General features: G+C 48.9%; 7 protein-coding genes and 1 pseudogene across 65 annotated transcripts; 4 read left to right on the forward strand and 4 right to left on the reverse strand.

Annotated features, from left to right (window-relative positions):
- The first annotated feature begins 365 nt into the window (after positions 1-365).
- Positions 366-19,335, forward strand: MAN2A2 (mannosidase alpha class 2A member 2). 7 transcript variants are annotated; one of them, XM_054451366.2, is made up of 25 exons: positions 366-579; positions 1,290-1,491; positions 2,250-2,399; positions 3,339-3,596; positions 3,667-3,811; positions 3,936-4,107; positions 4,463-4,590; positions 4,839-5,012; positions 5,408-5,594; positions 7,434-7,611; positions 8,187-8,389; positions 8,598-8,780; positions 8,944-9,058; positions 9,265-9,332; positions 9,478-9,643; positions 10,137-10,373; positions 10,631-10,753; positions 10,988-11,102; positions 11,384-11,517; positions 11,724-11,865; positions 14,238-14,371; positions 14,701-14,775; positions 16,328-16,522; positions 16,779-16,889; positions 17,766-19,335. In XM_054451366.2, the coding sequence occupies exons 3-25, from the start codon at positions 2,268-2,270 to the stop codon at positions 17,916-17,918; spliced, it is 3,528 nt and encodes a 1,175-aa protein (XP_054307341.1). In that variant the 5' UTR covers positions 366-579; positions 1,290-1,491; positions 2,250-2,267; the 3' UTR covers positions 17,919-19,335. The 7 variants fall into 7 exon arrangements, with proteins under 7 accessions (XP_054307341.1, XP_063509020.1, XP_054307342.1 ...); XM_063652950.1 differs by lacking the exon at positions 366-579 and adding an exon at positions 648-1,028 and having other exon boundaries at positions 2,071-2,399; XM_054451367.2 differs by lacking the exon at positions 366-579 and adding an exon at positions 648-1,028.
- A 10,598-nt stretch (positions 19,336-29,933) lies between these two features.
- HDDC3 (HD domain containing 3) lies at positions 29,934-34,192 on the reverse strand. 4 transcript variants are annotated; one of them, XM_063652977.1, is made up of 7 exons: positions 33,989-34,125; positions 33,164-33,293; positions 31,937-32,415; positions 31,442-31,820; positions 31,068-31,123; positions 30,717-30,957; positions 29,934-30,420 (listed from the first exon to the last, which is right to left on the reverse strand). In XM_063652977.1, the coding sequence occupies exons 4-7, from the start codon at positions 31,551-31,553 to the stop codon at positions 30,290-30,292; spliced, it is 540 nt and encodes a 179-aa protein (XP_063509047.1). In that variant the 5' UTR covers positions 31,554-31,820; positions 31,937-32,415; positions 33,164-33,293; positions 33,989-34,125; the 3' UTR covers positions 29,934-30,289. The 4 variants fall into 4 exon arrangements, with proteins under 4 accessions (XP_063509047.1, XP_054307348.1, XP_054307347.1 ...); XM_054451373.2 differs by lacking the exon at positions 33,164-33,293 and having other exon boundaries at positions 33,989-34,140; XM_054451372.2 differs by lacking the exon at positions 31,937-32,415 and having other exon boundaries at positions 31,442-31,769.
- UNC45A (unc-45 myosin chaperone A) lies at positions 34,168-57,823 on the forward strand. 2 transcript variants are annotated; one of them, XM_054451369.2, is made up of 20 exons: positions 34,168-34,379; positions 34,545-34,706; positions 34,947-34,983; positions 35,285-35,460; positions 39,371-39,463; positions 39,965-40,132; positions 42,096-42,264; positions 42,568-42,738; positions 48,028-48,199; positions 50,331-50,631; positions 51,514-51,608; positions 51,862-52,003; positions 52,375-52,515; positions 53,032-53,159; positions 53,370-53,436; positions 53,875-53,988; positions 54,221-54,336; positions 56,648-56,765; positions 56,874-57,029; positions 57,178-57,823. In XM_054451369.2, exons 1-20 carry the CDS (start codon positions 34,329-34,331, stop codon positions 57,433-57,435), a joined length of 2,835 nt encoding a protein of 944 aa, XP_054307344.1. In that variant the 5' UTR covers positions 34,168-34,328; the 3' UTR covers positions 57,436-57,823. The 2 variants fall into 2 exon arrangements, with proteins under 2 accessions (XP_054307344.1, XP_054307345.1); XM_054451370.2 differs by having other exon boundaries at positions 34,168-34,334.
- LOC134738336 (balbiani ring protein 3-like) lies at positions 43,432-48,021 on the forward strand. Of its 21 annotated transcripts, XM_063652975.1 has the most exons (4): positions 43,432-44,263; positions 44,297-45,088; positions 45,221-46,177; positions 46,376-48,021. In XM_063652975.1, the coding sequence occupies exons 2-3, from the start codon at positions 44,303-44,305 to the stop codon at positions 45,803-45,805; spliced, it is 1,371 nt and encodes a 456-aa protein (XP_063509045.1). In that variant the 5' UTR covers positions 43,432-44,263; positions 44,297-44,302; the 3' UTR covers positions 45,806-46,177; positions 46,376-48,021. The 21 variants fall into 21 exon arrangements, with proteins under 21 accessions (XP_063509045.1, XP_063509037.1, XP_063509028.1 ...); XM_063652967.1 differs by having other exon boundaries at positions 43,432-47,365; positions 47,498-48,021; XM_063652958.1 differs by having other exon boundaries at positions 43,432-47,299; positions 47,333-48,021.
- A 768-nt stretch (positions 57,824-58,591) lies between the features above and the next one.
- RCCD1 (RCC1 domain containing 1) lies at positions 58,592-82,361 on the forward strand. Of its 15 annotated transcripts, none has more exons than XR_008494172.2 (10): positions 58,608-58,666; positions 60,335-60,623; positions 60,898-61,288; positions 61,389-61,510; positions 63,658-63,756; positions 64,086-64,256; positions 64,783-64,812; positions 65,376-65,532; positions 69,741-69,802; positions 76,972-77,830. XR_008494172.2 is itself a non-coding variant. In XM_054451385.2 (9 exons), exons 2-8 carry the CDS (start codon positions 60,458-60,460, stop codon positions 65,525-65,527), a joined length of 1,131 nt encoding a protein of 376 aa, XP_054307360.1. In that variant the 5' UTR covers positions 58,592-58,666; positions 60,335-60,457; the 3' UTR covers positions 65,528-65,532; positions 69,741-70,956. The 15 variants fall into 15 exon arrangements, 7 of the variants coding, with proteins under 7 accessions (XP_054307360.1, XP_054307359.1, XP_054307357.1 ...); XR_010124017.1 differs by lacking the exon at positions 76,972-77,830 and adding an exon at positions 82,206-82,361 and having other exon boundaries at positions 58,613-58,666; XR_008494171.2 differs by lacking the exon at positions 76,972-77,830 and adding an exon at positions 82,224-82,361 and having other exon boundaries at positions 58,613-58,666.
- On the reverse strand, positions 69,793-99,987 carry PRC1 (protein regulator of cytokinesis 1). Of its 12 annotated transcripts, none has more exons than XM_054451375.2 (15): positions 99,670-99,987; positions 90,020-90,152; positions 89,345-89,467; positions 87,080-87,313; positions 86,831-87,001; positions 86,210-86,359; positions 85,580-85,727; positions 84,496-84,632; positions 82,046-82,141; positions 80,030-80,176; positions 79,689-79,799; positions 74,539-74,649; positions 73,176-73,352; positions 72,808-72,849; positions 69,793-70,960 (listed from the first exon to the last, which is right to left on the reverse strand). In XM_054451375.2, the coding sequence occupies exons 1-15, from the start codon at positions 99,678-99,680 to the stop codon at positions 70,889-70,891; spliced, it is 1,863 nt and encodes a 620-aa protein (XP_054307350.1). In that variant the 5' UTR covers positions 99,681-99,987; the 3' UTR covers positions 69,793-70,888. The 12 variants fall into 12 exon arrangements, with proteins under 12 accessions (XP_054307350.1, XP_063509052.1, XP_063509049.1 ...); XM_063652982.1 differs by having other exon boundaries at positions 69,793-70,405; positions 73,253-73,352; positions 99,670-99,908; XM_063652979.1 differs by having other exon boundaries at positions 69,793-70,405; positions 72,808-72,846; positions 99,670-99,908.
- Positions 99,988-103,932: 3,945 nt separating this feature from the next.
- VPS33B (VPS33B late endosome and lysosome associated) lies at positions 103,933-127,687 on the reverse strand. Of its 4 annotated transcripts, XM_054451628.2 has the most exons (23): positions 127,219-127,687; positions 122,865-122,945; positions 122,062-122,123; positions 119,595-119,644; positions 119,030-119,097; positions 115,032-115,077; positions 113,079-113,173; positions 112,674-112,778; positions 112,160-112,256; positions 111,859-111,936; positions 111,579-111,652; positions 111,205-111,291; positions 110,926-111,016; positions 110,613-110,687; positions 110,288-110,352; positions 110,110-110,164; positions 108,326-108,372; positions 107,297-107,429; positions 106,640-106,713; positions 105,747-105,848; positions 105,157-105,232; positions 104,934-105,050; positions 103,933-104,313 (listed from the first exon to the last, which is right to left on the reverse strand). In XM_054451628.2, the coding sequence occupies exons 1-23, from the start codon at positions 127,312-127,314 to the stop codon at positions 104,234-104,236; spliced, it is 1,854 nt and encodes a 617-aa protein (XP_054307603.1). In that variant the 5' UTR covers positions 127,315-127,687; the 3' UTR covers positions 103,933-104,233. The 4 variants fall into 4 exon arrangements, with proteins under 4 accessions (XP_054307603.1, XP_063509056.1, XP_063509058.1 ...); XM_063652986.1 differs by having other exon boundaries at positions 103,933-105,050; positions 127,219-127,675; XM_063652988.1 differs by lacking the exon at positions 122,062-122,123 and having other exon boundaries at positions 103,933-105,050; positions 127,219-127,236.
- A 9,872-nt stretch (positions 127,688-137,559) lies between these two features.
- The window catches only part of LOC134738224 (golgin subfamily A member 2-like), a 543-nt pseudogene continuing 163 nt past the window's right edge, over positions 137,560-137,939 (reverse strand).

Consider the following 137,939-nt stretch of genomic DNA (forward strand, 5'->3'; position numbering starts at 1 on the left):
CGGGTGAGGGCCTGCCTGTGGTGCACAGAGAGTGCTTTCTAGCTGGGTTCTCACGTGGTTGAAGGGGCCGACTCTCGGGGTCATTTGATACCGGCACTAATCCCATTCATGAGAGCTCTCCCTTCAAACTCTGTTCACCCCCAGAGGCCCATCTCCTAATACCATCATCACCTTGAGGGATTAGGATTTCAACATGAATTTGGGGGGTCACATTCAGATCATAAGTTATACATAACTTGAACAAAAATGTGGAATTCATGGAGATGTTCATTGCAGTATGGATTACACTGAAAAACTGTAAACAACCTAGATGCCCAGTAAAACGGAAACAACCAAGAAAAGTCTGTGTCTTGTTCACTCGCTGGCAGGAAACATAGAGCAGACACGGAAAGGAAAGGGACTCGAGGAATGCGCTGTACCAACAGGAGGCAGCACCCCTTTGCCCAAGAGGCGCAACGACAGAAACCTAAGGCTACCTGAGCCGCAGCCGGGTGAGGCCGCGGAGAACGCACCCCCCCTACGCGGCTGCCGAGACGGAGGCGGGCGTTTCGACCACTGCCGGATCATGCGCTTACTCAAGTAGGATTCCGAAAAAATTCAGTCGCGCGTCCCTCCTGAGGTTCCGCAGCTAGCCAGGCCCGGCCCGGGTTGGTGCGGCTGCGCACTGCAGCCCAGCGGAGCGGGCCCGGGAGGCGCCGGGCGGGGACCGCGGCGGCCAGATCTCTTGTCAGCTCCGCCGGGCACACGCAGGCTGGGGCGGGCGGCGCGGCTATCCCCGCCCCGCACGCTGCTGGGCCCGGCGGCCTCAGAGGCTGGCAGACCCGCGTGGGGCGGGCGCAGCGGAGCGCGCGGGCGGCCCGGGGCCCAGCGGAAGCGCGGCTGCGGCGCGCGGAGCAGGGGGCTACGGGTGAACGGGCGCACGCCTTCGCCTGCGTCGCTGCCTGCGCGTGGGCCGCCGCCCCCGGGCGTGTGAGAGCCGGCAGCTCGGCCGACTGGGCCCGGAGCGGCGCGGAGGCCGGGCGCTGACGGTAACGGGCCGGGTGCGCGCGCGGGAGGGCTCCGGCTGCCCCGACAGAGGCCGGTCTCGGGCTCGGGCGGCGGGAGCGCGAGCGGCCCTGCGGCGTCAGAGGGGCCAGGAAGGGGCTGGAGGCTGCCTGAGGCCCGGACCTGGCGCCTGTCTCTGCGGTCCCCCGGGCCGACGAAGTCGGAGCGGGTGGGGAGGGAGCCGGGCGGGCGGCCAGAGACGCGGCGGCAGGTGCCTGCTGTCTGTGATCCAACTCTCTCCCCAGCTCCACCCACACTGGCCTGGACCCAGTCTCTAAGGGCTGAAAATATTGCCCGGCGGCTCCCGAGCAGAATCAGATCGCGCTAAGTAGGGCACAACGCAGAGGCGACAACGCTCCTCGGCCCAAGGGCCCGCGGAGCAGACTCAGGAGCGCGGTCCCGCCCACGCTTGGCTCCGCAGTTAGCGTCCTCCCTCCTCCTGAGCAGGCAAGCGGGGCCCGAGGGCGGTGGCGGCGGGGGGCACGGGTCCTCTGAAGCTGCCTCGCATCTGAGCACCGGGCCCCGTCTCTCCCTTCCCAGGGGGCCTTCGGCATCACTGCAGGCTTCCTAGGGGTCCCCTAAGTGCTCTGCAAACCGCGGCTGGAAGTTTCTCACCGCAGGAAACAGTAGAGAAACAGGGAGAACACACAGGGCTTGCTTTATGCTAGAAACACAAGCATCTTTCTTCTTTATTAGAAAGAAACTCATTCTGTGTTTCTGAGAAAGGATTTGTGCCAGGCACTGTTTCTGGTGAGTGCCAGTTTGACCCGAAAGGGCACTGAGAAAGGCTTTCCTATCAGTCTCTTTGGGTTCTGGCTAAACTTTTAAATCAGACAAAATAGAGACTAGCTTATTCACCTGAAACTAGAAGCACATGGCCGAGGAGCCTGAACAGGCACCTCCTATCTATGCAGGGAAGCTGTGTAATCAGGAGCTTGTGTGGTGCACTCCAGTCAGAGCTGGGACTCTTATCCTGGGCCCGTTTTTCATAGCACCAGCCAAAGGAGAGCGTCCTCTCCACCCTAGGGGCAGAGCTGCTACCAGGACCAGGTGGGCCAGCCCCAGATGTGCTGCTTGTGTTACTTGGAGCCAGGCAAATGGATGTTCCTTTGCAACAGCCCTCAGGAACTCACTGGGGCATTTGGTGGAAAGACTGCCACGGGCATTTTGCATGCTGGAGCTACAGATGGTGTCCTTTCTGCCAGGTGTGTGTGGAGGCCAGTATGAAGCTGAAAAAGCAGGTGACAGTGTGTGGGGCTGCCATCTTCTGTGTGGCAGTCTTCTCGCTCTACCTCATGCTGGACCGAGTGCAACACGATCCCACCAGACACCAGAATGGTGGGAACTTCCCCCGGGTGAGTCGTGCCTGGTTGCTAATTTCTTTGTATACAAGTCATCTGGGCTCAGGGTATGCACCTCCCACCCCCTCGCCCCCCCCCCCCCCCCCCCCCCCCCGCTGGAGGGTAATGTCAGTACAGGACGGGAGCCTTCCTTCCCAGTAGTCAGGTTTTGTAGAAACCCTCAGCTAAAAACAATGATGGCGAAAAGAAGGAAGAAAGAAAAAAATGTCAATGGCAATGAGTATTGTCACTGTTCTCCTGAATTTTTTTCTTTTCTTTCTTTCTCTCCTTTTTTTTTTTTTTTTTTTTTTTGAGACAGAGTCTTGCTCTGTCACCCAGCCTTGAGTGCAGTGGCGCAATCTTGGCTCACTGCAACCTCCGCCTCCCAGGTTCAAGCAATTCTTCTGCCTCAGCCTCCCGAGTAGCTGGGACTACAGGAGCCTGCCACCGTGCCCGACTAATTTTTGTATTTTTAGTAGAGACGAGTTTTCGCCATGTTGGCCAGGCTGGTCTTGAACTCCTGACCTTAGGTGATCCACCCACCTTGGCCTCCTAAAGTTCTGGGATTACAGGTGTAGGCCACCGCGCCCAGCCCCTCCTGAATTTTTGGCAGACATTGCTAATTGATTGCAGCATTCTTTGACATTAAGCCCCGCTGAAATCCTTCTCAGCACAGGCAACACCGATTGTTGAGAATAGGTAGGTGGAAGGAAATCTTTGCCATCCCTGAGCTAGAGAGTGATGGTTCTCCCAACCCAAGTGGAGTGTAGTCCTCAGTGGTGATGTGCACAGCTCCCTTTATCTGAACGGTGTCATCTATCCCTGTAGGCTCATGGTCTGGCTTTGACTGATGAGGGAAGAATTGTAGTCAGGCCTCAGCTGGTAGACCCCAAGCAGAGACCCTCCCTGTGGCATAAGGAGCTGTGTGTGATTGCTTTCTGGTTTTTTTGGCAGAGCCAAATTTCTGTGCTGCAGAACCGCATTGAGCAGCTGGAGCAGCTTTTGGAGGAGAACCATGAGATTATCAGCCATATCAAGGACTCCGTGCTGGAGCTGACAGCCAACGCAGAGGGCCCACCCGCCATGCTGCCCTACTACACGGTCAATGGCTCCTGGGTGGTACCACCGGAGCCCCGGCCCAGCTTCTTCTCCATCTCCCCCCAGGACTGCCAGTTTGCTTTGGGGGGCCGGGGTCAGAAGCCAGAGCTGCAGGTAAGAGTCAGAGCTGGCAGGGACGTACAGCGGCCACAACTGGGGTACTGAGCTGCAGTTCACCTGGCAGATGCTCACTGTGTCGGAGGAGCTGCCGTTTGACAGTGTGGATGGTGGTGTGTGGAGGCAAGGCTTCGACATCTCCTACGACCCGCACGACTGGGATGCTGAAGACCTGCAGGTGTTTGTGGTGCCCCACTCTCACAATGACCCAGGTGAGGGCCCTGCAGACTCCTAGGAGCTGGAGTGTGGAGCGGGATTTCTGATGGCCAATACAAGGGAGGGACGTCGAAGAAGAAGATGGTGGCATCCTCAGGGGACCCTACATTGGCTCCCTAGGCTGGATCAAGACCTTTGACAAGTACTACACGGAGCAGACCCAACACATCCTCAATAGCATGGTGTCTAAGCTGCAGGAGGATCCCCGGCGGCGCTTCCTCTGGGCAGAGGTCTCCTTCTTCGCCAAGTGGTGGGACAACATCAATGCCCAAAAGAGAGCGGCAGTCCGAAGGCCAGTACCAGGCGGGGAGGCGTGGGAGGGCATCGTCTGAGCCCCAGGCTGGGTGGACAGGTCTTACCTTAAGCTGTGGGTGCCAAGGTGGCAGGGAGAGGCCCAGAGAGCTGTGGAAGAGATGAGTGATGGTGGAGGGAGGGAAGGCAAAAAGAGATGGAGGTTCTGAGATAAGCGGGGCCGGGACAGCCTGGAGGTTGGCTGCAAGGAAAGGAGGGCAAGTGTGTGTTCTCTTGGTCCTGGGCTTGAGAGAACTGGTTCAGTGAGGCCAGTGCACACAGGCCCTGACATTTTCTGGTTGGCAGGACCGAGCAAAGTGTCCTGCTCCATCCTGAGTGTGAGTCCTTAACTATAGGCTGGTAGGAAACGGGCAGCTGGAGATTGCGACAGGAGGCTGGGTGATGCCGGATGAGGCCAATTCCCACTACTTTGCATTGATTGACCAGCTCATCGAAGGACACCAGTGGCTGGAGAGAAATCTTGGTAAGTCCGGGCCCAGGCCTGGGGGTCTGCCCCCCGGGCTGGGCCCACAGTGCTATGGCAGGGGCTGTAAGGCACAGGGATCGGCAGGAGGTGGTTCCTTTCTAGGCAGATCCCACCATGTGGGCCTGGTGTGATGTCATCTGTCCACTCACTACCAGGACAAGAGCTGGGGTCCCAGCACCTGGGAGGCCAGGAGACCAGCCCCTGAGGTGTGTTCAGGGCCTCTCTGGCTTCCATGCCCTGCCCAGGTGCAACCCCCCGCTCTGGCTGGGCAGTGGACCCCTTTGGATACAGCTCCACCATGCCTTACCTGCTGCGCCGTGCCAACCTCACCAGCATGCTGATTCAGAGAGTGCACTATGCCATCAAGAAGCACTTTGCTGCCACCCACAGCCTAGAGTTCATGTGGAGGCAGACATGGGGTAAGGCCAGGTAGGGTAGAGGGGGTCACTGCAGCATAGTCTTCACTGGGGAATAGCAGGGATATCAGAACTAAGACTCCCACTGTTCTTCAGAGCAGACCTGCAGGTACTGGTGTGGACTGCCAGAAATGGTCGCACCCTCTGGTTAGGGGAGGGTCACGTTGACCTCTGGCCTCTACAGGGCCTGTTGTCCCAAGGGCTTCAGCGTGCCCTGGGTGCCCGTCCCCTGAAGGAGCCCCTCATGGCTTTCTCCCTGGCCTACACACTCTCTCCAGCCCTAGGTCCAGTTACAGCCTCACAGTCTATCAGGGCTGCCTTTAGCCTGAGCAGATCCATGCCCTCCTGACGTCCCGAGGCTGCCTGCTGGTGGTGACCACGTGGTGTGTCTTCTGCAGACTCGGACTCCAGCACAGACATCTTCTGTCACATGATGCCCTTCTACAGCTATGACGTCCCCCATACCTGTGGCCCAGATCCCAAGATCTGCTGCCAGTTTGATTTCAAACGCCTGCCTGGTGGGCGCATCAACTGCCCTTGGAAGGTGCCACCCCGGGCCATCACAGAGGCCAATGTGGCAGAGAGGTATCTGTTTCCAGCCCTTTCACTTCACAGAGGATTCAGGAGGCCTAGCTCTGGTCTGGGCCGTGCCACGTGGAGGGTGGGCTCAGGTGGTGAGTTGAGGCTCGCAGCATCTGCAGCAGCAGCTCCTTACTAAGTCTCTTGAAAAACTGGAATGGCTCTAGCAACCACCTTTCACAGAATGCTTTTATTTTCTCACATGAGTACTTTTTGATGCCCTAACAAACTGCCAGGGCCAGCTGACAACTTAGAGGTGAAGGATTCCCAGGTTAGATGTATGTTACAAACTTCAGGCTCATGTGCCTTCACTTAGTGCCAGTGTTCTGACTTGGTCTTAAGTCAACCACGAGAATCCTGTTCAGATCCACATTCAGTCCCACCAGATAGCCTCCAGCCTCTGAGAAAACAGACCTGTCCCTTTTGAGAGAATTTAGGGACCCCTAAAGATATCACTCTTGCTGAAATCAAGCCCTGGGGGAAAGTGTTAGGTAAGAGTTGATCCAAACAACAATTTAGTCAGAACCTTAAGAATACAACAACTTGGATCAGTTTTTATGTTGCAATGCTCTGATTTCTCCCTGACGTCCAAGAGTTGAAATGTGACCAAAAGGGAAATAAAGTGGTCTTTTGTTTCCAGAAGTCTAAATGCCGATTCCAGGCAAGAATCTAGGGCTATGAAGGCATGATGTTTCTGAAAGCAGCAGTTGTGATCAGTGAGGCTGGCCTAGGTTTACAAGAACAGGCCCTGAAAGGTAACCGTTTTGTCCTTTGAAAGGCTTACTAGACTGATAAGTTAGGGGAAAGTGGTATTTGAGGAGTCCTCTCATGAGAACAAAGTAGAAAAGTACAAGCTGGGCCAGCGCCGCTAAGTAGATTAGTTGACTGTTTGGACTGTGATATTTATAACATGCCAATTAAAGTAGGAAAGGGCTTCTGCTGATGTGCTACAGGGCTGTTTTTCTTCTACTGATTTTGCCAGTAATTTGGATGAAAAGAAAATAAATGTTTATATATAGTTCACATTATGTACCAGGCACTATTCTAAGTGTTTTAACAAATATTCATTCATTCATTTTATTTTATTAATTTTAATTTTTTTTTTTTTTTTTTTTTTTTTGAGATGGAGTCTCTGTCACCCAGGCTGGAGTGCGGTGGTGCAATTTCGGCTCACTACAACCTCCGCCTCCTGGGTTCAAGTGATTATCCTGCCTCAGCCTCCTGAGTAGCTGGGATTACAGATGTGCACCACCACACCCGGCTAATTTTTGTAATTTTAGTAGACAGGGTTTCACCATATTGGCCAGGCTGGTCTTGAATTCCTGACCTCAGGTGATCTGCCTGCCCTGGTCTCCCAAAGTGCTGGGATTACAGGCATGAGCCACCGCGCTCGGCCCATTCAATCCATTTTAATTCTCATAACATTATATGGGTACCTACTGATGTTATCCTTATTTTGCTAGAAATGGAGGCTCAGAGAGGTTACTTGCCCACGGTCTCTGAGCTAGTACTTGTGGAGCTGGTGTGATGTGGCTCCAGGGTCCAGACCCTTAACTTTGGTGCTGCATCGCTAACTGTTAGGCAAAATGAGGCGGGAGTGTCAGAACCAGGATCCCAAATATCTCAACAGCCTAGCATAAAAAACAACATGCCAGCTGTCAGAACTGCCCAGAGAACACCGGATTCCCCTAGGGCTGGGATTCATGTGCAGGAGGTGTCTGTTTGCGCTGAACCACTCCTCGATGGATGGGATGTCTTCTAGGGGCTTCCTGGCAGAATGGCTGTGTGTGGTGCTCTTTTACCGATAAGACTTCATGTTGGGCCCATGTTTTCTTCCTGCCCCAGGGCAGCCCTGCTCCTGGACCAATACCGGAAGAAGTCCCGGCTGTTCCGAAGCAACGTCCTCCTGGTGCCTCTTGGAGATGACTTCCGATATGACAAGCCCCAGGAGTGGGATGCCCAGTTCTTCAACTACCAGCGGCTCTTTGACTTCTTCAACAGCAGGCCTGACCTCCATGTGCAGGTGTGAGGGGCACTTGGCTGGGGAGGGGGCCTCACAGTGCTGCAGCCCATCCCTTCCCATGAGACTGTGCCCTGGGTTCCCAACTCGGGCAAGGTGCCCCCCCCCTCTTTTTTTTTTGAGATGGAGTCTCACTCTGTTGCCCAGGCTAGAGTTCAGTGGCGTGATCTCGGCTCACTGCCAGCTTCGCCTCCCGGGTTCACGCCATTCTCCTGCCTCAGCCTCCCGAGTAGTGGTGCCCGCCACCACACCTGGCTAATTTTTTGTAGTTTTAGTAGAGATGGGGTTTCACTGTGTTAGCCAGGGTGGTCTCGATCTCATGACCTCGTGATCCACCCACCTCGGCCTCCCAAAGTGCTGGGATTACAGGCGTGAGCCACTGCGCCTGGCCGAAGGTGCCCCTTTTATGTCAGAATTAATTCCCAGGCTCCCCTACTTCTGTTAAGTCTAGAATGGCAGGATGTACAGTTCCTGCTTCTGAGGCCAGAGCCCCTGCCTCACCCCCAACTGCAGCACTGTGGCCACAATTTCCAGGAGGCTCTAGAACTGATGGGAGTGGGTTTTTGGGGTTCCCACAGGCCCAGTTTGGCACTCTTTCTGACTATTTTGATGCCCTGTACAAGAGGACAGGGGTGGAGCCAGGGGCCCGGCCTCCAGGGTTTCCTGTGCTGAGCGGGGATTTCTTCTCCTATGCGGACCGGGAGGATCATTACTGGACAGGCTATTACACTTCCCGGCCCTTCTACAAGAGCTTAGACCGAGTCCTGGAAGCCCACCTGCGGTGAGACCCTGTCCCCGCTTCCAGGCTGGAGGGGGAGAGTCAGCCTTTGGGGTTTAAGGAGGGGCTGGATCGGCTCAGAAGGGAATAGATAGGCCCAGAGGCTAGGGCAGGTAGAGAAGGGGTGGGAAGGAAGGAGGCTGGACTGGCAGAGTGTGGGTGGGCCCTGGCTAGTGGTGCAGGCTGGCAGCTAACTTCTCTCTTTGGGCAGGGGGGCAGAGGTTCTGTACAGCCTGGCTGCAGCTCACGCTCGCCGCTCTGGCCTGGCTGGCCGGTACCCACTGTCTGACTTCACCCTCCTGACGGAAGCTCGGCGCACACTGGGGCTCTTCCAGCATCACGATGCCATCACTGGCACAGCCAAGGAGGCTGTGGTGGTGGACTATGGGGTCAGGTGGGAGCCTTCTCTTTTCCCTTGTCAGCTCCCCTGCTCACTGTCCCAAAGAAAGGACATTGGGTGGTCAGGGGGTAGGCCGGCCTAGGGCTTGTCCTGCTGACAAGGCAGACAGCTTCCCTATGGTGATCTTCTCTCCTTCCCTCTCCTGCGCCACCCACAGGCTTCTGCGCTCCCTTGTCAACCTGAAGCAGGTCATCATTCATGCAGCCCACTATCTGGTGCTGGGGGACAAGGAGACCTACCACTTTGACCCTGAGGCGCCCTTCCTCCAAGTGGTGAGCCCCTCCTGGGTCTGCATGGGGACCCTCTGGTGTGTGCAGGTCCCATCCCAAGAGCTGCTGGATGGGGGTGCCACTTCTTTTTCCTTCCCCGTCCGGATGAGTTCTGTGCCCAGCGCAGCGCTGGTCCACACCCGGGACAGGTGGGGTGGGAGGAGGCTGAGCCCATGATGGTTCTTCCCTTCCGGCCCACTGAATTCCAGGATGACACTCGCTTAAGTCACGACGCCCTCCCAGAGCGCACGGTGATCCAGCTGGATTCCTCGCCCAGGTAACCTGGACTACGCCATGTGCAGAGAGGCAGAGCCATTCCTGGCTCTCAGGCCCCTCTGCCCCGGCATGTGCTGAACCCGTGCAGGGCGCTTGCCCTGGCCTGAAGCAGCAGCCTCCTGGGTCAGCCCACCTTCTACGCACAGGTTTGTGGTCCTATTCAACCCGCTGGAACAGGAGCGATTCAGCATGGTGTCCCTGCTGGTCAACTCTCCCCGCGTGCGCGTCCTTTCGGAGGAGGGTCAGCCCCTGGCCGTGCAGATCGGCGCACACTGGAGCTCTGCCACTGAGGCGGTCCCTGACGTCTACCAGGTGAGGTGCGGGCTCGTCAGGTGGGCCTGGCCCTCTGCCCATCGTGGGCCCCTCCCCACCCGGCGACGCCAGCCTCCCATCCTCCTGCTTGTGGCCCTGCTGCTCTCCAGGCTGAGGACAGGTGTCCTGGGGAGGGGGTTGTCCAGAAGACAGGCACTCTTGGGATTTGAGTGTGTCCTTGAAAAGAAGGGGAAGGTTGGTATGGTAATAGTAATGGTAAAAAATAGCAGTTATAATGCCCCATCATTCAGTCATTCAATGTTTATCGAAAGCTTAATGTGTGGTTGCCACTTCATACTTTTTCAAATATCACTTGAGAATCATAAAGTCTGATGAGGAAGAAAGGACAAATCATATCACCTCCACTTTGGAGGAGGGGCAGAGGCCCAGCGGGTGCAGGGACTTGCTCAAGCCCTCTGTTACTAAGCCAATGCCCCAGCACCCCTGTGGCGAAAGCCGTGCCCCCACTTCCTCACCCCTCCTGTGCCCACAGGTGTCTGTGCCTGTCCGCCTGCCAGCCCTGGGCCTGGGCGTGCTGCAGCTGCAGCTGGGCCTGGATGGGCACCGCACGCTGCCCTCCTCTGTGCGCATCTACCTGCATGGCCGGCAGCTGTCCGTCAGCAGGCACGAAGCGTTCCCTCTCCGTGTCATTGACTCTGGCACCAGTGACTTCGCCCTCAGCAACCGCTACATGCAGGTCTGGTTCTCAGGCCTTACTGGGCTCCTCAAGGTAAAAGGCCAGGGTGGTGGGGAAGGGCCAGGGGCCAGAGTAGGGCGTGTGTGGTGGTGGCACTGTGCAGAGTGGCCTCCCGGCCCTGTGCGCATTCTGCCACCTGACCCACAGTGGACCCAGGCCCATCTCAGCTCCAGCCTGACAGCATGGGGAAGCAGGGCACAGCTCCTTGGGGAAGCTATACCGTGTCCTCCCAGGAGGCAGGCCTGACATGCTGGTGTGGGGCCAGGGGTCAGGGCTGTGTTTTTTGGCAGAGCATCCGAAGGGTGGATGAGGAGCAGGAGCAGCAGGTGGACATGCAGGTCCTTGTCTATGGCACCCGTACGTCCAAAGACAAGAGTGGAGCCTACCTCTTCCTGCCCGATGGCGAGGCCAAGGTACCCTAAAGATGCCTTGAACAACCTGGCAGGCCCCGGGAGGTCTCACTAGCAGGGAGGGCAGGAGGGGGCACAGGCCTTCCCCAGGTTTATTGCTGCCTGCCAGGGGCCTTGTCTTTCCTGTTCAGCCCAGGGGTATCTGGGAATAGGTGCTCTCTTGCCCAGCCCTGGGCTGGCACCTTCCTGCTTTGCCCTCTGTGCTGCAGTTTCAACAGCAATCTGCTCTTTCCCTAGCCCTACGTCCCCAAGGAGCCCCCCGTGCTGCGTGTCACTGAAGGCCCTTTCTTCTCAGAGGTGGTTGTGTACTATGAGCACATTCACCAGGCGGTCCGGCTTTACAATCTGCCAGGTGAGCCCTGCATATGAGGAAGGGTCCGGAAGGAGGTGTGGGCTCCACAGCTGTGGTGTATTCTTCCTTCTGCTGCTTCTCTGTTCATACGTCTGTTCCGTATCATTTGAGACAGGGATGCTCCATTCTCTTGGAGAAAAAGTCATCCAGAAATGCCCTGGGAATTTCTTGGGAGGTTGGACAGAGCCTCTCCCCAGCTTGGCTCTGATCCCCCAGCCCAGCCTCTTAGCTGTGGTTCAGCCTCACACCTCTCCATGCCCCCACTTTGTTCCTGTGCCCAGGGGTGGAGGGGCTGTCTCTGGACATATCATCCCTGGTGGACATCCGGGACTACGTCAACAAGGAGCTGGCCCTGCGCATCCATACAGACATCGACAGCCAGGGTATCTTCTTCACAGACCTCAATGGCTTTCAGGTGACTCCTGGGCCTGGGTCTCGGAGACCCCACAGAGTAGAACTTGGTCTCTGCTTTTGCCCCTGTCACAGGCCCTGGGGGATGATCTGCCTTGATGGAGAAAGATGAATGAGAGGCGAGAGTGATCGGGGACTTCTTCGGTCTGGGGACCGCTTGGGCCCACATGGTGCCTGGGTGCCCTTGATCTGCTGGCCTTGCCTCCACAGGTGCAGCCCCGACGGTATCTGAAGAAGCTCCCCCTCCAGGCCAACTTCTACCCCATGCCAGTCATGGCCTATATCCAGGACGCACAGAAGCGCCTCACGCTGCACACTGCCCAGGCCCTGGGTGTCTCTAGCCTCAAAGATGGTGAGTAGGGCCCAGGAGTTCTGCAGAGGGTATCAGACAAAAAGAAGCCCATCCCCACCCTCAAGGGCTCCCCACTCTGTTGGCCTCCCTTGCCTCTTTCTGGACTGCATCACCTCCATGCTTGGAGAGGGGGCAAGCCATTCACAGCTCTTGGCACAGGAGGCAGGCACCTGCTGTCCCCTTCCCCTGGTGGAGGCAGCAGTGTAAGCAACTGGGTGGAGTGTCCTGCTGGATCCCCTGAAGAACCGTCAGGGTTACAACTCTTGAGGCCAAAGAAAGAAAAAAAAATGTCAAAAAGCAAAGCTAGGCAGAGTGGTTCACTCCCGTAATCCCAGCACTGTTGGGAGGCCAAGGCAGAAGGCCAGGAGTTTGAGACCAGCCTGGGCAACAAAGTGAGACCCAGGCTCTACGAAAAGATTTAAAAATTAGCTGGATTTAGTGGCACGTGCCTATAGTCCCAGCTACTCAGGAGACTGAGATGGGAGGATTGCTTGAGCCCAGGAGTTGGAGGCTGCAGTAAGCCAAGATTGTGCCACTGCACTACAGCCTGGTGACAGAGCAAGACCCAGTCTGAAAAAAAAGGCAAGAAGCATCAGGGTATTGAACAGTGATTCTCAGCTGAGGTGTGCAACCCTCTTCTGGGCGGGGATGAGAGTAGGGACAGCTTGTAAAGTGCACTCAGTGTTATGAAATATTAAGGAAATGAGAAAATTACATATTGTTTTCCTACTAGTGATCATTAAAAGAGAGACTGACATTCTTTTTTTTGTTTTTTGTTTTGAGACAGAGTTTCACTCTTTTGCCCAGGCTGGAGTGCAGTGGTGCAATCTCCGCTCACTGCAACCTCCACCTTCCGGTTTGAAGCGATTCTCTTGCCTCAGCCTCCTGAGTAGCTGGGATTACAGGCGCCTGCCACCATGCCCAGCAAATTTTTGTATTTTTATTAGAGATGGGGTTTCATCATGTTGGCCAGGCTGGTCTGGAACTCCTGACCTTGTGATCTGCCTGCCTCGGTCTCCCAAAGTGCTGGGATTATAGGTGTGAGCCACCACGCCCAGCCAAGACTGACGTTCTTAAGAATCAAAACGGGCATGGGGAGCACTGGCCTGGAGTCAGACCCGGGCAGCTGGTCACGCTGGCAGCTCTGTGTGGCCCCCATATCCTCAGGGCAAAATGAACAGTTTGCACTTGGTGGCATCTGAGGCCCTTGAGATCTGTCTCTGGGAAGAGCCCTTGTGAAGAAGGGCTGAGCCGAGAGCACCCAGTCAAGGCTAGGTGTGGCCCGATGGCTGGCAAGTGCGGGGGCCTGACTCCCTGCTGGGAGGAGTGTGCCTTTCTCTGCCAGGAGCAGCCCCTGGGCCATCTGTGTCATGACTCCTCACTGCAGCCCAATATCCCTGACTGGATTTCCTCCTCTACCCCTCTGGGATTTGGTGTTTGAAAAAATGACTGTCTTCTATACAAGGGATCCATTTTAGGGTTTTCAGACATCTTTCTGTGATTGTTCTGGGTTAAAAGACTGAGCAACTACACAAGTCAGTAAGGACTGGAGAGGTGAAAGGGAGAATAGGGCCATTTGTCCCGGTGGAATGTGGGGGCAGCTGGTGTGGTTTCCCTCGAGATCTTGTACAAGAACAGCTGCACCCACCTCCAACACCTGCACACACTGGGGCCTCTGTCCCCAACACATCAGCCATGCAGCGAGCCCCTGCTCCAAGCATACTCTAGAAAATAAAGCAAAGGTGTTCACCTGCTGTATCTTTTTCCCAGGGCAACCCCAGATGACACTTAATATGAGCCTCTGCCTGACTTGCCATCTGCTGTCCTTTCCAGAGCCCTACTTTTAACACACAGGCAGTCAGAGCTTGAGTCTGACCTGCTGGGGCTGTCTGGCTGTCCAGTGTAGAATAAGGGCAAGAGAGCCTGTGTTTTAGTCACAACAAAACCTGCCCAACCTGAGCAAACCTGCCCCAGATTATGGAGGTATGCAGCAACACTACCGACGGCTGTTGATCTAAGTTTTTCGTTTCTGGTTTATTTTGTTGTATGTAACCCGTCCTGATTCGGTTTCCTGCCCGGGCCCCTAGGCCCGGTCCCTACTCCTGAGTCCCAGAGCATGGGGGGTAAACTGCCAGGGCCAGCCTGCCCCTTTCTGGGCCTCATGCTTCCTCATCTGCAAAATAAGGGCACAGGACCAGCCCCTCATCAGGTTCCCTCCCAGCTGTGGGAACGCGTGACCTCTCCTGAGTGACTCAGCTTCTGTCTCTCGAGCTGGGCTTTTCCGTCAGGGCCTGTGGCTGGGATTCTCCTTTGAAAGGTCAGTGTCTGCTTGGGGGTGGGGGCAGGCCAGCACTCACTGTTTGCTTCCCCAGGCCAGCTGGAGGTGATCTTGGACCGGCGGCTGATGCAGGATGACAACCGGGGCCTAGGCCAAGGGCTCAAGGACAACAAGAGAACCTGCAACCGTTTCCGCCTCCTGCTAGAGCGGCGAACCGTGGGCAGCGAGGTAACATCTGGGGCTGACGCCCAGGGAGCCAGGTCTGGCTAGTCCCTAGGGGTGGCCGGGGGGTCCAGCCTAGGGCTCGAGGAGCGCACCTGGAGGAGGGCAAGGGAGGGAGAGTACGGCTGAATTCCTGGGGCGGGGGGAGGCAGTCTGGCGTTTTGTGTCCCATCTCACGCAGCCTGGCACCTTCCTCTCCCAGCAGCGCTCTGTCACCTGTGTCCCTCATGTTCGTCTCCCACTTTCCTCTGTGCTGCCCTCCGCTGCCCTGTCCCAGCATTCTCTAAGCCTGTGCTCCAACCCCGCTCATCTCATGGCTTTCTTTGCCCCACCAGCCTGACTTTTTCTCCAAACTGGCAGCCATGTTTAGGGGCTTGATCTTTCACAGCAGCAGGAGCGGTAACCGAGAGGTAAGGGTCGGCTCTGGGAGCGGGGAACTAGTACGAGCAAGGTGTAGCTGTGCCGGAGCCCAGGTGACAGAGCCCGCCGCTCAGTCACTCGTGCATCAGATAGATATTGAACACCTGCTTTACTGTGAGGACCCAGAGGGACATAAGTGCAGACAGTGCTGACTCTCCCCGGAGTTTACTCGTGAGTAGGGCGGCACGTAAAAATGCGTGTAAAAATGCGTACGCAGGGGAAAAGGGCTTTGTCTCACTGATCCTGAGGAGCAAGGTAATAATGTGGGCTAGGGACATCGAGGTCAAGGAGGTGTCACCCAGGCGTGGCTTTGGTGAATGGGGGTGTCATTCGAAGATATGAACCAGGACACAGGGTAGGAGGCAGGAAAGACAATGGGCTGGGGAACAGCAGTGAGTTCCTTAGTTACGCTGGAGCTACGCTATCCAGTACAGTGGCCAGTAGCCCTATATGGCTATTTAAATTACAACTAAATCAAGTAAAAAATTTGCTTTCTTATTCCTACTGACCACAGTTCAAGTACTCAGTGGCCACAAGTGGCTAAGTGGCTAAGTGGCTGCCGTATTAGACCATCTGGTGTCGGATATTTCCATCCTTGCAGAATGCCCTCTTGGCTGGTGCTGGGCTAGAGCGCTGGGGGGAGATCAGGGCAGACGGCAGAGCACCTTGGGTGCCTGCTAAGGGATCTGGACCTTATCCTGGCTAGGAAAGGACCAGGCTAAGGCAAGAGCTGAGCAAGGAGGGACACCATCAGAACTCTGCTCTCAGCATGTCACGCTGACAGTACGGAGCAGCTTGGATCTGTGGGAAGGGAGATTGGAGGAGGGTGACAGTGGGAGGCTGTTCAGGCAGGACATGCTGGCTGCTTGAACTAGGCCAGAGGCTGGAGAAGTTGCCGGTGGCTATGAGGACACTGCCCAGGTGAGACAGAAGAGGGTTTAGCATTACCTGGGAATGCAGAGGGAAGTGAGAGATGCTGGGCGCTTGGAAGAAGGGGGATGCCGGGGACAGAAGTCCAGAATATTCAGCCCAGGCCTGTGAGTCTGACGTCCAGGTGAGCTGCTAAGGAGTAGCCCTGCTGGCAGAGCCCCGGCAGCGCTGGGCCTGAGAGCCAGGCCGGCACTGTGGATGTGGTGTCACTCGTGAAGCCACAGGATTACCCAGAGCGCTCTGGATTGGAGGCCCGTGCTCCATGGTGAGGCCTGCGTCTGCCTGTCTGCCATCCTTCCTGCACTGTGGATCCATGTGTGAGGGGAGACATGGCTGATGGGAGTGGGTTGCTCATGATAGTGTTACGTGAGCAAAGAACTAAAAAGTAGAGAAGAAACGGCTTAGTGAAATAGCCCTCTGAGTTAGGGGAGATGGTAAATGTCTACACTTGAAGGGTTAGCGGAACCTCTCCGGGAGCCAGGCATGCCCTTGAGTCCAGGCACGCCAGGAAAGCTCCTTCCAAAACTGACCTGGGTGTGCTTTTATCCTGCCTCGTCCTCTCCCCTCAGCCTGGCTTTGGTCCCTCACCAGTATCTCGGGTCAATCTTGCAGGTCCAAGATAGTCACTCTACCAGCTACCCATCCCTCCTCAGCCACCTGACCTCCATGTACCTGAACACCCCGGCGCTCGCTCTGCCTGTAGCCAGGACGCAGCTCCCAGGCCCTGGTCTGCGCTCATTTCATCCTCTGGCTTCCTCACTGCCCTGTGACTTCCACCTGCTCAACCTACGTACGCTCCAGGCTGAGGTGAGTGTCCCTCAGCGTGACATGCTGAGAGCAGAGTTCTGACGGTGTCCCTCCCTGCTCAGCTCCTTCCTTAGCCTCCAGGATGAGGTCCAGACCTCTTAGCAGGTATTCGGCTCCAAACCTCCAGGACCAGGTTCTGGCCTTTCCTTACCCACACGCCTCCCTGTGCCAGCACTGCCTCTGGGTAGAGGCGCTGCTGCATCTCCGATCTCTGAAAGCCCTGCGCCCACTTCCCTGGGCACTGTCTGTCATCCAGGAGGACACCCTACCCTCGGCGGAGACCGCACTCATCTTACACCGCAAGGGTTTTGACTGCGGCCTGGAGGCCAAGAACTTGGGCTTCAACTGCACCACAAGCCAAGGCAAGGTGAGTAGGGTGGGGAAACAGAGCACCTAGGAATGGCAGGCGTGAGCTTGGTAAGACTGGGCTGAGATTTGGTGACAGGCTGGGAGAAGAAAGTGTCACTCCAGGGCTTTCTGGAGAGAAGGGGGGGAGCTGTAGACATGTTTTCAGAGCTCCGGAGGCCTGGCAGGGGGAGTTCCAGACAAGGTAGATCACTTGAGAACTTTTGTTCCCTGAGGAGGGACCTCTATCAAGCAAAGTGGAAAACACCAGAAATAGAAACCAGAACCCATACTGTTGTTACTTTGTAAGCTCATATCAGCTGACACTGATAAATGTCCCCGGGTGCCAGGTCCTCTGCTGGGCTCCAGTGTTTCAGAAGTGAACCAAGACACGGTCACTGTTTTCACAGAACTCACAGCTCAGTGGAACGGTTCTTACCCGGAGATCTGTAGGCAGGCTTTAGGGTTGAGCAAATCTCAGCAAGCCCGTGAGACTGGATGCACTCATGTGTAAGAAGGCATGGTGTTGCTGAGAGGGGCCAGCTGGAACTGGAGTGCAGTGGCGTGATCTCGGCTCACTGCAACCCCCACCTCCCGGTTCAAGCGATCCTCCTGCCTCAGCCTCCCGAGTAGCTGGGATTACAGGCGCCTGCCCCCACACCCAGCTAATTTTTATATTGTTAGTAGAGATGGGGTTTCGCCATGTTGGCCAGGCTGGTCTCGAACTCCTGACCTCAGGCGATCCACCCACCTTGGCCTCCCAGAGTGCTGGGATTACAGGTGTGAGCCACTGCACCTGGCTGAGATTCTTAAAGAGGTAACAAATTGTAGATGAACAGCCGCATTCGTTAGTGTCTCGGCACCTAGCACAACCCTGCCCCTTCTCTTCTCTCCACAGGTAGCCCTGGGGAGCCTGTTCCATGGCCTGGATGTGGTATTCCTTCAGCCAACCTCCTTGACATTACTGTACCCTCTGGCCTCCCCGTCCAACAGCACTGATGTCTATTTGGAGCCCATGGAGATTGCTACCTTTCGCCTCCGCTTGGGTTAGGGCTTCTTGTGGCCTGAAGAGGAAGTTCATTCACAGAGACTGCCTCTTAACATGAAGATCATTGGACAAGCCACACGGGTATCCCATCCCGATCTGCCTCCCAGAACTGTGACACATTGGGCTCTGCCTTCATTTTCTGTTTATTGCTGCTGCTGTGTTTTGGGCGCAACCCACAAACCCAGTGATGGGTAAATAGGGCAGACGCCAGTGAGATCAGGGAGAGAAGGCCCTTGGTCAGAGTGGGCAGTGCCAGGCTCTGCTTTGGGTTGTGAGTGGACACCCAACTGGGCACAGGCTCAGGCACCCATCCTTTTTCCAAACGAGGATACAGAAGAAGTGGAAGCAGACAGAAGAGGTAAGGGAGGCTAAGTGGGTAACAGCCCAGCATCAGGGTCACTGTGGCAACAGCCGGCTCTAGGGGAATCCTGTGGTTACGTAGAGACTCCATGTCCTGGTGTGATGAGCAGGATCAGACTGACTCTGGGAGGACGGGGATGGGGACCCAGAGTTAGCAGTGGGGATGGAGCAGTAGAAGGAATCACTATTTCTCCTACGAGTCCGAAGGCCTCGCTGCTTTCTGTGATAGCTTTGCTGTAAGCGCCGCCTGGCCTGCATGCATTGGCTAAGAGGCTGCAGAATGGCAGGAAGGACTCGCTAGAGATGGTCATGGCCAGAGGTCATAGGTCACTTCAGGTAGCAAGACACCTGGCAAACTGGGCACTTGGCCTATGTACTGATTGGTGGGATGGTGGCAGGGGCGTGGGGTCCTCCGCCCTGCCGGAATTCTCTTTGGCTTTTGTGCTCTGTATGCTGCTGTCCCCAAGAGCTCTTTCTTATTATGGCAGGGAGTGGGGATTGGTCCTACTTTCTTTCTCTGGAAAGGAAAGCCTCCAAGACCCCACGTGCTTGGGCAGCTTGAGAAGGCGTTCAGCACCACGCCTAGCAGGCAGACCTTGAAGCCTCACCTTTAGTCTATCCTGCAGAGGTATTCCGTTCCTGGCACAGGGGACTAGGAGCATGTAGAGTATATGAGGAGGCAGTATGGCTGTGCAGGAGCCTTCATTTCAGCTTCAATTAATAGGGAAAAATTTATGATAGCTCTATAGATGCTGAAAAGGTATTTGGTAAGATTTAAAATCCATCCCTTATTAAAACTCTTAGTAAATTAAGTCTGGAAAGAAACACCCTAATCTAGATAAAGGTCTGTTTCAGAAACCAACAGTTACGGCATTCTAAAGAGTCAGACGCCACAGGCATTCCCATTAAAGTCAGAAACTAGCCAAGGGCATGCTGTTATTCAGCAGTGTCCCGGCACTACTAACCCCTGCAACAAGCCAGATGAGGAAAATAAGGAAGAATTATAATTGTCATTATTTGTAGACAATAAAACTGCCTACCTGTAAAACCTAAGAATCAACTGAAGACCTGTTAAGAGTATTCTGTAAGTCAACCCAATGATACACATCATGTTTCTGTCCACATACTGGTTTTCCCCAAATCAGCTGATAAATTCAGTGTAATTCCAATGAGATTGATACTTTGGAGTTGACAGTTCTAAAGTGCATTTGGGAGAGTGAATGTGTGAGAACACTAAGACCACTCTGAACGATGATAATGAGTTGCGGGGTGGACTGCTGAGAGGGAAAGGCACACGTCCTGCCAGATTCCCAGAGGATTCTCACACCACCATTACCTCACTCAGTGTGACCTGGAGGGGCTCAGACAGACGGGGGAGTCCAGAAACAGACCCAGGGCTACAGGAATTTAGTATATGGTAAGAGGGATGTTTTAAGTGGGGAAAAAGGTGGATTATTTAATAAACAGTACTTTTAGACAACTAGCTATCAAAGCTAGATCTCGGCCGGGCGCGATGGCTCGCGCTGTAATCTCAGCATTTTGGGAGGCCAAGGCAGGTGGATCACTTGAGGTCAGGAGTTCGAGACCAGCCTGGCCAAGATGGCGAAACCCTGTGTCTGGTAAAAATAGAAAAACTAGCCAGGCATGGTGGCGTGCCCCTGTAATCCCAGCTACTTGAGAGGCTGAGGCAGGAAAATCACATGAACCTGGGAGGCGGAGGTTGCAGTGAGCTTAGATCATGCCACTGCACTCCAGCCTGGGCAACAGAGCAAGACTCCATCTAAAAAAAAAAAAAAAACACTAAGTTAGATCTCTACCTCACAGTGTCCATACAAATTAGTTCCAGAGGGAAGATATACTACAAAATTACTCAAAAATTTTTATACCTCTGGTGTGGGATGGTCTTTTCTAAACTTTAACATGAGACTTAAAAGATATAATAAGGGCAAAGATAAGGAGATTTTGCAACCAAAAAATATCGAAAGTCTCTGTGTGATGGAAAACATCAAGGTTAAAACACAAATGACAGATATGGAAGAAAATATTTGCAGCACATAAAAAAATCAACGAGTACAATTACTTTAGAAGAAAAGCTTGCTTCAGGGTCCTTAGAGAAAGTCACTGGGGGCCTGCCAAGCAGCCACATTAAGACAAGAGTGAGAGGGCTGAGTTCTTCCAGGTCGTCAGAGTTGTTGCTGCCTGTATTAGGCCACACAGTGGAACCCCATTTATGTCATAGCAGAAGAAACAGGATTATCAATGTGAACTGCTTAGCATGGTGCCTGGTATATACGAGAGCTCCACAAATGTGAGCTATAATCCTATTAGTAAAGGATGCTAAGCAGTTCCACTGTGGCAGGTGTCATTTGCTAGTAGAATTTGTAATCAAACAATAGGAGGGGAATCTGTGAACGCCTAGAAAATTAGCAGAATAAAGGATATTATCTTTGGAGGCCTTAGATGTGCAATGAAATTATTTGTCTGACAGAAACGAATGCTTAATTCTATTTACTAGCCTTTAAAATGACTAAGGCAGTCCGGGCGTGGTGGCTCATGACTGTAATCCCAACACCTTGGGAAGCCAAGGTGGGTGGATCACCTGAGCTCAGGAGTTGGAGACCAGCCTGGACAACATGGCGAAACCCCATCTCTACCAAAAAAAGACAAAAATTAGCCGGGCGTGGTGGTGTGTGCCTGTAATCCCAGCTACTCGGTAGGCTGAGGCAGGAGAATCGCTTGAACCTGGGAGGCAGAGGTTGCTGTGAGCCAAGATTGCGCCATTGTACTCCAGCTTGGGTGACAGAGCGAGACTCTGTCTCAAAAAAAAACAAAACAAAAAAACAAAAAAAAACACAAAATGACTTAAGGCAGCATGGCTCAAGGTGTGATTCAGAATCACCAGAACTGCTGTTGAAAGTACAGGTTTCTGTTCTGACTAGAGCTTCTCCTTCAGCCTGGAGGCTGCAGTGCAGATATGTAGGGCAGAGCCACAGCTGCCCTGAGACTGCTGTGTAATAGGAGATAGGAGCAAGAAACAAAAGCTGACTTCAGTGCACAGGGGGATAAAGGCAGATTCCTGGGTACAACCTTTGAACTGGTCTCTGGGAGTAGAGGCCAAAGAATTTGCATTTTTAACAAGCTCCCAGGTGATTCTTGTGCATGCATAATTTGGAAATGGCCCAACTTTTAAAGCAAGCAGCAACCCTGTACCACAGAGCTGTGGCACTGAGGCCTCACAGTTTGTTTGTTTTTTTTTTTTGAGAGAGTCTTGCCTTGTTGCCCAGGATGGAGTGCAGTGGCACAATCTCGGCTCACTGCAACCTCCACCTCCTGGGTTCAAGCAATTCTCATGCCTCAGCCTCCCAAGTAGCTGGGACTATAGGCGTGTACCACCATGCCTGGCTAATTTTTGTATTTTTAGTAGAGACGAGTTTTCACCATGTTGGCCAGACTGGTCTTGAACTCCTGACCCCAAGAGATCCGCCTGTCTCGGCCTCCCAAAGTGCTGGGATTACAGGCGTGAGCCACTGCGCCCGGCCAGCCTCACAGTTCTGAGGGTTACCATGAAAATGAACCAGGACATGACAGAAGCCATTTCAACCACGGGAGATGGATCGGATTCTATTCCTACATTTACATGGAACCATCCAGCTTTCATGAAGAAGGAAGGGCTGTATGGCCAGTCGGAACCACAGAAAGGTTCCAGTTGAACCATTTAAGAGCTGGTCCTCCCATGCAGGGTGAACCAGCCCAGATGGTGTCCTCATATGGCTTGCCTCAGGGTAGGTAAAACATAAAACCTTGAACACTTGTGCAGAGAAAGCAGCATCTTTAATTTGACCTGAACCTGACTTGCTTACCTTGCTCTGTCACTGGGGCATCTGTGCACTCATGGAGGGGGATAATCAGTCTAGGATGGTGGGAATGAGGCTTACCATTCACAATAGAGATCTCTGAACAAAATCTTTGTTCTTCCCTAACAAAAAAGTGTGTCAAGGACAAACACTTCAAGGGGTCATTCTCATTCTCATAGTGAGAAGAGAGAAGACAGAGACCAGATCCTTTGCAACAACCCTCAATTTTACTTAGGGTCAGTGAGAAATCAATTCAGATGGTAACAGTACCCAGGACCAACTGGGTCTGCAGTCTCCCTTCATTTTGGCTCCTGACTTTGGACCTCCCTAGTTGAGAATAAACCTGAACTAAAAATCCATGTAGTTAGGTAGTCTGGGCACAGGAAACCAACGTGGGGTTGGAGATGCGGACTCTCTGGCATTCTGAATGTGACAGAGTTGAAGATTGGAGACACAGCATTGAGTGTGGAGACCTGGAGAAGGCCCCTCAGTGGAGGAGGAAGGACTGGGGTTTCCCGGTCAGCATGCCTCCTGCGAGTTTGAATATTTGTGTCCCTCTCAAATTCATATTGGGACTTAACCTCCAATGCAGCATATTAAGAGGTGGGGACTTTAGAAGGTGATTAGGTGATGAGAGCTTCTCCCTTGTGAATAGGATTAAGGCCCTAATGAAAGAGGCTTCACACAGCCTGCCTTTTTTACCGTGTGAGGATGCAGTAACCACCTTGGAAGCAAAAAGCAGCCGTCTCTAGACACTGAACCTGCCAGCACCTTCATCTTGGATTTCCTGCTTCTAGAACTGTGAGAAAATGAATTTCTGTTCTTTATAAATTACCCAGTCTCAGGTATTTTTGTCATAACAGCACAGACTAACATACCTAGAGACTTGCATTCCAACTAGAGGCGCAAGCACACCTATAATTCTGCCCTCTCAACTCCTAATGCCAGAGATTGCTAAATAAATATTACAAATGTAAAAACAGGCCGGGCACGGCCCAGCACTTTGGGAGGCCGAGGCAGGCAGATCACCTGAGGTCAGGAGTTCCAGACCAGCCAGACCAACATGGCGAAACCCGTTTCTATTAAAAAATACAAAAATTAGCCAGGCGTGGTGGTGGGCGCCTGTAATCCCAGCTACTTGGGAGGCTGAGGCACGAGAATCACTTGAACCCGGGAGGCAGAGGTTGCAGTGAGCTGAGATCTTGCCATTGCACTCCAGCCTGGGCAACAGAGCAAGACTTCATCTCAAAAAAAAAGAGAAAAAGCAAAAACTGTCAAACTCTAAAGGAAATCTTCTTTGACAAAGAATGGAGAGAATAATACAGCCATTAGCAGAGGCTGAGGCTATACAGTTTGAGAGAAGTAGAGACTAGTAGAGAAGTAGAGACTGGTAGGTGCTGGGACTTCAAAGTCCACATGGGACAGGTAACCAAGTGTAACCTAGGAACGTCAAGGGACCAGAACCAGACTCTGAGAGGTACACAGGCAGGAAAAATGTAAGCTGCAAACAAAAACAGGATGACGTGCAAGCAATCTAAAAAAATACTTTAAAAAATATATATGTGCAATCACCAAAGAGCTAAAGATACTCAGTCTTGCAATGAGAAAGTGACTGAAAAGAAGCAAATAAGGTTTTACAAATTATACATGCTGGAAATGTAAAAATACAATTATTGAAATATACTCTATGTATGGTATAAACCCTAGACTGGAGGCAGATGACATAAAAATTTAGCAGGTCTGGAAAACAACTGAGGAATCACCCAGAATGCACCACAGTGATAAAAGAAATATAAAAAAGAAGCTAAGACAGATGGAGGATAGACTGAGAAGCTTTGGCATAATGTTTCATAGCAGTTTTAGAAAAAAAGACTAGTGAGAATACAGGGATGAGAAAACAAAGACGGTGAATTTTTCAGAACTGAAGAAAGATGTGAGATCTCAGAATCCAAGAGCTCATTAAGTTCCAAGAAATGTACATTAAAAAAAAAAAAGGCCAGGCCGGGCGCAGTGGCTCACGCCTGTAATCCCAGCACTTTGGGAGGCCGAGGAGGGTGGAACATGAGGTCAGGAGATCGACATCATCCTGGCTAACATGGTAAGACCCCCGTCTCTACTAAAAATACACAAAAATTAGCCGGGGCGTGGTGGCGGGCGCCTGTAGTCCTAGCTACTCAGGAGGCTGAGGCAGGAGAATGGTGAGAACCCAGGAGGCAGATGTTGCAGTGAGCCGAGATCGCACCACTGCACTCCAGCCTGGGTGACAGAGCAAGACTCTGTCTCGTAAAAGATAAATAGCCGGGCGCGGTGGCTCATGCCTGTAATCCCAGCACTTTGGGAGGCCGAGGTGGGTGGATCATGGGGTCAGGAGATCGAGACCATCCTGGCTAACATGGTGGTGAAACCTTGCCTCTACTAAAAGTACAAAAAATTAGCTGAGCGTGGTGGCGGGTGCCTGTAGTGTCAGCTACTTGGGAGGCTGAGGCAGGAGAATGGTGTGAACCCAGGAGGCAGAGGTTGTAGTGAGCTGAGATCGCGCCACTGCACTCCAGCCTAGGCGACAGAGCGAGACTCCTCAAAAAAAAAAAAATACCAAACAAATAAATATATAAAAAAAACAGGCCAGGTACAGTGGCTCATGTCTATAATCCCAGCACTTTGGGAGGCCAATGCAGGCAGATCACTTGAGGTCAGGAGTTTGAGACTAGCCTGGCCAACATGGTGAAACCCTGTCTCTACTAAAAATACAAAAAAAAAAATAGAAAAATCAAAACGTAGTGGGGCATGCTGGTGTGTGCCCATAGCTTGTAATCCTAGCTCCTTGGAAGGCTGAGGCAGGAGAATCGCTTGAACCCGGGAGATAGAGGTTGCAAAGAGCCAAGATCGTGCCACCGCACTTCATCCTGAGCGACAGAGCGCGACTCCGTCTCAAAAAAATTAAAACAATTAAAAAAACTTCATGTAGATATATTGCAAATTATGTAAGATAAAACCTAAAGGCTGGGCGCGGTGGCTCACGCCTGTAATTCCAGCGCTTTGGGAGGCCAAGGTGGGTGGATCACTTGAGGTCAGGAGTTTGAGATCAGCCTGGCCCACGTGGCAAAACCCTGTCTGTACTAAAAATACAAAAATTAGCTGGGCTGGTGGCATGCGCCTGTAGTCAAAGCTACTCGGGTGGCTGAGGCAGAAGAATAGCTTAAACCAGGGAGGTGGAGGTTGCAGTGAGCTGAGATCATGCCACTGCACTCCAGCCTTGGCAATAGAGTGAGTGGGATTCACTCTCAAAGGCAAATATAAGAACTTATTGAGAAACTGCAGGAATGAATATAACCTGTTGTACAACCATGGTTTAACTGTAGATTTTTAGCCTAGTTTTTTTTTTTTTTTTTTGAGATGGAGTCTAGCTCTGTCGCCCAAGCTGCAGTGCAGTGGCGTGATAGCGGCTCACTGCAACCTCCGCCTCCCAGGTTCAAGTGATTCTCCTGCCTCAGCCTGCCAAGTAGCTGGGACTAAAGGCACTTGCCACCATGCCCGGCTAATTTTTTGTAGTTTTAGTAGAGACAGGGTTTCACCGTGTTAGCCAGGATGGTCTTGATCTCCTGACCTCGTGATCCACCTGCCTTGGCCTCCCAAAGTGTTGAGACTACAGGCATGAGCCACCACACCCGGACTTTCTTTTTTCTTTTTTTTTTTGAGATGGAGTCTAGCTCTGTCACCCAGGCTGGAGTGCAGTGGCATGACCTCGGCTTACTGCAGCCTCCACCTCCTGGGTTCAAGTGATACTCCTGCCTCAGCCTCCCGAGTAGCTGGGACTACAGGTGCCCGTCACCATGCCCAGCTAATTTTTTCGTATTTTTAGTAGAGACGGAGTTTAACCGTGTTAGCCAGGATGGTCTCGCTCTCCTGACGTCATGATCCACCCGCCTGGGCCTCCCAAATTGCTGGGATTACAGGCGTGAGCCTCCGTGCCCAGCCTGCCTAGTGTGTTTCTTTGGAACTTATCAAAATGTCTCTGGAGGCCGGGCGCGATGGCTTCATGCCTGTAATCCCAGCACTTTGGGAGACCAAGGCAGGCGGATAACTTGAGGTTAGGAGTTTGAGACCAGCCTGGCCAGCATGGTGAAACCCTGTCTCTACTAAAAATACAAAAATTAGCCAGGTGTGGTGGCACATACCTGTAATCCCAGCTACTAGGGAGGCTGTGGCATGAGAATCACTTGAACCCAGGAGGCGGAGGTTGCAGTGAGCCGAGATTGCGCCACTGTACTCCAGCCTGGGTGACAGAGCGAGACTCCATCTCAAAAAAAAAAAAAGTCTCTGGAACATTTCATTTCCTGTTTTGTTACTGACCTATGACTCTGTAAAAGTCTACTTTTGCAATTTGGATTAATAATTTTATGAATGCAAATTGGAGGTGCTGTTCAAAAAAAAAGAATAGAAAAGTCTTACAAAGGAAAGACAATCACAGTGATAGCAGACATCTAGTTAGCTACAACAGACACCTGGAGTCCATTCAAACCTAGAGAAAACTCAACCTTGAATTTGCTATCAGCTACACCATTCAAGAGCAAGGGAAATGAAGACATTTTCAGACACGCAAAGACTCAAGAGTTTGCAATGTACAAAACTTTAGTGGAAGAAAACAGGTGTACTTAAGCAAAAAGAGAATTTGTCTAGGGGCATAAACTAATGAGAGGGAGGGTATACCTAAATAAATACTGGCTATAAATGTAATACTATTTTATAGTTTAAAAAGAGGCAGGAACTAAAATTCTAGATAGCAATATTGTAAAGAGTTATTCAAGGCTGGGCACGGTGGCACATGCCTGTAATCCCAGCACTTTGGGAGGCCGAGGCAGGAGAATCATGAGGTCAGGAGTTCGAGACCAGCCTGGCCAACATGGTGAAACCCTGTCTTTACTAAAAATACAAAAAATTAGCTGGGCGTGGTGGTGCACACCTGTAGTCCCAGCTACTAGGGAGGCTAAGGCAGAATGGCTTGAACCCGGGAGGTGGAGGTTGCAGTGAGCCAAGATCGTGCCACTGCACTATAGCCCGGGCGATAGTGCGAGACTCTGTCTTTAAAAAAAAAAAAAGAGTTATCCAAGGGTTCTTCTTGTTCAGAAGAAATATAAGCACACCACCTTGTGATTCAGATGCACAAAGAAATGTATGGGAATGTTGACTGCAGCGCTATTTGGTGTGAAAAGTGAACAACTAATTATCAAAAGAGAACACATACATAAAATACTATCTGTTAATAAAATACTATTAAGTAAACTAAAAGAATGATGTAAGTATATACATGTATCAACATAAATCTCAAAAATATTAGTGAGGGAAAAGAAAGTTGCAGAGTGAGATGTACTTTCAACATCTTTAAAAAATTCACCTGGGTGCAGTGGCTCACACCTGTAATCCCAGCACTTTGGGAGGCAGAGGCGGGCGGATCACCTGAGGTCTGGAGTTTGAGACCAGCCTGGCCAGCATGGCGAAACCCCATCCCTACTAAAAATACAAAAATTAACCAGGCGTGGTGGTGTGTACCTGTAATCCCAGCTACTAGAGAAGCTGAGGCAGGAGAATCACTTGAATCCGGGAAGGGGAGGTTGCAGTGAGCTGAGATCGTGCCACTGCACTCCAGCCCGGGAGATAGTGCGATACTCTGTCTCAAAAACAAACAGAAAATTCAGCCGGGCGCAGTGGCTCACCCCTGTAATCCCAGCACTTTGGGAGGCTGAGGTTGGCGGATCACCTGAGGTCAGGAGTTCGAGACTAGTGTGGCCAACTTAGTGGAACACCATCTCTACTAAAAAATAAAAAATAAAAAAATCCAAGAACAGGTACTAAGAGGACAGACCTTGCATCAAATGGTGCTAGGAAAACTGGACATCCACAAGCAAAACCATACATCATATATTTTGTATATGGTGTATATACAAAAAAATTACACCATATACAAAAATTAACCCAAAATATTCTTGCCACAAAAACAACAAAAAATTGGGTAACTATGTGAAATGATGGATGTGTTAATTTGCTTCACTATAGTAACTTTTTACTACCTGTATGTAGTCTCATAACATCATGTATACCTTATACCAAATTAAATTGATTTAAAAAGAAATTTAACCCAAAATAGATCAAAGACTTTACTTGTAAGAGCTAAAACAATAACTTTGGGAGGCCAAGGCGGGTGGATCACCTGAGGTCAGGAGTTAAAGACCAGCCTGGCCAGCATGGAGAAACCCCGTCACTACTAAAAATACAACAATTAGCCACGCGTGGTGGCGCATGCCTGTAATCCCAGCTACTCAGGAGACTGAGGCAGGAGAATAGCTTGAACCCGGGAAGCGGAGGTTGTGGTGAGCTGAGATGGCACCATTGCACTCCAGCCTGGGCAACAAGAGTGAAACTCCGTCTCAAAAAAAAAAAAAAAAAAAAAAAAAAAGCTAAAACGAAAGCTCCTAGAAGAAAACAGGAAAAGCTTCATGGCATTAGATTTGGCAACGATTTCTTAGATATGACACTAAAATCACAGGCAACAAAATATATAAAGTGGACTACAACGAAGTCATCTTTTGTTAAAAAAAATTCTCGTAATCCTACTCCCACAAAACTAATTTAAAAAAATTAAGTTCAAAGTTCTCCAAAATGTACCATACCCTGGGGGGATTACAGTGAACTTTGTTCATTTGTTTTCTTTTAATTCGGCTTTTTTGGTTGCGGTTCACCTCCTTTTTCGCAGAGCCGGCCGCTGGGGCCTTCACTTGGGCAAACGACTATCGTAGTCGACCAGCTTTGACCTAAAAGTTTCCTCGTACCCAAGATGATCGCTTTTCCAGACAACTTAATAAACTTTGGCTTTAATGGATGACTGGATGCAGAATAAAATACATAAAAATAAACCTCAGCTGCTCAGCAACGACTGAAAAACCACCACCGGGCAATCCCTCCCCGTGGCCACCGAGCAAAGTTCCACCGCCTCCCCTACACTCCGCCTACCGCCCGGCTCCCGGGGTCGGACAGCCCCGGGCCACTTCCGGGCCTTCCCGGAAGTCCCTGTCACTTAACAACCGAAGTAACCCGCAATGCAGAAGGGCGAGGGGATTGCGAGTCACTGCGTTTCCGGCGCGGCTTGAGGTACTGGGGAACCGGAATCCCCCACCGGCCCAATCATGTTGCTGCTGGGATCTCTCCCGTGCCCAGCAATGGTTGTCAGTAAGCGGGCGGCACTCCCTTCCAATAAGTCTTTTCTTTTTTCATTTTTGAGACGGAGTCTCGCTCTGTCACCCAAGCTGGAGTGCAGTGGCGCGATCTCGGCTCAGTACAACCTCCGCCTCCCGGGTTCAAGAGATTCTCCTGCCTCAGCCTCCTGAGTAGCTGGGATTACAGGCGCGAGCCACTGCGCCCGGCTAATTTTTTTGTATTTTTAGTAGAGACGGGGCCTCGCCATGCTGGCCAGGTTGGTCTTGAACTCCTGACTTCAAGTGATGCGCCCGCCTCGGCCTCCCAAAGTGCGGGGATAACAGGCGAGAGACACCGCGCCTGGCCCCCCTTCCAACTTTCTTAACGGAAAAGGCTGCTACCATTTCTTGAGCACCTATGTTTCAGGCTCCATCAGGCACGTCACAGTCTAACCTGATAATTACACAACCCATCTCACTGACAAGGATGCCAGGTTCGGAGGGGTTGAGGCCCACAACCTGAGGGAGGTGACTCCGGGACACACAATTAGTCCTGCTTTGCTGAAGGACAGATATGCAGCCTACCAGTCGGAGGCTGGAGAAGGAGCAGTAGCAGCTTAAACCTTAACCCAGAGTTATTTTTATTTTCCATAACGTCTTAGGAACTAGTACTTACATAATCTCAAGTCCCTGAGGGGCCAGAGATCCCACCACGCAAAACAGCATACAGACCCAAGACTTGGGGAGAGGCAGTGAGTGCATCAGAAATGGATGGGTACATCTGATTCCCACACGCGGGGCTCAGCATAGTTAGCAGGAGACCTTCAGATTGAGAAAAAATGCAAGTCTTTGTTTGGCCTCTAATATCTGGGAAGGATGGAGGGAGCTCAGGAGGCACAGAAAAGATGGCGTATGAATCCTGTCCGGCCTGAACCAGGCTGGAGTTGTGCCTCTGGATAGCTTCAAGCACTGATCAGAGTGTCAGCCCCCGCTCCTTGAACAGATGCTTTAGAGCCTCTTCCAGTTGCCGGTTTGTTCCCTGAAGCCCCTTCACCACGTGCGCTGCCCACTCGAAGTATTCCTGGACTCGATGTTCTGACCATCCTGCATAAGAGTCGACAGAAACTTGCTAGCGTGATGTCAAGGAAAGCACTGCCTTTTCCCCACTTCCTGGCAAGCTTGGTTCAAGGCCATGAGTTCCTGATGGAATGAGCTGTCCTGAAAACTTCCCCTTGGCCCAGCTATTGTATTTTTACTGTATGAAAGAAGATCAGAGTGGTCCAGTAGGATTAATTTGGGAATTAAGAACGCCCAGGGTTTTTCAGGGGAACTGACCAACCTGTGTCTTCAGAAGGCGGCATCCCCCTCCCTTTTCCCTTAGAGCCCATACAAAAGCGTACCCTCTGGGGTGCAGCGATTCAGGTCCCTCAGATTGTACAGCTTGTCTGCCAGCTTCACCAGTTTGGCCCCGGGGCTACTGTGGGGCGCTTGCTCCACCTGCAGCCTCTTTCTCTCCAGCTTGGGCAGAGTCTTGTCATCTGTTACCTCCTCCACCAGGCGCCGCACTTGTGCCCCAAAGTGTAGCTCCACCTCATCCAGGGTGGTGTCTGTGTCCTCCACCGTGTCATGGAGCAGGGCCGCCTGGGGACAAGTTCCCACTCAGCCCTGAGATGTCAGCCAAGGGTTGCCCATTGCTGAATGGGGCTCCTGATCCCCATCCCAGGCTCCTGGCAGAGAAGGGGGAAAGTTACCTGTAACACCACAATGTCAGTGATTCCCGCCTCGTGGGTCAGGATCCGTGCCACACCTGACGGGGAGGGGCAAAGCAGGAAGTCAGGTCGGAGGTAGTCCCAAGGCGGTGTGTTGTGGGTTTTGGAGAGCCAGATGTGGCCCCTTGTGGACTCTCACTAGCTGGGTGACCTTGGTCAAGTCCCTTACCCTCTGGGAGTCAACCGACAAAGGCAACGATCATGCCTACCGTTCCAATTGTTATGAGGCTTAAACGGTATATCGCACTAAGCTTGGGACAAAATAGGTGCTCAATGAGGTGCACGCCCCCCACGTTTCCTTCCCAGTCCCCACCACCCAGGTGCCGCAGCCGGCGCTCCGCGGCCGATGCGCCCACCGATGGGGTGGTTGATATAGGGGGTCCCTTCGGGGTCCTTCCGCCGCTGCTGCCGGTGCTTCCGAGCCGCGAAGTCGGCAGCCTCCAGCAGCTGCGCCGCCTCGGAGCCCATCGTGCGGACGGGGCCGACGACTGCGGCCGCAGGGGCCGGGACGAAACGTTTACAGCACCCCCTGGCGCCGGGGAGGCCCGGGGATCGTGGAGGCTAATTCAGCGGGCCGAGGTGGGCCTGCCCCAGATGAATTCCTCTGGAGCTGACCTGCCCGGCGCAGAGAGCAAGTGATGTGCACAGCTGCCTTCAGCATCGCAGCCCCCAGCTCAGTGTGCTCTGTGGGGGGTGCAAGAAGAACATAAGCCTGGCTCTCTGGGAGCCCACAGTCTGTGGAAAAGAGGAAGACAGACAAGAAATAAGGCAGTGGCCTCACAGTGCTCTGAATCCAGGGTGGCCAAGGCTTAGGGGACTATGGGAGCGGGAAGAAAGGACAATCCACATACCCTCAGAGTCAGAGACAGCTTCTCCCAGAAGCTCCCCACATGAACAATCTTCAACCTGTAAAAGCTCTGAAAATTCTCCAAGTGTTCTAAAAATAGTTCTCCCTGTAGGGATGGGCCAGGTTCAGTGGGCAGGCGAGTCTACCTTTGGACCCTCCAGGAGACCCTAGGGCCTGACCTGAAAAATCAGAGCCTTCACTGGGAGCCCTGCCTAATTGCTTCAGACTTAGGCTCCCAGGTAGCTGTGACGTTTCTGCAGGAACTGTCTTTGTCCTCAGTGTTGCAGATGAAATTTGCCTTATCTTCTTATGCTATGAGAGCTCCTATTGCAGTCTCTAGGCATCTTCTGTGGGCCCCTGGGGTGATGAGTGTTGTCATTGCTGTCCTGGGAGCATGATGTTGTCAGGCCTGGGTAGGCACTGGGAGAATACTTAATTCTGCTGGCTGGTGGCCTTCTGGAGAAATTCCCTGCCTTAGGGCAGCTGAGGGGTAAGAGAGACCTGGTGATCCCTATAGAACTTCTCTGTGAGAGGGGGTTCCCTATTAGCTAAGTATACTCTAATCAGACAGGTAGCTTTTGTGTTCTGGCTGGTAGCTGGGGCAGATAAGGCTCAGGGGAAAGGCTAATGAAAGGAGTCACCCTTGGTTTTCAGCTAGTCTTGGTGGTTGCCATGTAGCAGAGGTTAGGGAGGGAAGCCCCATGTGCTGGAACTGAGGTCTCTGGGACCTGAAATAGGAGGGTCAGAATTCCCAGAGCTTCCATGGCAGCCTGGAAGTTGGAGAATGGGTAGAAACATATTTGGCTCTAAATGCTTGTTTGTTCTTCATACTAATGGCTCAGCTGCTCTCATCCCTCATTCTGTCCTCTAGTCCTTTGAGCCTTCTCTCCTTCAGCAGTTTGGCAATGCAGGCCCCACGTTTTCCAACAGGAGATAGAAACCAAGTCCCTGTCATGTCTCTTTAAAAGCCTGTGATAGAGAAGTTTCAGGCTCGTATTAATGGTGCCTGAGGGCCTTGGGGCTTTGACTTTTATTTCCTTATTGTCTGCAGTCATGGCCTAGAAAGAGAGATGTTGGGGTTCCCAGGACCAGGACAGAGGTGGTGGTGAACTCTCATGGGCATCCAGAGAAGGTCAGGCCCCTTGCTGACAGGCCTATCCGTGGGGCTACTGCTGCTCTTCAGCTGGGTGATCCTTGTCCAGCCAACCTCTCTCTCAGGTACAGCACTTACCCCTGTGGCCCACCTGCCTCCGGTGCTATGGGCTATTCCTGGGAACTGGAACTGATAGGGATGGGTGGAAGGGCGTCTTTTCTTCTGGTAGGGGCTGATCTCTTTTACTCTCCAGTAGGGATGGAGTGAGCTGTGGAAAGACCCCTCCTGCTTGTCTCTAGCCCCCCGACCTCTCTCTTCAGCTCTGGTCCACCACCCTCACTTGTGCCAGACCACCCGGGATGTCCATGGCCATCACTACCCTGGTTTCTTTTGCCCTCGTCTCTCTGATTCTCCAGAGGAAGCCTACTGCTGCCACCTGCAGGCTGCAGGGGGCTCCTGCTGCACCAGGGCTGAATTTGAGGCCCTGTACCAAGTCAATCTGTCCGCTCTTCCGCCCCCGCCCATCCTCAGGTGAGATCTCCAACCCCGGAGCCACTGGAACATCGACAGGGTGTTCCAGTATCTCGGGCTCTGTTCCTAAATTATGGGGTGGGAGGCTTGTAACTTACAGACTAGTGAAGGGACAGACCGCAACAGAAAATCATGTAGATCATGATTACAATTACAAAGGAGAAGTTCAGGGGGCTGTGCAAGCTGGTAATGGGGAGCCATCCTGAATCTGCCCATGGGTGGCTCTAGGATGAGCTCCTAAATTCGTATGCAAATGTGTGTATGGAAGACTACACTTATTTGGGGAGTTCTGAGCTTTCTCCGGACTCCCAGGGGTTCTGTACCCCCCGACAGAGCGCAGCAGCGAGAGCGCGGCCGGGGCCGGGATCTAGATACTTTTTCTCTCCCGCAGGGGCCCAGGCCCGCTCCTAGTGCTGGGCCTCTACAACCTACTGGTTGTGACCCTGATGACCGTAGACCTCGTGCACTTCTGCTGCGGTCGGGGCCGGAGTCCGGGCTGGAGCCACCGCAGGCCTCCCTCTGGGTCCTCCGCCGCGAGCTCCCTGCAGGTCTCTGCGGGGACAGCTTAGGCGCGCCCGGAGCTTGCCTGCACCTGCGATCCACAGCCAAGCGCCCCGCCCCTGCCCGGGCGCGCTCACTCCTTAGCCCTGCCCCTCTCTAACCCCACCTCCGACGCAAGAATTGGGCGGGGCAGCTCCCGGCCGCGTCCAGAGCCCAGACTCGCCCCGCCCCAGAGACTGCGCCTGCGCGGGCACGGGACAACCTCTCCGCGATGACTGTGAGTGGTTCAGGGACCCCCGAGCCCCCGCCGGCCACCCCCGGGGTGCGTACCCAACCCCCGCACCATCATCACCCCTTCGCACATGCCATCCCCGGCCTCCTTCTCCCCATCCATGAGACTTGCCCCGATCCCTCCTCTCCTCTCCCCTTTGCTCCCGGGCTCTGCCCCGAACCCCCTCCGACTTTTCCGCCCCCTTTCTCTCTACAGGCCAGCTCAGTGGAGCAGCTGCGGAAAGAGGGCAATGAGCTGTTCAAATGTGGAGACTACGGGGGCGCCCTGGCGGCCTACACTCAGGCCTTGGGTCTGGACGCGACGCCCCAGGACCAGGCCATTCTGCACCGGAACCGGGCCGCCTGCTACCTCAAGCTGGTGAGGGAGCCTGGCGCTCTTCCCCTCGCCTGCCCGGGCCCCGGTTCGCCCATCTAAGCTGATGCTTGGGCCCCAGCTGGGCATTCACGCTCCCAGGCCATCCCCGCTTGCCAGATGTCTTTTGCACCTCAGGGTGGTGGGGAATCGGGTGACCTTGGAGAGCGAGAGTACCCCTGCTGCCTGGTTAGTGCCCCGAGAGGGAGATGACCATTCCTTCAGGCTCCTGTCTTTCTCTTACAGGAAGATTACGACAAAGCAGAAACAGAGGCATCCAAAGGTAGGGGAATGGTGGGCCCTGGTGTGGAGCTGTAGGGCTTCTGTGGTGGGCAAGGACTCTGGGACCGCTGCACCATCACATTCTCCTCCTTTGGCCCCAGAGACACATCTGCCTTCTTTCTTTCCCACTGCCTCGGGCCTTTCCTTTTCTGCAGCTACCCTCACCTTTTCTGAGGCTGAAGCACCGAGCCCCACATTCGTCCCCCCACCTTCTTCTGGCCTTCCCTCGAGATCTTTCCCTACTGCTCTTGCCTGGAGACGGTGGCCTCATGGGTGCTGACAGCGCTCCTGTTTGTGCTCAGCCATTGAAAAGGATGGTGGGGATGTCAAAGCACTCTACCGGCGGAGCCAAGCCCTAGAGAAGCTGGGCCGCCTGGACCAGGCTGTCCTTGACCTGCAGAGATGTGTGAGCTTGGAGCCCAAGAACAAAGTTTTCCAGGAGGCCTTGCGGAACATCGGGGGCCAGATTCAGGAGAAGGTATGTGAGTGACCCAGAGAGGTGGAAGCATTGACCGGTGGTGAAGGGGTCTGGGCCAGGGGTGTAGACACAGTTCTCCAGACAAGAGATACTGATGGCAGGTGAACCTTGCCTGTGGCCAGGGAAAAGCAAATTAAGATGACAGCACGTTACTGTTGATTTGGAGGTCTGTTTGGCAGATATTTAAAAGTTTGTACACTTTTCGAGAAGGAGAGAGGCAGACACGTCAGTGGTGAGGCTGGGGGCCAAGGGCTCTCTGATGACTGCTGGAGGGTTATAAATCGGTACAGCTCTTTTGGAGAGTACTTTAGCATATCTATTAAATTTGAAATGAGTGTATCTTGTGATCCCATATGTCTACTTCTTGCTGTTTCTCTCAGAGAAACCTTGTCCACGTGCACAAGTAGACATATGTATGTTTATTTCAGCCTTTTTTGTAGTAAGAAAAACTTGGAACTTGCCTAAATGCCCAGCCATAGAGGAATGGCTGAATAAATTGGGTAATGTCCTTACTACAAACTCTTATATAGTTACTGAGAATAGGTAGATATACACATATTGAAATGGGAAGCTCTGGGACACTTGCTGAATGAACAAAGCAAAATAGGCAGGGCATGGTGGTTCATGCCTGTAATCCCACTGCTTTTGGAGGCCAAGATGGGACCATCACTGGAGGCCAGGAGTTTGAGACCAGCCTGGGCAACATAGAGAGACCCTGTTGCTACCAAAACCTAAAAAGTTAGCTGGGTGTGGTGGGACACCCTTGTAGTCCCAGCTACCTGTGAGGCTGAGGCAGGAGAGTCCTTTGAGCCCTGGATTTTGCAGTTACAGTGAGCTATGATCGTGCCACTGCATTCCAGCCTGGCTGACAGAGTGAGGCCCTGTCTCTTTCGAAAAAGAAAAGAAGAAGAAAAATATACAGATATAGTGTAATATCATTTATGTTAATGAGCCCCTACATAGCAAAACAATGCTATATTTTTTCTGTGGGTACACTTGGGTATGTAAATACAAAGGAAAATATTTAATTTTTTTTTTTCTTTTTTTGAGATGGAGTCTTGCTCTGTCACCCAGGCTGGAGTGCAGTGGCGCAATCTCAGCTCACTGCAAGCTCCGCCTTCCGGGTTCACGCCATTCTCCTGCCTCAGCCTTCCAGCAGCTGGGACTACAGGCGCCCGCCGCCACACCCGGCTAATTTTTTTGTATTTTTAGTAGAGACGGGGTTTCACCGTGTTAGCCAGGATGGTCTTGATCTCCTGACCTGTTGATCCGCCCGCCTCAGCCTCCCAAAGTGCTGGGATTACAGGTGTGAGGCACCGTGCCTGGCCGGAAAATATTTAATTAAATTAATAATTAATTAATTTTTTGAAATGGAGTCTTGCTCTGTTGCCCAGGCTGGAGTGCAGTGGCGTGATCTTGGCTCACTGCAACCTCCGCCTCCCAGGTTCAAGCCATTCTTCTGCCTTAGCCTCCCTAGTAGCTGGGACTACAGGTGTGCGCCACCACGCCCAGCTAATTTTTTGTATTTTTAGTAGAGACGGGGTTTTACCATGTTGGCCAGGATAGTCTGGAGCCCCTGACTTTGTGATCTGCCTGCCTTGGCCTCCCAAAGTGCTAGGATTACATGTGTGAGCCACTGCGCCCAGCCAAAAATATTTTATTTTTTAAATTTATTTTTATTTTTATTTATTTGTGTATTTTGAGACAGGATCTCACTCTGTCACCCATGCTGGAGTACAACTTCTGCCTCCCGGGCTCAAGCAATCCTCCCACCTCAGCCTCCCAAGTAGCTGGAACAAATGCATGTCACCACGCTCGCCTAATTTTTATATTTTTTGTAGAGACAGGGTTTTACTGAGTTGCCCAGGTGGCTGATGTTGAACTCCTAGGCTCAAGGGATCTACTCACCTCAGCCTCCCAACTTGCTGGGATAACAGGCGTGAGCCATGGCACTGGACCAAATATGCATTTTTGTTTCTTTATTTTTTCAGGAAAATATTTTAAAAGATATACGTCAAAATGATAACATTGTGACCCCTGGGGAAAGGAATGGGATTGAGAGGGCTTTCCAAAGGAGACTGCATCACCTGTTCATATTTTTTTAATAAAGAGAAATTGAGTAAAATATGTATATTTTTAAATTAGGAGAAAAGAATCTAAAGACCATTATGAGCTACAACCAAGCTCAAATTCACCAGATAATTTGATGTTAAAATGCTGACACAGTGGAAGCAGATAACATGATAGCAGACACCTCACTGAAATGTTGAAACCTGGGAAAGCAAATAGGTTTCCTCTCTCATTGCCAACTCTGATTGGCAGTGGCTGCCCAGAGTCCTATGTTGAGAAGAATTAGGAAGCAGATTGCCTGAGCCGAGCAGGGGAACGTGCTATGACTGGTTAGTCATGGCTGCCACAGATGCAAGAGAGGAAGGCGGGTGGTCCACATGCTAGGCTTGTGCCACCATCTATGCCCAGGACTCTAGGGGGTGGGGAAGTAGGCCTAGGATGATCTTGCCCATTCAGATTATTATTTATTTATTTATTTTGAGACAGAGTCTTATCCTCTCACCCAGGCTGGAGTGCAGTGGATCTTTGCTCACTGCAACCTCCACCTCCCAGATTCAAGCAATTCTCCTGCTTCAGCCTCCTGAGTAGCAGGGATTACAGGCACCTGCCACCACATCTGGCTAATTTTTATATTTTTAGTAGAGACGGGGTTTCACCATGTTGGCCAGGCTGGTCTCAAACTCCTGACCTCAGGTGATCTGCCCACCTCGGCCTCCCAAAGTGTTGGGATTACAGGTGTGATCCACCGTGCCTGGCTTCAGATTTTATTTATTTATTTTTTTGAGACAGAGTTTCACAGTTGTTGCCTAGGTTAGATTGCAGTGGCGTGGCTGGAGTGCAGTGGATCTCTGCTCACTGCAACCTCCACCTCCCAGATTTAAGCGATTCTCCTGCTTCAGCCTCCCGAGTAGCTGGCATTACAGGCACCTGCCACCACACCTGGCTAATTTTTATATTTTTAGTAGAGATGGGGTTTCACCATGTTGGCCAGGCTGGTTTCAAACTCCTGACCTCAGGTGATCTGCCCACCTCGGCCTCCTAAAGTGTTGGGATTACAGGCGTGAGCCACCGTGCCTGGCTTCAGATTTTATTTATTTATTTTTTTTGAGACAGAGTTTCACAGTTGTTGCCCAGGTTAGAGTGCAGTGGCATGATCTTGGCTCACTGCAACCTCCGCATCCCGGGTTCAAGCGATTCTCCTGCCTCAGCCTCCCAAGTAGCTGGGATTACCGGCATCCGCCACCATGCCTGGCTAATTTGTTGTATTTTTAGTAGAGATGGGGTTTCACCTTGTTGGCCAGGCTAGTCTTGAACTCCTGACCTCAGGTGATCCACCTGCCTCGGCCTCCTAAAGTTTTGGGATTACAGGCATGAGCCACTGCGCCCAGCTCAGATTATTTTTAAAACAGTGAAAAGAGAATTCTAGAGCTAAAGGAAGTGTTAGCAACTACCTCACGATCTGCCAGCTCCCTGGCAGGAGGTATAAATGCTGAGTTCAGTGCCATGGGAAGCCCATTCATGCTGCCACAACGTAGATGGCACCACTGGGAGTGGTTTGCCTCATAGCTGACAGGATACCTCCCCTCCCGAAAGGCACTACAGCATTGGCGCAGCCCCTGCTGCCCAAGCAGGAAATAGCTCAGAAAGAAAAACAGCTGCGGGAAATTTAGGAGGCGCTGCCAGGCAAGTCTCTTCCTGCCCAGGGTAGCTAGGTGCTAGCCCTGAGCCTGGACATCTTCACTGTGCCTCCCAGAGTGAGGAGCTGGAGACAGATGAATAGGGAGTGTGATGTCTCTGGCCAAGAGCCGTGATTTCTTCCATGCTTTGTTGGTTTGTCTAGGTGCGATATATGTCCTCGACGGATGCCAAAGTGGAACAGATGTTTCAGATACTGTTGGACCCAGAAGAGAAGGGCACTGAGAAAAAGCAAAAGGTATAGGCCCCGGGCTGAGTCAGTGAGTGAGCTCCCACTAGAGCCATCCATCCGTAGCACCACCCTTCACCCATGTAGGCCCCCGAAGCCCCTGCTGCCCTGCTCTGCCGCTGCTCCAGTTGTGCAGCTGGGCTCATGGGGCCTGGATGGGAGCTCTGAGGGTCTGGGGCTTTAGCATGAACCAAGGAAAGAGAACCAGTGTTCACAGAGTACCTTGTTGGCCAGGCCCTGTGCCAGGAACTGGGTGTACAGAAGTAACTGAGGCACTGTCCCAGCCGCTCAGGCTCTGCTGGGGATGCATTTGCTCTAACCATCAATCCCGAGAGAAGGCTCTTCCCTCTACTTACAGAGGAAGCTAAACTTCAAAGGGGTTATTTTGGCCACGGTCACTCAACTGTGAAGTGGAAGCAGAGAGGTCCGGGGCTCGGGGCCCCTGCTCACCAGTGCTGCCTCCTCTGCCACGTGCAGTATCAACATTATAATGTACTTCCTTTGACGTAGGCGTCTCAGAACCTGGTGGTGCTGGCCAGGGAGGATGCTGGAGCGGAGAAGATCTTCCGGAGTAATGGGGTTCAGCTCTTGCAACGTTTACTGGACACGGGAGAGACTGACCTCATGCTGGCGGCTCTGCGTACGCTGGTTGGCATTTGCTCTGAGCATCAGTCACGGGTAGGTGGAGTGGAGAGGCTGGTTACAGCTTCAGTCCCTTTGTCTGTCTGTCCATCTGTCCCTCCATCCACCCATCTGTCCATCCGCCCATCTGCCCGTCCATCCATCCATCCATCCACTCTTCCACCCTCTACCCCTTACCTTATTCTAAAAAGAACTTAGGCAGGTCATGGTGCCTCACACCTGTAATCCCAGCACTTTGGGAGGCTGAGGCAGGTGGATCACTTGAGGTCAGGAGTTCAAGACCAGCCTGGCCAACAAGGCGAAACCCTGTCTCTACTAAAAATAAAAAAATTAGCCGGGCATGGTAGCGCGTGCCTGTAATCCCAGCTACTCAGGAGGCTGAGGCACGAGACTTACTTGAACCCAGGAGGTGGAGGTTGTAGTGAGCTGAGATCGCACCACTGCACTCCAGCCTGGGTGACAGAGCGAGACTATCTCAGAAACAAAAGCAAACAAAACAACAAAAAAAGAAAAGGCAGAGTACAAGGAGATACATGTAACAAGAGAGAAAAAATAAAAATGGTGTGAAAAAGACCAACATAAATTAGGATGAAGTGGGGTAGAAAGAGCAAAAACAGCCTTGGGGTACCCCAAGCACTTGCTTTGTCGGGGGCTTACAAGTGTGAGCCCCAGCTTTCCTGCATCCAACTCACAAAAACACATTGGTCACTGACTCCTTCAGTGTCCATATGGCACAAGCAGGCTCATTGCCCAGAATGTGCCTGGCCACCACAGCATCTCTCTACCATCGAGACAGTGACCGGACACGTAGGGCTTGATCCCGACATGATTCTCAGCATGGATGGTGGTGGCCCAGCATGGACAGTTCAGCAAGAACAGTCCTGCTCCTGGGCCGGTGTGGTGAAGTCCATGCCCCCAGCTCTTACCTGAGCTGGCTTGCTCCAGGGGAGAAGGGACAAAAGACTAGACCCTTAGTTGCTTTTAGAGGAGCCCACAATTCCTAGATAGGGGTGGAACTGTGAAACAGTCAGTGAAATCTCTTTAGGCTAAGCTTGGGCTGCGTTCTGGGTCTCCCAAGGCTAAGATTGTTAAAAGCATATGCATTCTGTTCCCTCCTGCCTTCCGGTCCATTCCAGTTCACAGTCTTGGCCAAGGACACTTAGCTGCTAAGTGGAAGCAGTCAGGATTTGGGCTCAGTGGACCAAGCAGGCCTTCTAGGTTCTCCAGCTTAGAAACGGAGTGGAGAGGGCCGGGCGCGGTGGCTCATGCCTGTAATCCCAGCACTTTGGAAGGCCGAGGCGGGTGGATCATGAGGTCAGGAGATCGAGACCATCCTGGCTAACATGGTGAAACCCCGTCTCTACTAAAAATAAAAAAAATTAGCTGGACGTGGTGGTAGGCGCCTATGGTCTCAGCTACTCGGGAGGCTGAGGCAGGGAAATGGCGTGAACTCAGGAGATGGAGCTTGCAATGAGCCCAGATCGTGCTACTGCACTCCAGCCTGGGCGACAGAGCGAGACTCCGTCTCAAAAAAAAAAAAAAAGAAAGAAATGGGGTGGAGAGGTCTCACGGGCCCATTCCGTGTATGTTACGTCGTCCACATCCCCAGGGTGTGGAAAGAACCTCAGGGTTTAGATTGGGGAAGAACTAGACCATTAAGCCTGGTGGTCAGGTAGCTTCGTCTAGGTATAGGTCTTTTTCTTGGGGAGACATGAGCTAAAGCAGCTGCTCCCAGGGCTGCAGTATACTATATCTTCTCTGGCACCAAGGAGAGGTAGTAGGGCATTGCTGTGTAATGTTTCCTTTAGAAAATCTTTCTAACAAAATTATCCTGCCATTACCCTGGGTCTTGCCATCCATTCTGTGTTGTTTTCACCTGGAGCTGGGCCTTCCACCCAATTCTCTCCTTCTGGCCATATCCTCTGACTCACAGTTAGGGATCTCTGTGGCTGCCCTTCACCAACTGGAAGCTTCCTTCTGTTTACCTCTCCCACCCCAGACAGTGGCAACCCTGAGCATACTGGGAACTCGGCGAGTAGTCTCCATCCTGGGCGTGGAAAGCCAGTCTGTGTCCCTGGCTGCCTGCCACCTGCTGCAGGTTATGTTTGATGCCCTCAAGGAAGGTGTCAAAAAAGGCTTCCGAGGCAAAGAAGGCGCCATCATCGTGGGTGAGTGGAAGCAGGTCTGGGGTCTTTTGGACATTACTGTCATGGAAGGGATGGGACTGAGCCAGCCAGGCCAGTTTTTTGGGGACCAGACTTGCAGCTGCAGGTTGTTTGGAATACGGTTTGGTGACATTATTTTACTCTAGATTCTCAGCAGCCAAGGTGCCTCAGGACAAAGCTGGAGCTCAGTCTGGAGCCTGGGATGCAGATCCCCCCTTCCCTGTGTCTCCCTGGTTTGTTGGAGAAGTTGAAGGGTCAAACTGGGCTGGGCTGCTGTGGAGCCCACTGATGTCTTCTTGTTGCCAGATCCCGCCCGGGAGCTGAAGGTCCTCATCAGTAACCTTTTAGATCTGCTGACAGAGGTGGGGGTCTCTGGCCAAGGCCGAGACAATGCCCTGACCCTCCTGATTAAAGCGGTGCCCCGGAAGTCTCTCAAGGACCCCAACAACAGCCTCACCCTCTGGGTCATTGACCAAGGTAGGTGATATAGTTCACAGAAACTTGCTTCGGCAGCTGAAGCTTATTTATCCTTAGGAGTAATAAGAAAAGTTGTGAGTGGGGCCAGGCATGGTGGATGACGCACTTTGAGAGGCAGGGGGTCACTTGAAGCCAGGAGTTTGAGATCAGCCTGGGCAACATAGCGAGACCGTGTCTCTGTGAAAAATTAAAAAAAAATTAGCTGGGCATGGTGGTGTGCATCGGCAGTCCTAGCTACTCCAGAGGTTGAGGTGGAAGAATTACTTAACCCTGGGAGGTCAAGTCTTCAGTGAGCTATGATTGTACCACTGCACTACAGACTGGGCAACAGAGGGAGACCATGTCTCAAAAAAAAAAAAGAAAAGTTGTGATTATCTCCAGCCATGTGTCTGCACTGAAGTGCGTCCTGTGGCCCAGGAGGATGCTGGAGCTGAGAAGATTTTCCAGATCAATGGGATTCAGCTCTTACAACACCTACTAGACACAAGGGCTACCCTTAGGGGGCTCAAAGTTAGACTCTTCTATCATATGTGTGTGCAGATACATGCACATTGAGCGGGCCTGCAAGCAGGTTAGCAGAGAGGCTGGATTAGCTTTCTGTATCTTTTTTTTTTTGAGACGGAGTCTCACTCTATTGCCCAGGCTGGAGTGCAGTGGCGCGATCTCAGCTCACTGCAGCCTCCATTTCCCGGGTTCAAGCAATTCTCCGCCTGAGCCTCCCGAGTAGCTGGGATTACAGGCACACGTCAGTATGCCCGGCTACTTCTTGTATTTTTAGTAGAGATGAAATCTCACCATGTTGGCCAGGCTGGTCTTGAACTCCTGACCTCAAACAATCCACCCACCTTGGTCTCCCAAAGTGTTGGGATTACAGTCATGAGCCATTGCGCCGTTTTTTTTTTTTTTTGAGTGAGCATGTATTACTTCTATATTCAGAGGAAAAAATAGCGGTAGATATATCAATTCATCTCTCTTTTCCCCTTAAAGATAAGTAAGAGCTGGGCGCGGTGCCTCATGCCTATAATCCCAGCACTTTGGGAGGCCAAGGTGGGCAGACCACGAGATCAGGAGTTTGAGACCAGCCTGGCCAACATGGTGAAACCCCGTCTCTACTAAAAGATACAAAAAATTAGCCAGGTATGGTGGCACGCACCTGTAATCCCAGCTATTCTGGAGGCTGAGGCCGGAGAATCACTTGAACTCAGGAGGCGGAGGCGGCAGTGAGCCGAGATCGCGCCATTGCTCTCCAGCCTGGGCAACAGGGCAAGACTCTGTCTTAAAAAAAAAAAAAAAAAAGATAAATAAGAAAAGCTTTGCAAAGGCCTTGCATGAGCAGGGCCTTTCACAATGGTCCTATGAGGCGTGGATGTTGTGTTCACAGCGATCCTATGAGGTGTGGATGTTGTGTTCACAGGGATCCTATGAGGTGTGGATGTTGTGTTCACAGGGATCCTATGAGGTGTGGATGTTGTGTTCACAACAGTCCTATGAGGTGTGGATGTTGTGTTCACAGTGATCCTATGAGGTGTGGATGTTGTGTTCACAACAGTCCTATGAGGCGTGGATGTTGTGTTCACAGGGATCCTATGAGGTGTGGATGTTGTGTTCACAACGGTCCTATGAGGTGTGGATGTTGTGTTCACAGGGATCCTATGAGGTGTGGATGTTGTGTTCACAGGGATCCTATGAGGTGTGGATGTTGTGTTCACAGCGATCCTATGAGGTGTGGATGTTGTGTTCACAGGGATCCTATGAGGTGTGGATGTTGTGTTCACAGGGATCCTATGAGGCGTGGATGTTGTGTTCACAGGGATCCTATGAGGTGTGGATGTTGTGTTCACAGAGATCCTATGAGGTGTGGATGTTGTGTTCACAGAGATCCTATGAGGTGTGGATGTTGTGTTCACAGGGATCCTATGAGGTGTGGATGTTGTGTTCACAGGGATCCTATGAGGTGTGGATGTTGTGTTCACAGCGATCCTATGAGGCGTGGATGTTGTGTTCACAGGGATCCTATGAGGCGTGGATGTTGTGTTCACAGGGATCCTATGAGGCGTGGATGTTGTGTTCACAGGGATCCTATGAGGCGTGGATGTTGTGTTCACAGGGATCCTATGAGGCGTGGATGTTGTGTTCACAGGGATCCTATGAGGCGTGGATGTTGTGTTCACAGGGATCCTATGAGGCGTGGATGTTGTGTTCACAGGGATCCTATGAGGCGTGGATGTTGTGTTCACAGGGATCCTATGAGGCGTGGATGTTGTGTTCACAGGGATCCTATGAGGTGTGGATGTTGTGTTCACAGAGATCCTATGAGGTGTGGATGTTGTGTTCACAGGGATCCTATGAGGTGTGGATGTTGTGTTCACAGAGATCCTATGAGGCGTGGATGTTGTGTTCACAGTGATCCTATGAGGCGTGGATGTTGTGTTCACAACGGTCCTATGAGGTGTGGATGTTGTGTTCACAGAGATCCTATGAGGTGTGGATGTTGTGTTCACAGGGATCCTATGAGGTGTGGATGTTGTGTTCACAGCGATCCTATGAGGCGTGGATGTTGTGTTCACAGGGATCCTATGAGGCGTGGATGTTGTGTTCACAGCGATCCTATGAGGCGTGGATGTTGTGTTCACAGGGATCCTATGAGGCGTGGATGTTGTGTTCACAGGGATCCTATGAGGCGTGGATGTTGTGTTCACAGGGATCCTATGAGGCGTGGATGTTGTGTTCACAGGGATCCTATGAGGCGTGGATGTTGTGTTCACAGGGATCCTATGAGGTGTGGATGTTGTGTTCACAGAGATCCTATGAGGTGTGGATGTTGTGTTCACAGGGATCCTATGAGGTGTGGATGTTGTGTTCACAGGGATCCTATGAGGTGTGGATGTTGTGTTCACAGGGATCCTATGAGGTGTGGATGTTGTGTTCACAACGGTCCTATGAGGTGTGGATGTTGTGTTCACAGGGATCCTATGAGGTGTGGATGTTGTGTTCACAACGATCCTATGAGGTGTGGATGTTGTGTTCACAACAGTCCTATGAGGTGTGGATGTTGTGTTCACAGTGATCCTATGAGGTGTGGATGTTGGGTTCACAGTGATCCTATGAGGTGTGGATGTTGTGTTCACAGGGATCCTATGAGGTGTGGATGTTGTGTTCACAGGGATCCTATGAGGTGTGGATGTTGTGTTCACAGGGATCCTATGAGGTGTGGATGTTGTGTTCACAGGGATCCTATGAGGTGTGGATGTTGTGTTCACAGGGATCCTATGAGGTGTGGATGTTGTGTTCACAACGGTCCTATGAGGTGTGGATGTTGTGTTCACAGGGATCCTATGAGGTGTGGATGTTGTGTTCACAACGATCCTATGAGGTGTGGATGTTGTGTTCACAACAGTCCTATGAGGTGTGGATGTTGTGTTCACAGTGATCCTATGAGGTGTGGATGTTGGGTTCACAGTGATCCTATGAGGTGTGGATGTTGTGTTCACAGGGATCCTATGAGGTGTGGATGTTGTGTTCACAGGGATCCTATGAGGTGTGGATGTTGTGTTCACAGGGATCCTATGAGGTGTGGATGTTGTGTTCACAGGGATCCTATGAGGTGTGGATGTTGTGTTCACAGGGATCCTATGAGGTGTGGATGTTGTGTTCACAGTGATCCTATGAGGCGTGGATGTTGTGTTCACAGGGATCCTATGAGGCGTGGATGTTGTGTTCACAGTGATCCTATGAGGCGTGGATGTTGTGTTCACAGGGATCCTATGAGGCGTGGATGTTGTGTTCACAGAGATCCTATGAGGCGTGGATGTTGTGTTCACAGGGATCCTATGAGGTGTGGATGTTGTGTTCACAGGGATCCTATGAGGCGTGGATGTTGTGTTCACAGTGATCCTATGAGGCGTGGATGTTGTGTTCACAGGGATCCTATGAGGTGTGGATGTTGTGTTCACAACGGTCCTATGAGGTGTGGATGTTGTGTTCACAGAGATCCTATGAGGTGTGGATGTTGTGTTCACAGGGATCCTATGAGGTGTGGATGTTGTGTTCACAGCGATCCTATGAGGTGTGGATGTTGTGTTCACAGGGATCCTATGAGGTGTGGATGTTGTGTTCACAGGGATCCTATGAGGTGTGGATGTTGTGTTCACAGAGATCCTATGAGGTGTGGATGTTGTGTTCACAGGGATCCTATGAGGTGTGGATGTTGTGTTCACAGGGATCCTATGAGGCGTGGATGTTGTGTTCACAGCGATCCTATGAGGTGTGGATGTTGTGTTCACAGAGATCCTATGAGGTGTGGATGTTGTGTTCACAGGGATCCTATGAGGTGTGGATGTTGTGTTCACAGCGATCCTATGAGGTGTGGATGTTGTGTTCACAGGGATCCTATGAGGTGTGGATGTTGTGTTCACAGCGATCCTATGAGGTGTGGATGTTGTGTTCACAGAGATCCTATGAGGTGTGGATGTTGTGTTCACAGGGATCCTATGAGGTGTGGATGTTGTGTTCACAGCGATCCTATGAGGTGTGGATGTTGTGTTCACAGCGATCCTATGAGGTGTGGATGTTGTGTTCACAACAGTCCTATGAGGTGTGGATGTTGTGTTCACAGTGATCCTATGAGGTGTGGATGTTGTGTTCACAACAGTCCTATGAGGTGTGGATGTTGTGTTCACAGGGATCCTATGAGGTGTGGATGTTGTGTTCACAATGATCCTATGAGGTGTGGATGTTGTGTTCACAACAGTCCTATGAGGTGTGGATGTTGTGTTCACAGGGATCCTATGAGGTGTGGATGTTGTGTTCACAGCGATCCTATGAGGTGTGGATGTTGTGTTCACAGTGATCCTATGAGGTGTGGATGTTGTGTTCACAGTGATCCTATGAGGTGTGGATGTTGTGTTCAGAGTGATCCTATGAGGTGTGGATGTTGTGTTCACAGGGATCCTATGAGGTGTGGATGTTGTGTTCACAGTGATCCTATGAGGTGTGGATATTCTTTTCCCCTTAGTTTTACAGATAAGGAACCTCAAAAGCTCCAGAGCATTTGGCCCCAGGGGCAGGGCTCGCATGCAGGCCTCACTTCTGAGGTCCTTCCCGGTCCTACAGCTGCCTCCCTTAGGTAGCAGATCAGCTAAGCAGATTCTCTGGGCTGCCCTGGACGCAGTTGTCAGAACTCTATAGCCTTCTTGTCTTGCTTTTCTCCACATCTCCTAGGAAGCCTCTTTCTTTTACTTGTAGGGGTTGGAACTAGTGTTCTACTGTCTAAACGGGGTGTCTTTACAGGTCTGAAAAAGATTTTGGAAGTGGGGGGCTCTCTACAGGACCCTCCTGGGGAGCTTGCAGTGACCGCGAACAGCCGCATGAGCGCCTCTATTCTCCTCAGCAAGCTCTTTGATGACCTCAAGTGTGATGCGGAGAGGGAGAATTTCCACCGACTTTGTGAAAACTACATCAAGTAAGGAAGTCTGTTTCACCTCCCATTGCCAGGGATTCTAGCGAAAAAGTTCTGACTCCTTGAGGAGGGGCAGAAATCAAAGGTTTCCAGCAGAAAGAGTAGTCTTGGGGAGGACTAGTTGGGGGCTGGACGAAGGGAAAGTGGCCCAAAGGCCCACTTCCTGCTCCAAAGTGGCCTCCCCAGGGAGGTTCTTTCTCAAATCAATGTTCCAATAATGCAACAAACGCCATCAAGCACGTACTGGGTTTACCAAACACTTCCTACGCATCTGTTCCCACACAGATGAAACATGACAGTCCTTTTTTTTTTTTCTTGAGACAGAGTTTCACTCTTGTTGTCCAGGCTGGAGTGCAATAGCATGATCTTGGATCACCGCAACCTCCGCCTCCAGGGTTCAAGCGATTCTCCTGCCTCAGCCTCCTGAGTAGCTGGGATTACAGGCATGCGCCACCACACCCAGCTAATTTTGTATTTTTAGTAGAGACAGGGTTTCTCCATGTTGGTCAGGCTGGTCTCGAACTCCTGACCTCAGGTGATCCGCCTGCCTTGGCCTCCCAAAGTGCTGGGATTTTTTTTTTTTTTTTTTTTTTTTTTTTGAGATAGAGTTTCGCTCTTGTTGCCCAGGCTGGAGTGCAATGATATGATCTTGGCTCATTGCAACCTCCACCCTCCCAGGTTCAAGCAATTCTCCTGCCTCAGCTTCCCAAGTAGCTGGGATAATAGGCACCCACCACCACGCCTGGCTAATTTTTGTATTTTTAGTAGAGATGGGGGTTTCACCATGTTGGCCAGGCTGGTCTCGAACTCCTGACCTCATGCCTGAAGTGATCTGCCCTCCTTGGCCTCCTAAAGTGCTGGGATTACAAGCATGAGCCACTGTGCCCGGGCGACAGTCCATATTCTTTTTTTTTTTTGAAACGGAGTTTCGCTCTTGTTGCCCAGGCTGGAGTGCAATGGCACAATCTTGGCTCACCGCAACCTCTGCCTCCTGGGTTCAAGCGATTCTCCTGCCTCAGCATCCCGAGTAGCTGGGACTACAGGCATGTGCCACCCCACCCAGCTCATTTTGTATTTTTAGTAGAGACGGGGTTTGTCCATGTTGGTTAGGCTGGTCTTGAACTCCTGACCTCAGGTGATCTGCCTGCCTTGGCTTCCCAAAGTGCTGGGATTTTTTTTTTTTAATTTTTTGAGATGGAGTTTTGCTCTTGTTGCCCAGGCTAGAGTGCAATGGTATGATCTTGGCTCATTGCAACCTCCACCCTCCCAGGTTCAAGCAATTCTCCTGCCTCAGCTTCTCAAGTAGCTGGGATTATAGGCACCCACCACCATGCCTGGCTAATTTTTGTATTTTTAGTAGATGGGGTTTCACCATGTTGGCCAGGCTGGTCTCGAACTCCTGACCTAAGGTGATCACCCACCTGCCTCCACCTCCCAAAGTGCTGGGATTACAGGCGTGAGCCACCGCGCCTAGGCGACAGTCCTTGTTCTTAAAGGAGATTATAGGTCAGGTGCGGTGGCTCATGCCTGTAATCCCAGCACTTTGGGAGGTGGAGGCAGGTGGGTGATCACCTTAGGTCAGGAGTTCGAGACCAGCCTGGCCAACATGGTGAAAACCCATCTCTACTAAAAATACAAAAAATTAGCCAGGCGTGGTCGTGGGTGCCTGTAATCCCAGCTATTTGGGAGGCTGAGGCAGGAGAATCGCTTGAATCCAGGAGGTGGAGGTTGCAGGGAGCCGAGATCATGCCATTGCACTCCAGCCTTGGGGACAGAGTGAGACTCTGTCTCAAAAAAAAGAACATAAAGGAGCTTACAGCTGTTGGGGAGAAAACTGCTGATAAATTATGAAATAAGCGGAATCATTCCAGAGCTTAAGTCCAGGAAGGGACATCAGTGGTGGTGTGGGAGTAACTGCGTTAGATACTATGTCAGGGAAGGCTCAAGTGAAAGTGTCGATAAAGAAAATCGGCCATTACTGTCCAGGTGGAAATGTCCTAGTTCTCCCATTGGCAGCTTTCCTGCTGTTTCTGCCCAAGTAGTGCAGGTGCCTGGCCAGTGGAGGGGAAGGGTGGGGAAGAAGAGTCCCTTTATGTTGGCCTTGGTGTGACAGCTGTCACCCTGTGCCCCTCAGGAGCTGGTTTGAGGGCCAAGGGCTGGCCGGGAAGCTACGGGCCATCCAGACGGTGTCCTGCCTCCTGCAGGGCCCATGTGACGCTGGCAACCGGGCCTTGGAGCTGAGCGGTGTCATGGAGGGTGTGATTGCTCTGTGTGCCTCTGAGCAGGAGGAGGAGCAGCTGGTGGCCGTGGAGGCTCTGATCCATGCAGCCGGCAAGGCTAAGCGGGCCTCATTCATCACTGCCAATGGTGTCTCGCTGCTGAAGGACCTATATAAGCGCAGCGAGAAGGACAGCATCCGCATCCGGGCGCTAGTGGTGAGACGGTGGGCCTGGGGTGGGTGGGCAGGCAGCCAGGCAGGCGTCCTGGTCCAGCCGGTGTTGCAGGGTGCGGCCCCAGCACACTCTAGATGAAAATAAGGAATACTGTAATTCCAAAAAAATTAGCCAGGCTTGGTGGTGCATGCCTATAGGTGCAGCTACTTGGGAGGCTGAGGCAAGAGGATCACTTGAGCTCAGGAGGTTGAGGCTGTAGTGAGTCACGCATGTCACTGCACTCCTGCCTGGGCAACACAGCAAGACCCTCTCTAAAATAAATGAATGAATGAATGAGATTCTGGGCTTTCTTGTGGCCAGAGAAATCGGCATGGCTCCTCCCACCATGGGGCTTAAGGCTGGGCCTACAGTGGTCATGCAGTGTTCCTGGGAGCTGGTGATTTGGGGGTTTGGGGACTACCTGGCCCTCCATGAGCCTGTTGTGGCTGTGCACCCTGTGGAAGCTGGTCTTCCTCCCTGGGGCACTCAGTCCTGGATTTCTCCATCCCATAAGGATTCTGGCTGTGGCTGAAGCACCTGTCCTCTCCCCACACGCCTCTCAACTCCACCTGCAGAGGGCTTCTTTGTGCGACATGGAAGGAAACAGAGCCATTCTCAGTGTGGCCTGGGAAGGGGTGGGGCCCACGACTGTCCAGTGGCCAGCGTATCAGTGTCTGCAGATGCTGTGTCATGCGGCCACCCCAGTACCTGATTTTGCTGCCACATGCTCTAGGTGGTGGTCTGGAGGGAGAGGGTGCTGATTTGTCTGTGTAGCCTCCAGGGGGCCATGGCAGAGTGCCAGGGAGGGAGTCCAAGCCAGGTGTAGAGGAGCTCAGCTCCTGCCTCCTTCCCCAGAGGCCAAGTGGTCTTGCCCTCTTTCTCCAGGGACTCTGTAAGCTCGGTTCGGCTGGAGGGACTGACTTCAGCATGAAGCAGTTTGCTGAAGGCTCCACTCTCAAACTGGCTAAGCAGTGTCGAAAGTGAGTCATCTGGCCTTGCTGTGGTTCCCCACCTGCGGGATAGATCTCAAGACACGAGGGTCTGTGTGGGGGTTGGGGCCTCCTCCCTGTCCTGCTCTCTGGCTCAGGCAGAGGCTGCAGTCTGGATCCTGGTACGTGAACTGCTTCTGTACGTTCAGGGGATGCCCAAACCCTTGGATTTTCCCCCTCGGCCTTGGTGTACCCCTCCCTACCCCCAATCCTGAGGGTCGTCCACTATGCTGCATGTCCCCAGGTGGCTGTGCAATGACCAGATCGATGCAGGCACTCGGCGCTGGGCAGTGGAGGGCCTGGCTTACCTGACCTTTGATGCCGACGTGAAGGAAGAGTTTGTGGAGGATGCGGCTGCTCTGAAAGCTCTGTTCCAGCTCAGCAGGGTAGCTCTGTGGTTCCTGCTGTCAGCCTGGGGACACTGTCTAGGATTAGAGCTTACCAGGCTTTCTCGGCAGGGCTTGGCCAATGGGGTCTTTTGACCCCAGGGAGGAGGGCTGGTGGCTGAGTGGCTGCTCTGTGTAGTGTGGGCATGTTGGCCAGCACCAGTGGTGTTAGCAAGGACGTTCTTCTTGGAGGAACTGGGGAGGTCAAGTTTGTAAGCTCCCAAAGTCTGGGGCCTGGGGAGTTTCCTGAATTCATCCTGTACCCAAGGGTCCCAGCTGAGGGTGGAATTGGGGGCCTGGGCCTGGGCCGCATTTATCTGAGTACTGCTCTGCCCCGGGATGCCCATGTGAATGCCTCTGTGTCCTGGCAGTCGGAGGAGAGGTCAGTGCTCTTTGCGGTGGCCTCGGCGCTGGTGAACTGCACCAACAGCTACGACTACGAGGAGCCTGACCCCAAGATGGTGGAGCTGGCCAAGTATGCCAAGCAGCATGTGCCCGAGCAGCACCCCAAGGTGAGGGGCCGCCAGAGGGGCTGGAGGGTTCCCCACCATGGGGACAGCTAACCCAGGGCATCCACAGCAGAACAATCTCCCTTTTTTTTTTTTTTTTGAGACAGAGTCTCACTGTCTCCCAGGCTGGAGTGCAGTGACGTGATCTCGGCTCACTGCAAGCTCCGCCTCCCGGGTTCATGCCATTCTCCTGCCTTACCCTCCCGAGTAGCTGGGACTACAGGCGTCCGCCACCACGCCCGGCTAATTTTTTGTATTTTTAGTAGAGACAGTGTTTCACCGTGTTAGCCAGGATGGTCTCGATCTCCTGACCTTGTGATCCGCCTGCCTCGGCCTCCCAAAGTGCTGGGATTACAGGCGTGAGCCACTGCGCCCAGCCAACAGCCTCCCTTTTAAGCCAGTTTGTTTCCCTTTGTTTGGCTGTTTTATTTCCCAGTTCCTCAATTGCTGCTGTGAGAAGGGTCCCCCTTTCTCTGTGAGTCCACCCAGACCCCTCTCCTAAGCTGCCTCCTCCCCCAGGACAAGCCGAGCTTCGTGCGGGCTCGGGTGAAGAAGCTGCTGGCGGCGGGCGTGGTGTCGGCCATGGTGTACATGGTGAAGACGGAGAGCCCTGTGCTGACCAGTTCCTGCAGAGAGCTGCTCTCCAGGTGAGCCAGGCTTGGCGAGAGCCAACCTTTCCCAACTCCTGAGCCTCAGGGCTGCGGATGTGGCTCCAGACGGTGCAGGTTCCAGTGCTGTGGGCCTCTTAGAGCGACGAGGGCTGCCTGCCTGGCTGCCGTCCTTGCTGAGCCCAGGAGTGGAGCGTCTGCCTGCCAGAGTCCCAGAGCCGCCTGCCCACCACCACCTTCTCCCCACAGGATCTTCCTGGCTTTAGTGGAAGAGGTAGAGGACCGAGGCACTGTGGTTGCCCAGGGAGGCGGCAGGGTAAGCTGGTTTACACACCCCTTCCTGATGGCTGAGCCATCAGCCTATAAAACATGACTCAGCAGCTGCCACGCCAGAGCTGGGTGTTAGATGCGGGACAGAAAAACATTATTAATGGCCAGAGGAACATCGTTCCACTGAGACAGTGACGCGGAAGCGGGCAGGCTGCTTGGCCCCTCCACACTGGTGGCTGTGAAGGTCCTAGGCTCTACTATCCCTTTGTCTCATTTACCTCCATGGCCCTGGTGCCCGGCACAATCCATGTCCAGCCCTTATTGGGTGTTTCAGGAAGTGTTTGGATGCAGAGGGTCTGCACAGGGAGTCAAGCCTGGGGAGAGGGAGGAGGGTGAGGGGGGCACAGTCAGGGCCCGGGAGCCTGATGGTTGGGGTCTTACACTCCCAGGCATGTCCTGAGCAGTGATGGGCTTGTTCCTACAGGCGCTGATCCCGCTGGCCCTGGAAGGCACGGACGTAGGGCAGACAAAGGCAGCCCAGGCCCTTGCCAAGCTCACCATCACCTCCAACCCCGAGATGACCTTCCCTGGTGAGCGGGTACGTGTCTTCCTGCCCCGGCCTTTCCACTCCCTCTGTCCCTGATGGCCTGTGGGCTGGGCTGTAGCTCCCCTTTGGGACCAGCAGGAAGTTTCAGCTTTGCCAAGGCCTGGGGCAGGGAGGACAGCCTGAGACAGCAGTACTCTCTTGGGGGTGGGCTCCTCCCTGCAGGGTTGGTGGGGCTTGTGGGGGCTGCGGCAAGTACCCCTGACAGGTGGGGTGCACATTGCAGATCTATGAGGTGGTCCGGCCCCTAGTCTCCCTGTTACACCTCAACTGCTCAGGCCTGCAGAACTTCGAGGCGCTCATGGCCCTAACAAACCTGGCCGGGATCAGCGAGAGGCTCCGGTAAGGTCCCTTGGGACTGCGGGGCCTGGACCAGGCGTCAGGATTTGGAATATCCCCCACAGCAGTTTACACATTGGGAAACACTCCTTGGTCATTGGCTTCTGTGAGCCTCACAGTGACTGCTCCGCATCATTAGAGAGGAGGAGACAGGCCAAGAGGCAGCACGGCACGGCAGACTCTAGAGTCAGACTGCCTCACTTCCCTGATTGCAAATGGGTTACCTCAAGCAAGTTACTTAACTGCTCTGTCTCAGTTTCTCCCTCTGTGAAATGGGATGATTATAGTACCTACCTCATGGCATAGTGATGAGGAGAATAAAATGAGAAAATACACTTAAAAGTACTTACTACATGGGTACCTGGCCCCTAGCATTGTGCCATATCAGCATATTTTAGGTTTTTTTTTTTTTTTTTCTTTGAGACAGAGTCTTGCTCTGTCGCCCAGGCTAGAGGGCAGTGGCGCGATCTCAGCTCACTGCAACCTCTGCCTCCCAGGTTCAAGCGATTCTCCTGCCTCAGCCTCCTGAGTAGCTGGGATTATAGGCGTATGCCACCGCACCCAGCTAATTTTTGTATTTTTATAGAGACGGCGTTTTACCATGTTGGTCAGGCTGGTCTAGATTTCCTGACCTTGTGATCCGCCCACCTCAGCCTCCCAAAGTGCTGGGATTACAGGCGTGAGCCACTGCACCCGGCCAGCATGTTTTAGTTTTATTACTAACTGTGACTTTGAACATATTACTCATTACTTAGCCCGTTTCCTATTCTGCCAAACAGTAGTGATGATGATCACACTTGCACCTTTACTATAGGGCCATGGTGAGAATTAAGTAAGATGATCCAGGTGCCTGGTCAGGGTAAATACTCAAATGAGGTCGGGCATGGTGGCTCACACCTGTAATCCCAGCAATTTGGGAGGATGAGGCAGGAGGATCACTGGAGCCCAGAAGTTCAGGCCAGCCTGAGCAATGTAGCAATACCTCGTCCCTATTTAAAAAAGAAATTAAAGAGAGTATCAGGAAGAATAGCTAATGGATGCTGGGCTTAATACCTGGGTGATGGGATGATCTGTGCAGTAAACCACGATGGTACATGGTTACCTATGTAACAAACCTGCACGTCCTGCACATGTACCCCTGAACTTAACAGTTGGAAAAAAAATTAGCAAGGTGTGGTGGCATGCACCTGTAGTCCCAGCTACTCGAGAGGCTGAGGCAGGAGGATCACTTGAGCCTGGGGGGTCAAGGCTACAGCAGTGAGCTGTGATCATGCCACTGTACTCCAGCCTGGGTGACAGAGTGAGATCCTGCCTCAAAAAAACACAGAAACAAAAACCCTCAAATGTTAGGTGTTAGCCTCACCATCACGACCACCCTGGTCTTCTACATCCTAATTTTGAGCATTTTCCACAATCCTCTGCTATTTCCTAGGCCTGGTTAGAATGCTAAGATGCACTAGTTCATACCTGGTGCAAGAGGGTCCTTGGACATTGCCAAGGGAAATCCTCAGCCCAGGACTTGATTGCATGAGGGTGCGGGTGCAGGGGTGGAGCTGATGTAGAAACTCTGATGATGCTGCCGGTGTTAGTCTGTTCTTGCATTGCTGTAAAGGAATACCTGAGACTGGGTAATTTATAAAGAAAAGAGATTTAATTGCTTCCTGGCTCTACAGGCTGTATAAGCGTGGCATCGGCATTTGCTCAGCTTCTGGGGAGGCCTGAGAGAGCTTTTACTCGTAGTAGAAGGCAAAGCAGGAGCAGGCACATCACATGGTGAAAGTAGGAGCAAGAGACAGTGGGGGGAGATGCCACTTTTTTGTTTTTGAAATGGAGTCTCCCTCTGTTGCCCAGGCTGGAGTGCAGTGGCGCAATCTTGGCTCACTGCAACCTCCACCTCCTGGGTTCAATCGATTCTCCTGCCTCAGCCTCCCTGAGTAGCTGGGACTACAGGCGCGCACCACCACGCCCAGCTAATTTTTCTTTGTCTTTTTAGTAGAGACAAGGTTTCACCATGTTGGCCAGGCTGGTCTCGAACTCTTGACCTCAAGTCATCTGCCTGCCTCGGCCTTCCAGAGTGCTGGGATTATAGGCGTCAGCCACCACGCCCGGCTGAGATGCCACACACTTTTAAATAACCAGATCTCACGAGAACTTACTGTCACGAGGACAGCACCAAGCCATGAGGGACCCATCCCATGACCCAGTCACCTCCAACCAGGCCCTACCTCCAACATTGGGGATTATAGTTCAACATGAGGGTTAGAAGGGAAAACATCCAAATCGTATCCCTGCTGCTTCCTCCTGTGCTCTGCAGGCAGAAGATCCTGAAGGAGAAGGCTGTGCCCATGATAGAAGGCTACATGTTTGAGGAGCATGAGATGATCCGCCGGGCATCCACGGAGTGCATGTGTAACTTGGCCATGAGCAAGGAGGTGAGGGTTGGTGTGGGTGCTCATGACAGGCGGGGATGCAGAGGTACCTGTGCCCTGGCTGGGCTTTACACCCAACTGACTTGGTCCACTCCCCACATCTGGCCACAGGTGCAGGACCTCTTCGAAGCTGAGGGCAACGACCGACTGAAGCTGCTGGTGCTGTACAGTGGAGAGGATGATGAGCTGCTACAGCGGGCGGCTGCCGGGGGCTTGGCCATGCTTACCTCCATGCGGCCCACGCTCTGCAGCCGCATTCCCCAAGTGGTCAGTGCCTCTTCTCGGTGCGGGAGGAGGGACGGACCAGGAACTCCCAGCAGCAGCTGAAGGGGGCAGTCCTAGGGTGTGTGGGTGTGTCCCTTGCCAAGGTTGAGCCTGTTGCCCGGGGGTCATATCTACCCTGTTTTTCTCACAGACCACACACTGGCTGGAGATCCTGCAGGCCCTGCTTCTGAGCTCCAACCAGGAGCTGCAGCACCGGGGTGCTGTGGTGGTGCTGAACATGGTGGAGGCCTCGAGGGAGATTGCCAGCACCCTGATGGAGAGCGAGATGATGGAGATCTTGTCAGTGCTAGCTAAGGGTGACCACAGCCCTGTCACAAGGGCTGCTGCAGCCTGCCTGGACAAAGCAGTGGAATATGGGCTTATCCAACCCAACCAAGATGGAGAGTGAGGGGGCTGTCCCTGGGCCCAAGGCTCATGCACACGCTACCTATTGTGGCACGGAGAGCAAGGACAGAAGCAGCTTTGGCTGGTGGTGGCTGGCATGCCCAATACTCTTGCCCATCCTCGCTTGCTGCCCTAGGATGTCCTCAGTTCTGAGTCAGCGGCCACGTTCAGTCACACAGCCCTGCTTGGCCAGCACTGCCTGCAGCCTCACTCAGAGGGGCCCTTTTTCTGTACTACTGTAGTCAGCTGGGAATGGGGAAGGTGCATCCCAACACAGCCTGTGGATCCTGGGTCATCCGGAAGGGCGCACACATCAGCAGCCTCACCAGCTGTGAGCCTGGCCTGCCCCTGCTGTCAGGCCTGCCCCTCCAATAAAAGTGTGTAGAACTCCACTGTGTGCCCTGTCCTTGGGCAGGGAGGGCTGCTGTGAGTGGGAGTCTCTGAGTGTGGGTGAGTATGGGTGTGAGCTGGGCGTGGGTGAGTGTGCAACGGAGCTTCACAGTGGCAGAGCCACGTCCATGGAAAGAATCCAATGGATTCCCCAACCAGGGCCCACTGAGTTGCTTCTTAATCCTACTGGAGGGACAAAGGGTGAGCCTAGGAAGCTAATCAATAAGAAACTTGCCAGGTGCGGTGCCTCAAGCTTGTAATCCCAGCACTTTGGGAGGCTGAGGCAGGTGGATGACTTGAAGTCAGGGGTTCGAGACCAGCCTGGGCAACATGGCAAAACTCTTTCTCTATTAAAAATACCAAAAAAAAAAAAAAAAATGAGCAGAGTGTGGTGGCATGCACCTGTAATCCCAGGTACTCGGTAGGCGGAGGTTGCAGTGAGCCCAGAGTGCAGCCTCCCAAAGTGTCGCCCGGGCGAGAGAGCGAGACCCTATCTCAAAAGATATTAAACCATCCCAAGAAATAAGTCGTTTAGGGTACAGACTCCCATATGCTGGGCCTTCAGTACGTTTGTCTTTATATTGGGAGTCCTCTGTGGCCTCCGCTGAGGGCGCTGGGGCGGGGGTTGGGGTTGGTGGCCAGCTGAGCCTGGTTGAAGGGCGGCTTGGGCCGCGCCCAACACCCTAGCCCGTTTCGAGGAGGGCTAAGCCCAGCGTGAGGCTCGTTGGCTCGACAGAGGCACGTGACGAGTTCTGAGCCAATCCGTGGAAGGTAAAAGCTGCTTCCTGTTTGGGCATGAGTCCGGCGCGTGTCCGGTTTTGAGCTGCCGCGATCCCGGGACTGAGGTGGGTGGCGGGGTCCGCCCGTCTTGGGCGTCACTCCTCGCCAAACCTTTAGCTCAGGTCTTAATGAATGCCCTCTCGGTGGTTCTAATCCGAGCTCTAGCCCCACGGGTTCCTGCAGGGGCGGGACCACCTGGCCCAACCTCTGCCTTGGTCCAGCGCCCCCCGGGTTCCTCCAGGGCCTTGGTCCAACGCCCCTCGCAGGTTTCAGCCCATTTCACAGACCGGGCCGCAGGGCCCCGGCGTAGGCCTCGGGACCGGAGAGGACCTCTCGCGGGGAAGTGAACAGGGCTGCGGCCGCCGCGCCCCGGGCGGCGACGTCACCGCCCTTGCCAGCGATTGGCCGCCTCGCGCCGCGCGCCCTTCAAACCTTTTCTCCCCGTGGCTGTCGGCGCCCTCTGGGCGGGAGGCCTATTCGGAGGCGGCAGCTCTGCGCCTCGGTGTTTCCTCCAAGGCTGCCCCCCAGAAGGACCTGCCCGAGAGGGTAGAGGGCATAGGGTCAAGATCAAGGTCAGAGGCCCCCTTGGGTTGGGAGAGGACACGGAAGGGGTTAGGAGCCCAGGAACTGGGGTCTCAGGAGAGACCCAAGATCTGGCTTCAGAGGCCTGAAAATGCCCGTGCAATTCTGCTTCAGCCCGGGTGCAGCGGCTCACGCCTGTAATCCCAACACTTTGAGAGGCCGAGGCGGGCGGATCGCTCTAGTCCAGGAATTCGATACCAGCCTGGGCAGCATAGCGAGACCCCTGTCTCTATTATTAAAAAAAAAAAAAAGCCCGCTCCAGCCAAATCTGCTTGAAGTTGGCGTTGCTGTTGGAACCACCAGACTGTGTTTGTCTCCCCATTTAAGGGTTAGCTCCTTGGGAGCAGACAGCTGTCCTCTCTGGCAGAGGAGGAGCGCTCAGTAAATGCTTGCTGGACGAATAAATGACTAGATAAGATACAGTTGAAATTGTGTCTGTATAAGTTTCTCAAAACCAGTAAGATGTCCAGGGATAATTTTTTTGTCAACGCTGAATACTGGATTCAATAAGCTAATACTGTGTGTTTATCATGGCATGTACTCGCACCAAACCCTTTATTTGCATTTATTACAAACAATTCTGTGAGGTAGGTTCAAACAGCACCGCCCCCACCTCCCTTTGTAAATGCAGTTTGAAGAAATGCAGTTGGACTCACGTTAATTGGCTGAGGTCACAAGGCCCCGCTGAGTTGCAGAGGCAGTGCCTCCCAAACGCTCTTCTGCGTTCCACTGTGGGGGTGAGGGGCAGAGCACTGTGTGTGGAGTTGGTAGGACCTGATTTCAGCCCTCTGTCTAGCTGTATGAATGTGTAAGGGTTACTTTCTCTCGGAATCTCCTCTGTAAAACGACCATTTTGGTTCCCAAGATTACATGGGATAAAGTGCCAGATGCTGGGAAGCTGCGGGACGGGGTGGGGGTGTCGGGGGCGCTCGGATCCTAGTCCAATGCCTAAGGGACAGGCCACTTCGTACCCACTTTGTGGCACGCTGAGTTTGAGCCAAAAGGGAGGACAGGGAAAGTGTCTCACTCTAAATATTTTGAGAATCTTTGTAAATCCGGTAGGGCATTAGCCAGGGCGCTTGCTTAGCGAACCTTCGTGGCACGGACTCTGCCTTTGTGGTCAGGAGGATGATAGTTTCCCCATTTTACAGATAAGGCAGCTCCAGCCCCTGGAAGGCCAGAGACTTGCCAGTGTCCCACTAGCGGGCTCTTTGCAAGAATCTCCCCAGGCCCGCCGCAGCCAGGTGGCGGCCGGCAGAGGGCGCTGCTCGGGCATGGCGGAGGAGCGGCCGGGGGCCTGGTTCGGCTTCGGTTTCTGCGGCTTCGGGCAGGAGCTGGGCTCCGGACGCGGGCGCCAGGTGCACAGCCCCAGTCCGCTGCGGGCGGGCGTCGACATCTGCCGCGTGAGCGCGAGCTGGAGCTACACAGCTTTCGTGACCCGTGAGCACTCCCCGCCCCGTCCCCACTTATTCCAGCCGCGCTCCCCAGTCGCCTCCCCGCACCGCTGTGGCCAGTCCAGTGTGTCTCCCCCGTTCAGGCCGCCAGCCCCACATTCTGGACTGGTCCCCAATTCGGCCCCTTCCCAGGAACACCCCCCCACCCGCCTCCATTCTGGCCACCCTGCTCCAATCTAGACCAGCCCCCAGCGCCGCCCCAAATTCTAGGCCCTCGGTGCATGTCCCTTCCCCTCCCTAGCCCGCTCTCCGCCCCGCAGGTGGAGGCCGCGTGGAGCTGTCGGGCTCAGCCAGCGGCGCGGCGGGCGGCTGCAAGGACGCGTGGGCCTCGGAGGGGCTCCTCGTGGTGCTACGCGCCCGGCCGGGGCCGGAGGCGTTACTGCAGGTCTGGGCGCCCGAATCGGCGCTGCGTGGGGAGCCCTTGTGGGCCCAGAACGTGGTGCCCGAGGCCGAAGGGGAAGACGATCCGGCCGGTGAGGCCCAGGCTGGGAGGCTACCCCTGCTGCCCTGCGCCTGTGCCTACGTGAGCCCGCGGGCGCCCTTCTACCGGCCTCTGGCTCCGGAGCTGCGGGCACGCCAGCTGGAGCTGGGCGCCGAGCACGCGTTGCTGCTGGATGCTGCTGGCCAGGTGTTCTCCTGGGGCGGGGGCAGGTGAGCGGGGGCGGGGGCAGGTGAGGGCTGGTGATTGGAGAAGCAGGCGGAGCGGGACGCCTTAATGCGACTGTAGCTGACGAGGGTCTCCCTTGCTCAGGCATGGACAGCTGGGCCATGGGACCCTGGAGGCAGAGCTGGAGCCACGGCTGTTGGAGGCGTTGCAGGGCCTAGTCATGGCTGAGGTGGCCGCGGGGGGCTGGCATTCTGTGTGTGTGAGTGGTGAGTGACTTAGTGCTTCTCCAGACGAGCTCATGATCTTGTGCAAACCTTCCTCCTCGTTTTCCGGTTTGGGTGGGGGCCTACCCAGGCCTCCTTCCAAATTCATCCATCCATCGCCCAGTCAGTTATGACTCCTAAATGCCTCTTACCCTCGGCCTGCTCTGCCTGCACCATGGCCCACTCACGCCTGGACTCTGGCATTTGTTCCTAGCTTCTGTGTTACTGGTCTCACTGACCCTCCCCTCCTCTCCCCACCTGCTCCCAGCCAGGACTGTCTCTTAACAGTGCTCCCGAGGGAGTATGGCGTGTGAGGGGGCAGCCGAGCCAAGGAGAACGGAGAAAGGCTGCGGTTGCCTGGGGGGCCATGACGTGTGGCACAGGGTGGACACTGGGGTGCCCACCAGGCACCAGTATGGTGATGAGTGTGTCCTTGTGGTGGTGCCACAGCTGGCCAGAGTGAGGAGTTTCACTTGGTGATCCAGGTGTAGCTCCTTCCTAGGCTATTAGAGCCCATGCAGAGAGGGCGAGGCTGGGAACAGATGATCTTTGTCTGTGTCTGGGGCTCTCATTCTGGCTGCTACTTAGATCACCTGGAAGCTTAAAAAATTACCAATGCCAGGGGGCCGGGCGTAGTGGCTCATGCTTGTAATCCTAGCACTTTGGGAGGCTGAGGTGAGTGGATCATGAGGTCAGGAGTTCGAGACCAGCCTGACCAACATGGTGAAACCCCGTCTCTAAAAAAAATACAAAAATTAGCTGGGCGCAGTGGTGTGCGCCTGTAGTCCTGGCTGCTTGGGAGGCTGAGGCAGGAGAATCGTTTGAACCTGAGAAGCAGAGGTTGCAGTGAGCCGAGATCACGCCACTGCACTCCAGCCTGGGCGACAGAGCCAGACTCAGTCTCAAAAAAAAAAAAAAAAAAAAAGCTACCAATGCCTTTCCCCGCACCATATTCTCATGGAGTGGGCCTGGGCTGGTTGCCAAGCCAGGAAACCCTGGGCTGAGCCTGGCCAACATGGCAAAACCTCGTCTATGTACAAAAAATATAAAAATGAGCTGGGCGTGGTGGCTCGTGCCTGTGGTCCCAGCTACTTGGGAGGCTGAGGCTGGAGGATCACTTGAGCCGTGAGTGGACATTGCAGTGAGCCAAGATCACGCCACTGCACTCTGCACTCCAGTCTGGGTGACAGAGTGAGACTCTGTCTAAACAAACAAAAAAACACAAAAACCAACCCTGGGCTGGAGAGAAGAGACCAGAGGGCTGGAAACAGCCCAGTGGGACACCCTGCACTCAAGGTCCAGAAGGAGTTTGAGGCCTTAAGTTTAGTGTAGAGGTTGAAGCATGGACACATCCTGCCAGACTTCCTAGTTTCAGATCATTGCTCGGGCCCTGGGACCTTGGGTCTGGTACTTAACCCCTCTGTGCCTCCGTTGTGAATAAAATAGGGATCCTGCGTAAATGGCGATATTGTCATAAAACCACCTGTAGGGCTATTGTGAGAATTAAGTGATTATATTTGAAAAGTACGTGAAACATCAGCATGGATTAAATCAGCTATTAGAAATTTTTAGAATTAGGCGGCTGTTCCAGCCAAACAGCTCTAGTGTTGTGGGAGGCCAGGAAGGGGAGAGCTGCATGTGGCTTTCAACAGGACCGGCTGTGGGTGCAGTTGAAAAAGGGGCACAGCTCGGCCCAGTGGTTGTTTTATTTATTTATTTAGAGACAGGGATTTTGCCATATTGCTGAGGCTAGTCTCGAACTTTTGAGCTCAAGTGATCTACCCATCTCAGCCTCCCAAAGTGCTGGGTTACAGGCATGAACCAACGCACCTGGCCCCGGCCCAGTGGTTTTGAAAGGGAGACCGCTGCGGTACTTCTGGGGATACATTTCTGAAATGAGGGGCCGTTTGGCAGCATAAGAATGGAAGTGGAAGGTCCAGTCAGGGACTTAAAGGGTGATCGGAAGGCATTGAGGGGATGGGAACCTAAGACAAGCCCCTGGGGCCTGAGGGGAAGCACCTTGGCTTGGAGTGTTACCTTGGGCAGGGCAGGCTTTAATTGTCCCCAGGAGCCGATGGGATGGGGAGGAGAGTTTGGATGGATGCAGGGGCTTCATAGTCTGTTTCATGTGTCCCCTTGATCTCTTTCAGAGACTGGTGATATTTATATCTGGGGCTGGAATGAATCAGGGCAGCTGGCCCTGCCCACCAGGAACCTGGCAGAGGATGGAGAGACTGTCGCAAAGGACGGTGAGGGTCAACTCGGCTCCCACAGCCGTCTCCCCAGGATGTGGCTGTCATTCGTAACTCCTGGCTGCATGCGGGCCTCAGAGCTACACTGCTCAGGTGGAGCATGTGAGCCCCTTACGGGAGGGAGCATTGGCAAGGCGGATGCCGGTCTTGGCACAATATACTTGTGCAGTAGTGCCAGCCCTGCCTGCAGAATGTAGGGGTTGGGAGCACCAGCTTTGGAGCTAGACAATCGTGTACCTCAGAGCTGTTGTGGGAATAAGTGACTGCATGAATAAGGTTTAGCTTAGAGCTCGGTCGGTGTTCACATCATTATTATCATTCTGAAGCCACAGAACTGAATGAAGATGGTCCTCAGGTGAAGAGAACGGGCGGGGCTGAGGATGGAGCCCCTGCCCCCTTCATAGCTGTCCAGCCCTTCCCAGCATTACTGGATCTCCCCTTGGGCTCAGATGCAGTCAAGGCCAGCTGTGGATCCCGGCACACAGCTGTGGTGACACGTGAGTGGGGCTGGGAGGCACTCCGCTCCACTCGAGCTGGTGCCTATGGAAGGGGGTGTGGTCGACGGAAAAACTTCTGTCTTAAGGCTTCTGTGGCTCATACAGAGCAGCTACCTTGCTCCGTGGATAAGCCCCAAGCCCCATGTTGTTTCACAGTAGTTCCCCAGCCTGTCAGGCCCAGAAGATTCTTCCTTCTGGTGGGAGGCTGATGCTGTCTGTCCTCACCTGCACGGCCACAGGCACATTCCCTGCCCGCCGCTGCCTCTGACAGCAGGGACTGTCCAGTCTGGCATGGAAGACCGTGGCGCTCGGTAGCGTGGCACACAGGAAGATCCACCACTTTTTCCCTCGGGACCCTCTGCCATGCCACATGTGATCAGCCAGTTGTCAAGAGAATATGTTGTTCCACGCCAGGCAGATCTTGTGAGGATTGTAATATGCAGCTGTGGGCTGTGCCAAGCCGGGCTGGACAGATGTCTTGCCAAAGAACTGTAGTGACAACTATCGATTGTCCTTTTGCTTTCAGGAACAGGGGAGCTGTACACCTGGGGCTGGGGTAAGTAAAAGGATTGTTTTTGTGACCCTGAAACCAAGGAGAAGACAGACCTGGGAGTATAGGGCAGGTGACAAAGCCACCAAGACTAGAGGAAGCAGGGGCCTCGGCCAGGTCACTGGGAGGAGCAGGAGTGCTCCCTCCCTGGAGTTGGAACAGACCTAGGCACACTCAGTCTGAGACCAGACAGGGGAGACATGGAGAGGATATCGGTACCACCCACCTACCTCTCTGAAAGACTGTCTTAAGGGAGTATCCAACCAGCACTTACAAAGCAGCTTTTTGTCGATGTGACATTGGGTGGAGAAAAAGATTCGATGGAAGTGTGTGCCCTGAACATCTTAGCTTGGGTAGCAGGGAAGTCTGGAGGAGCATCTTGCCTGGAGTGGCTGGTCGCCACTAGCCTCTTGGGGATCCCCAAGGTTGCCTGGCTCTGGGTCTCTTGGATTCACAGAGCAGTGGGGCATAATCCCAGCACTTCATTTGATAGTCTGGGCCCCTTCCTGGAGGGAAAGAAGCAGCAAGACCCAGTGGAGACGATGACAAAGGGGCTGATTTCACTTTAGGTAAATATGGACAGCTGGGCCACGAGGACACCACCAGCTTGGATCGGCCCCGCCGTGTGGAATACTTTGTAGATAAGAAACTCCAAGTAAAGGCTGTCACCTGTGGGCCCTGGAACACCTACGTGTATGCTGTGGAGAAAGGGAAGAGCTGATGTGTGTATGTATATGTATATACAACACCTGTGAAACCCCCATTCAGGTCAAGGAAAACCATTGCCTGCACCTCAAGGGCCCCATATTTGCCCCTCCCCATCACAGTCCTGCCCTTCACCCTCAAGCACGGTCCTAAACTTGTCTGCACTTTAGAAACACCTGGAGAGCACTGAAAACTCTGCTGCCTAAGGTCAGCATCAATGAAAACAATGAAGTCAATGAAACAATGAAATCAGAGCCTCTAGGTGTGTGGCCTGGATAGTGGTAGATTCAAAGCTCCGCCTACCTCATCCCAGGTACATTTGATGTGCAGCTGAGATTGGGGCACATTCCAGGTCATCTTCCTTTGTCAGTCACTTCCCTGCTTTTGTTAGAATTTTACCATTCTTGTATGCAGCCTTACACGACATAGTTGTGTTTGCTTTTGAGTGTTAGGTAAATGGAATCCTGTGTATGTGCTTTCGTGTCGTTTTTGTCACTCAGCATTGTGTGATCCATTCTTGTTGGGTCCTGGAGTTCATTCATTTTTAATGCTATATGGTGTTCTGTTGTATGAATAATACCTCAAGTGATACAGCCTTGTTGATGGTCATTTTTATTGTTTCTGATTTTGGTCATTCCACATAATACTTGGAGCAGTCTTTTGCACATGTGCACAAGTTCCTTTGCAGAACATTGAGTTGAATTGCTAAGTCAAGAGATACCTTTAATTTTACTAGATAACTGTTGCCCCCAGCAGGGTGGGGTCTACTGTGGCTAAAACGTCAGGTAGAGATGCACACTGGTTTTAATTTGCATTTCCCTGGATACTGATGAGGTTGAGTAGCTTTTCATTTGTTTTGGATGGCTGGGCATGGTGGCTCACACCTGTAGTCCCGGCACTTTGGGAGGCTAAGCAGGGAGATTGCTTGAGGCGAAGAGTTCATATGTTTATCGGCCACTTGGAGTTTTTCTGTTGCGAAGTGCCTGTTCAAGTTTTCTGGCCTTTTAAAATGTTCTGTATTTTCCTTAGTGATTTTTCTTTTGGATATTTCAGATACAAGTCTTTTGAGAGTTAGTATTCAGAGTATCTTCTGCTACAATGTAGTTTGTTTCAGTCTCTCTTGGTATTACCAATTTTAATACTTAGGTGATGCTTACTCCATGCCAGGTTAAGGCTCAAAGTGCTTTACAAGTATCAACTTATTTTGATAAAATAAGCTTATCAGTAGTTTTCTTTATGGTTAAATTGTATTTGTGCATGTGTGTGCCTGGTTTAGCAAATGTTTCCCACCCATGGGGTCTTTTTCTTTTTTATTGTGGTAAAATATACTGAACATAAAATTTATGTTCAATAAAAAACAGAAAAATTGTTTTTAACCATTTTTAAGTACATACTTCACTGACAGTAAATGCATTCACTGTTGTGCAACCTCACCCCTATGCATTTCCGGAACTTCTTCATCATTCTATGCTGAAACTCTGCGCATTAAACACTTAACTCGCCACTCTCCCCTTCCCCAGCCCCAGGCAACCACAGTCCTAACCTTCTGTTTCTATGACTACTGTAAGTGCCTCATGTAAGTGAAATCCCATAGTATTTGTCTTTTTATGACTGGCTTATCTCACTTAGCAGCATGTCCTCCAAGTTCATCCATGATGTAGCTTATGTATCTAGACTTCCGGCCTTTTAAAGGCTAAGATTCTGTTGTATGTATACACTGTGTTTTATTCATCCGTGCATTGGTGGATATTTGAGTTGTTCACTACAGTGAATAATGCTGCTGTGAACATGGGTGTACAACTCTCTTGAGTCTCTGCTTTCAGTTCTTTTGGGTATATACCCAGAGTGGAACTGCTTGATTGTGTGGTAATTCTAATTTTTTTTGAGGAACTGCCCTACTGTTTCCCACAGAGGCTGCATCATTTTACATTCTCACTGGAAGTGCACACGAATCCTAATTTCTCCACATCTGCATCCACACTTGTTTTCTATTTCTTGGTTAACAGCCATCCTAATGGGTGTGAAGTGGTATTTCATTGTGGGGTTTTTTTTTTGGACAGGGTCTCTTTGTTGTCCAGGCTGGAGTACAGCCTCCACCTCCTAGGCTTAAGCCATCCTCCCGGGTAGCTGGGGCTACAGGCACGTGCCACCACATCTGGCTAGTTTTTTGTATTTTTAGTAGAGATGGGGTTGTGCCATGTTGCCCAGGCTGGTCTCGAACTGCTGGGCTCAAGCGACCCACTTGCTTTAGCCTCCCAAAGTACTAGGATTATAGGCATGAGCCATCGTGCCTGGCCAAGCCATTTTTTAAAATGGACAAAAGTCAACAAAGACGACAGAAGGATAGCAAATAAGCATACGAAAAGATGCTCTACATCATTAGTCATTAGGGAGTTGTAAATGAAAACCATAGTGAGATACCACTTCATACACAGAATAACTAGAATTATATAAAGGCTGAACATACCAACTGTTGGTGAAGATGTGGAGAAACTGGAACCTTTATACATTACTGGTAGGAATGTAAAATAGTACAACTGCTTTGGAAAACAGTTTGGCATTTCTTTTTTTTTTTTTGAGATGGAGTCTTGCTCTGTTGCCCAGGCTAGAGTGCAGTGGCACAATCTCAGCTCACTGCAACCTCCGCCTCCTGAGTTCAAGCAATTCTCCTTCCTCAGCCTCCTGAATAGCTGAGATTACAGGTGCGTGCCACCACACCCAGCTAATTTTTGTATTTTTAGTAGAGACAGGGTTTCACCATGTTGGCCAGGCTGGTCTTGAACTCCTGACCTCGTGATCTGCCCACCTTAGCCTCCCAAAGTGCTGGGATTACAGGCGTGAGCCACCATGCCCGGCCCAGTTTGGCATTTCTTAAAGTTAAGTGTCCACCTACCATAGATGTGATCCAGCCATTTCACTCCTAGAGTATCCAGAAAAAAATATATATCCATGCAAAGACTTGTATGTGAATGTTTATAACAGCCTTATTTTTAATAGCCAAAAACTGGAGAAAAGCCAAATGTGAAAAATAAACCCAAGAGGCGAATAAACTGGTATATCGACACCATGGAATACTAAGCAAAAAAAAAAAAAAAAGAAAAAAAAAAAAAAAGAACTATGGATATAAACAATACGGGTAAATCTGAAAGCAGTGAAAGAACCAGACCAAAAAAGTATATACTGTATGATTCTACTTACATCGAACTGTAGAAAATGCAAACTAATCTGTAGTAACAAAGAAATCGGTGGGCCGGGTATGGTGGCTCATGCCTGTAATCCTAGCACTTTGGGAGGCCGAGGCGGGTGGATCATGAGGTCAGATCGAGACCATCCTGGCTAATACAGTGAAACCCTGTCTGTACCAAAAATACAAAAATTTACCGAGCATGATGGCACGCGCCTGCAGTCCCAGCTATGCGGGAGGCTAAGGCAGGAGAATCCCTTGAACCTGGGAGGCAGAGAGGTTGCAGTGAGCTGAGATTGTGCCACTGCACTCCAGCCTGGCAAGAGCGAGACTCCATCTCAAAAAAAAAAAATCAGTGGTTGCTAGGCAGGGTGAGGCTGGGAAGGAGGAATGAGAAAGGGGTGGGAGGAAACTTCTGGGGTAGAGATACTTGGTTAACTTGACTGGGGTGATGGTTTTTCTGTCTTACCCTTCACATGTGTACAGTTTATGTCCATCCTCCCTCAGTAACACTGTTGAAGTTAGGCAGCCTCCCCATATTGAGACAAACTGCATTGAAGCTAGAAGCATCCTAGGACTGACTCCCTTTGCTCTTTACACATCAGGGTTTAGGTTTTATATTTCTCACAAAAAAATTAGAGTAAGAGATATTCTTAATTTAGAAATGTACCAGAGAATATTTAAAAAATCACACTCGGCCGGGTGCGATGGCTCACGCCTGTCATCCCAGCACTTTGGGAGGCAGGCAGATCATCTGAGGTCAGGAGTTCAAGACCAGCCTGGCCAACATGGTGAAAGCCTGTCTCTACTAAAAATACAAAAATTAGCCAGGTGTGATGGTGCGTGCCTGTAATCCCAGCAAATCGGGAGGCTGAGGCAGGAGAATAGCTTAAACCTGGGAGGTGGAAGTTGCACTGAACCAAGATAGTGCCACTGTACTCCAGCCTGGGCGACAGAGTGAGACTCAAAAAAAAAAATCACACTCCTGACTAAAAATTTCCAGGAGGTCCTTTTAGTTTTTTCTGTTTCTGTTTTTCACACACAGACCAACCAACTAAAAAGTGACTGGGGAAAAAAAGGAAACACCACACTATATCTTTTTGAAATGTAAGTATACAGATTTTAATTTATTTTTAAGAATAATTTTATATTTTAAAAACAGGATACGTACTGTATGAGTAAACAGCGTGGCTAACACCAAGTCCACACTGGTAAGCTTTTGAGAACCATTTACACTATGTTGACAGTAGTACTGCGGCAGGCAGACAGAGGAAGAATAAATAATAGTGCTTCAAGAAGAGTAGTGATTGAGAGGGTAGGTAAAGAGGGCGCCTCATCGTGGATGCTAGGCAGGAACAACTCCCCAGTAGTGACATGTGCAAAGTTCCAGATCTCCACGACAAAGACAGCCCAACCCATTGGAACAAACAGACTCCCAATGTGGCTGGCAACTGCGGGGGTAGAAGAACTCAGGCAAAGTAGGCACAGGAATGGGGGAGATGAGAGCCAGGGACAAACGCCGAGGAAAGCATTCCAACAAGCATGTGTGTTCATACATGCATACCCCCAACAAAGGGCATTGCACTGTGTAACAGAACTGAACACAATTTAACAAAGCAGCTCCCAGCCTTCCTGTCACCTCTTTGGCAGTAGGGCAGGCCATCTCAACTTCGGACACACACAGACATTCTCTTCAGGAGGAAAGCTGTCCTGTGTGGTGGGGACAAGGCTTCAGGTGAGAGCAAAGCTATGATAGCTACAGCATTAATTGAACATGCCTAAACAAAAAAGATGTTAATTACTAGTTACAGGTATACATGCCAAAATTACCCCCAGAGATGGGCATAGTCAATCAATCATTTTCCTACACAGTGGTGAAATAAAACAAGCTTTGATCACGCTTCAGCAAGTAGAATTACGTGGTAGAGAAGTCAGGCCCCATATGCTAAAATTTGCACTTCTTGCCATAAACTTTTAATGTATTTAAGTCAAAACCAAGTCTCCTAGGACCACTAAACCTATGATGGACTTTCAACTGTAACACTCATTCACATCTTTAAGTTAGGCCCATGGTCATGGAACCTGGCCAGGGTTTCAAGCACACCTAAGCTGAAGAAAAACTAAAGTCACCCCCATATAATTAGGTCCAGTCTAGGCACAGGAAGCCACAGCTGGTTGACTGATCAGGGCTTCTCAGGACTGGATGTTGGTTGAATTGAGGATTCCAGAAGTAGCATCAGATTTGGAAGCCTTTGAAAGTTCTCGCTGTTGAAAAATAAATAACATCAGTGGCCATACTGCCTCTCTTACACATGGCCCACCCTTCTAAGTTTGGTTAAGTGTCAGCAAAAGGTCCCTTGAAGGTAGTTTCTCTGAGATCCCTAGCCTGCAACAGGCTGCATTAGGAGTAAAAGTGAGGAGCTCTGAGCACCATTCTATTAGTCATAGACAGAGTACATGTGCACACATGCCCATGACCCCTTTCCTCAGCCAGTCCATTCTGTTACACCTCACAGAAGAGAAATCCTTCATACAGTCATGCACCGCATAATGTTTCAGTTAACGACAGGCCACATACACTATGGTGGTCCCATAAGATTATACCATATTTTTACTGTACCTTTTCTATGTTTAGATACACAAATACTTATCATTGCGTTACAATTGCCTACAGTATCCCAGGAATAGCCTGAATCAAAAAAACCCACAATTGCCTACAGTATTCTTTCTGTAACGTGCAGCCCAGGTTTGTAGCCTAGGAGGAAAACGCCATACCGTATAGCTTAGGTGTGTAGGCTGTTCTGTCCAGGACTGTTAAGTGCACAATGAAATTGCCCCACATTCTCAGAACATACCCCTGTCATTAAGCGAGGCATGACTCTATTTCACAAAGCTACTTTAGAGTCATCAAGGTAAGTAGGCAACAAGCTTTGGTCTCTTGAGCCCTTTATAAAACAATGGGCCAGAACATATATCTACCAATCCCTGGGGCTGAGGCCTTGTAACCTGCTGGTGATTTGATCTCATGCTGGAGCACATGGTATAGCAGCAAAAGATAAAGCATGAATGGCCGTTGAGAAAGAGAGATATTAGCAGAGGTTAGTTTACTGGCTTTGGTGCTGCCTGGTGGAGTCTATCAGCCATAGCAACCCAAACCAGACGAACCTACCTAGGACTAGCCACACAGATAGGCAGGTACATTTAAGTCTCAGATAAAATGGGCCTTGGTTGAACAAGCGAAAAAGAGAAAGCTGGACCTCTGTCCAGCAATCAGCCAGAGTGACACCCACTTTTAAAGGTAGAAGCACCACCAGCCACATAATTTGAAAAACATGCTGGAGTAGGAAGCCAGTTTCAGTGATCAAAACTAGCTGTAGCCTTGGCCAACTGTTCCATTCTCCATCCCTGCAGCAATTAAGAGGGGAGGCAGGCTAGGGGTTTAAGTCAATATCCCCTCAAGGGTGAGGGACATCCTCACCTCTCGCTAGTAAAATATTGAGAGAAATCATAGCTGAAGTAAAAGGCAGTGTAGTTAGGTGTTAGCAAATATAAAGTAGGATACTAGGAAGTGAAGAGCGTTCTGGAAAAACTTGCTTTCAGTGCTTCATCTATGCTTCAGTAGCTCAATGTATGGAAAGAGGCAAAGGTGAGGAAATCAGCATTAGCTAGCTGAGAACAGAGGTGGCGGTTGAGCCCTGAGGGATTAGGAAGGCATATACTCCAGGAAATAATCAGCACACAGGCCAAGAGCCTCATTGTAGGCAGCACACAGCTGGGGCTCCCTTCCCCACGTGATGGGGCCTCTATTCTTTCCAGCTATTGCAGGCCTTTGATGTCACAATTGGGGAGGGTCAAAGTTTTCTGTTAAACATGATTTAAAACTCTGCCTGACTTTAGGGGCTGAGAATCCAATTCAAGTCTGAACAAATTTTATTAATTAATCTGTTGTGAATGTAAATCAGTTGTGTTTTTTTGAGTCCATGATAGGAATTCCTGCTTCCTTTGTAACACTGCCGAGATTATTGGTTAGTGTAGCCCTGTGCCCAGATGAATGAAGCCAGCAGATGACAGATCAGTTTGGAAAAGGGACATGCAGGGGTTGCCATACAGACCTGAAGCCCAACAGTGGAACTGTCAGAGAGGGACGGATCCTTCTAAGAACAAAGAATTAAGACAATTACCAAGAACTCCACCAAGAGAGCACCAGGGCAGTGATAGAGGGGTTGCCTCCTGCAGCCAGGGAATGGTATGTATTAAGCAGAAGGATCCAGGTTAAATGTCTAGTTGCTGCTGCCAACTTCCTTCCTATACAACCCCCACTTAAATCATACCCACCCCGCCATGGTCAAAGCAGGAAAGGGATTCTCAGCCTCCAAGGCAGCTGCCCTAGCTAATAGCCTGGGTGCCCCTGGGAAGATACCCACTCTGCCCCAACTGTGTGCTCCCCAGAGACTGGTAGATATTAGAAAAGGTGAATTACCGCAAACTCAGAATAGGTGCTGGCAACAGAATTAATGCTGAAGTTGCGCTGGAGGGGGGCCGAGCCAGGGTACCCACCACTCAGGATGCTGCCGTTGAGCTCCAGGTTCTCCTTGTTGGCTCCATGCCTGCCGGTACGGGGTGTTTTCTTCCCTGAACAGGTGGAAGCAGCAACTGGCTGCAGAGAAAGAAAGAGATCCATGTATCATCCTTCTAATGAACGTGCACATGCACACACAATACCTGCACTGGTCAAAGGCTGAGACTATCTTTGTATTCATGTCTATAATCCTATATTTTTAGTTAAAAAATAATATATATATAAAATATATATTATATATATATAATATATATTATATATAATATTATATATTATATATATTATATATAATATTATATATTATATATATTATATATAATATTATATATTATATATATTATATATAATATTATATATTATATATAATATTATATATTATATATATTATATATTATATATAATATTATATATTATATATATTATATATTATATATAATATTATATATTATATATTATATATTATATATATAATATATATTATATATAATATTATATATTATATATATAATATATATTATATATAATATTATATATTATATATATTATATATAATATATATAATATATAATATTATATATAATATATATTATATATAATATATAATATTATATATTATATATATAATATATATTATATATAATATTATATATAATATATATATAATATATATATATTTATTTTATATATATATATAGGGCTGGGTGTGGCTCATGCCTATAATCCCAACACTTTGGGAGGCCAAGGCAGGAGGATTGCTTGAGGCCACATGTTCAAGACCAGCCTGGGCAACATAGCAAAACCCTGTCTCTAGAAAAAAATTTTTTTAAAATATGAATTCTTGATTTACAGAACGCCTATCTTGAGCATAGTCTAATAAAATATTTGAAAGACTGAATGTGTTTTACCACAAACTTTCCACATCTCTACTGAGTACTTGGCATGTCTAGTGATCTGGTTTCACTGAGGTAGAACCCACATGTAGGGGACCTATCTCCATACCAGCTGAAGACTGGGCTTGGAATTGAGTCTACAGTGACCCTGCCTGATCTTCAGTTTCCCAGACACATCCCAGTGCTTCCCATGGTACCAGTGGGGCTCAGAGTGACTGTTCTCTTTTTTTACACATTAGTTTTGGACCATTATTTAATGGTGAGCTAGCTTTTATCTGTCAACTCTCAGCATCTCAAAAAGAACCAAATCCAGGGATCTTAGAATCTAGAACAAGTAGGTGGGGCCTCTGTGCTTAGACACAGGGCATACTAACCTTGCTGCCGGAAGGAGGAAGTCGAGGCACGGGGGAGTGGTAGACCGTCCCTCCAAAGAGAGGCCGGATGCTACTATTGGCCGTGGCATTGGACATGGTGGTAGTGTTCAGCTAGGGAGAAAAGCACGTGGGTAACTGATGTGCAGTAACATCCTCAGCATTGCCAGCAACCCGTCTACCCTACAGAGAAATGACTATGGAAGGCAGTCCAGGGAAGATGGGTTTACATGGTGAAGGGCCTGCTGTGTCTAATACTGCATAGGTTTGAACAAACCTGTGAAAAATTTTCAAAGCCTATTGCTATCCAGCAAATGGAAATGTAAAATGGTACAACCACTGTGGCACAAGACATCTAGCATATGACCCGGCCATTCCACTCTTAGATGTTTCTACCCAAAAGAAACGAAAGTATAGATCCATACAAAGACTTAGACATAAATGTTCGCAATAGCTACCTGCAGCAGCCAAAAGCTGAAACGGCCAAATACCCATCAGCAGGTAAGTGGACAAGCAAACTGTGGTAAATTCATACAGTGGAATGAATATTGATCTACAATAAAAAGGAGTGACCTTTTGATACATACAACAGAGATGAATCTACATTAAATGAAAGAAGCCAGACAAAAAAGAACATGTACTGCGGGATTCTATGTAAAATGTTTCAAAATGCAAACTAATCTATAGTTAAAGAGTAAATCCCTACTCGCCACAGCTAGAGGCTGGGGGCAAACCAGGGGCCAGGGAAGCAGGAAGGTAATACAAAGAGACACTAGGAAACTTTGGGGACAATGAAATGTTCATTATCTAAATTATGGTGACAGTCTCATTGTGTAAACCTACATATGTCAAAACTTACATGCTAATGATAAGAGCTGTAAACGTTTTTGAGATGGGGTCTCACTCTGTCACCCAGGCTGAAGTACAGTGGTACAATCTTGGTTCACTGCAGCCTCGACCTCCTGGGCTCAAGCAATCCTCTCACCCCAGCCTCCTGAGTAGCTGGGACTACAGGCGTGTGCCACCACAACCAGCTAATTTTTGTATTTGTAGTAGAGATGGGGCTTCAACATGTTACCTAGTCTCCCAACTCCCGAGTTCAAGCAATCCCCCTACCTTGGCTTCCCAAAATATTGGGATTACAGGCTTGAGCCACTGCACCCAGCCAACACTTTTTTTTTTTTTTTTAAATTAAAAAAATTCTAGGGGGCCGGGCACGGTGGCTCATGCCTGTAATCCAGCACTTTGGGTGGCCAAGGCGGGTGGATCATCTGAGGTTGGGAGTATGAGACCAGCCTGACCAACATGGAGAAACCCCGTCTCTACTAAAAATACAAAATTAGGTGTGGTAGCACATGCCTGTAATCCCAGCACTTTGGGAGGCCGAGGCGGGCAGATCTTCTGAGGTCAAGAGATTGAGACCATTCTGGCCAACAAAGTGAAACCCCATCTCTACTAAAAATACAAAAATTAGGTGGGCATGGTGGCGCGGGCCTGTAGTCCCAGCTACTCAGGAGGCTGAGGCACGAGAATCACTTGAACCCAGGAGGCGGAGGTTGCAGTGAGCTGAGATTGCGCCACTGCACTCCAGCCTGGGCAACAGAGCGAGACTCCATCTCAACAAAACAAAACAAAACCAAAAAAACACATTTGAGGCCAGGCACAGTGGCTCATGCCTGTAATCCCAGCACTTTCGGAGGCTGAGGCAGGAGGATCACTTGAGCTCAGGAGTTTGAAACCAGCCTGGACAACTTAGTGAGACCTCAACACTACTAAAACTCAAAAAAAAAAAAAACCAAAAAACCCCAAAAATTAGCCGGGTGTGGTGGCATGTGCCTGTAAGTCTCAGCTACATGGGAGGCTGAGGTTAGAGAATCACTTGAGCCCAGGAGGTTGAGCTGCAGTGAGCCATGATGGCGCCACTGCATTCCAGTGTGGGTGATAGAGCGAGACACTGTCTAATAAATTTATGTTATAAAATATGAGTAGGGAGAAGAAATAATGCTCTTTTATTTATCAAAAAGAAAAAAGTAGGCCAGGCGCAGAGGCTCACGCCTGTAATCCCAGCACTTTGGAAGTCAAGGTGGGTGGATCACCTGAGGTCAGGAATTCAAGACCCTAGCCAACATGGAGAAACCCTGTCTCTACTAAAAATACAAAATTAGCTGGGTGTGGTGGCACATGCCTGTAATACCAGCTACTTGGGAGGCTGAGGCAGAAGAATCGCTTGAAACCAGGAGGCAGAGGCTGTAGTGAGCTGAGATCACCCATTGCACTCCAGCCTAGGCAACAAGAGCGAAACTCTGTCTCAAAAAAAAAAAAAAAAGTCCTCTCTGACTTTGTGCTGTAGAGATGAAGAATCATTACATGTTCCATTTAGTAAGCGTGAACGCTGTTTTTCACATGGTACCACAAGGCCATCTCTTGGTCTTACAGGGAAAATGGCATTACAGGTTTTCAGGAAAACCGCTGAAGCTTTCTTTTCATCGTAACCAGAATGTTGGCAATCATTCCCCCCTCCGCCCCCCGAATTTAATGCAAGGATTCAACAAGCACAGACACCAAAGCTGGCCACTCCGTGACTGTCACTATAGGCCGCTACTCAGCCTTCCATCCACTCTCAAGTGGACTCAACATGAAGGGACAGAAAAACCCTTTCCCATCTCTGCAGGACAGAGGGCAAGAGGTGTAGGGAAAAGAAAGATCAGACTGTTACTGTGTCTATGTAGAAAAGGATGACATATAAGTACCGTGCGCTAACCGAAGGCTACAGTAACCAAAACAGCATGGTACTAGTACCAAAACAGAGATATAGATCAATGGAACAGAACAGAGCCCTCAGAAATAACGCCGCATATCTACAACTATCTGATCTTTGACAAACCTGAGAAAAACAAGCAATGGGGAAAGGATTCCCTATTTAATAAATGGTGCTGGGAAAACTGGCTAGCCATATGTAGAAAGCTGAAAATGGATCCCTTCCTTACACCTTATACAAAAATTAATTCAAGATGGATTAAAGACTTAAACGTTAGACCTAAAACCATAAAAACCCTAGAAGAAAACCTAGGCATTACCATTCAGGACATAGGCATGGGCAAGGACTTCATGACTAAAACACCAAAAGCAATGGCAACAAAAGCCAGAATTGACAAATGGGATCTAATTAAAGAGCTTCTGCACAGCAAAAGAAACTACCATCAGAGTGAATAGGCAACCTACAAAATGGGAGAAAATTTTCACAACCTACTCACCTGACAAAGGGCTAATATCCAGAATCTACAATGAACTCAAATTTACAAGAAAAAGCAAACAACCCCATCAAAAAGTGGGCGAAGGATATGAACAGACACTTCTCAAAAGACATTTATGCAGCCAAAAGACACATGAAAAAATGCTCATCATCACTGGCCATCAGAGAAATGCCAGTCAAAACCACAATGAGATACCATCTCACACCAGTTAGAATGGCAATCATTAAAAAGTCAGGAAACAACAGGTGCTAGAGAGGATGTGGAGAAATAGGAACACTTTTACACTGTTGGTGGGACTGTAAACTAGTTCAACCATTGTGGAAGTCAGTGTGGCGATTCCTCAGGGATCTAGAACTAGAAATACCATTTGACCCAGCCATCCCATTACTGGGTATATACCCAAAGGACTATAAATCATGCTGCTATAATGACACATGCACACGTATGTTTATTGCAGCACTATTCACAATAGCAAAGACTTGGAACCAACCCAAATGTCCAACAATGATAGACTGGATTAAGAAAATGTGGCACATATACACCATGGAATACTATGCAGCCATAAAAAAGTGATGAGTTCATGTCCTTTGTAGGGACATGGATGAAATTGGAAATCATCATTCTCAGTAAACTATCACAAGGACAAAAAACCAAACACCGCATGTTTTCACTCATAGATGGGAATTGAACAATGAGAACACATGGACACAGGAAGGGAAACATCACACTCTGGGGACTGTTGTGGGGTGGGGGGAGGGATAGCATTAGGAGATATACCTAATGCTAAATGGCGAGTTAATGGGTGCAGCACACCAGCATGGCACATGTATACAAATGTAACTAACCTGCACATTGTGCACATGTACCCTAAAGCTTAAAGTATAATAATAATAAAAAATTTAAAAAAAAAAAAAAAAAAGGAAGACATAAACTCCATTTTGATCTGTACTAAGAAAAACTGTTTTGCCTTGAGATGCTGTTAATCTGCAAATTTAGCCCCAACCCTGTGCTCACAGAAACATGTGCTGTATGGAATCAAGGTTTAAGGGATCTAGGGCTGTGCCGGATGTGCCTTGTTAACAATATGTTTACAGGCAATATGCTTGGTAAAAGTCATCGCCATTCTCCATTCTCGATTAACCAGGGGCACAATGCACTGCAGAAGGCTGCAGGGACCTCTGCCCAAGAAAGCCTGGGTATTGTCCAGGTATTTCCCCGACTGAGACAGCCTGAGATATGGCCTCGTGGGAAGGGAAAGACCTGACCATCCCCCAGCCCGACACCCGTAAAGGGTCTGTGCTGAGGAGGATTAGTAAAAGAGGAAGGCCTCCGTCTCCTGCATGCCCCTGGGAACGGAATGTCTTGGTGTAAAACCCGATCATACGTACCTACGTTCGTTCTGTTCTTAGGAGAAAACCGCCCTGTGGCTGGAGGCGAGATATGCTGGCAGCAATGCTGCTCTGTTACTCTTTACTACACTGAGATGTTTGGGTGGGGAGAAGCATAAATCTGGCCTACGTGCACATCCAGGCACAGTACCTTCCCTTGAACTTATTTGTGACACAGATTCCGTTGCTCACGTTTTCCTGCTGACCTTCTCCCCACTATCACCCTGTCCTCCTGCCGCATTCCCCTTGCCGAGATAGTGAAAACAGTAATCAATAAATACTGAGGGAACTCAAGAGACTGGTGCCGGTGCGGGTCCTCTGTATGCTGAGTGCTAGTCTCCTGGGCCCACTGTTCTTTCTCTATACTTTGTGTCTTATTTTTCTCAGTCTCTCGTCCCACCTGATGAGAAATACTCACAGGTGTGGAGGAGCTGGCCCCCTTTAAAGAGGTGGCTGGGACTACCCTCACCCACTCCCTTAAAATCAGTGTTTCCCTAAGCCTTGTGTTTACCTTACGTGCTTTGCCCGGTGTATTGGAAACCAGTCCTCGCCGCTTGCTGGGTGTTCGAGGAGCGCTGCCATAGAGCATCTCTGTCTCTGTCTGTTTTTTGTTCTTGAGTTGCTATGTGAAAGTCAGAAGCAACAGTGATAAATCTCAGGAAGAGAGCAGGTCTGGGATGGCAACAGAAGCAGGGCCAGGAATCTAGGCCCATGTCTCTGCAGCCAGAGCTAAAAAGAGCTGCCACGAGCTCCCTATTCAACAAACCCTGGTCCCTGGCAGAGACTATGGGCTGCTCAGATTACCTTCTTCCTCTTTTCCCAGTTTGCGTTCACGTTCACGTTCACACTTACTCTTTCCTGCTTGGCTCTCTCTTTCTCCAATCGATGCATCTCCCATTGTTCTGCCACATACTCCATGAATTTCTGCCCATTCACCATAAATGCCTTTGAATGTTCCTGTTCCCACAATTCAATTCGTGCCTTCAACTCTTCTTCCAGCTGAGACCAGAAACAAGGACATGTTAATTACTTCAACTCTTTAGTGCAAAGCCCAAATGAAATGATTTCCCTAGAGAGTACTCCTCCTCCCCAGAGCATCATTAGCCTCATTTCAGGTAGCTGGGCCCACCTGGGTACAGGTCAGAGTGACCAGAAATCAAAGCCCGGGGACATTTCATTCACACAACACACAAGAGTGGAAAATGGCAAGAACCCAAAGTTTGACCACTAAGGTTTTGGTGCCTGAAGTTGGAGGCAGCACAGGGAAGATCAGAAATATGAAATAGGCGGTGAACATTAGGAGCAGGACTCTGATATCAGACTTAATGGGGTTCAATCTGGAATCGCCCTCTTTACTGGCTGTGAAGCAGTGAGCAAATTCACATTTTTTTTGAGACAGTCTCACTCTGTCGCCCAGGCTGGAGTGCAGTGACACGATCTCAGCTCACTGCAACCTCCACCTCCCGGGTTCAAGTGATTCTTGTGCCTCAGCTGCCCGAGTAGCTGGGATTACAGGCATACACCATGCCTGGTTAATTTTTGTATTTTTAGTAGAGATGGGGTTTCATCATGTTGGCCAGGCTGGTCTCGAACTGCCTCGGCCTCCCAAAGCCCTGGGATTACAGGAGTGAGTCACCACGCCCGGCCAGATTTACCTAATTTCTTAGTACCTCAGTTTCCTCGTCTGTAAAAATGGAAAGAATACCAACCTCATAAGGATGTTGTAAGGATTAGATGAATTACTAAATGAAAGCGTTTTGAAATGATATCCCTGACTTAACTCAAAAAATGGTATTATTATCAAAATGGAAAATGGTAATGGAGCCCACAGGACTCTCTCTCTCAAAAGCTTTCCTTATGTAACTGGCTGAATTGTGTTTCCCCCAAATTCAAATGTTGAAGCCTTAACCCTCAGTACCTCAGAATGTGACTGTATTTGGAGACAGCGTCTTTAAAAAGAGAATTAAGGCCAGGTATGGTGGCTCATTCCTGTAATCCTAGCATTCCTGAGACTGAGATGGGAGGATTGCTTGAGGCCAGGAGTCCAAGACCAGCCTGGTCAACATAGCGAGACCCCATCTCTTGGGGGTAAAAAAAAAAAAAAAGAAAAAATTAAGTTAAAATGAGGTTATTAGGTGGGCTCTAATCTCATACGACTGGAGTGTTTAGGCCACACATATTGTGGGAAAACCATGTGAACACACGGAGAAGACAATGACCATTTACAAAGCCAAGGAGAAAGGCCTCAGAAGAAACCAACTCTGCCAATGACATGTTGATCTCAGATTTACAGCTTCTAGAGTTGTGAGAAAATAAGTTGGTGTTGTCGAAGCTGCCCAGTCCGTAGTGTTTTGTTTTTTTGTTTGTTTTTTCCTTTGAGATGGAGTCCCACTCTGTTGCCCAGGCTGGAGGGCAGGGGCGCAGTCTTGGCTCTCTGCAAGCTCTGCCTCCTGGGTTCAAGCGATTCTCCTGCCTCAGCCTCCTGAGTAGCTGAGATTACAGGTAACAGCCGCCACGCCTGGCTAATTTTTGTATTTTTAGTAGAGACCAGGCTGATCTTGAACTCCTGACCTCATGATCAAGACCAGGCTGGTCTTGAACTCCTGACCTCGTGATCTGCCTGCCTCGGTCTCCCCAAGTGCTAGGATTACGGGCGTGAGCCACCACACCCGGCCTGTAGTGCTTTATTATGGCAGTCCTAGCAAACGAATACGCCTTGATATGCAGTTGCTTATACTAAATATATAACTTATTATCTCTGCCTAAGCTTTGAAGAAAATAGTTTTGGGGCTAAACAATAGAGAAAGACATACAAATAGTGAGGTATCTTTGTAACCAAGCACCAAAAACCCTTAGCAACATTATTACCTTGGGCAGCATTTTCTGGAGCTTGGCTCGTTGTTTTTCTTCTTTTAGAAGATTTCCGCCTCGGTTTGTAAATCGATTTGGATCTGAAGCTTTTCTCTGTGAAAAGTACATTTTAATTAGTGAAAAACCTGGCACCAGGAGACCAATAACTTCTGCTAAGATTCTTTGTTCTCACCAGGTGCGGTGGCTCACGCCTGTAATTGCAGCACATTGGGAGGCCAAGGTGGGCGGATCACCTGAGGTCGACAGTTCGAGACCAACCTGGCCAACACGGCGAAACCCCATCTCTACTAAAAATAAAAAAATTAGTGAGCGTGATGGTGTGCACGTGCAGTCCCAGCTACTCAGGAGGCTGAGGCAGGAGAATCACTTGAACCTGGGTGGTGTGCAGTGAGCTGAGATTGCACCACCGCACTCCACCCTGAGCAACGAGTGAGACTCAAAAAAAAAAAACTGTTAAAGCTTCTCATTCTTTTTAACTTTTCTTTCTTTTCTTTTTGTTAACTTTTCTATTTTTTACTGTCTTCTTTCTAGTCAAGTAATGCAGTGGGAGAAGAACAAATCTGTAACTGGCTGTGATCATTGACTTATAAACACCACTACACTCGGACCAGCATGTGTTTTCTTTTAGAACATATACGGTATATCAGAACAGTAATGCAAGTATATAGCTTGTAATTATAAATTAGGTGTGTATACTCAAAAATAGGGGCACATAGGCAGAAAAATTTAGAAGATATTCTTGAAAATTAAATTGTTTCCCTTCCATACTGCTTGATTGGTGACAGCCAAATTACTAGAGAGGATGGTAATTCATTTCCTGTTTTCTTCTTAAATATTGGCATGTCAACAAAGGTTGCTGCCTTAGCTCCTTATTTATGTTTTTTTTTTTTTTTGGAGATGGAGTCTCGCTCTGTCGCCCATGCTGGAGTGCAGTGGTGCAATCTCGGCTCATTGCAAGCTCTGCCTCCCGGGTTCACGCCATTCTCCTGCCTCAGCCTCCCGAGTAGCTGGGACTACAAGCATCTGCCACCATGCCCGGCTAATTTTTTTAGTAGAGACGGGGTTTCACTGTCTTAGCCAAGATGGTCTTGATGTTTTGACCTCCTGATCTGCCCACCTCAGCCTTCCAAAGTGCTGGGATTACAGGCGTGAGCCACCATACCTGGCCTCCTTATTTATGTTTACTCTTCTTGTTGTAACCAGAAGTAAAGAATAACTGAGGACAAAGACATCTGTTCTTAAGCAGCTGTAAGATATCCCATAGTTCTCTCCACTTCTGAGTCCTAGTTTGCTGCCTGTAAACTTGAAGGAGTTGAATTCAGATTCTCTGAAGGTCCTCTGAGCTCTAACAGGGCCAGCATGAACCCGAGAACAAGGTCTCCCTCAATCTGTGCCCTACACGCCTCACTTGCTTTACCACAGTCCCTGAGCTCTAAAATGCTCTGAAGGAACCCATCCATGCTGCCTATCAGAAGAAAAGGAATCAATACCCATGCAATATTCTAAGTATAGCAAAAGCTGGAATGGTAGAGAATGTTAGTTGCCTGCCCCAACATCCACTCTTCTCTCCTTCCTTAGTTTAACAGAACCAGAATTTACCTGGGGCAGCAATTCACCCAGCCTCACCAGCAGGTGACAGAGCATGTGAGCCACGGTGCTGTGAAGAGAGCCGGGAAGAGCTCTTGGAGTGAGGGGCAATGCCTTCTTTGTTCCTTCCTCCACCACACTGTATGACATGTGCCATCGGGCCAGGCACAGTGGCTCACGCCTGTGATCCCAGCACTGTGGGAGGCCGAGGTGGGCAGATCACCTGAAGTCAGGAGTTCGAGACCAGCCTGGCCAACATGGTGAAACCCCATCTCTACTAAAAATACAAAAAATTAGCTGGGCGTGGTGGTGCATGCCTGTAATCCCAGCTACTCGGGAGGCTGAAGTAGGAGAATCGCTTCAACCTGTGAGGTGGAGGTTGCAGTGAGCCAAGATCGTGCCATTGCACTCCAGCCTGGGCAACAAGAGCGAAACTCCACCTCAAAAAGAAAAAGAAAAAAAAAAAAAAAAGAAAAAAAAAGTGCCATCAGGGTGGGAGCTCTAGCAGCCATCCTGGCCCTGAAGATGAGGTCCACCCTTAGTGGTGGGGGAGTGCCCTGGGCCGGAGAAGCCTGGGGTCCTGCTCACTGTGCACATCTGCCATGCCTGCCCCACAATGCCCACCTCTGAACTTCATTCATGCAAGAAATGCCTACCTTATTTAAGCCATTAATTTTAGGCTTTTCTCTTAAAAGACCCTGCAGATAAGCCTACCAAATAGAGGCGGTCAGCAGAAATTCAGAGAGACTTAATGATAAAGATGGGGTATCAAAAGCCTGGCAAAGAACAAAGCTAACTGGACTGATTCCGTACATGGCATGCTTTCTTAACAGTTACAAACACAAAAACTAGGGCAATACCTCAAACTCTAAGAAAAGCCTCCAGGTTTCTTCCCACTTCTGGACACCTTCAAAGAGTTCCTTGTGAACTTCATAGTAGTTTTTTAACCGCACAATCTCAGCATCGTGGAGCTGGAGCAGACTTTCTGTGTAGTCCTCTGCAAAATATAGGCCCAGTAGTTTAAAACAATTCCTCTAGTATTTAGTATCCAATTTTATGAATCCCCCATTCCCTAAAATGGAAATAGATTCTTTCCTTATAGTAAACTGATACAGGAAGAGGCGGGTGTGTGTGTGTAATAGATATATAGTGGTTAATAAAAACCAGCTTTGTCACAATCAGCCTGGGGGAGTAGGGCCTAAGAGACTATGATAGAGACTAAAATACTGTCAAAAATCTGCATCATCTCTTGCCTTGTCTTCGGTTTCTTTCATATTCTGCTTTTCTGTCTTGCCCAGTCAGTAGAGGGGTGGATCACAGAAAATGTGCAAAAACATCTGTTGAATTTAGTTGGGATAGCTTCATCTTTATATTCAGTTCAGTTCAGACTAGAATTCAACTGGGCTCCAGGAGTCAGGCTCCTTTTGGCTCAAACGTAGGCTCTGGCATTTACCACTATATGTCTCTGGGTTAAATTACTCAGCATTTATGTGCTTTAGTATCCTTACCTCTTGACATGAGGATTCTGTGAAATAATATTAAGGGTTTGACACTGCACCTGGCAAAAAGTAAGCACCTGATAAAAACTTAAGCTTCACAGCTAGAGGCTACAGTGACATATTGCTTCAGAAAGCAAGAGACCAATATTTCCCAATAACATTTGCAAATGCTTTTTCATACAGGAATGGCAATTATGCTTAATGTCTTGAAAAGGTGGCTTTATCTGTTCAGAAAAGGAAATGCTTCCTGTTGAATGTCTGGATGTCTTAAAAACTAGTGAGCAGGCCACATGAAGACCCCACTTTTGGCTGGGTGTGGTGGCCCAACACTTTGGGAGGCCAAGTTGGGAGGATTGGTTGAGCCTAGGAACTTGAGACTAGGCTGGGCAACAGAGTAAGACCTGTCTCCAAACAAACAAACCAAAGACCCCACTCTTGTACTAACCAGCACAGAAAGGGGCAAAAGCTTGTCTCTGCTCCTGGCTATAAAAGCACTGGTCCCAGTACTGAACCAGCTCCACTCGAATTGCCTCAATCACTTTCTTCATGTTTTGCATTTTCAGTTCTTCCAATCGATCCACTTCTAATTGCAGCTGAAAGAAAGAAACTTGTTAAAGGTGGCTGTCATACTCTTATATTCACTAAGGTTTGCAGAAGTTCCCCCCCTTTTAAGTAAAATTATAATGCAAAGCCACAAAGGTATTATAAATCAACGCTCTTTTTCTTTTTTTGAGACAGGGTTTCACTCTCTCGCCCAGACTGGAGTGCAGTAGTGCGATTTTGGCTCACTGCAACCCTCCGCCTCCCAGGCTCAAGCGATTCTCCTGTCTCAGCCTCCCAAGTAGCTGGGATTACAGGCGCACACCACTACCACCTGGCTAGTAGATATGGGGTTTCGCCATGTTGTCCAGGCTGGTCTCGAACTCCTGACCTCAAAGGATTCACCTGCCTCAGCCTCCCAAAGTGCTGGGATTAGAGGCATGAACCACTGAGCCCGGCCAAATCAACAGTCTTTATGACTAACACAGAAGTGCTAAGAGAAGACTGCTGACCCAGTACCCACTGGGTTTCTTACCGCTTTCCGGACCTTGGCCTTTGACCCAGACATAATGGTGGCCACAGCCTCTCTTTCTTCTTCAGGTATTTGCAACCTGTCCCAGAGCTCTCGGATTTGAGTACGCAGCCCCTCACACACTGCTTCATTTTGTAATTTCTGCATTTCCAGCTACAGCATAGAAAGCCAGTGTCACTCACAGCAAAGCAGCAGCACAGAGGCTAGCCCTCCGGCCTCCCACAAAAAAATGTCTGGACCCATGGGTAGAGGAGGCATTTTCATGAGAGTTCAAAGTAGCATGTTTTCATGCCTCCTAAACACAAGCTGTAAGGCTGTCAGGATCTCAGACCCCAAGAATTAGCATTCAAATTTAGAACTGAAAAAAATTTTAATTAAACACTAGTCTAATTCAAATGACTAATATTATTTCATCTATAATTTCATTTTCTTGGAGCTACATATAAAGGTTTTTTAACTGTTAAACAAAAATCAAGGTTGTATATCATATATTACTATCCTTAGCTTCCCTCATTCTCTTAGCTTACATTATCTCCTTATTTAAGACTGAAGAAACAGCTGTCAGTTTTGTTCAAACTGCTATATACTACGGAGATCCTAGGGCATAATTTGAGAAGACAGTACCTGCCGTAGCAACTTTTGTAGTGTTGCAATATTCTCCAAAGACAAACAAAAGGCATCTTCGTCTTCACACACCACATCTCTTTCAAAGCTTGTGTCTGGGGTGTGGTCTAATTCTTCCATACACAGTATGATCTGTCTCTTTATACTGACAAACTCCTCACGCCTAGAAGCCTTTAAAACAAAGCAATTACAAGATACCTAGAGGAAAACTAAAGTGACTTTTAGGAAGAACAAATGTAGGCAGTGTACCTTTGTTTCCCTCAAAGTTGTCACATGTTGCCTGAACTGGTTCAGCTCTTCTAAGCTGGGCACTGAGGCACTGTCAATATCATAGTGGGGCATACAAAGAATTTCACACAGTTCTTGATCTTGTTCCTGAAGTAGCTTCAGTTCCTGTTTTCTCTCCTTTTTCTGTTTTCGCATCAATTCCACTTGGGTGCGCAAATCTTTTTCTAGTTGCAAGATGGTTGTCTCTCCTTCTTCCTGAATAAGACAATGGACCAGTTATAAGATTCCAAGTGAATTCCTTCAAAGGAAGAGAAGGACAACATAAGAAGGCGTGGATGACAGACTTTCAGTTAAACTTACAACTAAGTCAACTCATGGTCAACAGAATATGGCACAAAGAGGGTCTCCTAAGGAAGGTCCCAGTGAGGTAAGGTGAGTAAGTACCAGGGTACTTTTCCCCCCAATTTTAAAACTTGTGGTAGAATACATATAACATAAAATTTACCATCTTAACCATTAAGTGTACAGTTCAGTGGTATTAAGTACAGTCACAGTGTTGTGCAATCATGACCATCACCTCCAAAACTCATTTCCTCTTGCAAAAGTAAAACTTCATACTCAAACAAATAAGTCCCCATTTTTTCCCTTCTCCAAGCCTGGCAACCACCATTCTACCTTTTGTCTCTATGATTAGACTACTCCAGGCACCAGGCACTTTTATAAAACGTGTAAATTGGCGCCAGGCGCAGTGGCTCACGCCTATAATCCCAGCACTTCGGGAGGCCAAGGTGGGCGGATCACGAGGTCAGCAGTTAGAGACCAGCCTGGCCAACATGGTGAAACCCCGTCTTTACGAAAAACAGAAACATTAGCCAGGCATGGTGGCGGACACCTGTAATCCCAGCTACGCGGGAGGCTAAGGCAGGAAAATCGCTTGAACCTGGGATGCGGAGGTTGCAGTGAGCCGAGACCACACCATTGCACTCCTGCCTGGACAACACAGCAAGACTCTGTCTCTAAATAAATAAATAGATAAAAGTGTAAATTGGCTGGAAAGCTTGCTTTGGGTTAGCTATAGGGTGGCATGCCTAGCTCATATCTAAATACTCATCCTGCTAATCCTATGAACATCGTCTCACCTTAACAACAAAAACCCATCTGGTAGTCCCTGCTCTATTCCTAACTGGTTAACAAGAAAAAAAAAAGTGGCATTTTTTTATAGGACATATAAATTTTTCTTAAATGTCCTATACATTTACAGAATTTCATTTAACATTGTGAACTAGGAACATCAGGTAATTTAAGGGAGATGTATCATTGTACACCTCACTTCTTGCCCAATTTCACATCGAATGTGAAAAAAGAAAGAGAAACTATGTCCAAAATCAATTATATTTATGACATTTATGTTGACTCCAGGAAGCTCCACTTCATGTTCTGCCTGACTGCTCTTGGCTACCAGGTGTGAATTATCCTTCGCCCTTTAAAGGTGGTCTCCCCCTCCTAAGCTAACTCCAAATAGATATCCAGGCAGGTCTTCCTGTAACAGGAAGAGGGACCTGAGAACCTTATGGGTGTACTCATTGTCTTTCCAAGCTCCACGTCTGTCCTAATTTTTATGATCCTGGCACTATTTTTACTGGTTCTAAGCAGAGATTTTCAGGACCCCATCTGTTATTCATTTCATCCTTGCTGGTGTCCTCACTCAAGTCCCTGACTTGCAGTGGACCACAATATAGCCACTTCTCAGCTCCATACCCAGATGGATGTCATGGCATGCTCTGAAATGGACTATGCACTCCCAATATTCCAGCTTTTGAGACATTTCTTCTGAAGAAGCCATTTTGGCTGGGTCAGTAGTATGCAGCTTCTGGGTATGATAAAAGCCACAAAGGTTGGTTTTTTCATAGTATTCCTTTTAATCATTAGTTACTTTTGTTTCTGTTTTCATTTTCTTTCAGAGAAAGAACAGTGCAGCACCATCTATACCTACCTTTTTCTCAGAGTTTATAAAAAAAATTCATATTCCCTACAAAGCAAAACTATGGTAAACAGCAGCTTCTTTTTGATCATCTATTAGTTGCTTCACCTCTTACCAGGGCAACTCTCTACAGAGGTGAGAATTACTCTGCTGGGCCTAATTAACTACACAGCATGTTTTCCCCACTTCTTACGTCTAGCTCCATCCCTACGAGGAAGCCTTCCATCTGCAGGCCCAAGTCAATGCTACTTTCTAAGTCTCAGGCCCCAGACAGATCCCCAGAGACCCTGTGGGCTGCCACGGACCTGAAATGGCTCAACATGTAACTCGCTGCACAGAGTGTTCAGCTCTTTCTGACAGACGGATATGCTTTTGATGAGTCTTTCCTTCAGGCTTTCCTCTTCAGCAATCATCATATCCAGGAGTTCCTACAAGAGGGAAAACAGTCCATAAGTTTGGGGCAATGGAGGAAAAAAGCTCCCAACACCAATACCAAACCCCTCAAATTTCTTTTTTCTTTTTCTTTTTTTCTTTGAGATGGAGTCTCGCTCTGTTGCCCAGGCTGGAGTGCAATGGCGTGCTCTCGGCTCACTGCAACCTCTACATTCCGGGTTCAATAGATTCTCCTGTCTCAGCCTCTTGAGTAGCTGGGATTACAGGTGCTCACCACCATGCCCAGCTAATTTTTTTATTTTTAGTAGAGACGGAGTTTCACCATGTTGATCAGGCCGGTCTTGAACTCCTGATCTCAAGCAATCCATGTGCCTCGGCCTCCCAAAGTGCTGGGATTACAGGCATGAGCCACCGCACCCAGCCTCCTCAAATTTCAAGAAGGGACTTCAAAACCAAACCAAATCAAACAGGAAGGGCCTGTGCTATCCTAATGCCGATGATCACATGTCCCTTCTGTATGCTATCTCGGGTGAGTCACCAACATCCTTACCCTGGTCCAATGCAGAGACCAGTACTATTCAACCCACCTTGATATGCTTCTTTACCACCTCAGTTCTTTGTAACCGCTGGTCCTCTGGAATCCCAATTAGCTCCCATATTTCCCGAAGGTGATTTAGCGCTTTCTGCAGACATACTATGGACTCCTCCGCCAGCACCTCACTGAAAACCAAAAACTAAGGCCTGTTAGTTACATCAGTCACAGCCTCTGGACTAAAAGCACTATTTTCAAGAACTAAAAAGACTAGCTTCTCAGTGGCCTCAAGAAAAAAACAAATTAAAACAAGCATTCAGCTTAATTCACCTTTAACCACTCCCCATTCCTTTTCCTACCAAATGCCACTAGCAATGCAAGATTTCATATCATATTATATCATGGAAGCTCAACCTTCTGGACTTTCAACAATGATCTACCTATGGAAGTATAATACAGAATTATAAATACTTTTACTAAAGAAAAACCAGACAAAAATGTTGGTAAAATAAACTAACACAAGAAGTTGCTGGTGAGAAACCCCTACAAAATATCTGGCAATTTATTACTATTTTTTGGTGTTTTTTTGTTTTTTCTTTTTTTTTTGAGACAGCATCTTGCTCTGTCGCCCAGGCTGGAGTGCAGTGGTGCAATTTTGGCTCACTGCAACCTCTACCTTTTGCGTTCAAATGATTCTCCTGACTCAGCCTCCCGAGTAGGTGGGACTATAGGCACGTTCTACCACACCCAGCTAATTTTTGTATTTTTAGTAGAGATGGGGTTTTGCCATGTTAGCCAGGTGGGTCTTGAATTCCCGGCCTCAAGTGATCCACCCTCCTCAGCCTCCCAAAGTGCTAGGATTACATATGTGAGCCACTGTGCCTGGCCATTTTATTTAATTTATTTATTTTTCTTTTCTTTTTTGAGACAGAGTCTCGCTCCGTTGCCCTGGCTGGAGTGCAGTGGTGAGGTCTCAGCTCACTGCAACCTCCGCCTCCCAGGTTCAAGCGATTCTCCTGCTTCAGCCTCCCAAGTAGCTCAGATTACAGGCGTGTGCCACCACACCCAGCTAATTTTTGTATTTTTACAAAAACACAAAAATCCACCCACCTCAGCCTCCCAAAGTGCTGGGATTACAGGCATGAGCCACTGCGCCCGGCCTATATTCTTAAATTACAACTGGCAGCTCAAAGAATGGCTAAAGTTAAAAAGCCATTGAGATGGGGTTTCACCATGTTGGCCACACTGGTCTCGAACTCCTGACCTCAAGTGATCCACCCGCCTCGGCCTCCCAAAGTGCTGGGATTACAGGCATGAGCTACCACGCCTGGCCTATTCTTAAATTACAACTAGCAGCTCAAAGAATGGCTAAAGTTAAAAAGACAGCATTAAGTGTTGTTGAGTATATAGAAAAGTGAGAACTTTCATATGCTGCTGGCATGGTGTAAATTGGTACAACTATTTTAAAAACTGTTGGCAGTCTATCTACTAAAGCTGAACCCAGCAGTTCTACCTCTACATACATACCTAGCAGAAATAAACACATACGTTCACCAAAGACATATATGAGAATGGTTAGAGAAGCACTACTCATAATAGCATGGAAACAGAAACAGCCTAGATGTCTATCAACAGAATGAATAGTACATTCCTACAATGCACTAATGTAGCAATGAAAATGAACAAACCGGCTGGGTGCAGTGGCTCACACCTGTAATTCCAGGACTCTGGGAGGCCAAGGGGAGCAGATCACTTGAGGTCAGGAGACCAGCCTGGCCAACATGGGGAAACCCCGTCTCTACTAAAAACACAACAAATTAGCTGGTTGTGGTGGTGCGCCTGTAATCCCAGCTACTGGGGAGGCTGAGGCAGGAGAATCACTTGAACCCAGGAGGTGGGGTTTGCAGTGAGCCGAGGTTGCAGTGAGCCAAGATCGTACCACTGTACTCCAGCTTGGGCGACAGAGCGAAACTGTCTCAAAAAAGAAAATGAACACACTACACATGATATGGATAAAGCTCAAATTATTATTTTCCTATTTTATTTATTTTACTTTTTTGGGGTGATGAAATAGTTCCAGATCTTGATGGCGATTATATAACGGTATACATTTGAAACTACGTGTAAAGCGAGTCTGTTTTACTGTGTATGAATTATACCTCAAATCTTTTCATTTTTTTAATGAAGTAAAAGAAACAACTAAAAAAAAGTTGTAAGGGGAAGAGGAAGAAAAAAAAAACACTTTAGGCTGAGCAAAAGCCACCAGATATGCAAGTGTGTATCACTATGTGATTCCATTGACAGAGAGTTCAAAAACAGGCAAAACTGGCCAGGCACGGTAGTTCACGCCTATATTCCTAGCACCTTGCAAGGCCAAGGCAGGAGGACTGGTTGAGCCCAGGAGTTTCAGATCATCCTGGGTAACATAGTGAGACTCTGTGTCTTAAAAAAAAAAAAAAAAAAAAAAAATTAGCCAGGCACGGTGACATATGCTATAGTCCCAGCTACTCAGGAGGCTGAGGTGGGAGGATTGCTTGAGACTGAGAGGATGAGGCTGCAGTGAGCTGTGATTACTGCACTCCAGAGCAACACTCTATCTCAAAAACGAAAATAAAAAAAGCAAAAACAAAACCAGGCCAAACTAATCTATGCTTTCAGAAGTCAGGATAGTGGTTCTTTTGGCTCAGGGGAGGCAGTGACTGGTAGAGGGCTTCTGGGTTGCTGCTTACACAGGTGCATCAACTGTAAAAAATTCACTGAGTTTACACTTGATTTCTGTACATTTCTGAATGTATGTTATTCTTCAATTACCAAAAGCTTATTTTAACACAAACTTATTTATCTAAAATACAAATTTAACTGGCTTCTGTATCTTGTCTTTTAAGAAAAGCTTACTTTAAAAATTGTAACCATTAGTCTGCTTTACAGAACATTTAAAGAATAGAAATTTTTCTCCCTTTTCTTAGGTATAACAGGACAACTAAGACTGCCCTGGTGCTCTGCTTCTAGTCGGCCGAGAAGCCTGCAGCAAATCACTTAAACACTTAAGCTCTTTGTGTGCCATCCACACCCAATTGGAACTAGAGACTTTCATTAGCCCCTTTCTGTCTCAGAGCTTTCAGTGGTTCTACAAGTCACCAGCCTGGATCTCTAACAATGTGTCTCTCCAAAGCTGTTAATACATTCACATCCAAAATATCTCCAGCCACGAAATCCCAGTTTAGAGGTTGCCCGTCCTTGTTGAAGAAACATTTCTACACAAATACCTGTTGCCTATACCAGATGGCCGTACCAATACCCAAATACCGACAAACGTTTAAAAGAATTTACCGTACTCCCTTCACTTTAGAAATGTTAACAGTTCAAGTCCAACAGAACTTAAAGGAAAAAAAGGGAAATGTTAACAGTTAAGTAAGGCATTTATTTAACATAATCTCAACTAAAGTCCAACTAAAGAGCTTCCCCAGGCAAACACTCCTTTTGCACTTCATTTTGAAGACACAACAATGCACAAGTTAAAATCCTAATATTACCATTTTATTAAAAATAACTTTTAAGATCCAATCTGTGGCCAATATTCGATCTGGATGCAAAACCCTGGCTTCCAGACAGGCCAGCTGGGGGCACTGCTCTGAAGTCATTACTTAAGTATCCCAGTCTCCTCAGTCTGACAGACCTACCCCTGCCCAGCCAATCTCCACATAACAGCTAGTTGTTCATAACAATAAATCCCATCAGATCCCTGCTTAACTACTCCCCTTCAAAGGCCCCACTGCCCTCAGGAAATAGTTCAACCACCTTCTGTGGAAAGGCCTTCTAAAACCTCTCTCCGAGTCTGTCTGCTAATCTCTCCCACTTGACACTCCCCAGGTCTCCGGCCAACTGAACTTCCTGGGCATTTCCTGAACAATGCCCCTCAATAAACCACATGCAGCTCTCATTTTCTGACACCACCGTGCTTTGTACATTCAGTTCCGTCTATATGCCACCACCTCCTCTGGAGAGCTGTGGACTTGTCACTCACTTACCATTTCCCCCCCAGCCCCCTAGTAGACCATAAACTCAAGGGCAAGGACCACCACATCTTATTCATCTTCATTTTACCACACCCTAACTCACAGTAGTTGTTCAATAGATGTAAAATGAATGGCCCTGAATTCCTGCCAAAGGGTCCTATGCTCCTAACCTACCTAACCTAATAGAGGTATTATGCACTCTGGATCCTGATGAAGGTTTACAAGTAGGGCTGCCTATCTCTGTAACACATCTAGAAGGTAAAGTGATTGTTTTTCTGAATAAAAAAATCTAGCACAATGGGCAAAAAATCTGAATAGACATTTCTCCAAAGAAGATATAAAAATGGACAATAAGCACATGAAAAGATGCTCAATATTAGTTATTAGGGAAATGCAAATCAAAACCACTTCATAGCCAACAGGATGGTATAATAAAAAAATATATAGCAAAAAGTATTGGTGAGAATCTAGAGGAACTAGAACCCTCAGACACTGCTTGTGGGCATGCAAGACGGTACAGCCTCTTTGGAAAATAGTCTGGTAGTTCCTCAGTTGTTTTTTTGTTTTTTGAGACAGGGCCTCACTGTCACCTGGGCTGGAGTGCAGTGGTGTGATCATAGCTCAATGCAGCCTCAACACCCCGGGCTCAAGCAATTCTCCCACCTTAGTCTCCCAAGTAGCTGGGACCACAGACGTGCCATCATGCTTGGCTAATTTTTTTTTTTTTTTTTTAAGGTTTGCCATGTTGCTCAGGCTGGTCTTGAACTCCTGGGCCCAAGCAATCCTCCCACCTCGGCCTCCCAAAATGTTGGGATTACACACATGAGCCACCACACCCAGCCCCTCAGTTTAACAGAGTTCATACAACCCAGCGATTTTATTACTGGGTATTTGCCCAAAAGAAATGAAAACACATTTATACGAAAACTACACAAATGTCTATAGCAGCATTACTTATAATAGCCAAAAAGTGAAAAAAAAAAATACAAATGGCTATCAACTTATGAATGGGTAAATAAAATGTAGTATATAGCCATACAATGGAATATTATTTGGCAATAAACCTTGAAAACATTATGCTCAGTCAAAAAAGCAAGTCACAAAAGACCAGAGCTATGGTTCCGTTTATATGAAATATCCAGAATAGGTAAAAAGTAGATTTGGGGTTTGTATGGTTTTTTGAGACAGGGTCTCCCTCTTTCACCTAGGCTGGAGTGCAGTAACACGATCATGGCTCACTGCAGCCCCAACTTCCTAGGCTCAGGTGATCCTCCCACCTGAGCCTCCGGAGTAGCTGGGACTACAGATGTGAGCCACCACACCCAGCTAACTTAAACAAAAAAAATTTTTTTTAGGCCGGGCACGGTGGCTCACTCCTGTAATCCCAGCACTTTGGGAGGCCAAGACCGGCGGATCACAAGGTCAGGAGTTTGAGACCAGCCTGGCCAATATGGTGAAACCCTGTCTCTACTAAAAATACAAAAATTAGCTGGGCGTGGTGGTGGGCACCTGTAATCCCAGCTACTCGGGAGGCTGAGGCAGGAGAATTGCTTGAATCCGGGAGGTGGAGGCTGCAGTGAGCCGAGATCGCGTCACTGCACTCCAGCCTGGGCAACAGAGTGAGACTCCGTCTCAAAAAAAAAAAAAGTAAATAAATGAAAATTAAAAAAAAATACTTTTTTTTTTTTTTTTTTTTTTTGTAGAGATAGAGTCTCCTTATGTTGTCCAAGCTGTTCTTGAACTCCTGGGCTCAAGTATTCCTCCCACCTTGGGCTCCCAAAGTGCTGGAATTATAGGTGTGCGCCACCTTGCCTAGCCGAAAAGTAGATTTGTAGTTGGGGCTGGGGAGAATTTGGACCATGGGGTGAAAGGGGATTGACTGCTAATGGGATTTTAAAGGGGTGATAAAAATGTTCTAAAATTGATTGCAGTGATGATTGCACAACTCTGAATATTCTGAAAATCACTGAATTATACAATTTAAAGTACATTGTATGGTATGTGGATTATACCTCAAAGCTGTTATTAAAAACATCTTGGCACATAATCTAAAACTTTCTTGGTTTCTTTTTTTTTTTTTTTTTTTTGAGACAGAGTCTCAGTTCGGCACCTAGGCCGGAGTGCAATGGTGTGATCTCAGCTTACTGCAACCTCTGCCTCCTGGGATCAAGCAATTCTCCTGCCTCAGCCTCCTGAGTAGCTGGGAGTACAGGCACATGCCACCACGCCCAGCTAATTTTTGTATTTTTAGTAGAGATGGGGTTTTACCATGTTGGTCAGGCTGGTCTCAAACTCCTGACCTCGTGATCCGACTGCCTCAGCCTCCCAAAGTGCTGGGATTACAGGCGTGAGCCACTGTGCCCGGCCCATAATCTGAAATGTCTTTGATTTGTGACTTAATTGAAAAACTTACAGATTTTTACTATGGCTGGGCGTGGTGGCTCATGTGTGTAATACCAGCACTTTGGGAGGCCAAGGCAGGCGGATCACCTGAGATCAGGAGCTCGAGACCAGCCTGGCCAACGTGGTGAAACCCCATCTCTACTAAAAATACAAACATTAGCTGGGCGTGGTAGTGGGTGCCTGTAATCCCAGATACTCAGGAGGCTGAGGCAGGAGAATCACTTGAACCCGGTGAACCCAGGAGGCGGAGGTTGCAGTGAGCTGAGATTGTGCCATTGCACTCCAGCCTGGGCAACAGAGCAACACTGTCTCCAAAAAAAAAAAAAAATTTTACTGATATATAATGCATTTTATTTGGCCTGTTGGAAATGGGTGTTTGGAATTACCAAACACCCATTATTATTATTCTAGTTAGAGACAGTTCCTGTAAGAGGATCATTTTCAAAGAATTAAAAATTAACATTTCTCACTCTTCCTAACATTCAAATTGTACTGAACTTAATTTTCTTTTTTAACTTAAATCTTTTATCATCCTTGACACTTCTTTCTTATATGCCCGCCATTAGCATTATCTACACAAGACAGGCAGAATCTCACTCCTCCTGACCTCTGCTGCTACCACTACCGCCCGCACCCTGGTCCAGGTCACCACCGCCAACTTTCTGCTGCATGGCAGGGGCCTCTTAACTGGTCTCCCTGCTTCGAAACTGGCCTCCTTAAGTCTATTGTCAACACAGGAGCCACAAGTCCTAATCTTCTACTCAGAACCCTCCAGTGACTTGCCATCTCACTCTAAGGAAAAGCCTCTGACTTTCCAAAGACCTATGGAGCCCCATTCCATCTGAAAGCCATTTCTTTTGACCTCAGTGCTCATTCTATTCCTGTCACAGAGACCTCCTTGCTCTTTCTGGAACATACCAGGCACTATTCCCACTTAGGGCACTTGGATTTGCTGATTCCTCTACCTATATCTCTTCCCCCATGCTGCATGGCTTCACCCTTTTCCTTCTTAGGTCTTCGCTCAGAGATCACCTTCTCAGGGAGGCCTTTCCTGACCCATCTCTTTAAAACCACAACCCCCCTTCCTACACCTTCAGTACTTCTTATCCCCTTGATTTCTCTACATAGCACTTACCACCATTTAAGACTAACTTATTTATTACACTCCTCTTTTGCTATTAGAATATAAACTCTGTGAGGGCAGGGATGTCACTTTTGCTCACTGCTGTATCCCCAACACTTGGAATGGTTCCTTGTATTTAACAAACATTCAAGAAGTATTTTTCTTTTCTTTTTTGGTATAAATTATTATTTTTTAAATAGAGACAGGGTCTTGTTATGTTGCCCAGGCTGGTCTTGAACTCCTGGGCTCAAGTCATCCTCCCACCTTGGCCTCCCAAAGTGCTGGGATTACAGGTGTGAGCCACTGTGCCAGGCCCAAGAAGTCTTTTTGAATGAATAATGTGACATTTCAAAAAAGTTGTATGATCTTAAGATGCTTCAGAGCAATCATTATGAACAATTATCATGATACACTTAAATACTCCCTGGCTAAATTGTTTCAGGTAATCCCCTAAAAGGAGCAAGTCTTGAGTTTTTTTTTTAGATTCACTGAAAAAATCAGAGTGCATACAAAGACTACCACTCAAGGACACAAAGGTTGTAAAATGAGTCAGTTTTTCCAGTCTTGAACATAAATCACTGGACTGGAAGATATCTCACAGTGGTCCTCTAAATTATTTCGTACCTTCAGGCAGCCTTCACTGATCCACTGCCCTATTTTTTCTTAGCACTCCAGAGAAGGAGCTTTGTTGATCTCCTTGTACAACCTGTTTCGGGGATCGATAACCACAATTAATTCTGGCCAGAGTTTCGTTTGAGCCTCAGAGGTCAAAGCTGCAGTTAGCAATCTCGCCACTGCACTCCAGCCTGGGTGACAGAGTGAGACTCCGTCTCAAAAAAAAAAAAAAAGTTAATTATATCCATTAGCCTGGAACCAACATTAAAGGGTAACTTTTTCTCCTGCTTCATTCAATCCCTTGATAGAGGAGATGCCTACATAATTCATAAACTGTTAACGGACTTTTTTTTTTTTTTTTGAGACGTAGTCTCACTCTGTCGCCCAGGCTGGAGTGCAGTGTTGAGATGTCGGCTCATGCAACCTCTGCCTCCTAGGCTGAAGCGATTCTCCTGCCTCAGCCTCCTGAGAAGCTGGGGGTACAGGCGCACCACCAGGCCAGGCTAATTTTTGTATTTTTAGTTAAGACGGGGTTTCACCATGTTGGCATTCAATTCTCATTATTCTGAGGGCAAGCATTTGAAAAAGACTGATCAGAATTAGTGATCGTGAAATGAAGACTCTTACAAAGCCTTAGAACAATCAGTTCCACCAAAAACTACAAATTATTTAACGCTGTATCATCACAAAACTTAATCCACAACTTTCAGAAAATAAAGTTAATATTTGGAAGTCACAAGGTTGGTAAGTGGCAGTGTCACCGTCTGGTCCCGATTTCAAGTCGGACAGTCCCTCCCCAACACTGCCTAGGAAGTTATTAAAACGACCGGAAAAGAATTCCACAATCCGTTTTTTTAACTTGCAAAGAAACAAAGCTATCTTTCCAATTCAAACAAAACGTTAACACCGCTGGCCTGATACAAAGAAAAACAACGGGCCGGACACGGTGGCTCACGCCTGTAATCCCAACACTTTGGGAGGCCGAGGTGGCAGGATCAGTTGAAGCCAGGAGTTCGAGACCAGCCTGGCCAACATAGGGAGACCGCGTTTTCACAAAAACAAACAAAAAAAAGAATAAAACAAAGAAAAACAACGATAAATAAACTTAACAGCTTTAAAGAGAAACCACGACCACAGAAGGTTTACAACGAGTCATCTGCGCCAAGAAGCGGCACCTGAGACGCCGCGGGCGGGGAGGGTGGGGTCCGAGCGCCAGCGCTGACCGCCTGGGTGGAGGCCGCCCCGGGCCCCCGGCCTCGACCGCCCTGCCGCGTCCGGGCACCGGCGCTCGGCTCCCACCCGGGCGTCTGAGCCTGCGGGCACCCGCGGCCGCCGGGGGACAGCGCGTCAAGTCTCACCGCCGCGGCCCTCGCACTGGCTCGCCGTCTCCAGACCCTGCCCCTCAGCGCCCCCAGCCTCACTCGGCGCCGACTGCCGTGACGATCTAGGCCCGGTACCCCGCACGGGCCCCGCACCCCTGAACAGGCCCCGCACCCAAGACGAGGGTCGCTCCCTGCCCCGTCCCCTCGATTTCCCCGCAACCCGCACCTTCTCCTCATGGCGGACGCTCCAAGCAGCCGTGAGTCCAGGTCCAGACCTACTCCACACGGCCCCGAGAGCAACAACCACCCGCAAACACCGGCGATGTCACTCCGGGTAGCCGCTCCACGAGCCGTTGAGCCCCGCAAAATTTCAAACCGCGCCACGGGGCGAAGCGTCGTCGCGATTGGCGTCGCATCCCGTCGCTCCAAGAAAATCCCCACCCCTCAGGCTGAAGTCGCGGGTGCGTAATCGGGGCGGGGACTCGCGAGCTGGGCCTGGGAAGCGCTGGAGTGGCGGCGGGGGATGACGTCACCGTCTGTGAGTGGCCGGGCGTGGCCTGCGCCTCTCGCTTCCCTCGCTTGGCGGCAGCCTCAAGGGACTCCTCTCCCAAGCCAGCTACGTCATCGGGGCGCCGCCCCGCCTCGCCCCGCGCAGTTTGGATTCGAAGTGCGCGGGCGGGGAAGGGGTTGAGAGCACCGCGGCTGCCTGGCTTCCCTGAGTCCCGGCTGCCGGGAACGAGCGCGGGGCTGAATAGAAAAATTAGCGCCTAGTTTCCCTCGCTCATCCAAGAAGCGAAGCTTGGAATCGATCTTTGGTGGGACTCTTCCCCAGATGTAAGAAGCCATACACTAAAGGGGAAGGGAAGGAACATTGAGTCCTGCTCATGGGCCTGGAACGTTTCAACGCCAGTTATCCCATTTAACCTCCACAATCCTGTATGGCAAGTATTGTCGCCATTGCAGAGGAAACGCAAAAAGATTTGAATGATTTGCCTAAGTCGCGTGATCAAATTAGATGCGTTTCTAAATCGTTACATGAAAAATTTAGAACTCAAACTAGACATTAAACTACTTTTGTAGCCTCCTTTCCTCGATGATGTTACATCCCTAAATGCTTATATATCACATTTTTTTCCCAGTGATTCATGGTGGCATAATATCCTGGTGTGTAGATATCTCGCCCATTCTGCTATTGATATTTAGATAATAATTTAAAAGACAAGGCTGGGCTGAATATCTTCATACATAAATCTTTATGTATGTATGTGTTTATAAATGCATCCTGCATTTTCGTACGGCTGATTCCTAGAGGTGGAATTACTGAATGCTCCCTTTATTAATTTGCCTTCTAGAGCACAAAGCCTCACCGGAAAAGTACCCTCCTTTTGTTACCGTCAGCAGGGCTGAATTCTATTGTACTTTTAAACATCTTTGCTCATTTTGTAGGTAAAATAATAATACTGGCATTTCCTTGCTTGGCACTTGATTATAACTGAAATTGCACATTTTTCGTGTTTATTGGACAACTGTAACTTACGTGAATCCTCTTCATATGCCTTTTCCCTAAAGGTAAAGGATGCTTGTTTGCTTCACCTTCAGAACCATATTTTTCTTATTTTCAGAAAAACTTCATTGGTGCTTTCAATGTTCTTTTAATTTTTTTTAATTGAAACGGAGTCTTGCTCTGTCACCCAGGCTGTAGTGCAGTGGCCCAATCTCAGCTCACTGCAACCTCCGCTAGGGTTCAAGCAATTCTTGTGCCTCAGCTTCCCGAGTAGCTGGGACTACAGGCACGCACCACCATGCCTGGATACTTTTTTTTTTGTATTTTTAATAGAGACGGGGTTTCGCCATGTTGGCCAGGCTGGTCTTGAACTCCTGACCTCAGGTGATCCGCCTGCCTCGGCCTCCCAAAGTGTTGGGATTACAGGCATGAGCCACCGCGCCCGGCTTCCATGTTCTTTTTAACTTGTCAGCAGCATGCCAGACATTCACAGCACCAACACAATGGACGACAGGCACCACTTTTTCAATTTCCTTGCACTCTGTGATTAACATTGACACCACTAATAGAGTGGATGGTAGCACTACTTTTAAAATTTACTTGCATTCTTTGTTGATTAAATTAACAGGAGAACTTTTCAGAAAGCTTCACAAATTTGTGATCTTCATATATGTTCTTAGCGCCAGCATTATTAAGTATCCAAAGATAAGACAATTTTTCTCTCTTGTCCTTTACACTGAGGTGCTGAGGCTAACAAAGTCATAGAACTGATGCAAAGATATCCATTCAGAGCATAAACGCAGCATGTAAAACACTGTGTAATACATGTTTATAATATATGACCTTAGCCTGGGCAATGTGGCAAAACCCTGTCTCTATAAAAAATACAAAAATTAGCCAGGTGTAGTGGTATGAGCCTGTAGTCCCAGCTACTCGGGAGGCTGAGGTGGGAGGATCACTTGAGCCCAGGAGGTCAAGGCTGCAGTGAGGCATGATCACACCACTGCACTCCAGCCTAGACGACAAAGCAAGACCCTTTCTCAAAAAAAAAAAAAAAAAAAATCCTATTACAGGGTCATATATTTCTACTGGATGGAAGTACAATGTTTTGCCACTGTTTAATCTTTTTCTGATGCCACCTATTCTTTCTGTGAACTAACAGACCTGTTGGCAGTGTGGTCTTGCACACTAACTTGACATAAGACTCAAAATTCTAGCTAGATGCTTGAGGAATGCCTTTTCCTTGGAATATATTCTTATATAGAATTATCATTATTCTTATTTATTTATTTATTTTTTGAGACAGAGTCTTGCTCTGTCGCCCAGGCTGGAGTCCAGTGGCACGATCTCAGTTCACTGCAGCCTCTGCCTCCTGGGTTCAAGCGATTCTCCCACCTCAGCCTCACGAGTAGCTGGGACTACAGGTGCGTGCCTCCACAGCTGGCTAATTTTTATATTTTAGTAGAGACAGAGTTTCACCATGTTGGCCAGGCTGGTCTCAAACTCCTGACCTCAAGTGATCTGCCTGCCTTGGCCTCCCAAAGTGCTAGGATTACAGGTGTGAGCCACTGTGCCGGGCCCAGAATGATCATTATTCTATAGGAAGAATACTTTTGATGATCCAGTAACTCAGGTTTTGATTTTCTTTCTTCCTTTTAGTAAGTGGCAGCACTGTGGAATGGGGAACAGATGGAAGAATGAGCAGCTGGGAGGGACACTCTTGCAAAAACCCAGGCAAGAGACAATAAAGACCTCTGTCATAGGGATGGTGAGGACAAGATGAACTAGAGACATTTAGAAATAAGAACCAATAGCACAAGGGAACCAGCTGAAGGTGGGGCATAGAAAGAAAAAATCTGAGGTCAAGAATACAATTTTTTGCTCATTTGAACAAAGTTTGGGAATACAGGAAGAGCAGATTAAAGGATTCAGGTAGGGACAGGAGCTTCCACTCATGAGTTTATTTTGTACATGCTGAGTTTGAAGTGCCTGTGGAATGACCAGGTAGGAAATACTTGTGTGGTGCTAAGGAGTGAGATGAAAGCTTGAGATCTGGAAGTGGATAACAACAAAGGACAGAGAGAGGGGAGATGTCAGCAAATGGGATGAGCAGAGAGGAGTTATCAAAGAACAACCTAAGAGACTGTGGGAGGACAAAGAAAGGGTATTATGGAAGCTGAATAAGACAGTTTCAAGGAAAGCATAGTCATCAGTTGAGATCAAGTTGGAAGAGGCCTGAAAAGAGGCCACTAATATAGGTGGTTGTAATTCCTTCTTTTTTTGTTTTTGAGACAGGGTCACAGCTTACTGCAGCCTCGACCTCCTGGGCTCAAAGGATCCTCCCACCTCAGCCTCCCCAGTAGCTAGGAATACAGGTGTGTGCCACCACCCTCGGCTAATTTTTTTATTTTTTGTAGAGATGGGGTCTTGCCATGTTATCCAGGCTGGTCTCAAACTATGGGGTTCAAGCGTTCCTCTTGCCTTGGCCTCCAAAAGTGCAGTGATTACAGGCATGAGCCATAGCAGCTGGCCTATATTTCATCATTTTTAAAAGGTAAAGAGACAGAGAGAAAGGCTACTAGTATCAGCAATGAGGAGGGTGCTGGCACATTTATAGGAGCACTGTTTGCTGATGCCTGAAATGGCTCTAATGGCACACAATCTTTCATTCTGCAATAAGAAACAAAACGCTTAAAATTGAAGTGCCTCCTTAAGTTAAAACAACAAAGTCATTTTCTCAAAAATGTAATGAATCACAACATTTTAGAACTGAAAACGTGCTTGCTGGTCACCTCAGCCATCCCCCTCATTTTATGGTTGAGGAAACTCAGGTACAGAGTGGTTGAGTGATTTTTACAGGGAAGAACCAGACCAGGCCTGGAGCCACTACAAGTCCAGGCCAAGAAGCATAGGTAGCCCCTGTAGAAAGCTCCAATGGGCTTTCACTAATAAAGATGGAAATGCGTGTCCAGAATGACAAACATATTACATCTGAGAGCAGAGGCTTTATTTACAATGATATTCAAACAGGATTTAGCAAAGGATACCTCTTCCTGCTCGTATCTTAGCAGCATGGGTTGTACTTCATAAACAGAAAAGAGAAATATCCTGGGAGCAGGAAGTGAACTCTTTTCTCAGATATGTTCTCTAAATCCCAACATGTTCCATGCTCCCGGCTCTTAGCAGGTAGTTGGTGGACACATGGTTATAGCAGCTGGGTGCCAGATGCCTGCTTCTCGCTGAGGAATGTGTTCAGGGAATGTGTCAACACTGGCCGGGAAAAACATCAGGCTTTCACCTCACTCATGGCCTCCATAAGGCGAGCGCTGTTTGTGACTGCTGTCGTCAGGAAAATGAACCTGTAGCCTAAGGAGTCAAATGCAGCAGCAGAAGAGACAGCACAGATCTTAGGCCCCAACAGTAACCATAGAGCCCCTCCAGTTCCACAGTCCCCATGGGATCAGAGCACTAGTTTATAGACAGAGACGTGAGTGCCATGCTCTTGGGCACCACTGCTTTCTACAACTGGTATAACTGGGCTCCGTGCTGTGGCAGCCCACGGTAAGGCTATGGCAAGTTGTACTCTGAGGCCAGGAGAAAAATATTCCTGTGCAGGACACTTTGCATGTTTTTTTTTTTTTTCTTGAGATGGAGTTTTGCTATTGTTGCCCAGGCTGGAGTGCAATGGCGCAATCTCAGCTCACTGCAACCTCCACCTCCTGGGTTCAAGCAATTCTCCTGCCTCAGCTTCCCGAGTAGTTAGCATTACAGGCACCTGCCACCATGCCTGGCTAATTTTTGTATTTTTCGTAGAGATGGGGTTTCACCATGTTGGTCAGGCTAGTCTCGAACTCCTGACCTCAGGTGATCTGCTTGCCGCCGCCTCCCGAAGTGCTGAGATTACAGGCGTGAACCACTGCGCCCAGCTGACACTTTGTTACCCAGATACAATGCAGGCCAATTCTCACCTTTCTGCTCTCTCTTACCTTTCTCTCTGCCCAGGAACCGGAGGGCTGAGATCTCAGAGAATGTACAACCACCCAAGAACACCACCAAGATGAGGCGCAGGGACTCACTAGAAGCCTTGTCTTCCTTAGTCATATCTGTGAGGATCAGATCAGATTCAGCTCTTCCCTGACATGCTAGTTGTGAGTGGTGCATCCAGCCCACCTCTCACTGCCAGCCTACCCCACTGTTAATGCCACATACCTGTGAATGCAAAGTCACTGCAGTTGAGCAGCCGTACCACCTCATCAAGGCCCTGCCAGCTTCGCCGCTCTAGCACCTGGGAAGGTGTAAGCACTGTTTTTAAGGCTACAGACAATATCAGGCTTAGGAAAGGAAGGGCACAGCAGCCAGACTGTCACATTTCTTGCTCATTACTCAAGTAGCAAAAAGTTGAGACAGGGCCAGGTGTGGTGGCTCACGCCTATAATTCCAACACTTTAGGAGTTTGAAGCAGGGGGATCACCTGTGGTCAGGAGTTCGAGACCAGCCTGGCCAACATATAGTTGGCCCCGTCTATATGAAACCCCATCTCTACTAAAAATACAAAAATTAGCTGGGTGCAGTGGCACATGCCTGTAGTCCCAGCTACTTGGGAAGCTGAGGCAGCAGAATCACTTGAATCCGGGAGGCGGAGGTTGCAGTGAGCCAAGATCGCGCCACTGCACTCCAGCCTGGGTGACAGAGCAAGACTCCATCTCTCAAAGAAAAAAAAAAAGGTTGAGACAGGCCAGGGACCAAGAGAAAGCAGAGAGAGTGAAATATGAATGGGAGCAAGAGTAACATGCTCTCACCTGCTCAATGATTCGGCAGCTCAGGGGCACATAAGCACCACTGAAGACGTAAGCCATGTCTCGGGGTACTTTCAGATCATACTCGCCATCCACACGTGGGATCTATAAGACAAAGGGACTTCATTAGGCAAGTGACAGCTCAGCTCCCAACCCTTTAAAGGGTCAGATAAAGTGGCATAGCCCAAAGAACAATTCTTATTTCAACTAAAGGGAGAACCAGCAATAGCCCTGAGAAGAGAATCCATAATGGAAGATGGCAGTTTCTGTTCAGTAACTGCCAGTTCTCTAGAATGAGTTCCCATGCGCCATTATTGAATAACGTGAAGGGGATGGAGGGATGGGTTCTCCTTTCCCTGCCCTTAAGTGACATAGGATATGGTTGTCACTGAAGCAGCACTTAGAATATTCTCTGGCATTGGCAGGTGCTTGTTACATGTTGATTAAATGAATGAATCTGCCATGCTGTAAGACTACCAAACAAAAGAATCTTTATACACAAGAAATGACAAAAAGGTGTCTGTGGATTCAAAGTACTCCACAATGGGCTGGGCGCAGTGGCTCATGCCTGTAATCCCAGCACTTTGGGAGGCCGAGGTGGGCAGATCACCTGGGGTCAGAAGTTCAAGATCAGCCTGGCCAACATGGGGAAACCTTGTCTCTACTAAAAATACAAAAATTAGCTGGGCATGGTGGCCCATGCCTGTAATCCCTTGGGAGGCTGAGGCAGGAGAATCACTTGAACCTGGGAGGCAGAGGTTGCAGTGAGCTGAGATTGTGCCACTGCATTCCAGCCTGGGCAACAGAGCAAGACTCTATCTCAAAAAAAAAAAAAAAAAAGTACTCCACAATGGAATGAACCCACCGTCTCCCCTAACCATCCCTGTTCCACATACCAAATTCAGCTTTTTGCTGATGGCACGAAAATTGCTCCTCTTGGCCAGAGAACTGAAGGCATCAGTAATCTTTCCTGGGGAAGAAATCTGTGTCAGGTTTCACCTAAGGCCTATGGATTCATGACATTGCCACAGATAACACCATTCAGGACACGACAGCACCAATCACATCCAAAAACTCTCGGAAGCTGTCCAACTACAATTCCCTGGAACTAATCAAGATACTCCCCACCCTTCTCCCCACCCACAGTCTTCCCCCTCCTATAGGGTACCAGCTCTCTACTAAATGCAATCCACGGGGTAACCCGAGTTTATTGGTATGTGCTTTGGAGTTAAACCGACCTAACTTACTAACTAAGGGACCTTGGACAAATCACTTAATTCTCTAAGCCTCGGTTTCATCATAAAATGATGAGAAAATTTACCTCATAGAGTCTTTGTGAGATTAAATGAGAAACTAAGGGGTTCAGCACATGGTAAGTGTTCACTATGTGGAAACCGCTCTTACTAGCAGAAGTGTTAGTAATAATAGTAATGACATTAATAGGAAGGAATCAGTCCACCTTCTCCAATTCATTCTGTCCCTCCCAGCATGCTGCCTGTTGAGAGAAGTCAGGACAACAGCTGGAGCAGGGGTCACTTGTGCTCCCTGCTTACCTGCAGCCTTGTCGGTCACCAGCTTGCTCACTTTACTCTCCACGGCTGTGAGGGTGTCCCCGGGGGCCTGCTCCGTTAGGAGCCCAGCTCTTCGCAGATTGGAGAAGGTTAGCAGGTGCTCAGGGCCATAGCTCTGAAGAAGATGCAATTAAACTATTTACTGAGTGTCCAAAGAGCATCTAGCACTGTCAGGTACTACAGAGTTGAGCAGAAGGACTATGAAGCCTCTGCTGCAGTGTGAAGGAGCTCACACTTTGTTGAGATAAATTTTCACATCAGAAATAACCAAACAGGGCTGGGAGCGGTGGCTCATGCCTGTAATCCCAGCACTTTGGGTTTGGGAGGCCAAGGCAGGCAGATCACTTGAGGTCAGGAGTTTGAGACCAGCCTGGCCAACATGGTGAAACCCCGTCTCTACCAAAAATACAAAAATTAGCTGGGCATGGTGGCTCGTGCCTGTAGTCTCAGCTCCTCAGGAGGCTGAGGCAGAGAAATGCTTGAACCTGGGAGGCAGAGGTTGCAGTGAGCCGAGATCGCGCCACTGCACTCCAGCTTGGGCGACAGAGCGAGACATCATCTCGAAATAAAAAAAGAAAAGAAAAGAAATAAACACCAAACAAAGAAGAATAAAAAGCAGCATGAGACTTTAGAGACCCATGGATGTATGGGAAAGGCTTCCTGGATGAAGTAAGACTTGAGAAGTACCAAGAAGGAAAGCTGAATCAATGCCTCACATGGTGCTAAAATGAGGGGGACTCCCAGGAGTAAGAACTCACCACTGGGGCCAGCACTGAAATGTTTAAATTCTCAGCACTGGCCATGCGCCGTCAGTGTGTGGGGTGAAACAAGGGTAGAGGGCAGAGAGGCGTGCTGAAAGGTGACTCTCCCTAGTAGCTCTAAGAGGGAGGCCTGAATGGAAACAGGAGGGTAATGGAGGCAGGAAAGGGGCCACTTCTCTTGCCTCTTTCAAAAATGCCCAATAACTACCCTCCATCAAGTTCCCTCAAGAATACATTCTGCAGGCCTTACCTGCAGATACTGTGTTTTCAGAGATCGGTAATCCTTGGGGATCAAACCTAAGAATGAAGAAAATAAGACAGGTGCATGAGAAAGAGGCCGGCAGAGGCACCCTAAAACGTACAGATCAACCAGCAACGAATACCTTCTTCAGGAGGAAGGATTCAGTAAATGTTAACCCTGCAGAGTATACAGTTGGTTCTAAATTTAAGCTTGCTTATTGAAAGATAAAGCCTCGGTCTGGGAGCTCCCAAGAAGAGCTGTGAAACATAAGGGTGCTGAGGAGGGGACACTGGAACTAACGGTGATCGTAGTGGGATGTGGGGAGGATGCAGCAGGAGGGAGGAAAGTGATGACTCATGCATTTATTTATTTAGCGATGGAGTCTTGCTCTGTCACCCAGGTGGGAGTGCAGTGGCGCCATCCTGGCTCACTGCAATCTCCGCCTCCCAGGTTCAAGCCATTCTCCTGCCTCAGCCTCCTGAGTAGCTGGGATTACAGGCATGCGCCACCACACCTAGCTAATTTTTATATTTTTAGTAGAGACAGGGTTTCACCATGTTGGTCAGGCTGGTCTCCAACTCCTGATCTCGAGATCCACCTGCCTTGGCCTCCCAAAGTGCTGGGATTACAGGCGTGAGCCACCGCACCTGGCAGACTCATGCATTTCTTTCTGGCTAAGGGGCAGTTCTACTAGGAACTGCTTCACAACTATTGAGAATGGGAAAAGTGTTCAAATGAGTTCCAAAAGCACGGTCTTATATGTTTTTCTCCATAGAGGTAACAATAACTGGGATTCTAACTACAGTAAATGAGATTTAGAATAAGCAAAATACTTCTCTGGATAGAAAGCAACCTTCGGCCGGGCACAGTAGCTCACTCCTGTAATCCCAGAACTTAGGGAAGCCGAGGCAGGTGGATCACCTGAGGTTGGGAGTTCTAGACCCGCCTGTCCAACATAACAAAACCCCGTCTCTATTAAAAATACAAAAATTAGCTGGGTATGATAGCGTGCATCTGTAGTCACAGCTACTCGAGAGGCTGAGGTGAGAAATCGCTTCAACCTGGGAGGTGGAGGTTGCAGTGAGCCGAGATGGTGCCACTGCACTCCAGCCTAGGCAACAGAGCAAGACTCTATCTTAAAAAAAAAAAAAAAGGAAGAAAAAGAAAAAGAAGACAACCTTCAAGAATATTCACCAACTGGAAGACTTCAACAGTAAAAACAAGTTGCCATGAAGGTTGCACAATCTGGAATTTTAGAAATGTTCATGAAAACTAGCTGGGCGTGGTTGTGCACGCCTGTAATCCCAGCTACTCAGGAGGCTGAGGCAGGAGAATCACTTGAACCCAGGAGGTGGGGGTTGTGGTAAGCCGAGATCGCACCACTGTACTCCAGCATGGGTGACAGAGCGAGACTCTGTCTCAAAAAAATAAATAAAAAAAATAAATGTTCATGAAATTAACTTGCTGTCCCTTTTTCCTGGAATGTATCTTTATCTTATTGAAAATAAGGACAGATGGAGTGATGAGAGAAATGCCACTCAGCTCTACACCCCTGCAGTCCTAAGATATGACAGGGCTCTAGGGTGGCCTGGATGTGGTCCCGCTTAGGGCTAAAGCAATAAATTATCCTGTGTCCTGGTGATAATTCACCCCAAACAAAAAAGAATCCATTAAACTACAGGGAAACATTCTGTTTGCTAAGACATTTGCCTTAGCCTTTCAAAATCACTTCTTCTGTCCCTAAGCCATAGTTTCTCAGTCTGACATTCTCATCTTCAGTCTTTTGGGCTCACCATTCTCAGTGATGGACAAAAGGCACATGAGGCGCAGGCTTTCTATAGGTGACACCTGCATAGGAAGAAAGAATCAAGGAGAACTGAAGCTTGACAACATGTGTTCTTTTCCTTCTGCTTAAGGCCGACCCCACCTCTAAACGCCATTCTCGGCACCCCCAGCCCTCCACCTGCGCACCTGCCGGTCTATGTGTTCCTCAATGTAGCTGGTGCTCTCCCGGATGTTGAACCCCTCTAGCAGTGCTGTGAGTAATCAGAGGAGAGCCTGTTACTGGGGGCCAGCTCAGCTGTTGCCATCTATGCTAACAGATGTCTGTCTCCCTATCTCTTTCTCCATCCTTGGGATGGGTTAAGGGACCCCCAGGACTTCTAGCAGGAACCAGCATTCCACATAGCCAGTGTCAGCTGGAAAGTGCCAGAGAACATCTTTTAAGGGTGGGACGGGGCTGGGAGCTGGGGAAGTAGAAGTGTGGGCAGTAGCAAGGCAAGGCTGCGGCAGTTACCATGCTCAGTCTTGATTAGCTCCTGGAAATCCTGCTTGGTTTTCTTCTTCATGATGGATTCACAGGCCCCAATATCTGCAGGTTGGACAAAGGGAGCTGACATATTCCTGGTTCTAGAAAGATGTTCCTTTATTGTCCAGAAAAATAAAAACCTCCTAAGGCAAAATCCAAAAGCACTTCTTCCCACTTGACACCAAATAAGACCATATGCGTCAGATGAACAGGGATCTCCTCCTCGGGAGTAATGGTCCTCTGGAGCTTTCCCCAGAGGGACACAGTCACTTCCCCTCACGCCCCTCAAGCTGAAACCTACGGAGACTCAGCAGGCGGTGCTCCTGTTTCAGGCCCTTGAGCTCCTGGGACACGAAATTCTTCATCTGCTTAATGTCCATGCCTCTCCGGCGCTGTGGGAAAATTCCCAAAGGTGAACCCCCAAACCTCAGACACGAGAAACCACCACCCTCCCTCAGTTGCCATCCATCCATGAGAAAGGACAGGGAACCTGTCATAGTATTAGAAGGGGAGCCCAAGGGTAGCAGCCTTGGGAAGCCACTGAGGGAACAAAACAGAGTACCAGGGCTTGGAGCCTCACATCATACTGGGCCTGCAAGTTCCGGGCCTTCTGGCTCAAGAAGCCAAAGACATTGGAGAAGTGCTCGTTCCGAATCTCATTAAACACCTGTGAGGACAGTAAGACAAGAACAGCTTATTCTGTCAGAACCATAACTTAGCAGTAGAATGACAGTACAGGAAGGGTACTCAGGTGTTCTGGAAGAAATACAAAGAAAGCTGAGCTGGGATCCGTAATTCCATATCGAATGCCTACTCCGTGTTCTAGGATATGCTCTGAACTGGTGGGAAAACCCTCTCTCCCACAGACTCAGCCTCCCCTCTCAGAGCTGGGGCCCACAGCCTGGTATAAGCAGTGGCCCTAGGTGGGCCCATTGCTAGCACCCACACCCTCACCTTGTCCTCGGCATTGAGTAGCACCTTCAGGCTCTTGTCAGAGGATGTGACTTCTGGGCCAAAGTCGACACTCCCTTTGAGAGCAGAGGGACAGCTATTAGGATCTCCAATGAGGACTTTTCCTACCATTCCCTGAACTGCCATAAAGGTCCTCAAACTGTTTGGAAGCCAGCAGTTCATTCAGGGTCTGGGTCTCTCCCACAAGCCCTGCCCCATGTGGGAGGTGCCAAGGCTGATGACCCGTCCATCTTGCCAAGATGCAGGGGACCATAGCACTTACCACACTTGATGCGGAAGGTGTCATCTACCAGGCCCTCGTAAACCACTTGGGAGCAAAGTGCTGTCACGAAGTCCACATCTGAAACAGAGATCCCTGACCATGAAGGTTCTCCCTGACCCTTCATGCTTCTACACAGCATGTCCAAGGGCAGTTTTGATACTCTCCATAGGGCCAAGGGCCCACGCTCCTCAAAGCTGGGATTCACAGCCCTAACTTTAGGATTTTAACTTTGCCACCACGCTTTCCATATTCCCATGTCTTCTAGGGCTGAAAGATGACAGGAGTGCTGGGCATAATTTACCTCTGTCCAAGAGAAAGATATGTCCAATCTCTGGCCTTCGGCTCTTGGTTTCGCCATCCTCCTCCTCCTCCAGGTTCCTCCACAATTCATATGCCATCTGCCAGGGCCCAAGACATTCTCAGTCTTGTGTCCAGGTCCCTACTGCAGCCCCATACCTACAGAAGTCAACCCTTTCCACGTGATACCTCCTCTTGTCCCCGAGACAGGAGCTAATTATTTACAATATAGCCCTATCTACTCCCATCTGTGTCTATCCTTCCCCAACACTCTTCATACTGATGAGAAGATGTGTTACTCTGTCCCCAAAATAAAAAGAGATTTAGGAATGCTACCCAGGAGATCCTGGTTTTTGCTTCTCTCTTAGCCACACAAATTCTCCTCTCTGAGGATCTATTGCAGAACAATGAAAGCAAAGAATACACCTCATATCACAGATGCCCTTGGATAACCCCAGGTGGGTACGGAACAGGGAAAACAGGGTCTGCCGGGACAACAGTACTGCTAGTGCTCTTACCTTGGCGCATCTGCCAATTCCATAGCAGTTTGGAAAGGGTCCATAGAGAGTGCTGAGAAGGTGTAAGGCCTGAGCTACAGTGTTGATCCAACGCTGATCTCCTTCCTGCAGGGACCACACAAGCCACAAAGATATGAATCAACCCAACAGGATCACCTGGAAAGTGGCTAGCCCTAGAAGCCCTGGAGCAGGGTGGCAGGGTCTGGGGGATGCTTGAAAGGTTCATTTTCATTGGCTCCACAGGAAGTCCCACAGAGACCAAGCTGTAGCACTCAATCACTACATCACTATCACTTGTGATAAATTAGTTGAGTCGGTCAAAGGTTACATTGGTATTTCTAGCCCTCTGCATCCCACATTTGTCCCCATCCCCTGATACCAAGACACAAGGGCCTCTGCATTTACCAGAAAGTAATCCCTGAAAAATTCTGGTAGTTCCATGCTCAGCAGATCCACATCAAGAGGCAGCAAAGAGAAGGCCCATTCATCACAGCTCACATCTGTGGAGACAGAGAGCATCAGCCTCCCTGCAGAAGGTACTTAGCTCCACGTTAAGAGGGAAGGTCCGCCACAAATATTTGAGTGCCTGCAACAAATATTTGAGTGCCTGCCACATGCCAGTACTGCATTAAGCAGTGGACGCTCAAAGAAGAATAAGACACAGTCCCTGCCCTTAAGGAGCTCACAGTCTGATAGGGAAAGGAGACATGTCCACAGCAGCCTGTAATACAATGTGTTAAGTGGAGGGTTTTTACTAGAGGGCTGACCAAAAGTGCCGAGAAAACATTCACTCATTCATTCATTCATTCACTCATTATTTATTTATTTATTTATTTAGAGACGAAGTTTAGCTCTTGTTATCCAGGCTGGAGTACAATGGTGCGAACTCGGCTCACTGCAACCTCCGCCTCCTGGGTTCAAGCAATTCTCCTGCCTCAGCCTCCCAAGTAGCTGGGATTACAGGTGCACGTCACCATGCCCAATTAATTTTTGTATTTTTGGCAGAGATGGGGTTTTGCCATGTTGGCCAGGCTTGTCTCAAACTTCTGACCTCTGCTGATCCGCCCGCCTTGGCCTCCCAAAGTGTTGGGATTACAGGTGTAAGCCACCATGCCTGGCTCACTCATTCATTATTCAGCAAATATTTACTGAAAGCTGCCTACATGTAGGACTGTATGAACACCAGAGATACAGCAGTGAGCAAAATGGACAGGCTCCCAACCTTCTGGAGCTTACAGTCTAGTGAGGGAGACACACCAGACAAATTATGACACAAACTATTAAATCACGGTTGTGCTCCAAAGAGGTCAAACAGCAAGCTGTAAGCACATATATTAAAGGGATGTAACCACAACTGGGGGTATAGGAAAGACTTCCCTCAAGAAGAGAAAATTAAGCTTAGAATTTGGGTAAGACTCGGGAAGGCAAAAAGCTGTAGGGTGGAGAACATTCTGGGTACCTGGAAAAGCATGGGTAAAGTCCCTCTGGCTGGAGGGTGGCGAGTCAGGAGAAGGAAGCAGCACACGATGAGGCTAACGGGACAGGAGGGGCCAGACTGTGCAAGGGATAGGAGGCATGTTGGGGATTCTGGGCTTTATATTGAGCGGCTGCTATTTCCAGCAGGGAGGGCTGTGATCAGGTTTGGGTTGTGTGGAGAATAGCGTGAGGAATACACAGAGGGGAGGCCCAGTTTTTCCTGTCGGAGCCTTGGAAGGTGAAAAAAGAGTGGCTGGTCATTTCCAACTCTAAGCCCTGGTGTTCCTTTCACACTACCCCAGTAGTGTTCTTTTCTTATCCTTTCTTTTCCCTCCCTCCCTCTCTCTCTCTTTCTTTTCTTTTCTATTCTTTCTCTATCTCTCTCTCCTCTTTCTTTCTTTCTTCCTTTCTCTGAGTCTCACTCTTGTTGCCCAGGCTGGAGTGCAATGGCGTGATCTCAGCTCACTGCAACGTCTGCCTCCCGGGTTCAAGCAATTCTCTTGCCTCAGCCTCCCGAGTAGCTGGGATTACAGGTGTGCACCATCACGCCCAGCTAATTATTGTATTTTTAGTAGAGATGGGGTTTCACCATGTTGCCCAGGCTGGACTTGAACTCCTGACCTCAGGTGATCCACCCCCTTGGCCTCCCAAAGTCCTGGGATTACAGGCATGAGCCACCGCGCCCAGCCCCCAGTAGTGTTCTAATTCGTGGTCCTAGTCCCATTCCCATTCTCAGGAACCTCTCCTCCTGCTACACTAACAGGAATAAGACCAGGAAAAGAAGGAGCTGGTGGAGGGGCGGGGAGGGGGGCTGGAGAACAACAACGGTTTTTTCTTCTGTATGTTCTCTCTCCCTTTCCACTCACATTCATCTCCTCTCACCTCCATAGATTCCCTCTTCCTCAAGCACCATCTCACACGCATAAAACTGAAAGAGAAAAGGAAATTGATTAGTAACCACCTTCTTCTCTGTTCTCTCCATTTCTCTGGAGTTCCTCTATGGTCACTGATGAGGACAATAATTACTGAACCCAGTGAAAGACAAGAGAACCCAGACTCTTAAGATCTAGAAAGGACCATTAGAATCATTCAGCCCAGCACTTCAGTTCTTTCTCATCCATTTAATTTATGTTTGAGTAAATTGCTTCTTAACTCCCTGAGAGAATGGAAGAGCTTTACAAAGGAGAAGGAGTTCAGCTGTCTTCAAAAGGTAAGTTGTACAGACAGAGATGAGAGCAACGGCATGAGGTGCTCTGGAAATTGTGGAGGAGCAGATGGGAGGAAAAGATCTGTACAAGGGAGAGTGAGTTCTGTTTAGGACATGCCCACGGGACCTCGGGAGACACAGACAAGGACTTGGGATTAAGTAGCATATACACTGTATTTAAAGTGGATGATGTGGCTGGGTGCAGTGGCTCACTCCTATAATCCCAGAACTTTGGAAGGCCGAGGCAGGTGAATCGCTTGAGCCCAGAAGTTCTAGACCAGTCTGGGAAACATAGTGACACCCCATCTCTACAAAACAATGCAAAAAATTAGCCGGGCATGGTGGTGTGTGCCTGTAGTCCCAGCTACTCAGGAGGCTGAGGTGGGAGGATCACTTGAGCCCAGGAGGTCAAGGCTGCAGTGAGCCGAGATTGTGCCACTGCACTCCAGCCTGGGCAACAGAGTGAGGCCCTGTCTCAAATAAATAAATAAAGTAGATCGTCTGTCCAAGAGAAAAGAACACGCAGAGGAGAGCTAAGGACAGGACTCTAGGGAACACAAGATGAAAGGGGGCCAGAGTACAGGACCTGGCAGAGAAGACTGAGAAAGAATACTCAGAGAGGCAGGGGCAGGAGAAAACAGCAACAGTCAAGGCAGGAAAGGTGAGAGTTGCAAGGAAGGGTGGGCAACAGTGTCAAATGCCAGGGAAGTTAAGTAGGATTAACAGTAAATAGACACCAGTGGATTTGACATCGGAGACCTGAGGGAGACTGGATGAAATGATGAAGGTGGAGATGAGGAAGCAGAAGCAGGGACAGTAGAACATTCTTCACAGAAGCCTGGCCATGAAAGGAGGAGGAGCCCTGATAAGAAGAGATGAAATGGGGGACATTGTTTAGAAGGGATAGACATGGGTGAAGGCAGAAGAGAAATTCTACCTGATAAAGCAAGATAATGGAGAAGGAAAGCAGAAATGGGGTCAAGAACTGGCATGGGACGGCTCACCTTAGAAGGGAAAAGGCCATGATCTCTTCCTCCTTGAGGTAAGTGGGGAAAGGGTGAATATTTGAAAGTAATGAGAAAGAATGCTGAGGGCACTCACATCTGATAATGAGATGACATTATTAACAGCTAATGTTGTAAGCCCTTAAAATGGATTAGGTATTGTTCTTAGTGTTTTACAAGAATCACTTGTCTTCATCTTCATGCTAGCTCTGTGAGATGTAGATCAATGCTACGTGCTCCTTATTTTACTGTTACACAGAAGAATCCTATTCCTCCCTCACTCATTTCTGCCAGGAAAACCGAAATCTTCGGGCCTGCTTTTGGCTTTTAATGCTAAGTAATGGAATTCCAGAGCCAGGTCTGAAAACTGCCAATCTTCATAATTAACAAAGGAGTCTCAAAGAAGAGAGAGAGATGCCTCCTCTTATAAAATTAGGTCAAAGAATTCGATTAGATAAGGTGTTAAGTGGAGAACACTCATAAAAATACCAATTTTGTTTTTCTGTGTAATATAGAGGCTTGTAGGATTATTTTAACTTGTAGGATTATTCCCTGTTAATACAAATCTGTCCTTGGCCAGACGCAGTGGCTTATGCCTGTAATCCTAGCACTTTGGGAGGCAGTGATGGGCGGATTGCCTGAGCTCAGGAGTTCGAGACCAGCTTGGGCAATATGGCAAAACCCCACCTCTATTAAAAATACAAAAAATTAGCCAGGCACGGTGGTGCACATCTGTAGTTCCAGCTACTCGGGAGGCTGAGGCAGGAGAATTGCTTGAACCTGGGAGGCGGAGGTTGCATTGAGCCAAGATTGCGGCACTGCACTCCAGTCTGGGTGACAGAGCAATGCACTGTCTCCAAAAACAAAACAAAACAAAACAAAGCAAAACAAAACAAAACAAAACACCAAAGCTGTCCTTGGAAGCGTAATTTGAAAAAAAAAAAAAAAAAAAGGTTTTGTAAGAGTCCAATAACTAGAAATTATTGCCATGACTCCTTTAGTAACACTCAAAAGTACCTATAATTCTGAGTGATTGTCCTACTCAATAATTTCTTGCCCTGGTAATAATACTTCACATGTTTGTATTCCTAAGCATATTATCCTAAGATAAATATTTGTAAGATTGTGCTATCAATCTTCAGGTGACATTCAAAGGAAGGTCACTGGCTCTTTCCTCTTATTCCTTTTAGAGAAGTGATAAAACAACATAAGCCTAGGGTCCCACTTGATTTCTTATTTCAACAGAGACTCAAAGTCATCTCACTTAAATTAAGAGATAAGTACTATTATCAATTCTATCTTCCAGATGAGAAAACCGAGACACGGAGCAGCTCAATACCTAACCCAAGGCCACACAGATAATAAGGCTGAGGGCGGATTTTATCCAGACAGCCTGGTTTCAGAGGCTTCAGTCCTTAGTTACTGCCTCTATTTTCTCTAGAATTTTGTTAGAAAGATTGAAAAGGAATAAATCCCTGCTCTTCCTAGTCTAGCTTCTACCTTCTCTAAGTATGCATGCACTACTTGCTGTAGCTTTATAGGCCTATGGTTGGCAAGGTAAAGGCCTGGAACGTCATTCCTCCCAATCACTGGGATTGAGGATGCACGTAGCTGATATGGAGGTGAGAGCGGAGCTCAATGGAATCAAGAAATGGACAGACTATGATGGACCTCCAAATACGTACTGCAATTATTGAGTTAAAGATGGAAGAGCTCTAGTCTGGCTATGCTAACTCACTGTGTGAGCATGGGCTTGAGTTCCCTCAGCTGCTCAAAGTTGGGGTGGAGTAAAACAGTCTCTAAGGTTCCTTTCCTATGCAAGAAAAGGCTTTTCCAATATATGATGGCATGGTTCTAGTAACCCAGAGGCAGCCCAGCCACATCCCTATAAGCATAGGGGATGGGAGGAGGGAGGGTGATGATTTATCATATTTATTATTAAAGGGATACAGGGAGAAAGTCATTGGAAAGCCGTAACATTGTGCACCATTACTATACTAGAGTTTGTGTTAGGGATACAGAGCAGGTTCTCGCAGCGTGAAGCTTTTCATTTAAAAAAATCTACATAGAGGCCTCTTCGCACAATTCCACAATACTTTATTTGGGACAGTATGATGACAGACCCTCTGCTAAACAAATGAGGATATGTTAATGAATTGAGGATACGTTAGTGACAGGTATTTGGTTCAATCACACATAATTTGCTTTGACGGAGTGCTACGGTTTGAACGTGTCTCCCAAAAGTTCATCTGTTGGAAACTGAATCCCCAGGGCAACAGTGTTGGGAGGTGCAGCCTAATAACAGGTGATTGGGTCATAAGGGAGGAGTCCTCATGAATGGATTAATGTCCTTATGGCAGGAGTGGGTTGCTATAAGGCGAGTCCAGCCCCTGGGTGCCTCTTGGTCTCATGTGCTGGCTTCCACCTTCTACCCTTCCGCCATGGGATGACCCTTGCCAGATGCCAGCCCCACACTCTTGGATTTCACTACCTCCCCAGACCATGAGCTAAATAAATTTCTGTTCATTATAAATTACCTAGTCTCAGGTATTCTGTTACAGCAACAGAAAACGAACTGAGACAGGGAGGTAGTGCTGTTGGCCCCTTACCCCTGCCCGGTCCTCAGTCCTGTTCTACCTTATCCCACTTCCTCCAGGATCCAAACTCACCTTTTGAGGGCTGAAGATCACTTTGTATTTGCGAGTTCGGCCAGACAATTTGTCAGCATTGACAAGACCTACAGAGAGAAGGAATGCAGCCCAGCAAGTCATGGGCCATCTGTTATGCTAGAAAGGGAAGCTGCCGGGCATAGTGGTTCACGCCTGTAATCCCAGCACTTGGGAGGCCGAGGAAGGTGGATCACCTGAGGTCAGGAGTTTGCGACCAGCCTGGCCAACATGGTGAAACTCCGTCTCTACTAAAAATACAAAAAATTAGCCCGGTCTGGTGGTGGGCACCTGTAATTCCAGCTATTTGGGAGGCTAAGGCAGGAGAATCGCTTGAACCCGGGAGGCGGAGGTTGCAGTGAGCCGAGATCGTGCTATTGCACTCCAGACTGGGCAACAAGAGTGAAACTCTGTCTCAAAAAAAAAAGAAGCAAGGAAGCAGACATCCTCCACAAGTGCTACGGCCAACTCAAACAATTATTTTCTTATTAGAGGGTCCTTATGGCCAAGGCCCTTAGATTTTGCCAACCCTTTCCCACAGTTACACATAGTACCATGGCACACTCACTGGCAATGTATCGCATATTCTTGATGCGGGGTCTGACCAAGAAGCACAATCTATGTGAGAGAAAGAAAAAAAAACAGTGAAGAAAAATTATCAAGTTGGATAGCAACTTAGAAGAAACTGAAACGATACCAACTCTTTTGCCATTTGCCCTACAGGTCTCATCCTAGCCAAAGCTATGCCATTCTCTTGCTCTACCATATACCAACCACAGAAGATACCTCTCAACATAATGGGTATAATGTGATGAGCTGGGTACGTTACTGGCCCTATGGTGGACCCAAAAGTTCCTGTTCTCAAATAATTTACAATCCAGTGGGCAAAAAAAGATGCATATATGGAGTATATTAACAATCAGTGCTGAAAAACAATACAAGAATATCCCATAAAAATATACAATTATTATTTGTCAGTTAAAGGCGGGGTGTGGTGGCTCACACCTGTAATCTTACCACTCTGGGAAGCCAAGGTGGGAAGATTGCTTGAGCTCAGGAGTTCGAAACTAGCCTCAGCAACACGGTGAGACCTCATCTCTATTAAAAATAATAATAGTAGGCGGGGAGCGGTGGCTCACACCTGTAATCCCAGCACTTTGGGAGGCAGAGGCAGGTGGATTACCTGAGGTCAGGAGTTTGAGACCAGCCCGGCCAACATGGTGAAACCCCGTCTCTACTAAAAATACAAAAATTGACTGGGTGTGGTGGCGCATGCCTGTAATCCCAGCTACTCAGGAGGCTGAGGCAGGAGAATCGCTTGAACCCGGGAGGCAGAGGTTGCAGTGAGCCTAGATCATGCCATTGCTCTCCAGCCTGGATGACAAGAGCTAAACTCTGTCTCAAAATAATAATAATAATAATAATGGTAAAATAAAAGAACTATAAGGCCTGGCGAGGTGGTGCATGCCTATAATCCCAGCATTTTAGGAGGCCAAGGAGGGCAGATCACCTGAGGTCAAGAGTTCAAGACCAGCCTGGCCAATATAGAGAAAACCCATCTCTACTAAAAATACAAAAATTAGCTGGGCATGGTGGCAGGCGCCTGTAATCACAGCTACTTGGGAGGCTGAGGAAGGAGAATTGCTTGAACCTGGGAGGCGGAGGTTGCAGTGAGCTGAGATCCCGCCACTGCACTCCAACCTGGATGACAGAGTTAGACTCCTACTCAAAAAAATAAAATAAAATAAAACTATAGGCAGATGCAGTGCTGCACACTTGTAATCCCAGTTACTCAGGAGACTGAGGTAGGAGGATCCCTTGAGCCCAGGAGCTCAAGGCTGCAGTGGGCTATGACTGCACCACTGCACTCCAGCCTGTGCAACAGAGTGAGACCCTGTCTCTGAAAATAAATAAATTTAATTAAAAAAATTTAAATATAAGAAAGTAATAGAAAATAATGTTTTTCAAACTGGGGTACATGGATATATTCTCCAGGTATCCAGGAGAATTTTTTCTTCTAAGAAAGCATGTACATTAATTAAGTTTCAGAAATACTTTAAAATCAAGACAACAGCTGTACATGACTACATGCCGAGCAAACAGGACAAATACAAAATGCCATGGAAATCCAGAGGAGAAAATCACCCTGGACTGGAAGGGCAACAGAGAGCTTCATGGAGGAGGTGGCTGGGCTCTGAAGGATGGACATTCTTTATAGGAGCAGTGAGGACAGGACAGAATTTCAGGCAGAGCGAATGGAGTGATGAAAAGGGTGAAGGCACAGAGCTGAGAGGTGGGTGGAAGCACATGTCAACAGAGGCTTGAAGGGGACACACGAGAGACAAGGCTGGAAAGGTAATGTGGGAGGCCATGCTGCAGACAGCCTTGAAGTCTATGACAAATAATGTGGACAATCTTCAGCAAGTAATAAGAGGCCTTAGAGATTCTTTTTTTTTTTTTTTTTTTTTGAGATGGAGTCTTGCTCTGTCACCCAGACTGGAGTGCAGTGGCGCGACCTTGGCTCACTGCAACTCATCGCCTCTCAGGTTCAAGCGATTCGCCTGGCTCAGCCTCCTGAGTAGCTGGGATTACAGGCACACGCCACCACACCTGGCTAATTTTCGTATTTTTAGTAGAGATGGGGTTTCACCATGTTAGCTAGGCTGGTCTCTATCTCCTGACCTCAGAAGATCCGCCCGCCTCGGCCTCCCAAAGTGCTGGGATTACAGGCGTGAGCCGCCGCACCCGGCTGCCTTGCAGGTTCTTGAGAAGAGCACGATGAAAATAATTTTGAAAGACTAGTCAATCTGGTTATAGACTATAATATAAATTAGAGAGGGAAGAGGACAAGAAACCACAGAAAGGAAACTACAGAAAACAAAACAAAACAAAACAACAGAAGAGTAACCTAGCCATGAGATTGTAAAGTTCAGGGAGGTGAACCACATATCTCAGCCAAGGACAGATGAAAGGCAAATGTGCCCCTAGGGACCTCTTCCAGCTTGGAGTAGGGATAGACTCTCCCAGACACTCACTGTTCATTGGAGCTGAGGGCTGGCTTGCTCTCCACCTTGTATAGCTTGTCTACTTCATGTTGCTACAGAGAGAATCCAATAAGACAATGGACATAAGAGTGCCTGAAAAGCACAAAGTGTGATACGAAGATAGGGGACTTCTTGAGGGCTTCCTAATTATGCTAATTCTAGGAATCAAACTGCTCCCCTGACAACCATCCCACTGAACTTGCCTCAAACTGTCAATAGGAAAACCTAAAATAAAACAATATAAAAACAGTGTGGGCCAGGTGCGGTGGCTCATGCCTGTAATCCCAGCACGTTGGGAGGCCAAGGGAGGAGGATCACTTGAACCCAGGAGTTTGAGATCAGCCTGGGTAACATAACAAGACTCCATCTCTACAAAAAAAAAAAAAAAAAAAAAAAAAATGTATATATATATATTCTGTAGCAAACAGACTCAGAAAAATAAATAATAATTTAAATTTAAAAATTAACCAGGTGTAGTGGCACATGCCTGTGGTCCCAGCTACTTGGGAAGCTGAGGCAGGAGGATCCCCTGAGTTCAGGAGGTCAAGGCTACCGTGAGCTGTGATTGTGCCACTGCACTGTATTCCAGCCTGGGTGACAGAGAGAGACTCCGTCTCCCCTCACAAAAAAACACACACAAAAATACGAACAACAGCATCAATCTCCCTTTTCTACCCAATTAGGCTACCCTATACTTGCCCTACAAGAGTAGTCACTCTTCAGTAGTTTGTATTGTTCATCAAAAGAAAAACTGCTCAAAGAGGGGCATGACCCTCAGGGGAAAGGGATAGTACCTTCAGAATGGAGACATTGGCAATTCGATCCAAAGGGCTCATGAGATCTGCCTCAATGAATAAATCCTTTTTTCCAGGAAGCTGAAGGAGACACAATATGTTGGGTCACTCACAGGTCACACGAGCTTCCTCAGCTGAGAAGTCGCCCAGCCACCCATCTAATAGAAACATAGTCTCTGAGGTGGGAGGGCACTAAGTATCGTCTAGCCAGGCACCTTATTTATTATCTGTATCCACAGTTGACACTTCTCTGTATATTTACCTATTTTGCCTTCTCGTTTTCTGTACCAGTGGGAAGAAGACATCCCACCTTCCTTCTCAGGTTAACTCCTTGTCACTCAACCCTTCTGCTCACCTGTGACCTTGGTCTGCACCTCACCCCCCTTCTCTGCTGCCTCCTCCACTCTGGCTCCCAACCACCCCTGGTCTCCTGCTGAACAAAGCCAAACACAACAGAACCCCACCTTGTATTTTTCTCCTAAGTACAAAATAAAATAGCACACGTTCACTGCAGAAAACTTAGCAAACCCAGGACAGTCCTCACCCCATCACCCTTCCACTCCCCCACCCCACAATCCCTGTCATACGATTCCTGCACCACCACTCCTGACACCGATCTCAACGTCTGTTCAGAGGAAGGAGAGGTCACAGTTAGTGACAGGGAGGGGAAAGTCACTGGGAGTTTACTCTCAACCAGGCCTTCACAAATGAGTAGGGTGTTGACATGGATGGATGAAGAGGACAGTCCAGCAAAGATCAGAAAGAGAGCATAGGCTGTGTGGTAAGGGGACGATTTTGCCCTCCGAGGGACATTTGGCAATGTCCAGACACATTTTTGGTTATCTGACTCAGGCTAGGGGTTTTACTGGCATCTCGTGGGTAGAGACCAGGGATGCCGCTAGACATCCAACAACGCACAGGCCAGCCCCCACCACAAAGAACGATCAGGCCCAAAAGGTCAACGGTATAGAGGGCACGAAATCTTTTTTTTAAATCTTATTTGTTGTTTTGTTTTGTTTGTTTGTTTTTTGAGATGGAGTCTCCCTCTGACACCCAGGCTGGAGTACAGTGGTGCGATCTCGGCTCACTGCAACCTCCGCCTCCCGGATTCAAGCAATTCTCTGCCTCAGCCTCCCGAGTAGCTGAGATTACAGGTGTCTGCCACCACACCTGGCTAATTTTTGTATTTTTAGTAGAGATGGCATTTCACTATCTTGGCCAGGCTGGTCTTGAATTCCTGACCTCGTGATCCACCTGCCTCAGCCTCCCAAAGTGCTGGGATTACAGGCGTGAGCTACCACTCCTGGGCTGTTTTTTTTTTTTTTTTTTTTTTTTAAAGACAGAGTCTTACTCTGTTGCCCAGGCTGGAGTGCAGTGGCATGACCTCAGCTCACTGCAACCTCTGTCTCCCAGGGTCAAGCAATTCTCCTGCATCAGCCTCCCGAGTAGCTGGGATTACAGGCGCATGCTACCACACCTGGCTAATTTTTGTATTTTTAGTAGACATGGAATTTCGCCAAGTTGGCCAGGGTGTTCTCGAACCCCTGACCTCCTCAGGTGATCCACCTGCCTCAGCCTCCCAAAGTGCTGGGATTACAGGTGTGAGCCACCACGTTTAGCCTTTTTAAATGTTTATTTATTTTTTAGTTTCCCAAACCCAAAATGGTCAACAGAGGGTAGGATATCTTGAGGTAGGTGAATGGTGAAAAATAGACCAAAATAGTTGGTTAGAAATGAGCAGGAAGGGCTCCAAATGCCAGCTTAGGGGAGTGTGGCCTTGATCCTCTAATTAACAGGGAAAAATAAAGCTTCTGTGCATTGAAGCATTCCAATCAGCTGGAAATGTTAGAGGAATCTGAAGACCAGAGAAACAGGAGGCAGGGAGTCCACTTAGGGAGTTAATGAAAGCATCCAGGGAGCGCAAGCATGTGGCAATGAAAGAGGCCTGATTTAGGCTGGTGGTGGTGTGAGCAAAAATAGATTAAGAGATACATGGAATGTGTAATATATATATGTATTTTTTTTGAGATGGAGTTTTGCTCTTGTTGCCCAGGCTGGAGTGCAATGGCGCGATCTCGGCTCACCGCAACCTCCACCTCCTGGGTTCAAGCAATTCTCTTGCCTCAGCCTCTTGAGTAGCTGGGATTACAAGCATGGGCCACTATGACCAGCTAATTTTGTATTTTTAGTAGAGATGGGGTTTCTCCATGTTGGTCAGGCTGGTCTCGAACTCCCAACCTCAGGTGATCTGCCTGCCTCGGCCTCCCAAAGTGCTGGGATTACAGGCATGAGCCACCACACCCAGCCTAAGATTTTTTTTAATACTTGAAAGAAATTAACAGTGTTAACAGTGTTTATAACTTATGGTAGTACTGTAAGTAATTTTTTTTTCTTTTTACTTTCCTTGATCTTCTTACCTTTTCTATAATGTGCAAGTGTTATTTTACAATCACCATAAAAAAGTTATGTGTAAAGAAGTATCCACGGAACTCAGCAACTGGTTCAGTTAAGTATCAGGGTGAAGGAGAGGCAAAGATGATTCTGATATTTCAAGCTTGAATAGCAGTGCACATTAACAAAAATTAAGTCAGAAGTTAGGAGAGGACGTTATTGCCTGGAAATCCACTTTGGCCATGCTGAATCACCCAGTGGGCTCAAGTTTCTCTCCTTGGTCTCCTCTACTTGATCTCACCTGAACTAGTGGCTTTAACTAGCACCTCTTTTCAATTCTTCAGACATTTGTTGCAAGTCTTTTATGTGCATGCCACTGTGCAAGCACTAAGTATTAAAGAGAAATAGGCCGGGCGCGGTAGCTCAAGCCTATAATCCTAGCACTTTGGGAGGCCGGGACGGGCAGATCACCTGAGCTCAGGAGTTTGAGACCAGCCTGGCCAACATGGTGAAACCCTGTCTCTGCTAAAAATACAAAAATTAGCCAGGTGGGCTAGCATGCGCCTGTAATCCCAACTACTTGGGAGGCTGAGGCAGAAGAATCGCCTGAACCCAGGAGGTGGAGGTTGCAGTGAGCCAAGATCGCACCACTGCACACCAGCCTGGGCAACGGAGTGAGACTCTGTCTCAAAAAAATAAATAAAATAAAATAGAAATAAAATCTGGTCCAAGATGCCCTGCAGTTCTCAGCTTGATCCATCTTCCTTCCAGTCCTCACAATGGAGCTGCAGTTCTACATTTCTATCTGCTGGATGTTACAAGCTGTATTTCTTACGGGCATCTTAACTTCCCCCATCCAAACCCAAACAAATCAACTTCCCCCATCAAACCTGTTCCTTTTTCTAATTATTTTTCTCATTTCTATTCAATGTTCATACAACAAATATTTATTAAGCACATGGTGTGTGCTTGACTCTAAGCTAGGTACTCACTGGGTAGTGTTGAACAAAACAAACATGATCTTTGTCCACCTTCCAATCTAATGAGGAATACAGACATAAAATGAATAACTAAATGATTACACAAGTAATCCATTCAAATCACAGTAGCAGTATTATTTTCCTAATAACCCAGGTTAAAAATCTCACTCATTTTTGCTTCTCCTTCAACATTTATAACCAATCAGTAAGTCTTCGAGTTTTCTTTCACCATAGCTTAAAAATCCATCACTTCCCTTCATTCCCACTGCTACCAATTTTGTGTGGGCCTTTATTTCTTGTCTGATCTACGGTCTCCTAACTGGCCTTCTTGTTGCCCATTTACCCCACCACACACATCACTATTAGAATCATCAAGTATTGTCTCATGCCACAAATGGAAAAAAAATTTTTTTCAGTGGCTACTGTGTAACTGCTGATGGCTGTCTTCCCTGTACATGCCTTGTCTTTCCCTGGTTTGTCAACTTTGCTCCTACCAATCTATCTGCCTGGAGCATGCTTAGTCTCCAAAGAAAATATGCTTATTATTCACACTCACCTCCTTGAAGCTCCTAGATCATCACGCTAGCTAAAAATGATCACTTACTCTGAACTCTTCGGGTACACTAGCTCTATCACTCATTTGCCACCTATGTGTGATAATTTGTGCTTCATACAGCTCCTACTGGAGTGGTAAGATCCCTAATGGCAAAGATGTCTTAACCATCTTTCCGTCCCTAGGGATGCCTGGCACTAATGGTGTCTCCCTTGCCTGTATGCGGGGTTGGGGGGTGATTTCCATTAACTCTCTGGCCAGGTTCCAAACAGCTCTTACTACTCCCTGGATTCATTCTGCACCTGCTGGGGAAGCTCCAAGGACAATACCAGGGGCCAAGAACAAGATCAAAGGGGCACGGCAAGGAAGAAATGTGCATCCAATGAGTGCTAAACTGTAGCTGCGATAAAGGCGCCAGGCGAGCACTGACCTGCTCCAGCAGATAGATGAGCTGATCTCGAGCCAGCCTCTTGAGCATGGAGAAGTCAGGCAGCTCAGGGGCGTCTGGCCGATGGGGAAAAGCCATGGCAGCGGTCACCTGCGCCGTGGGGTGGAAGGACGCCCTTCGTTCTGAGAAGGCCGGCCGCAGCCCAGGGAAGCGCAAGGGGGCTATCCTTCAGGCCTGGGCACCGACTTCCAGAGACCCCAGAGGGGCCCTCGCTCCTCAGCAGCACTCCAGGAATGAATGGCCACCTCCAGGCAAGAGAGCTACTACCTCGGAGCAGCCTTGTCTCAGACCTGCAGCCACCGTGTCTCGACCCTCCCTCCCTGATCCACTCTGCCCGTCAGCAGGATTCCGGTCTACACCCCGCAGAGACTCCGCAGCGTACGGGGAGAACCCCGCCTCCTGCCAGAAAGAGAAGCGACTTCCTAGATCTCCCGGAAGTCCCTTTCGCTCCCAGCGCTTCGCGTACCAGGAAGGGGACGGCGTCCTGAAAGGGACATTTAAAAAACGGAGGCAACGCGTCTATTAATTAGGTGGCGGCGCCTGGGGTCGCAGCACTCAAGAGGCTGAGGTGGGAGAATCGCTCGAGTCAGGGAAGCGGAGGTTGCAGTGAACTGCGATCGCGCTACTGCACCCCAGCCTGGGCAACAAAGCTAGACCTTGCCTAAAAAAAAAAAAAAAGACATAACGGATGCATCAGGCTAGCTAACAATACCTCAACTCTGATCAATCATACCATCATATCATTTCCTGGTGAGATGCATAGGAAATACAGAGCATCACCTATTGCCAAAAATTGAACCTAATCAAGCCTCAAGATCTAACTACCAGTTTATAGGCTATATAGAGATTAGCAGGAATATGTTAAGACATCGAAGGTATGAAATCAACCATATCCAAAATGTAGGAAATTATATGGGACAAATGATCTGTCTTCTTCAAAAAAATGACAAAGTGGGAAATGTGGGAGGGGAAAACACTTAAGAATAAAAGAGATTTAAGAGATGTATCAACAAAATGTTTCAATGTGTGGATCTTTTTTGGATAATAATTCAAAGATAACTGATTTAAGGAATTACTAAAACTTTTCGGGTATTGTATTTCTTTTCTTTTCTTCTTTTTCCTGACAGAGTCTCGCCCTTTTGCCTAGTGGAGGAGCTCGGCTCACTGCAAGCTCCGCGCCACAACCCCCCCGCCGCCCCAGGTTCAAGCGATTCTCCTGCCTCAGTCTCCCGAGTAGACTGGGATTACAGGCGACTGCCACCATGCCCGGCTAATTTTTGTATTTTTGGTAGAGACGGGGTTTCACTATGTTGGCCAGGCTGAACCCCAGCCTGGGCAACAGAGTGAGACACCATTTCTTTTCTTTTCTTTTTTTTTTTTTTTTTGAGACAAGGTCTGGCTTTATCTATCACCCAGGCTGGAGTGCAGTGACACGATCTGTCTCTTTTTTTTGAGATGGAGTTTCGCTCTTGTTGCCCAGGCTGGAGTGCAATGGCACGATCTCAGCTCACTGCAACCTCCACCTCCCAGGTTCAAGCGATTCTCCTGCTGCAGCCTCCTGAGTAGCTGGGATTACAGGCATGTGCCACGCACCCGGCTAATTTTGTATTTTTAGTAGAGACAGAGTTTCTCCATGTTGGTCAGGCTGGTCTCGAACTCGTGACCTCAGGTGATCTTCCCGCCTCAGTCTCTGAGTGCTGGGATTGTAGGCGCGAGCCACCATGCCTGGCCCGATCTGTCTCTTAAAAAATAAAAAAAAATACTAAAATATGTTTGGGATTTGCTTTAAAATAACCCAGGGGGAGATGTAGGAACACTCAGGAAAAAGATTGGGCCAGGCATGGTGGCTCACACCTGTAATCCCAGACCGAGGCAGGTGGATTGCTTGAGCCCAGGAGTTCAAGACCAGCCTAGGCAACATAGCAAGACCCCATGTCTATAAAAAAATTAAAAAATGATTGGCCATTTGTTAATTGTTAAAGCTGATGGGTACATGGGGGTTTATTGCATTTTAGTATTCTACTTCTTTATTTAGAGATGGAGTGTTGCTGTGTTGCCCAGGTTGGAGTGCAGAGGCGTAGTCATAGCTCACAGCAGCTTTGAGCTCCTGGGCTCAAGTGATCCTCCCACCTCAGCCCCCCAGATAGCTGGAATACAGGCACATACCACTTTGCTGAACTTCTCCCTACGTTTCTACGTTTGAAAAGCTGTATAATACAAGGTTAAGCAAAAAACAAAAAACACGCTGTGCTCACACTTGGCTTTGAGAGCTCGTATGGTATTTTATGCTGAGCCTTTCTTCCCACTAACCCCCTTAGATTGAATCTTGGCTGCAATGGGAGATGGAGGTTGCCCTAAAGTGGTGGGATTTACTCCCACTGCCGCTTAAAGAAGATGAGTGAAGCATTACATTACACTCCTGCTTTCCCCCCCCGGAGTCTCACTCTGTTGCCCAGGCTGAAGGGCAGTGGTGCTATCTTGGCTAACTGCAACCTCCCCCTCCCAGGTTTATGTGATTCTCCTGCCTCAGTCTCTGGAGCAGCTGGAGTTACAGGCATGCGCCAGCACTCCCAGCTAATTTTTGTAGTTTTGGTAGAGATGAGGTTTCTCCATGTTGGCCAGGCTGGTCTCGAATCCTGACCTCAGGTGATCCACCTGCCTCAACCTCCCAAAGTGCTGGGCTTACAGGCGTGAGCCACCGTGCCCAGCCTTATTTTTATTTTTATCCCATGACTTTTTTTATCCCATAACTTTTTCTTTGTAAGTTTTTTCCATAACTTTTTTTTTTTCTTTGAGATGGAGTCTTGCTCTGTCACCCAGGCTGGAGTGCAGTGGTGCGATCTGGGCTCACTACAACCTCCACCTCCCAGGTTCAAGCAATTCTCCCGCCTCAGCCTCCTGAGTAGCTGGGACTACAGGCACGCACCACCATGCCCAGCTAATTTTTTGTATTTTTAGTAGAGATAGGGTTTCATCATGTTGGCCAGGGTGGTTTCGAACTCCTGACCTCAGGTGATCCGCTCACCTCGGCCTCCCAAAATACTGGGCTTACAGGAGTGAGCCACCATGCTGGGCCTAGTTCCCTGCTTTTGGATGAGAGTGATCTTCATCTCATCTGCACCTGTCTCCCCCATTAGACACTTCTCCAGGTTTTGCTGACAGTGGCCTGCTTTTATTTATTTGATTTTTATCACATGACTTTTTTTTTTAATCCCATAGCTTTTCATAAAACTTTTTTTGGAATAATTTTTTTTTCATAAATTTTTCCACAACTTTTTTCCACAGCCTTTTTAAATAACATTTTTTATCCCATAATGTAACTTTTTTTTTAATCCCATAACTTTTTTTTTTTTTTTTTTTTGAGACGGAGTCTCACTCTGTTGCCGAGGCTGGAGTGCAGTGGTGTGATCTCGGCTCACTGCAACCTCCACCTTCTGGGTTCAAGCAATTCTCCTGCCTGAGCCTCCCAAGTAGCTGGGACTACAGGGGTGTGCCACCATGCCCGGCTAATTTTTTGTATTTTTAGCAGAGACGGGGTTTCACCGTGTTAGCCAGGATGGTGTTGACCTCCTGACCTCGTGATCTGCCCGCCTCGGCCTCCCAAATTGCTGGGATTACAGGCGTGAACCACCATGCAGAACATCTCATAACTTTTTTAATCCCATTACTTTTTTTAATCCCATAACTTTTTCAGTTTGTGTTCTTTTAATAAACACTTGCATAGTTATATTACAATTTTGTAAAAATAAAAACATTATCTCATGCCAAGTGTGCCCAGCATTTGCACAATCTCGATACCTTTAATACTATGGTTTTCAAGACACACAAAATAAAATTTTAAGTCAAAAACAGCACTTTGCAACAATAATTTATTACATTACAATAACATCACAGCAGTATTCAATAATGACACTTTAGGCAAAAATCTTTCAGTATTTCCATTATTGATTCTATTTACAAGAATTTGTAAATAGGTAAAAGTTATTCTAAGAAAACTTGACAAATAAAGCTTTGGACTGGAATTGGCATTTCTTTTTCTACTTTTCCTTCTCTAGTTTCTTTCTTTTAAGCTACAGTATTCATATTTTAAAATGTTTTAATTTATTTCAAAACATTAAAATAACAGTTACAGTTTTTAATAGTTATACTGTTATAAAATGACTCCTTAAGATAAAGTTTTAAAGAAGTTATATTCTGGATAGGGCTGATTTACATTTTGAAATTTACTGAAAATCAGCTTTGGTTTTAAAATTGATTTTTTTTTCATTTCTGGAAAACCTATCAGGTTTAATCAAATACTTTGAAAATGATTATCATATATTGCAATCTTTTATTTATTTATTTTTTTTAGAGACTGAGTCTCGCTCTTTCGCCCAGGCCAGACTGCAGTGGCGCTATCTCAGCTCACTGCAAGCTCCGCCTCCTGGGTTCACACCATTCTCCTGCCTCAGCTTCCTGAGTAGCTGGGACTACAGGTGCCCGCCACCGTGCCTGGCTAATTTTTTGTATTTTTTAGTAGAGACGGGGTTTCACCATGTTAGCCAGGATGGTCTCGATCTCCTGACCTCGTGATCTGCCCACCTCAGCCTCCCAAAGTGCTGGGATTACAGGCATGAGCCACCGCGCCTGGCCCATTCCTGGCCTATTTTTATAGAGACAGGTTCTCACCGTGTTGCCCAGGCTGGTCTCAGACTCCAGGACTCAAGTGATCCACCCACCTTGGCCTCCCAAACTGCTGGCATTACAACTGTAAGCCACTGCGCCAGGCCTATTTTTATAGAGATGGGGGTCTTGCCATGTTGCCCAGGCTGGTCTTGAACTGCTGGCTTCAAGCAGTCTTCCTGCTTTGGCCTCTCAACGTGCTGGGAATTACAGGCGTGAGCTACTGTGTCTGGTCTAAAGTCTTTATTGTAACATTTTGAGTGATACTTATTAAAAAATAAAAAAGTTTTATAGGTATCTGTGTTAGCTTTTTTATTGTTGTATAACAAAATACCACAAGCATAATGGCTGAAAATAACACATATCTCACAGCTGGGCACAGTTTAGCTGGGTCCTCTCCTTAGGGTTTCACATCGCTATAATCCAGGTGTCAGCTGGGGCTGTAGTGTGTCTCATCAAAGGGCCAACTGGGGAAAAAGACTGACTTCCAAGCGCCCTCAACGTGGCTGGCAGAATTCACCTTTAACTGTAGGACTGAGGTCTGTTTCCTTGATGACCTTTGGCTCTGAGTTGGCAGCTGCTCTCCCCTAGGGACTGCCTGAAGCTCCTTGTTGCCTGGCTTATCTGTAGACTGTGTTACAACATGGCAGCTTGCTTCTTTAAAGCCAGCAAGGGCTTGTCCAGTCTGCTTAGATGGTATCTTATATAGAACATAACGCAGGAGTGACATCCCATCACTTTTGCTATATTCTTTTGGTTAGAAACAAGTCAGGTTTCCCATCCTAGCACTTTGGGAGGCCGAGGCGGGCAGATCACTTGAGGTCAAGAGTTCGAGACTAGCCTGGCCAACATGGTGAAACCCCATCTCTACTAAACATGTACAAAACAAATTAGCCAGGTGTGGTGGCTAATCCCACCAACTGTAATCTCAGCTACTGGGGAGGCTGAGGCAGGATAATCACTTGAACCCGGGAGGTGGAGGCTGCAGTGAACTGAGATCGTGCCACTGCACTCCAGCCTGGGTGACAAAGTGAGATTCCATCTCAACAACAACAACAACAACAACAAGAAACAAGTCAGGTCTTGCCTACACTCAAAATGAGGGGATTGTATAGGGTGTAACATGGGGAATGTGTGGAGATCACGGGACCCATTTTAGAATTCTGCCTACTATAGTATGCTAATGATCTCTAATAGATGTCTAATAATCGGCAGAGAATATTTTCAGTTTTATCTTCATTGAGTACCTTTCTTAGATTTATAACTAATAAAACATTATTTTTATATTAATTACATTTCCTTAGCTTTCTTGTGAGGGTTTAGAAGTCAGTCGATACATTTATCCTGGGCTGCATTTTTCTGTGGGCTTTCTAGGGTGTGATGTGAGTACACAGAGTTTACACATACCTCACTGAAACTGTTTTTTTCTTTGCAGCTGTGGTAATGTAGGCTGGGCGCGGTGGCTCACACCTGTAATCCTAGCACTGTGGGAGGCCAAGGCAGGTAGATCACTTGAGGCCAAGAGTTCGAGACCAGCCTGGCTAACATTGTGAAACCCCCGTCTCTACTAAAAATACAAAAATTAACTGAGCATGGTGGTGCATGCCTGTAATCCCAGCTACTCAGGAGGCTGAGGATTCAAGAATAGCTTGAATCAGGGAGTTGGAGGTTGCAGTGAGCCGAGATCGCGCCACTGCACTCCAGCCTGGCAACAGAGTGAGACTCCATCTCAGAAAAGCACAAAAGTCTTCCGTTTGCTCAAAGGGAAAGTAACAAAATTGTTTAAATTAACCAGAAGTCTGTAATGAGGTTAAGTAAGGGCTAAATGTTGTCATTTCTTGTTTATCATTAGGAACATGTGATGATGGTAGTGCTGGTGATGAGGGTGACTGGGCTCAGAAATGATCATAGGTGCGCCTAGGATTTGAGGCCTAATTTTCTAGTTTCTAGAAATGAGGTTAGAAACAAGAGTTCTGATCAAAATCTCCCTTGGCTATTACTGTTAATATGGTTTGCATCTAGAATGACACGGAAAGCTCATTACCCATATCTTTTCTATGGCAGTGAGGAAAACAGAGTAAGTTCATGAACATAGGGATTTAGCCTTGGGTAATGAGGAAGGGTATGAAGCAAGGTTACTGACATTTCTAAATGTCTGGAATCTGATTTGAGGCTGGGCACGGTGGCTCACACCTGTAATTCCAGCACTTTGGGAGGCCCAGGTGGGAGGATTGCTCTAGCCCAGCAGTTTGAAACCAGCCTGGGCAACACGGCAAGACACCATCTCTGCAAAAAATACAAAACATTAACCAGGCATGGTGGTGTGCACGTATGATCCCAGCTACTGAAGGGGCTGAGGTGGGAGGATCCCTTGAACCCAGGAAGTTGAGGCTGCAGGGAAGTTGAGGCTGCAGTGAGTCATGTTCACACCACTGCAGTCCAGCCTGGGCCACAGAGCGAGACCCTGTCTCAAACAATAAATAATCAACCCGACTGTGGCCGATGAAAAATTTGGCAGTTTGATTTGGAGCTCATTGAAACTTTCTCAAGTTCATGATTAATCTTTTCCCATATTTTGAATTTCTAGGACAAGGAGACTGGCTTTCACAGAGGTTCGGGTTCGGTTCAGTTTTCTTCAGAAGAACTTCAGAATGCACTACAACAGGAAAATCATATTCTAGATGGAGTCAATGTCAATCTGTTTGTATACCAGATACATCTATGATATACATGCAGCTACTATCTGGTTATGTATCAAATAGATCATAAATGTGGAATGATGGGGACTTTGAGAGATTTGTAACTGAAGCTGCCTTCATGCTTGTTAGAATGGTGGGGTGGAAGAGTTCCTAGTTTTAAAGGAGAAGTACAAGAAGACCCATAATGGTTAGCAAGATATATAGAAAACGGTAGACACAGCAGCACACTTTTCAAGTCAGGTAAGCTGGGGCTGAAATCTTGCCTTTACCATTTATTATGTGATATTGGGCCAAGCTGATTTACTATTTTACTTTTTATTTGTTTTTATTGAGACTGGGCCTTTCTATGCTGCAGGTCAGTCTTGAACTCCTAGCCTCAAGCTGTCCTCTTGCCTCAGCCTCCCACAGTGCTGGGGTTATAGGACTGAGCCACTGTGACTTGCCCAATTTGCAATTTTTAATGGAGGGTGAGGGAGTCATAAGAACAACAAAGATGGTAAGGGGAATTTGAGGAGAAAACAAAAGAACAAGGTACAAATAAAAACTGCTTGAGTTCTTTTTACTGACTCCCTCATAAAAAGGCGATTTTCAGCTCGAATGTGTTTGCAGACATTGCCTTTCCTTCCTTACAGTGCTTATTTTTTTCAGCTCCAGGTTCAAGCTCAAAGGCCTAAAGTTTTGCAAACATCTGATGAAGAGGAAGATTTTTGAGACTGTTCCAGCCTATTACATAAAGGAAACATAACTGAGAATTTTGTCTAAAGGTTTTTATTTGAAACAAATATTTGCACCCATCAAGAGCTTATTTTACCCACTCCAAATTAAAACACAGCACAAGGGCCACATTTATTTGGCAGGACAGTTCCAATATGTGAACCTCCTCCTCCTCACTGCTGTTGGGGTGATTTGACTCATAAGCAGCTGTTCTTACACAAAATATTAACCCGAACTGCTAGTGTCACACAAAAGGAAGTGGTCTTGATTGTGTATGTGGGCCAGCGTGTTCTACAAATGCTGAAAGGTGGGAGAAGCACAAATACAACCCACTCTTTAAAACAACTAAATAATTCAAAGTAAAATGTTCTATCCCCATCCCCTCCCCGCCCCCGCCTTCTCCAATAATAAAACGTAGCATCGAGATTTGGTTTGTATCCTGACCATTCACAAAGTGTTGCCCCATGGGACTTGCATCATTAGGGTTATGGATAATCACAGTTCATTTGCTTTGAAGATACGTGTGTCTGCTCCTTCCTCCTCTTCTTGTCTTCATGCTCATGTTCTTTGGGGCGGCTGCTGAAGTTCTTTGAGAGCCACCATGCTTTCTGGCTTCTTCCAAAAACTTGTCTAAACCAAAAGCATCTTTCTCAAACTGAACTGGTCCTTCTCAGCCTCTCAGCCTATGGTCTGAACCAGAAAACTTGTCGGGAACAAATCTAGGGAATACGAGAAAAGACCATGAACTATTTTGTTTTCACTGGTGTAAACACTGGAGTGGAGTTGTACCGCTTGATACCTGTTAGTCTTTATTCTGGCTTCTAGGTCATCACCATACATGTCCTTGTCCAGATTTTTACTGGACCTATAAATACTCTGGGCCATATCTCTATTTACCACCTCTCCAGGCTTGATCAGAAACATAAATTTAATCTTCTACAGCTGCAAATCCACTGTCCATACCCTGCAGAAAGGTGAATGACATTAAATAAAAATCTAAATGTTGTTTATTAAAAGATGAATCTGACAATATTCATGTAAAGAGTAAACTCTTGTTAATTAGTAGCTCAAATTTTCCACAATCTGAACTGCAAATTGTAAAAAGGTCTTCATTGGACTGCGTGTGGTGGCTCACTCCTGCAATCCCAGCACTTTGGGAGGCCGAGGAGGGCCAATCACTTAAGGTCAGGAGTTCAAGACCAGTCTGGCCAACATGGAGAAAGCCTGGTTGGTCTCCCCACATGCAGAATTGTCCCTGGTCCTTGGGGTTTGGGCTGCTGCCTCTGGCTCCTTCTGGGCCAAGGTCACTGGGTGAGCCAGGTGCTGGCAGTGCACGCTTTACTCCTTCAGCTGCCCATGCGGCAGTGCCGGCTGCTTCTCCTTGGCACTGGCTAAAGCCGAGTTTAAAAAGGCCACCTGCAGGCAAGAGGTACGCATTCTTGTAGGGGGATACACAGGACAAATGTGGCAGGGAGGCGGAGAGGAGCCCTTCCTTTGGGGCCTCAGAGGGTGCACCTGTGGGTCACAGGTGAAATGATGTCCGACCACTGGCTCCCAGGGAAGGCACGAGGGTCCAGAGAAACCAGAGGGCAGGAAACAAAGAGCAAAAGAGGGTTTGGGAGGGACCACAGAGGGAGGCAGCAAAGGTGGGGCAGCGGGAGTCAGGCTCACCATGGCCTCCCGGCTCTCCAGGTCCTCCAGGATGCTCAGCATGGGCCAAGGCGGCTGCTCCTCCTCCTCCTCCTCCCCCTTCCTCCTCCCTCCCTTCCTCCCCCTCCTCCTCCTCCGCCCCCTCCTCCGCCCCTCTTCCTCCCCCCTCCTCCTCATCTCTCTCCTCCTTCTCCTCCTTCTCCCTGCCCAGTCCATCTCCTGTGGGGGGTGGGGGTGGCCAGAGGGGTCCTCAGACAACCCAAAAAGGGAGGCACAGTGGGCCCACCCTGTCCCCACCCTCACTGTGTAACCGAGGGCCAGCCTCTTCCCAGAGGGGAATGAGTAGCTGTTCTTTATTTTCATTTATTTATTTTTTTTAAGAGCCAACGTCTCGGGATATTGCCCAGGCACAGTCCCACTAGCCATTGGTGTGGGAGTTCTGACCTGCTCCCTTTCTGATCTGGGCCAGTTCACCCATCCTCAGGCAACCTGGTGGTCCCCCGCTCCTGGGAGGTCACCATATTAATGCCGAACTTAGTGCAGACACCTGGTCAGCATAATGACCAGCTGTTCTAAAGTTCTCTTCCAACTCCTCAGTCCTACGCTGCTAACAGTCCCCACTTCCTCCTGGGGCTCTCTCCTCTTCCTCTGAGTGATCTCCTGTACCTTCCCCAGGGAGAGCCATGAGGCTCATCTGGGCCTGTAGCTGCAGGTTCTGCTGGCTGGTAGCTTCCAGGTGCTCCTAAGGGGCCAGGAAAGAGAGTGAGAAGGCATGGAGGTTGCCAGGTTGTCGCCCTCGGGGCCCAGCCCTCAGCGACTCCCTCATCTGGGTCTCCTGAAACTCTTTCCAGACCATCTCGGCCTCCTGAAACTCTTTCCAGACCATCTCGGCCACTGCTTTGCCCCGAGCTTCCTGTTGCTGCAGCTGGTCCACGAGCCGGGTCTGCAGCAGTAACTGCCTGTGCAGTGCCTCCTTCT

The sequence above is a fragment of the Pongo pygmaeus genome, chromosome 16 (assembly GCF_028885625.2).
Source record: "Pongo pygmaeus isolate AG05252 chromosome 16, NHGRI_mPonPyg2-v2.0_pri, whole genome shotgun sequence".
NCBI lineage: Eukaryota > Metazoa > Chordata > Mammalia > Primates > Hominidae > Pongo > Pongo pygmaeus.

Bases quoted from the DNA above. Each gene is read 5' to 3' on its own strand.
- MAN2A2 (XM_063652950.1), top strand. From the start codon at position 2,142: ATGGATGTTCCTTTGCAACAGCCCTCAGGAACTCACTGGGGCATTTGG. The intron at 9,644-10,136 runs GTGAGGTGCGGG...CTGTGCCCACAG, and splicing joins CGGTCCCTGACGTCTACCAG to GTGTCTGTGCCTGTCCGCCT. The intron at 16,523-16,778 runs GTGAGTGTCCCT...TCTGTCATCCAG, and splicing joins TACGTACGCTCCAGGCTGAG to GAGGACACCCTACCCTCGGC.
- HDDC3 (XM_063652978.1), bottom strand. From the start codon at position 31,553: ATGGGCTCCGAGGCGGCGCAGCTGCTGGAGGCTGCCGACTTCGCGGCT. The intron at 30,958-31,067 runs GTAACTTTCCCC...ACTTGTCCCCAG, and splicing joins CTGACATTGTGGTGTTACAG to GCGGCCCTGCTCCATGACAC. The intron at 30,421-30,716 runs GTACGCTTTTGT...ACTCTTATGCAG, and splicing joins GAATCGCTGCACCCCAGAGG to GATGGTCAGAACATCGAGTC.
- UNC45A (XM_054451369.2), top strand. From the start codon at position 34,329: ATGACTGTGAGTGGTTCAGGGACCCCCGAGCCCCCGCCGGCCACCCCC. The intron at 40,133-42,095 runs GTAGGTGGAGTG...CTCCCACCCCAG, and splicing joins GCTCTGAGCATCAGTCACGG to ACAGTGGCAACCCTGAGCAT. The intron at 50,632-51,513 runs GTGAGACGGTGG...CTCTTTCTCCAG, and splicing joins TCCGCATCCGGGCGCTAGTG to GGACTCTGTAAGCTCGGTTC.
- LOC134738336 (XM_063652958.1), top strand. From the start codon at position 44,067: ATGAGCAGGGCCTTTCACAATGGTCCTATGAGGCGTGGATGTTGTGTT. The intron at 47,300-47,332 runs GTGTGGATGTTG...CAGTCCTATGAG, and splicing joins GTTCACAGCGATCCTATGAG to GTGTGGATGTTGTGTTCACA.
- RCCD1 (XM_054451382.2), top strand. From the start codon at position 60,458: ATGGCGGAGGAGCGGCCGGGGGCCTGGTTCGGCTTCGGTTTCTGCGGC. The intron at 60,624-60,897 runs GTGAGCACTCCC...TCCGCCCCGCAG, and splicing joins CTACACAGCTTTCGTGACCC to GTGGAGGCCGCGTGGAGCTG. The intron at 63,757-64,085 runs GTGAGGGTCAAC...ATCATTCTGAAG, and splicing joins AGAGACTGTCGCAAAGGACG to CCACAGAACTGAATGAAGAT.
- PRC1 (XM_054451374.2), bottom strand. The intron at 85,728-86,209 runs GTAAGAAACCCA...TCTTTCTTTCAG, and splicing joins AGGCCAAGGTCCGGAAAGCG to CTGCAATTAGAAGTGGATCG. The intron at 72,850-73,175 runs GTAATTCACCTT...CTTTGTTCTTAG, and splicing joins GCACCTATTCTGAGTTTGCG to AAGGATCCGTCCCTCTCTGA.
- VPS33B (XM_063652986.1), bottom strand. From the start codon at position 127,314: ATGGCTTTTCCCCATCGGCCAGACGCCCCTGAGCTGCCTGACTTCTCC. The intron at 115,078-119,029 runs GTGAGTTTGGAT...TTTCTCTTTCAG, and splicing joins TGATCTTCAGCCCTCAAAAG to TTTTATGCGTGTGAGATGGT. The intron at 105,849-106,639 runs GTATGTGGAACA...TTTGTCTTATAG, and splicing joins TCAGCAAAAAGCTGAATTTG to ATCCCACGTGTGGATGGCGA.